Consider the following 142680-nt stretch of genomic DNA (forward strand, 5'->3'; position numbering starts at 1 on the left):
CAAATACAACTTTTTACATTTTGCGTGCCTCTGGCCAAGACGAATAAATAATTCAAGAAATATTTGACTCAAAACTAACAAAAGTAGAATAAATAAATTGTCATTAACGCATGTAACGATTCACTTTAATATACAAAATCACTATAGGTTATGTTGAAGTTTCTAAATGAATAAGGGGAAATTTATACCAAGTGCAAATCACAGGGGGTCAAGTGCAATTTGCACAATTGGTTCCGTTAGTAGGAGGAAATGGAAGTTAGTGATTGTACTTAATTGGCACAAAATCAAAACTATAGGATTAAAATCGAGCCAATTAAAATTATAGGGACCAAAGTGACACAAAGACCAAACTATAGGGACCATTTGAATAATTTGCCCAAAAAAAAATGACATACAAGCAAAAAATAAATAAATTGGACATTCAAGCAAAAAAAAACAAAACAAAAATAAGATTATATTGTCCATTTAGCTTTAATTACATCACCCGGGTATAGTGCTTTATGATTAATACGATCTTATTCAAAGAAAATAGCTTATCCTTGCATTTTTTGAAGCAAATTCTTCAATTATTAAATCATCATATTTTAACTTATCCAAGTACTTATTTTCAATTGATATCATAGCCAATCCACTTAATCTTTCCTGTGACATGATAGTTTGAAGATAAGTTTTTATCAACTTCGAAAAACTCCTCTCAACCGAAGCAACTATGATCGGAATAGTTAACAAAATCTGATAAGCAACCCAAACCATTTGAAAACTGTCATCTTTCCAATAAGACCTTATAAAATCAAGAACGTCCATCGATTTTGTTACTTCTATCGGCAATATTGTTTTCAAATGTCTAAGTTCTTGGAATAACTCCTTCCCGTGAATATCAACATGTTAATTGTATTCCAAGAAACTTTATAGTTTAGTGCAATGCTCTATCAATTGTTCTTCAGCAACACTCTTGAATTTCACATTAAACAAAAGTCCAACGATTGCTTCATAAAGTTCAAATTGCTCAAACCAATCCTTAAGTGATGCAAGAGCTTGATCTATGATGCGGAGGAAATAAGAAAATTTTAAACGATCTTTCGATGATAGACTTTTATTGGCATGATCTCCCACATCCTAATCAAATTGCTTCTTTCTTAATTTGAACAACTATTTTATTTGCAAATACCGGTTCAAAACAAGTAGTGTGTGAATATGAAATGAATCAGATTTCATACTTAATTTTTCTTATCAATCAGCATTGTTCTTAACTTCTTCACAGAATCAGAGTAAGGTTTACACCAGGTAAATTTGGGGGCAAATCAGAGTAAAGGTTTCGCACAATCCTGTCCTTTCTCATTTTGGCTATAGCGTCCCTTTTCTTTTTTTTCTTCTTATCTGATAGCTCTCCTTATTTTCTCTCTTAATAATTTGCCCTCCTTATTTTTTTTATATATGTTATTTAACCTAGGTATAGAAAACTTCTCTTTGCCCTCCCAATTTTCTTAAGTATCATAATTTTTTTTAAAGTGGGTGGAAACCATACATATTTATTTATTTTTTTAAAATTTGAACAAAATTTTTTAGATGATGCCCCTAAATATATTTTTTTCTGGATTTCTATTTTTTTTTTTTTGTATACATACAAATTTTTTTTTTTTTTGTTGCCCCTTGCCAGGGGGTTGCCCGAGCCGGCCGGCTTGCAGGGCTTACCCCTTGGCCGGCCCTGTTTATGAGTTTAGAAGGGTTGGTAATGGATTGGAAATGGATCCAACTTAAAAAAACGCATTCATTCTTCTACCAGGGCAAACGTATCATTTTCTCCTCTTCAGGTTTTTTTGATTCCCAATCTCGTCATTCAAAAAAAAATCCAGCCGATTTCAATTTGAGTTTCGGAGAGAGGGCCTTCTCTGCTGCCGATGCTGCCGTCATCTCGGTTGTTCTTGTCAACCCTCTCGATGGCAACTAAGAGCATCCACAGTGGAATAACCAAAATTATAAGCTTATGATTGCTAAAGTTAGTAATGTTTCCTTAAAAAAATGCTCACAGTGGTATAACCAAATTTAACATCTTAGCAACTCATCAAATTTTGGCTATTGGATAATCAAAACTAACAAGCTTTTTCCAATAACCAAAACTAACTCTCTCTCTCTCTCTCTCAAATAATGTTTCTAAGAAAAACATTTTAAAAGAATTTTTTATTTTTTATCAAAAAACAGTTAAAACTGCTTTTTATTAAAAAACTGTTTTTTTAAAACTATCTTCTTCTTTCTTTTTTTCAAAAACTGTCTTTTTTTCAAAAACTATTTTTTTAAAAACTTTTTCAGAAAAGTTTTTTTTTTCAAAATAAAAGTTTTCAAAAAATTATTTTCTATTTCTAATAACATGTTTTTATTAGTTTGAAAACTATTTAAAAAAAATTATTTTTTATGGTGACAATTTTAGATTTTTACAAGTTGAAAATGTGATGTGGCAAGTTTTGATTATTTAATGTTGATTATGCCACTGTGGACATCTACATTGCTAACCTTTGCAACCCTTTAAATGGATAATCAAATTGTGATGTAGCAACTTTTGATTATCCAATTTTTATTAATCCACTATGGATACTCATAAAATCACACAGTAAGATCTACTTAGAAGGAAAAAAAACTGGTAATGTTTGAAGCTAGATCCCATTTAATATTCAGATGACATTTGGAACTTTCTGTTTTGAAAATATTTTACAAATCTAATTAAAACTGAAAGTTTTTATCTTGTTGACAACTTTACTCTTGCAAACCGAAGTTGCCGGCCGGAGAGGAGAGGGTGAGGTTGGCGTTGACAATTTGGGGCGGATAAATTCAGTTGTTTCTCCCCAATATTTGGAAATGGGAGAAACGGAAGGGAAACGGGTCAGGTCGGATTTGGCTTAACCCATATTTGACCAGACCCATTTCAACCTATATAATTTTGACATGTACTTGACCCGCCCATATTCAACCCACAATCCATTTCAATCCGCCCATTTGTCACATTTACTTTTGGGTATTCCGTGTTTTATTGAAGGGTACTTTGTCAACACTAGTACTTTTTCTACCTCTAGACTTACATAGTATGTAATCTAGCTATTTCACTCTGGCCTTCTAATACCAAATGTCTTACACTCTAATTCTTTTCTCCAAGTTTCTTATTTAGCATTCACTTCTTGAAGTTTCATGTTCTTCAAATATATTTGTAAGATATGTAAATTCAAATAATTTAATTCCCTTATTTAAATAGTTATATATGGATGTGTTTGTCGACTTAAATTGAATTAGGATTTAATTGAAACATTCTTTTATGGTTAGAATTCATCCTAGGTCAACCGTTCTATTCAAGATCCCAATGCAATTAACCACATATAGTAAGAACTCGTGTATAGCCTGTGCCTGAAGGCACATCGCCACATAACGAAATTATTCAACCAATTCATATTACATGATTTCGAGTTCCATCGATAAAATGGTTGGTGAATGTAGGTTAACAGTGAAGGAGTCACATTGAGCCCCTTTTATTTGATGGCCACGAGGAATATTTAGGCCAAACGAACATCATTTTGGCCTTTAGATAATCAAAACTAACCAAATTTAGCAACCTCTTAGCAACTCATCAAATATTGGCCCTTGGATAATCAAAACTAAAAAACATTTTAAAAGAATTTTTTATGCAAAAATGGTTAAACTATTTTCTAGTAAAAACTGTTTTTTTAAAACTATCTTCTGCTTCGTCTTTTTTATTTTTTTTTTCAAAAACTGTCTTTTTTTCAAAAACTATTTTTTTAGAAACTTTTTCAGAAAAGTTTTTTTTTTTCAAAATAAAAGTTTTCAAAAAATTATTTTCTATTTCTAATAACATGTTTTTATTAGTTAGAAAACTATTTTAAAAAAATTATTTTTTATGGTGACAATTTTAGATTTTTACAGGTTGAAAATGTGATGTGTCAAGTTTTGATTATTCAATGTTGATTATGCCACTGTGGACATCTACATTGCTAATTTTTGCAACCCTTTAAATGGATAATCAAATTGTGATGTGATAACTTTTGATTATCCAATTTTTATTAGTCCACTGTGGATACTCAAATATATGATAAAATCACATAGTAAGATCTGATTAGAAGGAAAAAAAACTGGTAATGTTTGAAGCTAGATCCCATTTAATATTCAGATGACATTAGGAACTTTCAATTTGGAAAATATTTTACAAATCTAATTAAAAACTGAAAGTTTTTATCTTGTTGACAGCTTTGCTCTTGCAAACCGAAGTTGCCGGAGAGGAGAGGGTGAGGTTGGCGTTGAAAATTTGGGGCGGATAAATTCAGTTTGTTTCTCCCCAATATTTGGAAATGGGAGAAAGGGAAGGAAAACTGGTCGGGTCGGGTTTGGCTTGACCCATATTTGACAAGACCCATTTCAACCTATATAATTTTGACCTGTATTTGATCCGCTCATATTCAACCCATAACTCATTTCAACCTGTCCATTTGTCACATCTTCTTTTGGATATTCCATGTTTTATTGAAGGGTACTTTGTCAACACTAGTACTTTTTCTACCTCTAGACTTACATAGTATGTAATCTAGCTATTTCACTCTGGCCTGCTAATACCAAATGTCTTACACTCTAATTCTTTTCTCCAAGTTTCTTATTTAGCATTCACTTCTTGAAGTTTCATGTTCTTCATATATATTTGTAAGATATGTAAATTCAAATAATTTAATTCCCTTATTTAAATAATTATATATGGATGTGTTTGTCGACTTAAATTGAATTAGGATTTAATTGAAACATTCTTTTATTGTTTGAATTTATCCTAGGTCAACTGTTCTATTCAAGATCCCAATGCAATTAACCACATATAGTGAGTACTCGTGTAGTGCCTGAAGGCACATCACCACATAACAAAATTATTCAACCAATTAATATTACATGATTTCGAGTTCCATCGATAAAATGGTTGGTGAATGTGGTTAACAGTGAAGGAGTCACATTGAGCCACTTTTATTTGGATGGCCACGAGGAATTAGGCCAAACGAACATCATTTTGGAATGATGTGTTGGTGGGGGAAGTAAATTTTGTTTTTTCTTATCGACAAAGAAAATTTTATTAATAAACGAATCAAAGTTACAAAGATTAAAAGGAAACGGGAAAAAATGCATCACAACCAATGACCTACGTCTCAACTATATTGGCATCGAGCCCGAGGACAATCAATGTGCCACCCGCTACCAAAAGTGGAAGAAGTTGGCGAGAAGCCAACCAGAAAACAGAGTCCAGATAAAACCAAAAACATACATCTAGCACCCTAAAAGTAACATTCACGTAACATTGAAGGATGCTTTTCCTAATTCCTGGATTTATTCCTATTGTCAACTCAAAAGTGTGCTAAGGTGAGTGAGGTTTTTGATGAAGTGGTCTCTAAGTTGAAACCGTTGGAGTATCCCTTTTTGGGTTTTGGCTACACAAGCACCCCAAAGGGCATGAACAGCCTTTTTTTAATTTTCGAATTATATACAAGTCTATTGAGCAAAGTAATTATAGATTATTAAGTTCGAGTATATTAAAAATGTGTTTAAGAGATCTATCAAGCTACCCACTCATTTTGACTGTTCAAGTTTTTGGTTTTAAAACGAGTATAACTTGATTTAAATTACATAAATCTATCAAGCAAAGCAATATTAAAAATGTTTATCGATTGTATTTACGTAACGAATCAATCTTATTTATATGTGTGTACATTTATATATATAGCAGGTCCCTAATGTCGACGAGCTCAATTATATAGGTTCATATATATTAAACAATCCCACATCGATCATCTCCAAGTGATGAAAATTATGACATCCCAAATCAATCAATTCCATCTACAAGTGCCGGGAGATTGTGACATCCCACATCGATGGAAACGAAGAATAATACGTTGGTTTAAGACAAGCAAAAAGCTTCACTATAAGTCTCATTTATATCACAACAGGCACATCTGTCTACGTAAAAGGAATCAATATATAGAGTTGACATTCAAGACATATTCAATTCAAAAGTCATGTATCTATACGTTATAATTCTCCATGTCTATCACTAGGATCGATGTTGCTTCGACAATTTAATACTCTCTCCGTCCTTTTTTTAGAGTTCAGTATTCTATTTTGAGTTATTTCTTAATAAATGACAATTTTATAAAGTTGATGTATTTTTCATTTTGTCCCTAAAAGTAAATTCACTTTTGAAAAATTAGTAAGTAAAAGTAAAATGATAATGTCTCCATAAAGGGTAAGTAGGAAAAGTTGATGTAAAAGTTGATGTGAAAAGTGTAATGATGATATCTCCTTAATAAGTTAGAGTTACGAAGCTGGACAAAATCCAATAGAGTGCTAAGTTTAACTAGCTAAGCAAAAGAAAAGATTTATTATTACATTCATATAACCGAAGCTCTTACAACACCGAAGTTTTTCACTTGCATATAACAAGAGGACACGGCGTTTTTATAGAAACCGTCAGGGACCATATAACTGACGTTCTTACAACACCAAAGTTTTCCACTTGCATATGGGGATTTAACGGCGTTTTTATAGAAGCCGTCGGGGATCAAATAACCGGTGCTCTTACAACACTGAAGTTTTCCACTTGCATATAACAAGAGGACACGCTGTGCGCACAAGAAGAAAAATTACTTCTGGTGCCCACTCTCTTGCTTCTGGTTTTGCCCTCTCTCCATCTATATCGTTGCTCGGATCGGCCGTTCGGTGGCCGGAGACGGCCCGGCGCGGCCGTCGGTATGATTTCCCTCCCCGGCCAATCCGTGTATATAGCAGCAAACTCCCAAAATTGTGGTAATTAAATGGCTCTTTTTTTTTCTTGATCGGCAAACACAAATATATGGACGATAGAAGAAGAAGAATAATATCTACTAGGAAATGGGAATCACCTACCCTATTGAAAACAAGGAAAAAAACAAAAAGTTTTGAACAGTGGCGACTCCAGGATTTTAGAAACATAGGGTCATTCATAAGCATAAATTCTCTTATCAATTATATATATATAAAAAAACAATCAATTATCTAGTTCGACAAAAAAAACACATCAAATGCTCAACAAACATTTTATCTACAAGCATTTCATCTAAAAAATAAAAGATACCAAGTATGTACTAATATATAAACTTCTTTGCAGTTCACAAAAAGAAAGAACTCAAGAGCTTCTTCCATTGCATTCGATGGGGTTTGCCAAGTGGCATCGCAACACCCATCAACATCATATATTTTCGTGGGGTTCATTCACTTAGCGGTGGACTTCACGAAAATGTGTAGTGCTTAGCAGTATTATGGCACCACGTGGTGATACCCTAAGACCACAAAATAATTTTTCCATAAAGAGTGAGGTGGGTTTCAAATGGAAAAATAATCTAATGTGTTGTGGTCATCAAATTGTAATGAGGTGGTGTTTTAACTCTTAACTTTACTGAGGGGAGTGTGGATTTCAATTGGAAAAATAATCTAATACAGCGTCATCATCAAATTACAATTGAGTCATTTATTAATTTGAAAAAAATTCAATATAGTAATCATAGTTTCTTTTTTTTTTTCGCCATGGGGTCGCCCGACCCCGGTAGTTAAAACTGTGGGGTCGCCACTGGTTCTGGACACAGTTGCGTCACGAACGTCTATTTGTACGTATTTGTTTGTTTTGATATCATTTTTTACAAAGCTAAGGCCCCAACAAATTCTACCGACGTTTAATTTGTTGAAAAGGTCCATCACTTCTTTTTCATTCATGTGTTGAAGGGCCTACCTAATGAAATAGAAAGAAGGCTCGGTGTTCTTTAGTTTCATAAATGGGTTAATCCTTGTCCAAAGCCCTATTGAATATTGACAAAGGCCCAACAAAGAGAAAATGCTATTGCTTCTGGCCACAATCATCACACTGTCAAAATTAAGGCCATAAAAAAAGTGATAATGCCAAAACTTCAGTGTATAAAAATCTCATACACTGCATATGGTACAAGTTATTTGTACACTAGAGTTTTGACACTAACAAAAGTTGTTTTGGCATTATATCATTTTCCAAAAATAACTTCCCCATTTAAATGCCCAATAACAAATTCTTATCTTAATGCCCCAAAAATAAAGGCGCAACATCCCATTTTCCCAAAAGGTTACTGGATGGTCTTGGGACACCACAGAAATGTGTAGTGAAAAATGATGTTAAGGCATCACGTGGTACGTACTCTCCCAAGACCACTGAATAATTACTCCATTTTCTCCCATTAAAAATTTGGTGGGAAAGGGAACAATACTCCGAAATAGAAAAGCTCTTTAGGACACGATATGTGGCAAGTGCTAAATATTGAAGAATGAATACCTAATAATTAAATTGGAATACAAGATATATACACTCGTTATCCTAAGTATCCGGTATGTTTTTATTGAGAAAGTACCAATGAAAAAAAAAAAAACATTAACGATAGTACGCTAATGCTAACATCCGCCCAGAAGGCGGACGATCGTGTACTACACGCGCATCAATAAAGCGCCAGTTCCTATGCTGTGACTGAAAGTGTATGACACGCCCAATAAATTGCTTTACAGCTATTGAGAATCCTTCCTTTTAAATTGACATGTGGATCAAATTACAAAACTAACCCTTTACCCCTGAATTGAGAATCTCGAGAATTACCGCCATGGGTCCACGGCTCCACTTCACCTCAGGAGTCAGAGACACATCTAAATAAACAGAGGTAAAGACAATTCATGAGTAGAAAATTTCAAAACTAAATTGTGGAGTCCACACCCCGTTTCCACTAACAAAAATCACAAAAAAATTAACTTATTTTATCATTTCATTTTTACTAAAAAAAACACAAAAAACCTAACACATTTTACCAAGTGATTTCCACTAACAAAAAAGTTTTTACCTACTCAATAATTTTTTCACTCACATACCGAGCAAAAAAATTTTTACTACCGGAAATAACTTGACATTTCTCAACAATTTACTCATTACCGAAAACACCTAACAACTTTTCAACCTTAAATAAAAATTTATAAATTTTTTACTACTGGAAACACCCCCTAATAGGCACCACTTAGATTTTTAGAATTTTTTTCTTTATTTAAATTTTTTCGTTAGCCTAACTTTTTTAGTATTGGAAAAATAAAAAATTATGACTTTTACCTAAATATTTTTAAAAATATCTAAAATAAAGTCGACTTTTTGAAATTTTTGGACTTTATCTTGGATATTTCCGAAAAATCAAAACCAAAACCAAACAAAGCCTCAATATTTTTTCAACTATTTTAGTAGAAAAGTAAAATCAAAATAAAAGTAGATAATCACCAACTGGTTGAAGGTTGTTGATGAATCAGTTCTGATTGAAAAAAAGTATTGCCGGAACGGAATTTTATGGGTCTGCTTTTTAGGGGGTGTTTCCGGTAGTAAAAAATTTGTGTAGAATTTTATTTGTGGTTGAAAAGTTGTTAGGTATTTTCGATAGTGAATAAGGGGGTGTTTCCGGTAGTGAAAAATTTATAAATTTTTATCTGTGGTTGAGAAGTTGTTAGGTATTTCTGATAATGAATAAATTGTTGATGGATTTGTTAGTAAAAACAAGATAATAAAATACTGAAAATTTTTTGTTAGTGAAAACGAGATGATAAAATGCGTTAAATTGGTATTGAAAAAGATTTTGCTGGATATGTGTGTGAAGTTATTGAGTTGGTAAAAACTTTTTTGTCAGTGAAAACTAGTTGGTAAAATACGTTAATTTTTAGCTGTTTTTAATAGTGAAAATAAAATGATAAAATGCATTAAGTTTTTTTTTGCTAAATGTAAAAAAGAGAGAACAAATGGTGAAATGACGGCTTATTTACCTTTTTAGTCCTCAAAGTATTAGCGAATAGCCAATTTCATTCCCAATCTACACATTTATTCAATTTCATCCCCAATGTTTAAAATGTGTGTCAATTTGGTCCCCGACCCTAACGACATCCCTCTTGTCCGTTAAAATTGAGGGCATTAGTGGTATTTTACCCCAAACACTACAGCAAAATGAAAAAAAAAAAAAAAAAACTAAAAATGTCAACTGGATAGTAGCTAAATGTTTTGGTCTGTGCAGTATCAAAAATCAAATACTCGTTCCATCGACATACATATAGGGCTAATTACCAGAAATTGTACAAGATATTTACTTTCAAGATCTTGGAGCAGACCTTTGGGGTTTCAAGGGAGATGAAGTCAATGAATGCCTGGAGCGACGGGGAGGCAGTTTGGCTGTTTGTGTCACCGGCTCGTGGCAGCGAGTGGTTTTATGTGCCAGCGGTTGCAAGCAGTGGTTGTCACTTGTCTGGCTGTTACAAACCCAGCGACTCCACCGCCACGCACTCCCTTCAAACAGCGCATACGGGCTTTTCCAGTGACGAAAACCGATCGCACATCCACCGATGCGATCGTCTCAATGAGACGCACAATACCCACCCGTCAAAGTGAATTTTCGAACTACTTCTTTTCGGACCAGAAAAAACCAGTTCGTCAACAATTGGTATGCATGGAAGAGGGATTGGGTAAGTCCATGGGCTTGGGGAGGTGGGTTTTATTTGGGTTGGAAGGGGGAGTAGATGTTCCATGGGTGACTGGTTGAGAGCTGTCAGAGAGAGAAAGTTGGGGTTTGGGTTGCCGTAGTCGGGTTCGGCCATGGACGACAGCGACGGAGTGGTGGTGAGAGTGCCGTTGTTGATGGTTAGTTGGGTTTTGGCAGTGGATTTGATTGCGATCAGTATTGGGCTTGGGTTTGTTGTGTTCTTGTCGTAAGTGATGGCGATGAGGGTAGATTGGAAAGGAGCGGTGCCGTCGTGGGGAGTAATTGATCGAGAGGGTGGAGGTGGGCTGCGCCGTGGCTGGTGGTGATGGTGAGAGGAGCGGCAGCGGGTAAGTAGAGGAGGAGAGCAGAAATGGGAGTAAAAATGGGTTTGGGCTTGTAGTTTTTTTTTTGGATTTTTTTTCGTTTGTTGTAGTGTTTTGAGGTGAAATACAACTAATGCCCTCTATTTTAACGGATAAGAGGGACGACATTAGGGGTGGTGATCAAATTGATACAAATTTTAAACGTTGGGGACGAAATTGGACAAATATTTAGATTGAAGACGAAATTGACCACTCGTTAATACTTTGAGAACCAAAAAGATAAATAAGCCGTCATATAGGAGTGAGAAGATATAGGACGACATTTATTATTGTACATACAGTACAAATAACTGTTCCAGCGGTAGCTTTCCTAGCACAACCAAAGCATAGTAGTAAAGTTCCTGACACAACTAAAGAATAATTAGCGGATCAAAAAAAAAAACTAAAGAATAATTAGTAAAGTATTACGAGAACGGAATACATAGCTCCGCCTATTAGAGCATCTCCAATTCACTTCTATTTCTTCAAAATAGAGGATAGATGTGACATATTGAGGGGAGATTTTATAATTTATTCTTTTTTTTCTTCACTTTTTGTAATTTTTGAGAGAATTTTTGAGGGACCCACCGTCTTTTTTAGAGTTTGATCCTCCAAAAGTAAATTTGGTCCTCTAAAAATGGAGGATCAAAAGTAAATTTGGAGTACAGAATTCCTCCAAAACTCTAAAAAGGACGATGGGTCCCTCAAAGATTCTCCCAAAAAGTACAAAAAGTGAAGAAAAAATAGAATAAATTACAAAATCTTCCCTCAATGTGTTACATCCATCCTCTATTTTGGAGGAAATGGAGATGGGTTGGAGATGCTCTTAGAGCATGTACACTAATAGGTAGCTAAACTACCTTGTGAATAGTTCACAATTTTAATTTACCTATCAACTTTTTCTTTCACAATTACACCAAGAATATCTATTTTACCTAACACCTATTAAAATATACATTTTCACTCTTTTTCTTTATCCTTTATTTTTAAACTAAAAACCCCACAAAGCAAGAACAAAGAGGGAGGAGGGAGGAGTGAGAGAAAGAAACAAAAAAATAAAAGCTGGCTTTTGAACAGTTGTGAGTTAAAAGTACCGAACTACCATTCATAAATCTTTTTTACCTCCCCTTTTACATTAGCTGGTGCAGCCTACTTTTTTGTGTTTTCTCCCTCCAAAATAGCTCAAAAATCTTTTTACCTCAACTGATGCACTTGCTCTTAGACAGATAATAGCAGGACCCATTTAATTATGAGAGATTAATAGAAGGGTGTCAATAGTTGTGTTAGCTTTGAATCAGTTATATGTTTTATGTTGCTTTCTTTTAATTTCCTTTTTATGTTCTATGTTGCTTTCTTAGATTGCTTTCTTCGAAGCTAACACAACCATTGACACCCTCTTATTAATCACTCATAATTAAATTTCATTAGGCTTTTCTCATAGCATTAGACCAACAAGTCATTGATCTTGAACAAACTCAATAATTTTTTCACTCACATACCCAACAAAAAAATTTTTACTACCAGAAATAACTTAACATTTCTCAACAATTTATTCATTACCGAAACACCTAACAACTTTTCAACCTTAAATAAAAATTTATAAATTTTTTACTACTGGAAACACCCCCTAGTACGCGCCACTTAGATTTTTAGAATTTTTTTCTTTATTTATTTTTTTTTGTTAGCCTAACTTTTGTAATATTGGAAAAATAAAAAATTATGACTTTTACCTAAATATTTTTAAAAATATCTAAAATAAAGTCGGCTTTTTGAAATTTTTGGACTTTATCTTGGATATTTCCAAAAAATCAAAACCAAAACCAAAACCAAACAAAGCCTCAATATTTTTTCTACTATTTTAGTAGAAAAGTAAAATAAAAATAAAAGAAGTAGATAATCACCAACTGGTTGAAGGTTGTTGATGAATCAGTTCTGATTCGGATCCAAACAAAAACAGTTTTGATTGAAAAAAAGTATTGCCGGAACGGAATTTTATGGGTTTGCTTTTTAGGGGGTGTTTCCGGTAGTAAAAAATTGTGTAGAATTTTATTTGTGGTTAAAAAGTTGTTAGGTGTTTTCGGTAGTGAATAAGGGGGTGTTTCCGGTAGTGAAAAATTTGTAGATTTTTATTTGTGGTTGAGAAGTTGTTAGGTATTTCTGATAGTGAATAAGTTGTTGATGGGTTTGTGAGTAGAGTTACTGTAGCAAATTTTTTTTTGTTAAACAACTTTTTTGTTAGTAGAAATGAGATGATAAAATACAAAAACTTTTTTGTTAGTGAAAACGATATAATAAAATGCGTTAAGTTGGTAATGAAAAAGATTTTGCTGGATATGTGTGTGAAGTTATTGAGTTCGTAAAAACTTTTTGGTCAGTGAAAACCAGTTAGTAAAATACGTTAATTTTTAACGGTTTTTAATAGTGAAAACGAAATGATAAAATGCATTAAGCTTTTTTTTGTGATTTTTGTCAGGTGAAACACCCCCTAAGTGTAAAAAAGAAAGAACAAATGGTGAAATGACAGAATTGTCATGTAGGAGTGAGAAGATATAGGACGACATTTATTATTGTACATACAGTACAAATTACTGTTCCAGCAGTAGCTTTCGTGACACAACTAAAGCATAGTAGTAAAGTTCCTGAAACAACTAAAGAATAATTAGTAAAGTATTACGAGAACGGAATACATAGCTCCACCTACTAAGCGGACAATAGCAGGAGAGATTAATAGAAGGGTGTCAATGGTTGTGTTAGCTTCGATATGTTTTATGTTGCTTTCTTTTAAGTTCCTTTTTATGTTCTATGTTGCTTTCTTAGATTGCTTTCTTCGAAGCTAACACAACCATTGACACTCTCTTATTAATCTCTCATAATTAAATTTCATTAGGCTTTTCTCATAGCATTAGACCAACAAGTCATTGATCTTGAACAAACTTAAGTGTAACATTCTATTCCGATCGGTAAATAAGAAAGAATTATATAAATCATTGACTAAAAGATACGGCGATATATTAATTAATTAAGTGAAAATTCTTTGCCATATACAAACATTAACAACTTCAATTCAAAGGCAAGAGAAATCTTGTTTAATTAGCTGGTGATGTGGTATAGGAAAGTTCTACAGGTGTCAATTGTTTCGAAGGAGTAGCCATGAGCGATTTTAGAATGGGCTTGAACTTCTCAACAGATTTTATGATTCCCCAAAACATAAGCCTGTATAAAACAACCATCCCTAGTACAATGACAACATCAACCCACTTAGAATGACCCATCTCCACTTGCCATATATTTCTTAAGATCTCATCGCCGGTAATCATCTGTGGCCCTACTGCTAGATCGTTAGGGAATGTTAGTCCTTTAAACTCATTCTTGAAAAACCCTTGGTTTGCGTACTTGTGGAAGGCGATATAGTACATTGGGTATCTCCAAAATGGCTTGGGAAGATCGTTTGGTAATCGAAAGAAGCCTCCGTTCAACATCATCACACCTTGAATTCCAGCTCCGGTAATAATTCCCATGAGGAAATCTGGTACCACACTTGCAACAACCATCATTAGGCTTTCAACCAGCAACATGCATGCATATATCATTACCACAAAGTAGGCAAAGTGGCCTATCCCTTTCTGAAGTCCAACGAGGTAATAAGCCACTACCCCGGGTATCGCAGAGATAAGAAACAGGTAGGGAAGAGAAGAAAATGTGTTTCCGACGACAAATGCGCCAACACCATAGTGGCCATTTAACCTCTCTCGAGTGAAAATCTAGTTTTGACAAGGAAAAAAAAAATCATATGAGTGTCTTTGAAATTCAATCTAATTAATAGAGATGAAATCACGAGATATGCACTTAATTAGAGATGAAATCACGAGATATGCACCTTCATGTCCTCCACAAAAGAGGGGAATCCACCTATTGCCATAAATGTCAAAAATGATGCCACGAACATGAGCATCGAACCTCTAGCCTGTACCAATTAAGGAGCAAATACATAGTTAGCTAAGTTTTTCATCGATCAGCAAAATCGCTATGAAGGAAATAAATTATTTCAGTCTTGGCAGAGTAATTACTTGAATGGATCCATAGCTGGATCCAATGTCGTGAAAAATGGTCCCAACGCACAAGCACAAAGCCATGTAAATCGCCAAGCGAAGCCAGTAGTAGCCTAAATCACGAAACATGTTCACAAAGGATCTTCTAGTGAGAACATAACACTGAGTAATAAATCCTGCTTGGCTTCCCTTCTTCTCCAGCCTTCCGCCACCCTTAAAAATAACAAGAAGCCCCTTTAATTAAGATCACCCTTTTGGATTATCAGATATCAAGGAAAAGTCAAATTTTAATATAAAAAGAAGAAGATATTTTGTCGTTGTGTACCTGCTGGCATATCTCGAATACCCGTTGTTGAACTTGTCTGTAAGCCTCAGATGAGTTGTACGACTTGACGAGGGTATTAATTGCCTCTACAGCGCTCATCTTTCTGCCGCCAAGTCCTTGTTCAATATCCTAACAAACAACAAACAACTTAATAAACTCCTCCGTGTATCATGGTTTTGAAAAAGAAGTACTCCGTATATCGGACCGCTTTTTTACTATCTCTCCTAAAATTAATTGGTATTAGTAAGGTTTTCAAAAAGCCTTCTATAGCATTCGACATCGCACCGGCAAGTCTGTTTTTAGAGCAGTCGTAGGGACACTCTGGGCTCAACAAAGTATAAAGAGACTAAGCGGTAAACTTAGCATAACGGTACATATTCGGATTATCAAGTTATTAATACCAAGAATGGGTGAAGTGATTGTTAAAATTTGAAGTCGAACAGCTCCAAAGTAAAGTCGTATTGGCATGGTAGCGCAGTAAACGAGCCAAGCCGAGTTTTTTCGAGCTCGGCTCGTTTACAAATTTAGTCAAAAATTTGAGCTCAAGCCTTAACGAATTAAGCTTATTTATTTACCAAACGTGCCGAGCTTAATCATTTACTAAACGAGCCGAGTTTAGTCATTTACTAAACGAGCCGAGTGCTAACCAACCGAGACGAGCTTGCGAGCTACTCGATTCGCTTAGAACCCTAGCTAATTCGAGATAAGCATACTGATTATCTCGCAATTTAAGTGAATAGAGGCTGATTAGATTAAGGGTTTGTAGTTATGTCACTTATGCTACTAATCTTTTTTCACATGCCCTGCTTGTTGAACAGCAAAAAGAAAAATGATCATTGTATTAATTAATGAGTACTTACCACACCAAAATCTTTGTTGATCGTTCTAAGGTAGTGATCAGATGGATTCCTCAATGGTGGACAAGGGAATCCATTCAAACCGAAAAACTGCATCAAAATACGTTCATTAGTCAAACCACTAGTCCATTGGCTTAATTAAACTCATGCTGATGAGTAATACCTATTTGTAATTAATGTACCAAGTAAAGGAAAAGAAAATACCAAAAAAAAAATTTAATTAGCTGTTCTGAAATTTTTCTCGTTAATTACCTCATTTGCAGCTAAAGTGGAACCAAAATAGACAGTTCGACCGGAACAGAGAAGGCATAAATTGTGAAACAGCTCAAAGACTTCACTGCTGGGCTGGTGGATAGATGCGACCATGGTCCTCTGCTCCTGTTTCGCGAGCTTTATAATACGTTCCATCACATGGTAAGACGCGGCACTGTCTAGCCCGCTGGTAGGCTCATCGAGAAAGAGAAGCTTCGGGCGCGTCAAGATTTCGATGCAGATGCTGACTCTCCTCTTCTGTCCACCACTCAAGCCTTTGGAACCCCAACCTCCGATCCTCGTGTTGATCGAGTCTTGCAATCCCATGTCTCTTATGGTAACGTCTGCTCTCTCTCTCTTCTCCGATCTCGACATGGAGTCGGGGAGTTGGAGTTCTGCTGAGTAGTACACGGCTTCTTTTACTGTTAGTGTTGTCATTAAGGTGTCATCTTGTGTGACATAGGCCTGAAACAAGAACAAAATATGAAACTAGAATTTAGTGTTGATTTAATAGTTGTTGGTTTATGCGTTACTATAATTTTCTAGTAAAAATTTTCTCTGAGGGAAATTAGAGGAACGATTATGATTTAACAGAAGCTTCTAAGGTACTCCACTCAGGGGCTACTATAAGATTTTTGTCTAGCAATGAAAAAAAATTATATACGCATAACAATATATAAAATTAAGATATTTACTTTGATTGAAAACTTGTTGAGCCTAATTTACTTATTGTTGTTAAGCTAAATGATCTACTTATCCACAAATTTAAGTGAACTATTATTTACTCTAATTTTGTATGAATGAACCAGTGCAGATAATATTACAAAAAGTTAAATATATGTGAAAAGTTAAAATTTTAGTACTTTTTTGAATTCAGGGAGGGCTTGCTTGAACCTTCTCAACCCCTAGTAGAGTCGTCCCTGCTCCTATCATCCCAATAAGACTATCTTGTCTCTAAAATGAAAACTTTAAAATAATATTTTTATCAAGAAAAATTTGTATTTCTTTTGATAAATTAAAAAGAACCAATTGATAATTAGTCATTAGGAGCAAAAATTTTGAAATTTATTTTGACAAAAAGCATTATTTTTCTCTGTGTGTCCATTATATTTATTCATAATTTTTTTTTTGTTAAAAAAATGACACCTTTTTCGAAAGATTTTTGTCTTTATTGATTTTTAAGCATCTATTCAATTGGTGGATGTGGTTCAAAATTGTACCCATTTTTCACTTATGTCATTAATTTTTTAATAATTTATCTTACCGAAGTGCCAAAGGCTAGAGTTTGTTTACGGCCATTGATGAGGATCTCTCCCGTCCTTCTCGTGTTATCCCCAAGTCTCCCTGCAATTAGCGGCTTAACCAAGTCATTACAAAAACTATATATCGTTAAATATATTTGTACAAATATTCAGAACATTTATAGGACGGGACAAAGCCAAAAAAAAAAAAAAAACTCTCTCCCCCCCAATGATTTTTTACTTTTAGTCCATGATATGTCATGTCACTCTTCGGGTTAAAAAAAATGAAAGTTCTTTTGTGCATAATTGTTAAAAAAAAATTGATTTCAAATTAAAAAAACTAATTGAGATGTTTAAATTAAAGGAGTGCAAAATTTTCAAAAAATAATTAGGCACGTAAATATTTTATTTTCTTACTCAAAAAATGATACTACGACTTTTCTTAATTAACTAAGGCTCCGTTCCAGGACGTAAAATAAGTACTTATTTTTTAAGAAGGCAATTTCAAGCTCAAAAATAATGTGTTTAGGCAAATAATTTTTCTACCAATATGGATCTTGTTTAATAGATCTTATCAAGATCTTTAATACGGTGCAAAAAAAAATTAAAAAATTATTTTTCATTTACATTATTTTTGAGTTTGAAAATATGAAATAAACTGCTTATTTTTTAAGAAGGTTTCTGGAACGGGGCCTAAAATTATTGAAGAGTATTAGATTGAGGAAACAAAGGAAACAGAGTTTGTGACAACCCAAAAGTGTGAACTCAGGAATCCTGTTGTCACATCCATTTGAGTCGTCCATGTTCGGCAATGGACAACTCAGATTTCATCTCGGCCGAACAAATCTCAACTATCCAACCATGCATTGCCGCAATGAAATTTAAGTTGTTCATTACCAAGCATGAACGGCTCGGATGGAGACAACACCAACGTTGTCCGTAAGAGACAACAGGGATCCCGAATTCGATTATTTAGAAGGTTATAGAGAGATGGGTGTGAAGTGGACCTCACCCTTTATGGTTAAGGTGGTCTTGGGGCACCGTCAAGTGATGCTCTTAACACCCCTTTTACAACAAATTCATGTGAGGTTCATATTTAATTTTGGGCCGAACATGAATATGTTGTGGAAAAAAGTGTCAGGACAGTACTTCGAGCCCCAAGGCACCCAATAGTTTCTCTATGATTAAGACCCATTCGAAGTTGAGAAAAACTGTAGAAACAGACATGAGAGGAGGTGAACGAAGAAAATTCATTTTCAAGTCAATAAATTTTTGGAATTAATTTTGCCACTCTCCTTTTCTCTAACAGCACTCCCCTTTTTTCTCAAAACAAATCACTTAATAGAGACACAAAAGAGAGTGTCGTTAGAGAAAAAGGGAAGTAGCAAAATCACTCCCCTAAATTCTTCTCCCCTTACATGTCCAAAATCAAAGGAAGTATCACAAACGCAAGTAACAGAAGTTAGCATGCTGCGGAAAATCTTCTACGAAATGAACGAAAATATTTTTTAACTCCTTATAGGCAATTAAAGCAATATTATCGTACTAATCGGAAAAAAAACAAATTAAAAAATAGAGCAAATGAACGGTCGCGATGTAAACTATTCCATACAGTCCAAACGTATCCTTTCGAAAATGAAAATTACAGTCCAAAAGTACTAAAAGAGAGGATCGTGTATGTTTTAATATGAGTTGGTACTTGGTATTTAACAGGAATCATGTTCCTAAACCGATTCCAGTATACTTCTTTGTGTAAATATGTGTCGAAAGCATTAATGTTTTCTTTTCCACACCCCTTCCATCCATAGATTTTATAAATTTGAAAATGGTACAGTACACACCCGTATTTGGGAGTGCACCATAAAATAAGATCATAACATTAATCATCAGTTCATAATCTATATTATAAAATAGAACGGGTATCTTACAAAATATTTTTTCTCAAGGGTTCAGATTTATTCATGTCCAAAATTTATCTACCCATACAAACAAATTTAGGTTCAAATTTGTTTTCATCATTTCTTTTACATGGCATTTTGGTAAATACTTTACCTAACAGGGTCTATTGCCCAGCAAATGAAATGAAACCCCCCCTTTTGCCCAATGCTGTACGACTCTACAGTAGCAAATTCAATTTCAAAATTTGAAATTGAGAGCTTTACTGGTCAGGGTTTTTTTTTCTACTCTCCCTCTCTCTCCCGAATCCCCCTACTCCATTTCTCCTACGATCCACCTCCGGCGAGCCCCATGTTTGGTGAGTTCTCTCTCTCCCTCCTTTTTCCCCTCTCTTGGCCCCCTGTTTTCAACCAAAAAAGAAAGAAAGAAAGAAATAGAGAGAGCAGCGGCGACCCACCTCCATGAACGACGTCGTTGTCGTCGTCGACGATCTGCACCCCACCGCCTCAACGTCGTCGCTGACTCCTACAGATCTAACCATGAATGCAACACCCACGTCATCACGCTCAAAGCCGGACGCCAGCGCTCAGAGATCCAACATTATAAAGAATTGTTGGTACCATGGATGCCACCAGTGATGGGTTTTGAAGAGTATCACAGAGGTTAATTGGTTTCTACTGTTTTGTTAGTTTCCAATTTTTCTTTATGGGAAAAATGAGACGCAGAGAGATTGTCCGAGACAGGAAGCTTCCCAGGTTTTCTCGATCTTCTTCTTCTTCCATCTCTCTCCCTTTCTGAGTGTGTGTGTTTTGCTCTTATGAATTTGCATAACAGTTGCTAAACTAGACGACAGACTTCGCTTGGGACTCTTCCCTCTGCGTGGTCTACTGTTATTATGGAGTAGGGCTGTAAACGAACCGAATCGAGCAAAACCCTGTTAAGTTCGGCTCGGGTTCGTTAAGGTATGAGTTTGGCTCGGGTTCGGCTTGAGTTTGATTCAAGCCTGAACAACTTGGCTCGAGTTCGGCTCGTTAAAATTTTTCAAGGCTCGGGTTCGGCTCAGTTGGGTTCGTTAAGATACTAGTCTGGCTCGAGTTTGGCTCGGATTCGGCTCGGGTTTGATTCGAACTTGAACATCTTGGCTCAAGTTTAGCTCGTTAAACTCAAATGAATCGAGTCGAGCCGAATCTAAGCTCGAATTGAGCTCGTCAAGACTCAGGTTTGATTCGGCTCAGCTCATTAAACTCAAGCGAACCCAAACTCTTTCATTGATTGTATAGAATTTGGGAGAAAATTAAGTATTGAATTATATATACAACCTTAAAATTTTTTACATTTACAAATAGACCTCTATTGAATTATTAATTAAATTTAAGTATAGGTTCGTGAACCTAACCGAGCTAAATACCGTTAGGCTCAGGTTTGGCTCATTTACGGAACGAGCCTAAAATTGAGGTTCAGATTCAGTTCGTTTAGCAAACGAATCGAACTCGAACTCGCTCTTACCGAATCGAGCCTCGAACAGTTCACGAATGGCTCGGTTCATTTACAACCCTATTATAGAGTACTTTCGTTTCTCTCCCCCTTAGGGGTGTTTGTGTCGTGTCATTTCGTGTTTTGTGTTCGTGTGTGCTTAAATTTAAAATGTTGGTTCTTATAATCTTATTCTTGGACTGAGGTTGATATATTGAGTTCAATATCCAGTGTGCTAATTGTTTGAGTCAGATACATAAGAGGTATGTTGTGCCGTGCCTTCACTGGGTACCCGACTGAAACCCCATAGAAAAATGATTTATTTTTAGAAGCCAAGTACCATGGTTTCATATTGCAGCGTTTATCAACATCTATAGAATGGAGTTACACTCTCAACATGCATTTTTTTTTCCGAGTCCATTGTGGGCTTTTTTCTGCCTAATTTTTGCTTCTTTGTTTAGGAACATAAGGTGCAGGGAAAAAAATAGTACAATCACAAAGGTGTGTTCTTCGTGAACTGCTGGTGTTATTAAAAGGTATAATGAAATGGGCCACTCACATTTGGACATGCAAATGTTTAGAAGTTTGATGACACAACATGATACTTTGGCTCAAGTTAAGTAGTATTGCTCGAACAAAGAGAAGGACTAGGTGGCTCCATAGCTGAATTTGGTTTTCAAATGATTGACAAATCTTGCTTATTTTTGTCACTTGCCTCTTTTAAGATCAATTTATATTGTAGTTTGATTATTTCTATCTCCTTTGTATTCATTTTAAAGAACACCTGTATGTTGAATGTGATCCATGTAGTTGTAATTTTTAAATCCCAATAGTGGATTTTATATAATAGGCCATCTTGCTAATTCTGATTAGTTGTTTTCTTCCTTTTTTTTTGATGTCAGGGAGAGGGTAAATTGTGTGGCAATGCCACCGGTAAGTGGCTTCTATTTTCTTCATGAGGGACGAAAAGGATTGTGCCCCAATGCCAATTTGAACCTATCAATCCAGTAGCTCAAGTAATATGTTGGCTTTGTTGGTTAAAACCAGATGGAATTATTTGTCAATCTATAGCTTTTTGGGTCTTTACTGACTGGTGTGCTTATATTTGCTCTTAGGTTGTTAAATGCATAGCACTGGCTGGTGTGTTTAGATTTTTTCTGATTTCGTTGATCCAGAGCACTAACTGGTGTGCTTAAATTTTAAAATGTTGGTTCTTATCTTACTCTGTTAGTGTTGAGGGTGCATGAGAGAATAGTTGGGAGTGGCAGGAGAGAATAGTTTCTCAAACTGAAGTCGCCTAATTCACTACAAGAAAAATTCAATTGGGTGACGAATGAAAATCGTCACAAATTGCATGTTTTTCGTCACAAATAATATAGGTGACGAAAAAAAATTTGTCGACTAAAGGTTGTCGAGGATTTCTATCTGGTGACGAAATCTATTTTTCGTCACCTATAGTGCCTTTTGATGACGAAATATTTCGTCACCAAAAAGTGAATAATTGGTGACGAAATTTTTTTCCTCACTTATTGTGCTTTTTTACGACGAAAACATTCGTCACCGATGGGTCACATTGGTGACGAAATTTTTTGTCACTAATATAAGAAATCGGTGACGAAATTTTTTGTCACTAATATAAGAAATCGGTGACGAAATTTTTCGTTGCGAAAGATGTTTTCATATGGGAAAAGAAATTCATCTTTCTTGCTCCTGCTGGGTTTCGAACCCGAGTCCCTTGAGTTTTTCGCGCAAGCTCCAACCAACTGCACTACACACACTTTTCAGTAAATATTTGAAATATCTAATATATAACACATATGTTTAAAATGAAAATATATTTCGAATGTAATTTTGGACCTTTAAACATTAAAATTAGCAATTTTGATAATCATGAAAGTCGTAGGCAATTGAGTTATTGTTCAAACCCAATTTGAATTATCTCAATCGGAGATTTTAGTAAAGAGTTATGTCCGAAATACATTTAGTGACAAAGCGCAATTCATAAATTTCGTCACGAAAGGTACCCATTTGACAACGAAATATATTTTTTGTTGCTGAAAGCGTTAAAATGGTGACGAAATTATTTTTTGTCACCAAAGTTTAAGTATTTGGTGACGAAAAAAATATTTCGTTACTAAATTGCTCACATTTGGCGACGAAATATATTTTTTGTCACCAAATGATTATCTTTGGCGACAAAAAATAATTTTGTCACCTTTTTTAAGCTTTTGGCGACGAAAAATGTATTTTATCGCCAAATGAGTACCTTTAGTGACGAAAATATTTTTTTCGTCACTAAACAGGCATAATTGGTGACGAAATTATTTCGTCACGAAAGTTATCAAAATAGTGACGAATTTATTTTTTCGTCGCCAAATATACTCATTTAGTGACAAAATTAAATTTCGTCGCCACTTTTTCGTCACTAATTTTCATTTTTCTTGTAGTGATTGTAAACTTTGTTGTGTGATTAAGCTGTTTTGAATTCTGATATGCAACAACGATTTTTGCTTACACAATGTATGTACACTATGAGTTCTCTCTTCTTAAATGATGCTCTATTTATATAATGAAGTTTGAATTGCATTATCCTTGGCTTTTCGCTAATACTATGGATGAAGAGAACATGGTTGATTGTTAAACACTTTGTTTTATGGAAGTTTTTGTTTTATTTATGAGCATCATTAATTGTATTGAGTCGTCCCAAGCTAGGTAAATCAACTCGAATGTCTTGATGGATTAAAGGAGGAAGAGGTTAGATTGTTGATGGTAAAAATACTCTGCCCATTAGTTATGAACATGACATTCTTGATTTAGCTAACAGACAAAAATTAACAGTAGTTTTGAACTTTGTCCTATTCTTCTCCTCATACTTATAAGCTTTGAATTGTATGCTCCTGGAATAAAAGTGTGTAGAAATGACCCTCTCGTGTCCCCGCCGTGTTCCCCCTCCCTAGAAAAGAGCGGATCATTATGTAGTGGTTTAATTGACTTAGGTTGTAATCTAATTTTTATCTTGCGAAACTTAGACAGGTTTTTGTTGATAGTTGTAAACTGAAAGTATATTTTTTTGAAATTTACTTGCTTGAAATTGATTAAATGTATCATGTCTGAAATAGTCAAGTTCGTTATCGGTTGGTTAGAAGCAGAGAATGGTAATTCAATTTAGTTGTGCTCAGAATGAGTTGTGCTGTGCCTTCAGGTACGGGCATGCACTAGTTCTATAACAAAATCCAAAACTTTTTAACCTGAATTCTTAAAATCGACTTAAATTCGTCACCAGACGGAAAGAGAGATTACAAGTACGTGTACCTGCTAAAGAATCAAGAAGTGTTGATTTTCCACAACCAGAAGGACCCATGATAGCCAACACCTCTCCGGGCTCCAAATATCCCGTAACACCCTGCAAGATGGCCCGGCGGCCGCCTTTCTTGTCCGGCACCATCACCCACAAGTCCTTCCACGTCAAGAAAATCCCATTACCCTTCAACCCAACAGCTCCACCACGACCGCCACCACCACCACCAGGATTCTGGTTAAAACTCTCCACATATTCGTCCGGCCTCTCAACGCGATCCCTCTCCACCTCCATCGACCTTATTATCTCCATAACCACCGGGTCCTCAACACCACCAATATACAACGGTGCTCGAGATCGGTGTGAGACGGTTCGAGCTGGTGGACCAACGTGTTGGGATGTGGGCCCATCGCCAAATACGAAATTAAACGTGGAGTTACTAAAGGGCAAGGAATCTTCATGATCTGAACCCAAGCTAGCCACGCCCTCTGCCTCTGGATCATGAAAGTGAATCTCCGACTCTATGGGAACATTGGCTAGGAGTGTCCTTGTTGGGCTTTGGCTTGGTGTCCATCTAGGCGGGTTAACTTGAGAATCCATAGGACAGAGAGAGAGAGAGAGAGAGAGAGAGAGAGAGAGAGAGAGAGAGAGAGAGAGATGTGTATTAATTGAACTAGACTAGTTTTGCGAACTAAAAAGGGTAGAGACTCAAAAGGGTATATCGATATTTATAGGCATGGAGTGAAGGTTCTGCTAGATAGAAGGAGGAGTACTGAAAGTCCTGTGGGCTATGGCCGCAGTAATCTTAATTGCTTTTATTTCGGGCCGCACTAATTTCGGATTGGAAGATGTATTCTATAAAATACAACCCGTTCTGCTTAGATTTTTGAGATTTTGAACTTTTGCCCGTATTCAATTTTTATTTTGTGTTTTTTAGTTTTTAGCCCAATTTTTGTAGATTATTGATTTGTTTCGTCAAGACGAATCAGAAAAGTAAAAAATTATGACTTGTACTTTAGTATTTTTTGAAATATCCAAGATAAAACCGATTTTTTGCGCTTTTTGGGTTTTATCTTAGATATTTTCAAAATTATTTCGCTAAAAGTCATATTAATTTTTATTTTTTCGATTTATTTCATCGAGATGAATTAATAATCTATAAAAATCTGTCATAAAATTAACAAATGCGAAAAAAAATTTAAAAGAGAACAAAAACGGAAAGAAAAAAAAAACCCAAAAACCCCTTAGTGGAACGCCACCTTGAAGAAGTATTAGTTTAGAAATGGAATAAAATTACAAAAGTTTAGGCCGTCGCGGTGGTCGCGGAAAATCCTCAGCGCGCTCGAAAGCAAGAGGGGATCGTGGATGCAGATCGAGGGGTCCAAAGAAGACGAGGTGACGATGTGCTGGGCTTGGAGGTCTCAAAGGATCGAGCAGAAAGAGCCGGTGCCGTTGTTGTTGCTGTTCTTGTGAGCTTCTCGAAGCTTGATCGACCTGATCTTCATGGCTAATTGGTTAGCTTCTTCTTCTTAAAGTAGTTTGGTTTGTTTGAGGAGAGGGGTTAGGACGAGGCGGGGGAGCAGAGGTCATAGGTGGATGACGGCGAGGGCGTTGGAGGTGGGGGAGTGGAGACGGAGAGGAGGCGGTGGGAGGGGTCATCGACGAGGACCTCCGGCCCCAACTCGGAATTTTAAAATTTTTATTTTTATATACTTGATTTTGAATATTATTGATAATTATTCATGTATATGTATTCATAATCTTAGTAATATTTGTTTGATTTGATAAAAAAACAGTTAATTATTTTACATTTTCATTTCTCAATTTCTTTCACAAGTAAAAAATAAAAACATGACTTTTGAATTAGCCTAAAAAAAAAAAAAGCAAAATGATCAGCATATTTAATTACATTAGACTAAAATCATTTTACTGTAAAAATTTAAGTTATTGAAAAGCAAAAATTTTATAATATAAAAAGTATACATTTCAATAAAATATATATATCTTTTAAACTGGTTCCCTCCAATCAAAATTTCGGTTCTTCCACTAAAAGAGTTGGGGGGAGGGAGGGGTCGGAGGAAGCCCACGACAAAATGTTGGGCTGTTGGGTCCGAGGAGAGGGATACAGGGTAGAGGCTGGGTAGAGTTGATGATGTGGGCTTTTGAGGTGGAACAGAAATTGCCACCTCTATTTCAAACGATTAAAGTTGAACACCAACCACGAAGGATGCGTTCTTGTAAATTTAGAAGTCTGAAACTTGTTTAATTTGTTTTTTTTTTACTTCTTGTAGGTTTTTGTTTAGCTTTTCTTTGCAATTTTTGGGATTAATCATTCGTCTTGACGAGATGAATTGAATAAAAATAGATCGATGTTGAACAAATTCAAATAAGATGGTACTTTAGACAAATAAAATAGTTATTTGATACTTTTTTTTGTTTTTAATAAATTATTTTTTGCTTTCGGTCAAAATTTGGTACTTTTTAGAATCCTATTGTTTATAAGGATGATTAACAAATATAACACAAATCTAACAAAAATTTAAAACATACGAACACAATACACAAAACGAAAAAAATAATCAAGTTCACAATAATGCGGCCGAAGTCTAACTCTTTTTTCTTTTTCTTATTTATGGAATTTAATCTCTCAATATGTTGAGCATCAATCATCTCCCGTGTTGACCCGGCAAAGTCTCTTTGAAGATTAATCCAACCCGTTAAATACTTGAATCGCCCCAAAGCTACGCCGTTCTAGGCCAAGTTATAGGCAGCCTTTAGAGCATCTCCTACCCACACGGCAAATGCCTACAATTAGCATCTCCTACCCTTTTTCACGAGAAGTTTCTCAGTGTCGCGTAGGTATATTCCACCTAGTGTCCGTTTATGCATTCAAGCCATCTGAAAGTATTATGAACGGTTCAAATATTCAAAAAAAAAAAAAAATTGGGAAGAGTTTGACTTTTTTGGGAATATTTTTTTTTAAATTTGAACCGTCTAAAACACTTTTGGATGGCTTGGAAGCGCCGAGCGGACACGACATGGTACTGATCCGGCACTAAAATTTTTTCATTTCGGTGGAGCTTGGGGCAAATAAGTTGCAACTCATGGACTATTTTTTCGGAATTCATAAGTCATAGGAAGGAGAACATTAAATCCCAACCCATGAAATTCCTATTTTTGGTAGACTAATATACCCTTTAATCTCTGAAACAATGAGGAATTGAAACAAGAAGCAACGCACGTTGATATAAGGAGCAACTTAGATCATACAAGGGGCAGTGGATTTCAACAAAAGGAGCAAAACTTAGTTTTCAAAAATAAAAGTTGGGTAAATTCAAGTGCCACTTCGAAAAAATAAAGAGCAATTTAGGTTCATACAAAGTGCAATGAATTTTAATAAAAAGAGTAACATATATTGATACAATGACCAACTTAGATAAGTGCTACTTCGAAAAAATAAGGAGCAACTTAGGTCCATACAAAGTGCAATGAATTTTAATAAAAAGAGCAACATATATTGATACAAGGAGCAAAAGTATACAAAAAAAAAAAATGAAACATCTCCTCTATATCTTCTTCTCCGACTCCATCTTGAGTTGCAAAATTTCTGAAATTTTACAAGCATTGCTGCCATAACTGAGTGAAGTAAAGATATGAGCCCCCAAATATTGACGATATGTTCATATCTCACCATCCCATACTTCGTCAACCGACTTTTCAAATTAATCGAACAAATCAAGTAGACCCATTACCATTGCTTGCAGATGTAATGTTTATTGTCTTAAAAAACGTAGCTTTTCAACATGGTTCTTGGCCCAGACTTGAAGACCGACGAGACTTAACGTCGAGAAGTCAGTGGATTTCATCACCGTGAGAGAGAGAAGGGGAAAGGCTGATTACCAGGGAAACAGTGGAGTTCTCGATCAACGGCGTGTTTGGATGGAAAAAAAGGAGGAAGTAATTTGGGGTTGAGAATTTAGGGTTTCACTTGAGGGGACGTATTCGTCTTTGTATGTTGCCCTTTCCATGTTTGCCGCAGCAGCCACTGTCCTACAATTCCCCCTTTAGCGTTTCCAACCTTTTTTGCCCGCCTTTTCGGGAAATTGGTCTAACATCCAAAAGTAAGTGCTTATTGGGCAAGTCTACGTTGGTTTTTAATAAGATTTAGAGTCCAACCACTTAAAAGTAGTACAAGGTCCTTGATTAGACAAAAATACGCTCACTCACCTCTCGCACATTTGCGACTCCCAATCTTCCTCATCTCTCGCACGATTTAACACTGTACCTTCCCAAAATTCCCTTATTCATTTTTCACCTACTATCTCTGTGAGTCAGTGACAATGTGAATGTAATGTACTAACATTCAAATTATCTTTTCTATCCCTGTAAGTAAGTGATCCAATCTTTTAATTTTTCATTTAGAATTTAAGATCCTAAATAGTGAATGAATTTTGAAAAAAAGTTAGTCAATTGTGGGTTCAGTATTCCAGCTAATCTAAACCACGGATATTGAATGTAGAGGTTGTTCTAAGAAGAGCATTTGTTAAAAGATAATTTTCATCAGACATCAATAGGTATCAAAATGCAAAGATTTTTTAAAATATGAACCATTTTGATGTCTATCGAGATCCGATCAATAAATTTTTTTAAAAAACCTCGACTTAGAGGGTCTTCAATAAGTTAAGTTAGCGCACTTTTGCATGAAGGCAACCTTATATGTTTATGTGCTTGCTCATTGATGGAATTAATGGGCCCGGAAATTAAATTGTGTAGGGGGCCGAAATATCCGAAGGATAGATGGGCGCCTCACCGAACGTTGCGTGTCCTTTCCGAACGTGGACGTTTATGAGCTCATTCGGCGATCTTTCCTAACGCTCGGGATTTCTTCTTGTTCGGACAAGTTGGTCTTCGGGAAGAGCATCCAATGCTCGGGAATTCATCGTGTGTCGGAAGAAGGTTCACCGAGTACAGATGATTATGGAACCTTCCACAAATATCTTGTGATAAGTGAGCTGTCATTTCTGATATCCGAAGTGACAGCTCTGAACGATGTGACCTTTCTGACATCGACCCATGTGACTCTGTAAGACTTGGGAAGTAGAGCTCATTGAAGGGTCCTGCAACTTGACGTCGTCCGAGCAATGCTTGACGCGTGGAAAGTGAAGCCATCTTGCTCAACACACCACCCCTTTGCCTATAAATAGGAGGGGTACTATTATTAAGACTCTCTCTCTGAACTTCTGGACAAGAACACCCACTCTTCCCTACCAACATATTTCCTTACTAAAACTCTTCTTCTTTTCTCTTCCTCTACTGACAAGATCGTCAGAGCTTCTTCCCGGAGGAACATCCCCCTCCAGTTCTGCAGGTATATCAAGACCGGCGTCATCTCTCACGGCAGCTACATCAGAAAGGATCACGAAGAAAACCCACCCCCACAATTGGCGACTCTGCTGGGGATAACTTTCATAATTCTTGGGGTGTTCTTTGTGTTCTTCGTGTTCTTAACTAGTTGAGATCCTTACAAGATCTTCATCTCAAATTCAGTCTGCTCCTCGTGTTTGAGTTGAACAAATGGCGCAACGCCTTTCACCTCCGGGTCCGGAGAATTTCACTTTGGGGCTCGAGGGCTATGGATCTATTAGCCTCGAACCCCGTCAAGCGGCTAGGACTGTTCCACCAGTGGCCCACCAACTTTCTTTTCCACCTATCGAGTTGGACATAGCCTTAGCCGAACAGAAACGTCAGGCGGCGGTTATTGCCATGCTGCAACAACGGCTGGAGGAGCGAGACGGAGGGGTGACTGCAACCCCAGCGCACGAATATCTAGCCGAGCCCAGCCGACCGAAGAAATCCCGCAAACGAGGCAGACCGTCTCGCCCAGCCCAAACGGCCGAACTCGCTGTTCCCGAGCGACGAACTGTCTTTGAGCGCCTTAACCAAGGGGCTTCACGACTTTGGCTGACGAGCATTATTCATGCCGAGAGTACCCGATCCTCGGCCACGGGCTCCACAGCTGGAACTAACAAGGGAGGCGCGTCTGCCCGAACGCAATATCATTCCGAACGACGAATGAGTCAAAGAAGTGGGAAGAGGCCCGTGGATTTAAATGATCCACCTCGGCGACCCTGAACCAGCAGCAACCAGGAATATTCGTTTCGATCGCGACATGATTCCGAACGCCACGACGGGCGACACTCTGCCAACTCTGGCAGTCGCCACCGAACAGAAAGCCGAGGAAAACGTTCGGAGCACGATAATACGATTGTCCTGTACGATCAATTCACAGGCTTGCCAACCGTGTATCAACCCGTCAACCCTGCTCTTAAGCCTCGGCACGCACCTTTAACGGGCTCGAGAGAAGAGGCGCGTGCACCTTCGGTCTTAGCCACTCGGCCACCAAAGGAAAAGGAGGAGCATCGTCGGCACCATCGGCGGGAGAAAAGAAAGACTCCGGAGCCACATACTGACGTTCCTCCCCCTGTTGTCCCGCAGATCCCAGCCGAAGACAATTCGAAGCTCGGGAAGGCAAAGGCTTCCCCCTTCGTGGATGCTATTCAACAAGAGCGGCCACCAGACAGGTTCGTCATGCCGAAGCTGAAACGTTATGAGGCAAAAGAGGACGCAGTCGCGTTCGTTTGTCGTTTCAGACAAACCATGAGCCTCCATAACTTTTCTGACGCCCTTATGTGTAAGATCTTCTCGCTCATTCTCAGTGAACCAATCATGTTATGGTACAATCAGTTGAAGCCCAAATCCATTTCTTGCTTCAACGAGCTAGAATTGGAGTTTAGTAAACGCTTCGTCACCAGCAACATTCAACCGAAGACATTATCAATGCTGGTAAACATGCGGAGAACGGCGGGAGAAACACTACGGCTTTATACCGAACGTTACTGGGAGGTCTATAATATTTTTCCCGACTGTGATCAAGGAGTCGCGGCCGAGTCTTTCATGAACGGGTTGGATCCAACCTCAGCAATGTTTCGTGACCTCTCACGTAATCCACCTCAAACGATGGGAGCGCTCATGACAATAATCGAGAAGGATTGCGTTCACGAAGAAGCCATGGCCGAGCGAAATACGCCAAAGGCTCCAGAACCTGCCAAAGCAATTGGGCCGAAGAAGCAAGTATCGAACGTTCGCCAAGGGCAAGGAGGCCAGGGCAGCTCGGGCCAGGCATCCAACAAACCGAACAACAAGGGCCGACCCCCGCAGCACCCTCAGCCACAATCCTGGATGCAGACAAAAAGAGAACCACGGCCGGACGAGTACATGGCTGAGCATACGGTATTCACCGAACCTATTTACAAACTCCTTAACATCATTGGTAAATTGTCATTCTTTGTTTGGCCAACGGTACTCTTGGGCACCGTCGATAGCGGACCAGGGATGTGCACGTATCACAAGGAGCGCGGCCACAACACCACGCAATGCCCACCTTTCAAACGATATCTAGAAGAACTGGCAGTTGCCGGTCACCTCAATCAGTGGATTGACGTTCGGCAAAATCCGCTTCCTCCACCTCCCCCTCCCCCTTTTATTGGCAATCTCGTAAGCGTTATACAAGGGTTGGTTTCCGAAGGAAGGGCGGCCGAGCTTCGTTCAGAAATTGACAGAGCTGTCACCTCTTTATCTGTTTGCAACGTGGGCGCTTCAGGAAAGCGAAAATGGGAGGATACGATCTTCGGCAGCACTATTACTTTTTCATCCGATGACTTGAAAGGTGTGCAACTCCCTCACACGGACGCCCTCGTTGTCACTGTTGCAATTGAAAAGTCAACCGTACAGCGGGTATTGATAGATCAGGGAAGCTCGGCCGACGTGATGTTTTACTCAACCTACCAGAGCCTCGGGTTATCCCCCGCTCGACTTCGGACAGCGTCTACTCCCCTCGTTAGTTTTACGGGAGCCCCGGTTTGGCCACTCGGCCTGATTACCCTCCCTGTGCGAGCTCGATCACGGGTTCTAGAGATCGAGTTTGTGGTGGTCGCTTCGCCCAGCCCATACAACGTCATTCTTGGCCGAACCTGGCTACATGAGATGCGAGCGGTTGCTTCAACCTATCACCAGGTGGTAAAATTCATCGGATGGAATGGGCGTCAGGAGAGCCTCCGAGGAGACCAAATCTAGTCAAAGAAATGCTACATCAGCACTGTAACAAACAAACAGAGCTGTATGGAAGTACAATGCGTGGCTGCTACTCCCACCCCAGTGATTGAGGATGTTGGTGTACCGGCCGAACAACGGTCAACCGAGGAGCTAATACGTTTTTTCATTCCTAGGGGCGAAGGAAGATATATTTTGATTGGGAGTTCGCTGAGCATAGCCGAATGTGAGGAGATGTATGAATTCTTAATGAGAAATATAGAAGTCTTTGCTTGGACTCCACAGGACATGCCGGGCGTGGACCCTTCATTCGCCATGCACTCATTGAATGTCGATCCAAATAGGTGGCCGGTGGTGCAAAAGGTTCGCCGCTCATCAGCCGCACATACCGAAGCTGTAATTGCAGAAGTGAATCAACTGTTGGAAGCGGGCGTCATTCGGGAAGTGTTATATCCCACCTGGCTCACAAATCCAGTGGTTGTCCCGAAGAAAAATGGGAAACTAAGGGTTTGTGTCGATTACACAAACCTCAATGATGCCTGTCCTATGGATCGATTTCCCCTCCCTCGGATCGAGCAGATGGTCGATGCAATGGCAGGATGTGAACGCTTGAGCTTTATGGATGCGTATTGGGGCTATCATCAAATAGCTTTGGATCCAAAAGATCAGGAGAAGACGGCTTTCATCTCGCCTCAGAGAACTTACTGTTACAAGGTTGTCCCGTTCGGCCTAAAGAATGCTGGTGCGACCTTTCAGCGCTCCATCACGAAGATGTTCCCTGGCATGCTCGGTCGAAAAGTAGAAGCTTATATCGATGATTTGGTTTGCAGGAGCGTTTTCGCTCGGGACCACCTTCGGGACCTGGGAGAGGTCTTTGCTGTTCTTAAACACAGGAAGTTGCGTCTCAACGCTGAGAAGTGTGCGTTCGGTGTCAGCTCGGGGAAATTCCTTGGGTACATGGTGAGTCGCCGAGGAATCGAAGCTGACCCTACACAAATCTTGGCCGTGCAAAGGCTCCGAGCTCCGACTACTATTAAAGAGGTACAGCGGCTCACAAGGATGGTTGCTGCCTTGAACCATTTCATCCGACGTTCGAGTGATCTCTGCCGTCCGTTTTTCCGAGCAATCACAACTAGCCGACGTAGATTCGTATGGACCGAAGAGTGCGAGCAGACTTTGCAATCTTTAAAGCAATACCTGTCCCACGCTCCTTTGCTTGTCAAGCCCCTGCCTGATGAAAACCTGTATCTGTATCTTGCTGTCTCAGATCATGCTACAAGCGCGGTTCTTGTTCGGAAAGAGGGAATGGAGCATCAACCAATCTTCTATTCCAACAAAACAATGACAGACTTTCAGACGAGGTATCTGCCTATGGAGAAACTGGCATTGGCTCTCGTTTCGGCTAAAACGAGCCTCTTGCCTTATTTTCAATCCCATAGGATTATGGTCCTCACTGAGTTTCCTCTCAAAGCTTCTCTCAAGATTTGGCTAACTTTGACATCCAGTTTGAACCTCGGACAGCTATCAAAGGTCAGGCATTGGCCAACTTCTTTGCCGAACTTACTCCAGGGTTGCAAGATGAAGCCAATGCACTGGCCACCGCCTCAAACGAAGCTCGTATTCGGGAAGAAGAGGTTTTAGAAGGGCCATGTAACCGTTCTGTGGAGCCCCTTCGTGCTCGGTATTCCCTCGGGCGAAAGCAACCAAAGCGACAATGGAAGCTCTTCTCCGGCGAAGCCTGGCGATTGACCGTGGATGGAGCATCTGATGTTCATGGAGCTGGAGCAGGGATTGTCCTTGTGTCTCCGAGCGGTACGGTGCATGAAAGTGCTGTCTCGATTGGATACCCGGCGATGAACAACGAGGCTGAGTACGAAGCCCTGATTGCCGGCCTCCAACTTGCTCTTGGGCTCGATGCAGATTCGATGCATGTCTTTTGTGATTCACAGCTCATTGTGGGTCACTTAAACGAAGATTATCAAGCCAAAGACCAGCGTATGAATGCCTACGTAAGCCACGTATTAGCCTTGTTCGGCAGATTTGGCCGAGTAGAAGTCGAATGGATCTCTCGGGAGCACAATGCACATGCTGACGCCCTTGCAGGACTTACTTCCGTTTACAAGACCTCAGGCGGTCGCACTATTACTTTCGATGAAGTGGCAACCCCGAGCTTTGAACAGCCGTGTGAACGTGTGATGGCCATCTCCCTCGGCGTAAATCAGCTGGATCGAGTGATTGCTTACTTAAAAAACCAGGTGGTGCCAACGAACAAGCGTGAAGCCTATAAGCTCCGTTGCCAAGCGGTTAATTTTTTCCTAGATCCGAACGACAACTTGTACCGACGGACTTTTACTGGCCCGGATCTGTGTGTCGTCCACGACGACCTTGTACAAGCTGTTCTAGAGGAACTCCATTCGGGAAGTTGTGGTGCGCACTCAGGCGAACGATCCCTTGCACAACGAGTGTTGACACAAGGCTACTGGTGGCCGAAGATGGTGAAGCAGTCCGAAGACTACGTTAAGTAGTGTGTTCGGTGCCAGAAGCAAGCATCTCTCATCCACCAGCCTGCCTTCCCCCTCAAAATGATCACTAGTCCATGGCCATTTGCGGTTTGAGCTTTTGACATAGTTGGCAAGATGCCGGAGGCGCCTGGAGGATTCGAGTATATGCTCACAGCCATGGATTTGTTCACTAAATGGGTTTAAGCCTCCCCCTTGGTCAAAACTACAGCTGGTGACGTGGAACGTTTTATTTGGAAGCAAATCATCTCGAGGTTCGGCGTGCCGTACGCCATCCTCTCTGACAATGGTTCCCAGTTTGTCGCGTCCGCCATCAAAGCTTTTTATGCAAAGCGCCACATCACGATACATAATTCCTCGGTAGCCTATCCTCAGGGTAACGGGCAGGCCGAAGCATCTAACAAGACCATCACTCGAGGGCTGAAGCGTCGTTTGGACCACAAGCTCGGTAAATGGGTGGAAGAGCTTCCACACGTCTTATGGGCCTATCGTACCACTCCTCGGCGGTCTACCGGTCGCACTCCATTTGCTATGGCCTACGGTATGGAAGCTGTCCTCCCCTTGTCTACTCTAATCCCTACAGCCCGAACAGAAAATTTTAACCCTGTGGATAACAGCGCCCTTGTGGGGGCCGAGTTAGACTTCGCCGAAGAACTTCGTGACACTGCCAACCTTCGGCACGCTGCATATCAACAAGAAGTTGCAAGGGGCTACGACAGGAATGTTCGCGCTCGTCCATTTAATGTTGGGGATTTAGTCCTTCGGATGGTTACCGAAGCATCAAAGCTTACCAAGCTGAAGGATCCCTTCGAAGGACCTTACCGAGTGATAGAAAAGATTGGCCATGGAGTTTATAAGCTTGCTGAAATGGATGGGACGCCAATTGCCAACCCATGGAATGCTCAAAAACTTAGAAAATTCCATGGCTAGCATTGGCGTCCTTCACTTTTTATTCTTTTTCCTCGCTTGTATTTATGTTTTTATCTAGTAAATACACCTTTGAGCGTCATGTACTTAATACGAGTTTGTTTTTACCATATTGAGTCCTTCTCTCGGTACGTTCGGTATACCCTACTTTCGTTCGGGCGAAAATCTCGTAGCCCATAGTGATTTGTTCGTTCGGGTGAAAATCTCGTAGCCCATAGTGATTTGTTTGTTCGGGCGTAATTCTCGTAGCTCGTCATTTGTTTGGATGAAAATTCGTAGCCCACGCTGCTTTCACTGCAAGAAATTACACCATTCCCGACTAACAGTTTAGTCGGCAAAAGGTAGGATTTTAGTCGGCAATTAGCTTTCCCGACTAAAAAATTTGGTCGGCAATTTAGTCGGGGAATTGCGGTCGGCAAAGGTAATCGCCGACTAAAAGAAATTTCGTCGGCATATGTTGGTTTTCCCCGGCTAATTATTTAGTCAGCTAATTTTAATTATTGTCGACAAAATATTTAGTCGGAAAAATTATTTAGTCGGCAAATATTTAATAAATTACCGACTAATAATTTAGTCGGAAAATATTTTATAAATTACCGACTAATTATTTAGTCGGGAATATTTGATAAATTACCGACTAATTATTTAGTCGGGAAATATTTGATAAATTGCCGACTAATTATTTAGTCGGAAAATATTTGATAAATTATCGAAATACATAAATTACCGACTAATTATTTAGTCGGGAAATGTGAAAAAAATTAGCAACTAAATAGTTGGCATCTTTTACCAACTAAGCATTTAGTCGGCAAATATAATATTACAAATTTTAAAACTAATTCTAAAATCTGGTTAGATTTTTTTTTTTTGGTAATTCACAGTAAATTAAATTGAGCAACATTTATTCACCAATCTACTATAATCAAGTATTGAAATTCAAGAACAATTCATTCATAACTTCCATAAATAAAGGGTGTTCAACAAATACTTAGCAAACGGTATCCGAATTTGCAGGGTACAAAATAACAAAAAATCGTACCACAAAAAGTGTACGTAGCATCAAACATATCATAACCAAGCCCTAGGGTGCAAAATAATAGGAAAGTTCAACAACGAGAAAATTAGATTACAGTAGAATCCACGACAAAAATCCAACTTCTTCATATATAGTCCTTGACAAGATGCTAGATACTCCAATATCTGTGAAAAGAATAAAACACAATAATAAGACTCATGATATTGATACAAACTTACATCAAGGGAAAAAAAGAAACCTAACACCATGATATTGATACATGCACATACAACAACATTTCTTGAGTATGGGTATAAGAATGAAGAGAGCCATCGAAGCAAATCTAAGCATCTAGAGTATGAGTATAGATTTCGGATATCACTCTCTATCAATGCCTTTTAATTAGTACCATCATTAAACTACTTGGGCTTCCACATAAACAACATAATCCTACACTTGTTTGGTAGTAAAACATATTCACACACCACGTCTTCGATACCGCGAAACCTAAAAACTGTAACCACTCAGCATGAATTTTCTGTGTGCGATTTCTAAAAACTTTTTCCTTACTGAACGCATGGACACTCAAAACTCAAACGCCTAAGGCATCAACAGGGCATCTTATCACACTAGTAACATACTGAAAAAGTAAACCAAAAAAATTCTCTGTCGACCTATGATTATAACTTGAGCAGCTCATCATCCGATTCTAGAACTAAAAACAAGATTCCAACTTTGATACAATCAGTTCAGCCTATGATTATAATTTGAGCAGCTCATCATTCAATTGTAGAAGGAAAAAAAATACATAATTCCAGTTTTAAACAAGTAAACTTCAATACTTAATTTCCTATCTCGGCACAAAAAACAGTTATTTCAACATCTTTTTCTTTTCACTTCAGAGGAAGGAAGATGACAGCACCCATTAGTTCATAGCAAAGAGGAAATTACGTACCGAATATTTTCCACCATCACCTCGTTCACACATTGTCTCATCCATGCATTTGCCTCATCATCATGGCTTTGAGTTCATCAAATTCACGTTGCCTTTGCTCATCTCTTAGCCTTAGCTCCTCATCTCTTTGCCTTTGCTGCTCTTCCCGTTGTCTTTGCTCCTTGTCACGCTATTTTTGGAAGTCCTAACAACTTCAATTTATGCACTTACACTCTTAGTTTCTGCATTCAAGAATGTAATTTCAATATCTGTATCTCAATCTCAGCACATACCAGCTCTTAGCACCCAATTCGAGCACTTACACTGGGTTTTTTTAATCTTAAAACTACATTTCCAGCGCCTAATCACAATTTTAGCAACTCAAAATTCATTTTCCAGCAACAAAGTTCATATTTCTGGAATTTAAAACCAAATTCCTGCTCCTAAATTAGTTCAAACTAACCCCGAAATCATGTTCGACACGTCAAAAAAACATAAGGGAATGTCATTTGCATAATAAAGAGGTTGCCCGACTAGACATGTTTGCAACTAAAGTGTAGCAGGCCGAGCAAAATGGCTCGGTCCATTCCGAGCGTGATCAAGTATTACTTTCAACTCCAAGACATCTCTCTTTGGACGTTCGGATCAGCAACCGTAGCCGAAGGTCCCCGTCGCCGAGGGTTCCTTTAATCACACCTCCTTTCATGGTTCATTCCCTACACCTGCTCGGGGTGGAGGATACGTTCGTTTGGATAGCTGCCGAAGGTGCCACAACATGCTCGGTGCCGAGCATGGCTTGGCTGACGATCCAGCTCATCCGCATCAGAACAGCAACCATGGCTATGATGCTGGTCGTGACGTCATCCGAACGGTTATGAGGACAATGATGGTGGCACGTGAAGGTGCCAGCTCATCATAAAAACGGTTGCAAAACCCTAAACGTGATGCAACAGTGACATCAGCCGACGCGTGTCAAGTGTTGGTGCAATCTTGGAGATCAAGCGAAGGGTTTCCTATAAATATCCCATTATGCCTTCTTGGAAGAGGTACGCTCAAACAAAACCCTAGCTCCAAATCTCTAACTCTGCCTTGCAAGCAAACTGACTCTTGCACCGGAGGGCCATCCCGGAGAACCTCCGGTGTGGTCTCTTAGTCGTGCTTCTTTTTGCAGGATTGAGCAAAGGAGATAGGAGCTAACCCCGAACCACCCAAAATGGAGCCCCACAATTTGGTGAACCCGACGTGAAACTTGATTCTCAGATCCACGGCGGCTCCTCCACCTCGACCGCCTCGTTCGTACCTAAAAACTTCACCTCTCGAGATCTCCACCAGTCTCCTCCAAACTTGATTCTCAGATCCATTGACAAACCATCGAACTGGGGATAGCGCTCGCCTTAGGCAGCAGCTCTCACCAGTTCATAAACGTCTCGGCAATGGTGCGGGACATAGAGGCAGAGAAGGACAGCGAGAGGGGAGCCCGCATACTGTTTTCTCAAGTTCATCGGCTGGAGACGAATACTCCCAGGGCTCCCAAAGCTACGATACCGTGGAATTCCAAGACAACGATCAGGCTCTCATCCCGTACAAATCCGAACGGCAAAGAAGCCGAATGCCGAGAAGAAACGGGAAAGGTCCCCAGAGCCATCGGATCGAACATGATGAAGTCCCTCGGGAAAAGGCCCACGAAGGACGAGCAACAAATTCAGTAAGCACTCGGAGGTTAAACCGTGAAAGGAGTGTAAGTGTCGTCGTTCGGCAAGACGATCGCCCTAGCCAACGAAGGGTTTACCATACTGAAAATCTTCCAGAAGAAGAGTACAGAAAGGTCCCCATAGAGAAGAAGGAGAGGGGATTTCAACGTCGGCAGGATGAGAACGAAGGAAAACAAAGGGAACAAGAATTCCGAGCATCAAAGAAGTCTCGAAACGCTCGGGAAGGTCTTCCCCCTCGGCCAACCCACGAGTACCAATTGAAAAAGCTGACAGAATCACCCTTCTCGGCAAAGATCCAAGCCACGTTGCCAAAGCTAGGTCTACATCTCCCAAAGTTTCAGAAGTTCGATCCCAGCATAACCGAGGCATACACCCATCTCATCAGTTACAGAAGCACCATCTCGTGTGTCACCGACGACGATGCCATCATGTGTAAAGCATTCCCCTCAAGTCTTGGGCGCCTCGGCTTGCTTTGGTTCAACCAATTAGAGGCTGGATCGATCCATAGTTTCAAAGAGCTTGAAAGAGCTTTTAACTATCGGTTCATCACTAGCAACAAGCAAGCCAAGGAAGAAGATGCCTTGGCACAGATGAGAAAGAGGCTTGGCGAAACGCTTCGGAAGTATGCCGAACGTTACTGGCAGTTGTTTAACGAGATACCCGGTGTTGATCAATACTGGGCGGCAAGGAATTTTAAGAATGGTTTGGAAACTGGAAGCAAAATCTTGGATGAGCTGGCAATAAGGGCACCTCATGGAATGAACGAGCTAATGAGGACGGTAGAACAGTTCTGCTCCTACGAAGAGTTCCTCGCCGAGCGAGAACTCCAAGGAGGACAGAACTCAATTGTACCTCAAAGCCTTCATGTTCCCACGCCCCAAATCGCGCCACCGAAGCCTGTGGTCGCTGTCCAGCCGAAGAAGCAGGTCAACACAATCAAGGTAGCAGACAAAAAGGGGCCGAAAGCTCATGACTATATAGCTGAAACCACAGTTTTCAAAGAGCCAATTTATTTCCTCCTCCGTACGATTGAGAGGGAACCGTTCTTTGTTTGGCCAAACCCTCCCAAATTGAACACAGAAGAAGGCAATAACAACAATCGGAAGAGATGCTCGTACCATAACGAGCTCGGGCATTACACCACGGCTTGCGCTCCGTATAAGGCACTTTTGGAAAATCTAGCGACACAAGGACTTTTTGATGATCATATCGATTGGACAAAGACGCCGAGGAGACAGCCGAACGCTGGTGGACAAAACCTCATTCCACGACCAGTCGGAGTAATCAACGTTATTCATGGGTCAACAACAAAGGAGGCAGCAAAACAGCTTCGCCGAGAGCTTGTCAAAGCTGAGAATGTTACCCAAGTTTTTTCCATCGATTGTGCTCCAAAAAGAGTCAAAATGCTCGAGCGTCCCTGGTCAATCTCATTTACCGAGCAAGATCTTCAACGCATCCAAACTCCACATTGCGACGCTCTGGTGGTCACACTCCAAATCTCAACTCACTCGGTCAAAAGGGTGCTTATTGATCAAGGAAGCTCGGCAGAAGTGATGTATTTATCTCTCTTTAACGAGCTCAAAATCCCACAGTCATGCCTATTACCAGCAGAAGTCCCATTAATTGGTTTCAGTGGCGCTCCAGTTTGGCCTCTCGGAAGGATTACCCTCCCCGTCAATACGGTCTCGGTTGCTTCTAATCAAGAATTCGTCGTTGTAGATGCACCGAGCCCATACAACGCAATCCTTGGCCGAAATTGGCTCCATTCAATCAAGGCCGTCGCCTCAACCTACCATCAAGTGGTCAGGTACATCGGCGCTAACGGCAAACAAGAAGACCTATTTGGAGATCAGTTACAAGCCAGACAGTGTTACGTCTCGGCCATTGGAAAGTCATCGAGCTCCAAAAGAATACATTGGGTTGAAGTCCCTGACAAACCAGTTCTCGAAGACGTCGGATCTCTTCCTGAAGAGAAATCAATTGAGGATCTTATCAAATTCCCTCTTAACGAGGATGCATCACGTTATTTCATGCTCGGCGCTGGTCTATCCCAAGCCGAGAGTGAAGAAACCTTGCAGTTCCTCAAAAGCAACATCGAAGTTTTTGCATGGACGCCGTACGAAATGCCAGGCATTGACCCAAAGCTCATCCAGCACTCCCTCAAAGTTTCAAAATCAGCAAAACCTGTGATTCAGAAGCCTCGGCGGTCGGCCAGCATTCACGCCGACGCAGTAAATGAAGAAGTCGGCAAACTCCTCGAGGCTGGCGCCATCAAAGAAGTACAATACCCCACCTGGCTCGCAAACCCTGTGGTGGTGAAAAAGAAGAATGGGAAATGGAGAGTTTGCGTGGACTACACCAACTTGAATGATGCTTGCCCGAAAGACTGTCTTCCCCTTCCAAAAATTGATCAATTGGTAGATGCAACGGCGGATCATGCTCGGCTGAGTTTCTTGGATGCTTACCGAGGCTACCACCAGATAGCCATGGATCCCGACGACATGGAAAAGACGGCATTCATCACACCCAGAGGCCTCTTCTGCTACCTAGTTATGCCGTTCGGCCTTAAGAATGCGGGTGCCACATTCCAAAGAATGGTATACCTGTTGTTCGGAATTCTCATCGGAGAAATCATGGAGGCTTATATTGACGATATGGTGGTGAAAAGTCTAAAGGCCGAGAATCACCTCTCTCATCTTGCCGAGGTCTTTGCAATATTGAAGAAGCACAAGCTACGGCTTAACGCCGACAAATGCGCCTTTGGAGTTAGCTCCGGGAAGTTCCTCGGCTATTTGGTTACTCGGCGTGGTATCGAAGCAGATCCGAACCAGATCTCAGCTATTCAGCAATTGAAACCACCATCAACTCCTCGGGAAATTCAGAAGCTAACTGGGATGGCAGCGGCTCTCAACAGGTTTATTAGCCGCTCATCGGATAAATGCCATGTCTTCTTCCAAACGCTTAAGAAGCAAAGCCGACGAAGTTTCAAGTGGACGGAAGATTGTGATGCAGCCCTCGCCGAGCTGAAATCTTATCTCAGTTCGGCCCCTCTTCTTGTCAAACCAGTAGCTTTCGAAACTCTTCATCTCTATATAGCTGTCTCTCCACACGCCGTGAGCTCGGCACTTATCCGACGGGAAGGCCTTGAGGACCAACCAATCTACTTTTCTAGCCGAACCTTGCTCCCGGGACAGACTAGATATCTGCCACTAGAGAAGCTCCTTCTAGCATTGGTTACAGCAGCTCGGAAATTGCTCCCTTATTTTCAAGAGCACCCCATCATAGTTCTCACGGAGTTTCCACTTAAAAATCTCTTGAGGAAAGCTGATCTATCAAGCAGAGTATCTCAGTGGGCGGTCGAATTAGCAAACTTTGATATCCACTTTGAGCCTCGAACTGCAATCAAGGCACAAGTATTGGCAGACTTTATCGCTGAGTTCACCCCTGGAAGCCCGGACGAGGAAACATTGGTCAAGCCTAATTATGGGATGCTAGAACAACAAGAGGCTCGGAAAGTTTGGAACTTATTTAGCGGAGACGTTTGGAAATTGCACGTTGACGGGGCATCAAACAGCAACGGCTCGGGCGCAGGAGTTGTTCTTGTAAACCCTTGTGGCGTCCTTCATGAAAGTGCTATCACAATCAACTTCCAAGCCACAAACAACGAAGCCGAATATGAAGCTTTGCTTGCTGGCCTCCGAGCCGCGGCAAGTTTACAAGTTGAAGGTCTACAAGTGTTCTGCGACTCTCAGCTGATCGTCAATCAAATAACAGGTGATTATGAAGCTCGGGACCCAAGAATGATTAAGTATCAAGCTACCGCTCTAGAGCTAATCCGAGGGTTCAAAGGATTCCAAATCGAACAGATCAACAGAGAGAACAACGCTCATGCCGATGCTCTTGCAAGTTTGGCCTCGGCAAGCAAAGCATCTGAATACCGACACATCAGCCTCGGCGAGATTCACCAGCCGAGCTTTGAAGTATCGGAAGAAGTATACAACATTTCCCTCGGCCCAAGTTGGATGGATGAAATCATCTCGTTCCTCAAGGATGATACTCTTCCCTCTGACAAAAAGGAAGCCCACCGTGTGCGCAGCAAAGCAGCCTACTACTGGATCTCTGAGCTCGGCCAACTATACAGGAAAAGCTTCACTGGGCCATATCTCCGAGTCGTTCACCCAACCGAGGTCCCAATTATTTTAACCGAGCTCCACTCTGGCAGCTGCGGTTGTCACTCTGGCGGACGTTCCCTATGCCAAAGAGCTCTCAGTCAGGGATACTTCTGGAAAGGAATGAAGAAGGATTGTGAAGAAGTGGTCAAAAAGTGCAAGCCTTGCCAACTTTTCTCCCCCATACCAAGGCAACCCGCTCAATCTCTCAAACCTATCACTAGTCCATGGCCCTTTGCTCAGTGGGGCTTGGATATAGTAGGCAAACTTCCAACTGCCCCTGGGGGCTTCAAGTTTTTAATCACTGCAACGGATTACTTTTCAAAGTGGGTGGAAGCGGAGCCGTTAGTCACAACAACTGAAACAGACGTTCGGCGATTCGTTTGGAGAAACATCGTCACAAGGTTCGGCGTGCCTTATGCAATTGTGTCAGATAATGGCTCCCAATTCGTCGGAAAAGAGTTAACTGGGCTCTGTGCTGAGTTCGGAATTAGATTCTTCAATTCAACCCCATCCTACCCTCAGGGCAACGGCCAGGCCGAGGCCACTAACAAAACTGTTTGCGCGGGCATCAAACATCGGCTTGACTCAAAACGAGGAAAATGGGCCGAGGAACTGCCTAGGGTCCTTTGGGCCTACCGCTCCACTCCTAGACGCTCCACTGGCCAAACTCCCTTTGCAATGGCCTTCGGCATGGAGGCTGTCATACCACTGGAATCAAAGTTCCCGACCCTGCGTACCGAAACTTTTTATCTAGAATCTAACAATGATGCAGTGGCAACCGAGCTAATCTTAGCCGAAGAAAAGCGAGACGACGCTCAGCTCAAGTTAGCCAACTATCAGCAAGAAGTCGCTCGGGGCTACAATCAAAGCGTAAGGCTTAAGAAGTTCAGAACCGATGACTGGGTCTGGAGGAAGGTTGTCCGAGCCAATCAAAAGACAAAATTCAAACCAAATTGGGAAGGACCCTACAAGGTGATTAAAGAGGTCGGCAATGGCTCGTACAAGTTAGAAGACAAAGAAGAAAGGGAAATTGAGAACCCCTGGAACGCTCTGAACCTCAGGAAGGCCTACCTTTGAAGTCTCTCATCGGTCTCAATCTATCACAAAAGCCCTCAAAACTATTACTTTTCTCCTACCACAATGCTGTACTTGTTTTGACCATCTTTTATTTAATGAAAAGCCTCTCCTACTTCTGAAGCATCAGTGTTCTCTATATTTGATTACAATGATTCAAACATCAATCGCTCGGTATTCTGACAATTACAGCTACGTTCGGATTTTTTTAGTGCAAACATGTTATGGCTCGGACAATTTGATTTCCAGCCACAACTCGATTAAACATATTGGTTCGGCTATGTTCATACTTTGACTTGAACAAATTGCCACTTCAGACATTTACTTAACATATTACGTTGGCACAAGACTGGCATTTGAAGCCGAGCCTTATACCAACGCAGGGGCTGTTACAAGTAAATAAACCTGGAAACAAGCCAAGGCTGTTTGACCTTCGGCGAGCAAACTCAGAAAATATTTCTAAGGCATGAAGAAATATTCAGTACAATAACAAAGTTGAGAATTTTTTCTAAGTCATTTAAACACAAACTTGAAATTCAGAATCTCCTACCAAGAGGTCTCGGCTTGGTAAAACGTTCGATGCCGCCCCTCTTAAAACTATTACATCTGGCATGGCAAATCCTAAACGTTCGGATCCATCCAGTCCAAAAGCAAAGTTCAAAAATATTCAGAAACAAAACAAAATAAAACTTAAAGTGAATCCTAAACTTGGGCATCTTCGGCAACTTTGTCTTGAGCCTCGGGATGGCTCTCATCATCTCTAGCTTTTTCCTGTTGATCGGCCACAGGCGCTTCGGTCATTTCTTCATCTTCATCCTCAGGAGGAAGGGGTTGGCACTTCTCTTCGGAGTAAGGAAGCTCAAAATCCGGCACGGTCGGCTCAGGAAGCTGCTTCAAAAAGCCAGAATCGGCTTGAATTGCCATTACCGCAGCCATAGCCTCGGCACCAGCAGTATAACCCAGCCTAAAGAAATCTGGAAGCCGAGCCTCCAATTCGTCATTCACCATCTTGTGAGCAATCTGGGTATACTCCAGTGCAGCTCGGTTTATGCCGGCCTCATAGCCCTTGGCGTCGGCAGCTTTGAGCTTCTCTTTCTCTTCCGCCCTCATCCTTTCAACATTGGCCTCGGCAGCAGCCTTAACGTCGGCAAGCTCCTTCTTCAGCCTCTCCACCTCTACTTCCGCATCCTTTGATTGCTGATCTGAGATCCTCCACTTGGTTCGGTAGGAATCTCGGTCAGACCTGTATCGTTCGCGCTCGGCAGACACTTTAGTGGCCTTGTCATAGGCTTTCAGGGCAGCCTGTCCAGCCTGTCGAAAATAATGAGATAAAGATTACCACAAGGCAAGTACAAAGGAAAAATCACAAGTACAAAAACTAAGCAAAAGTAAGCACAAGCAATACTTGCACAAGGTGCGAGCACATTTCCCCGAGCCCTGGGATCAGGTCGGTCGGAACTTGGTCATAGTCTCTTGGAAGAGCTAGACCCCTGAGGAGCGTCACTGCAAGGTTTGGTTCTTCCTTAACGGAATCACTCAATTGCAAGACCCTTCCGTCAGACATTGTGTACGAAGGACTGAAATGCCGTCGGATAGCAGCCTCGGTTTCAGGGTCGGTAAGGTCGATGTGAGGCTCGAAAAGATTCCTTTGTTCCTTGGGAGGAGAGGCTCGGGCAACGCTCGATGGGACAGACTGAGAAACGTTCAGTGGCAAAACATCCTCGGATGTCTTCTGTCTTTTTTCCTTCTGCTGTTGCTGCTGGTCGGAAGAGCCACGGCTGCGAGCAGGGTTAGCTGACTTCGTTGGGATGACGGGCCTAGGGATGTTCCTCCTCTACATATCTTCGATAGCGGGGTCGGTTAGAATATCGGATCCAAACGGAGTGAGCCACTCCTCGGCGGTATATCCGATCTTCGGCAATCGCACTCCCTGTAGCCGCTTCTCCCGAACGCCCTCGACGTTTGAAGCACCCCCCTTTTTAGATGCTCCGGTTGTCTTGGAGGCACCTGCTTTTTTCTTCCCTGGTTCGGCTTCGGCTTCTTTACTCTTCTCTTTCCTTCTCAGCACACCTTTGTATGAAGGTCTGTAGTCGAGAAGGGTTGGAGCGTGTCGGCAAACTTGGGCGAGGAGCGTGTCGCAAGCTTTCTCTCGAGAATTAGTATTGAGTCCCTTTGATATAGGACCGAGTTCTGCAAACAAAAGATAGCAGGAATGCAAGCGTTAAGCAACAAAAGTAAAGCCGAGCGAAATTTTACTAAGATTAAGAAAGGAACGGTTCGTTGGTACCTCTCGTATCCTTAACTTTAGGGACTGCGTACCGCCGAAGACCATCGCCAAATTCGTAATTTCCGTGGACTTCGAGGTAAAAATCGGCCCATTTATCCGTATCGGATAGACCCTGGATCAAGGGGCTCTTTTTAGGTCGGGTTGAAAGGTACCGACGACCAGATTTACCGTGACGTGACATTGTGTATGTAAAGAAGAGGTCCGTCAGCCTGAAGTCCAGATTTTGGCTCTCTATCAGGGCAATTACCGACATGATGATTCGGTAACTGTTGATTACCAACTGATGAGGTGCCAAACTAAACTTCCAAAGAATCTCCCTAAGGAAGGGGTGAAGGGGGAACCGTAGCCCGGCCTCGCAGATGGCCATTAGGGGCACGGTTATGTGCTCAGGACGGTGATCCCTGTGGTCCTTTATATCGGTGCTCTTGACTCTATGAATCAGAACGTCGCCGGGAATGTCGTACTTCGTACGGAACGCTGCATACTCTCCCGGATCGCCACTAAAGTAGTGGGCATAAGGGCATAGCAGTCCCTTGTCAAAGAGGTCAGCATCGCTCGGCGCCGACGTTGAAGCCTCGGCTCCTGACATAAGCCTAAATTTGGCTTCTTGTCCCACCAGTGGCTCGGCCTCAGACTGGGTGTCAGAAGAGAAACTAATCTCTGGCTCCATAGTAAATCCGTCTGCAGCGTACTCAAAGTCACGCTCGGCGTTAGAATCTTTTATCACTGGAGAAGTTGCCGACATTCTTGTTGAAGAAGATACAACCGCTCGGCTATTCCTCAACCTACGCCACTCGATAAGTTCGTTGAGGAATTGACGATCGGATTCGGTTTCCGAGCAATCCGAGTCTGATGACACGTCGATGACCTCGTGAGCCAGACCTAGGAAAAAGAACAAAAGGGTATTAAGCTAGAAATCTGCGTCGGCAAAGAAGATTGTTTGGAAGTTCGGTTCATCTTATCGGCTCACGAGTCACATGCTAACCTATAGTGGGCTCGGTACTTCTATAAAGACTCCCTACGTTCGGCAAAATAAGAGAGTTGGGGAACGTTCGGTTATTTACCCCCATCAAAAGAAATCGTTCGGCGAGCCCCAGACTTCCTATGGGGGCTCGGAAGAACAAGTTGAGTTCAGGGATGAACATCATCGTTCTCCCCAGAAATCTACTGTTCATACAGTACAAAAAACCTCCAAAGTCATCCCAAAAACCGAGAAAATAAGCATGAAAAGCGAGAGAAAGAGTAAAACGATAAGAATCGATGACATACCTGAAGATTTCAGTTGATTTGGGGCTTGAAGTTGAGGATCTGGATTCAAGCTGAGTTCTGGAACGGAAATGTAGAGAGAGAAGCTCCAAGCGCTAGAGAGAGAAAGTGCAGAAGAACTTTCTCTCTCCTCCTTCACCGGTATTTATAAACGGGGCGGGGCTTTTCGAATTTCCCGCCCATCATTTCACCGCCGAACCCCTCGCCAACCTCTACGTGACACGTGGCAACTGAAGCCCCTGCCCATGCTAGCCGTCTCCTCGTCTGCCAAAACGTCTTTTCAACTGACGCACCCGTTCGAATACTCGACAGCTGTTATCTTATGTGGGGCTCGGATTAATCTGCTGAAGGTTCAAGCTCGGCCAAGTCTTAAATCAACCCATACCGAGTGAAGAGCCTCGGCAAGGGTTAAGGGGCTATTGTAGCAGGCCGAGCAAAATGGCTCGGTCCATTCCGAGCGTGATCAAGTATTACTTTCAACTCCAAGACATCTCTCTTTGGACGTTCGAATCAGCAACCGTAGCCGAAGGTCCCCGTCGCCGAGGGTTCCTCTAATCACACCTCCTTTCATGGTTCATTCCCTACACCTGCTCGGGGTGGAGGATACGTTCGTTTGGATAGCTGCCGAAGGTGCCACAACATGCTCGGTGCCGAGCATGGCTTGGCTGACGATCCAGCTCATCTGCATCAGAACAGCAACCATGGCTATGATGATGGTCGTGACGTCATCCGAACGGTTATGAGGACAATGATGGTGGCACGTGAAGGTGCCAGCTTATCATAAAAACGGTTGCAAAACCCTAAATGTGATGCAACAGTGACATCAGCCGACGCGTGTCAAGCGTTGGTGCAATCTTGGAGATCAAGCGAAGGGTTTCCTATAAATATCCCATTATGCCTTCTTGGAAGAGGTACGCTCAAACAAAACCCTAGCTCCAAATCTCTAACTCTGCCTTGCAAGCAAACTGACTCTTGCACCGGAGGGCCATCCGGAGAACCTCCGGTGTGGTCTCTTAGTCGTGCTTCTTTTTGCAGGATTGAGCAAAGGAGATAGGAGCTAACCCCGAACCACCCAAAATGGAGCCCGACATAAAGTTAATGATAAATTGATAATAAAGAGGTTACTCGGTATCTTTAAACTATATTCTCAGTGTACTCATCTTTATTTTCAACGACTCTAATTTTGTCCTACAAACATATAACAGAGAACCTCAAACAATAAAGATACAATAATAGAGAACATGACAAACACCTGCACGACATGAACCAGGTACAACAATAGAGAACATGAACCTGTTCAAAATATTCCTACCTAAACAGCTTGTACTATGGCCTCTTTCAACTAGTGGGCCCTCGCACACGCTGCCACTTTACTGAAGGTTCAACTGTACCGACAAAAAGAACACTTTGAGAATCTATTTCTTAATGTGCAGCAACCTAAGAGACTGAAAACAGAAAGGGAAGGCCCACTTTCATTAAATTTTCTCAAGCATACAACAAATGAGCTATCAGATCGACTCACCTATTTAAAGCCCTCTCCACCCCCTCAATTGTAACTGGTTTTTAGGGATTTTCCAATACTTCATATCAAAGAATCTGTTATGAGAAAAAATGAATACTAGCTATAATTCATTTTTTGCATTGCTACTTTCATTTTATTCATTTGGAATTCTAAACTCTATTGCAAGGATTGCAAGTATTTCCCGATTTTCAGGTGAGTAGTCAGGAGAATAACTTTCTCCTTGACATTTCATCAAACAGCTTGTGAGCATTACATACAACTTCTACCAATCTTGTTCCCCAACAACCCGAGCAGCCCATAAAGCTTTCCAGTGACAATCCTATCCCAAGCTCAAAATCTGCTATCAAAGAGGACCTCAGTAGAGGTTGAAAGCTAGAAAAAAACCATTCTATTTTGACAAGAGAATACCCTGGACCAATAACATACAATAAGAGTTCCAGCCTTAGAAGAACAAAAACAAAAAAAAAGCTCATAATTATACCGTGAAAGAGGTGTGCAAACAGACAAAAAATCTAATCCCGAAACTTTTGAAATTTCTTTCCATTTAATATGGGTTTTTTGCATCCTATTTGTTCTCGAAGCAAGCCGAGTGCTTCGATTACAAATTGAGACACTTGATGCAAAAAAGGGCTGGAATCGGAACACTGACCTTACGAAGAGTGAGAGATTGGAGTCGGGGAGAAAAGGACTGGCTTTAGTTGTGGCGTCCGTGGTGCTTTGTCCGACAACAGTAGCTTCGGTGGTGGGAGGAAGAGGAAGAGAGAGGGAGGGATGTGGTGGAAGAGAAAAGGGGAGGGGAAGCGTATAACTCTTTTAGAGGAGAGGGGAAGCGTATTACTCCATTAGGTGTGTTGCAAGACGCTGTCGTTTTGCTAAAGGAAACCAATTGCCGACAAAAATAGTAGTCCAAGATTAGCCAAGCCCCGCCAACATTTTCGTGAAATTTTGAACTGGACGCCAAAACTTTCTCTTCGCCGACTAAATGTTTAGTCGGCCAAATGAGGATTTATGGGGAAAATAGTTTAGGGGACTCTAATTGCGCCACTATTACATACAAATTCTAAACTTTATTATTGTGAATTTTTTTTAATGCTCAATTTGAACTGCAAAGATTTCACGTCTTACCAATTATAGCATTGTCCCAAAATTGGAGGTCATTCGATATCAGCGACCATATGATCAGAAGACTTTTACTATGTCTAGAAGCATTAAAGTATTATAGCACACCACTCGAGGCCCACTTGAGGTCTTTTTACGCGATCAGAACCATCCATCTTTTAATTTATGATGGGTTAGATCATTCTTACCAATATTATAGTTGATTGCTTTTCATTAGACAATTGATCGAATGAAAAATACTATTTTTCTAATGAGTTCATGTCTTGATAAAGGGGTTTTTAAAACCTGATCGAGCCGCAAATTTACGAGGATGAATAATTCAACAAGTGAAACAAAATCAATGGTCTCGATCATCAAGATTGTCTTGTGATCGTATGGCTATTGTAATAACAAGTACAACATAAGACTTAGTTGACTACTAAGTAGATGAAAAGTATATAATGTAAAAGTAATTGTCGAGTTATTTTTATAATCTTCGATCTGAATCGTTAGAATTTCACGTCTTATGAGTTATAGTATTGTCGCCTAAATTGGAGATCATTTGATAACGGCGACCACATGATCGAAAGACATTTAATGCATTCCGAGACATTTAAGTGTTATACTGAACCAATTGAGCACCGCTTGAGGTTTTTTATGGTAATCGAAATCATCTATCTTTGATGTAATATGAATTTGATCATTCGTACCAAAAATGAAGTTAACCGCACATGGGTAGATACTTGATCGAAAAGAAAAATTCTTTCTATTTAAGAATTTGCATGCCGATAAGAGAGTTTCTTTAACCCGATCGAGCCAAAATTTTATGATAATCTTAAGATTAAGAAGAAAACGAAAATGAACGGTTTCGATCCATTAGGTTGCATCATGATCAATGTACTCGGAACAAATATTTCCTTTCTTGAAATTTTATTAAAGGGGGAAAAATTGTTATTCGGTAAATATATTTCATTTATTGTTTTTTAAATTGGGAAAAAGAGAATATTCACCAACCAAATGTATTTTTAGTCGGCAAACATTAATATTCCCGACTAAATTATTTAGTCGGTAAATGTAATTTCATTTATTAATTTTTTAAACAGGAAAATATTAATATTCGCCGACCAAATATGTTTTTAGTAGGCAAAAATTAATATTCCCGACTAAATAATTTAGTCGGTAAATGTAATTTCATTTATTAAGTTTTTAAACAAGAAAATATTGATATTTGCCGACTAATTTATGTTTAGTCGGCAAAAATCTAACCATTACCGACTAAATGTTAGTCGGCCATAAAAATCCCACCATCCTGTGTACAATTTCTCACTTGGCGCCTTATTTCTAACTACTAAAATTAATTTTGGTCGGTAAAAATAATTTTTGGCGACAAAATAATACTTAGTCGGTGATAGTTTTGTATTTTGCCGACTAAATTCCTTTTAGTCGGGAATGGTGTTACATATGCCGACTAAATTTATTTTAGTCGGGAATTTTAGTCGGGAATGGTGTAATTTCTTGTAGTGTTTGTTTGTTCGGGTGGAACTCTACCGGCCCTCAGAATATTTGTTCGAAAAATGCTCACATGGCCGTGGGAACATCACTCTGCCCATATTTGGCTTTGTTTACCCATTCTACTGCCTTATTCTATTCCTACGGCAGTACAATAAGGCAGGGGGCTACTATATGGGTAACCCAAATTCATTTCCTAGAAACTCCAAAACCACATATTCAGTTCTTCCGAGTAAAAAGACTTGGACAATTTCTGAGTCATGATGTGTCTACCGAATAAAGAGACTTGGCAAATTTTTGTACTTGGAAACAAAATCTATTCCGAACAATAGACATATAAAACAAACATTTTTGCAAGATCGTTAAAACGAAAAACGGAGATCGTTATCATTCACCAAAGGACCCTACAACCTGTGTTAATTACATCCAATGGTTTGGCAAAATCCCAATTGTTCAGAGCCAACCATAATCAAAACAGTAAAAACAAACAAAAACAAATGAAAAAACAGCAACAAAAAGGGAGGGCCAGCTCAATTCGTTGGATTTGTTGGAGCATCTGCAGGGGCTAGTACGGTGGTAGAGTCGGCAGCACAAGCTGTTGTGTCTTCTGCTTCAGCTTCAGCAGGGGCGAGGGGAGGTATTTCTACCAGACTCCTCCTCTCATCATCAGGCTCGATTCCTGCATCGTCGAAACCTCTGTTGTAGCCGAGCATGAAACTTTCTTTGTGTTGGCCTTCTTTGATTTCACCTTGGACTTCCAAGATTTGATCGGCCACATCCTCTTCAGCCTGGGCATACCCCTTCTCGTATTGCCCCTGCATCTCCTTCTCCATCTCTTTTCTCATCTTCTCTCTCCCGAGGGCTCTCCCTTCGGCCAGCCCTTCATCCTTTCCTTCGGCCCTTGTTCGTTCGGCCGACTCTTGCAGCCCTTTGATTAGGTCGTTGAGGTTTGTAACCTGAACTTCTAGGCCTTGTCTTACGGACTCGGATTGCTCCAAGCCCTTCTTGTAATCCTCGGCCAGACCCTTGTTGTACTCCACCGACTGCTTCAGCAGCTTCGACTTTTTGTCGTGTTCGGTGAGGTAAAGTTGGGCACTCATGATGGATTGGGTAGCCTGCAATCATAAGCAGAATTGAAATTATTCCGAAGAATAGCTAGCAAGCGAACTAATAATCATTACAAGTATTGAGTTTACTTACTCTTCCAGCATGGTAGTAAAATTCACTCAGGGTTGCTTTCAAAGATGAAGGACTCTGAATGTCCTTAGGCAAAACCAGCCTCGAGTGAAGGGTAAAAGCCAGGGAGGGATCCTCCCTAAGGCTGTCCAACGCTAGGATTTGTTTTTTGCCTGGGGTGATGAAATCAGGCACCCACGGGGTGTCCATGCCCGAAGCAAGCTCTTTCTCCCCCTCTGATCAAGCCCCTTTCGGAAGCTCGACCTCCTGGCCTTTTCCTTTCGGAGCCGCCTTCATCTTCTTGCTGGCAGGCGATTCCTTCGGGGAGGGAGGGGTGCTCAGTGGTCGTTTCTTAGAAGGAGGGGGGGTGGGGTTTTCTTGCTTGGGGCCGAGCCCGAAGCGCCCGGGGCCCCGGCTTTCTGAAGCAGGGCCCTCTCCTTCTCTTTTTCCTCCAGCTTTTTCTGGAGCACGTCCTTGATATTTCTTGGAGGCATGTCTTTTTGTTCGGGGATAGGTTCTTCTTTGGTGGGAAGGCGGATTGTTCCTCGAAGAGGTTTGTCAAGGCTTGGCCGGAGTTCCTCTGGAATGTCTTCGGAAACCTGCTCAAGCTCCTCGGTCACCTTTCTTCGGATCCGACCTCCGTATGTAGCTTTGTACTTAAGGATCGTTGGGGCGTCTCGATCCTCGGCCGGAATGGTTAGTAGGGAATTGGTAAGACCACAGCCCCTCGCCGCTCTCAACAGTATCTTATTGAGCTTGGTGGTATCTGCCGAAGAAAAGCACAATATCGTTAATCAAATTCTTTGGTTAGTATAATGAGGACAGCAGAAGGAATAACTTTCAAAAAAAATAATAATAATAATAATAATAACGGACAAACTGTTCTTACTCGGTGTCCCCCTCCGTGTGGCAACTTCAAATTGGCCATATTCATGTTCGGGGAATTGGAAATTATCTTCCTCCGGGAGCAAAGATAATATCGAGAATATCGAACGTTTCTCGACATCATGTAATTCTCAAAAAAGTGATAAGCCGCGAGTGGGAACATCTTTACCTTGGCGAGTATAATTACCGAGTGTATGATGCGGTAAGAGTTTACGCTCAACTGGCAGGGGGTAAGGTTGAAGCGGTAAAAAATCTCTCTCAAAACCCTGTGCATCGGGAACCGAAGGCCCCCTTCGGTTATGGCCATTAGAGGAACGGTGATATGTTCGTCACCATATCTTATCCTGGGGCCTTGAACTGGAGTGATAACGACGTCATCATGGACGTCGTACACAGCTCGGAAGAGACTCAAGCTCTTCTGATCTTGGAAGCACTCCAGGTAGGGGCAGGGGTCCCTCCCCATTCGGTCGGGAATCACATCGGGGTCCAGTTGAACGATTTTTCGCTTCACCTTCGGAGGTTGCGATGAGGATTCTCCTCCGGCGCCCGCTCCCTCAGTCGTTCGGCTTGATGAAGCGATCGGAGTTTCTTGTTCCGACTCAGCTTCATCGCCTCCCTCGGCCTCATCTCCCTCTTCAACTTCATCGTGAGGAAGTTCCCTCTCGGATGAATCGTCATCTACGTCTATTATGTTGGGGTCTGGCCCAACTGTTCGGAGAGGAACCACCTGGGCGGGGTAGTCGATTCCTTCAACCCCCTCGGGGACCCCGCTACCTGATCCCGTTCGGTAACCCTGGGCAAAGTCTCTTATCACTTCGGATAGCCTTGGATCGATTCTACCGAAATTCGAAGCTTCAGTATCCACCGATCGATAAGATTCTCCCAAAGAAGTAGACTTCGAAAATTCCATACCTAGAAACAAATAAGTGCATGGGATAAGACCGTTAGCGATCTGCATGGCCAGGAATCTAAGTGCCTATGTTTGGTGTTATGTGTTGTTAGGGGAGATCCCAACTCTGCTCGGTTATTTCCCGAGCGATATCCCTTCGGAAGAAATTTTGAAGGAGGGATCTATACCGCTCAGGGAAACGATGGGGAATCCTACGCGTTTCCAATGGGGAAACAGAGATTAAGAAGCTTAACAGAGCTTGTTAAAACTTCTTGAAGATTGTCTCTTTGGATAAAACCTCACACTTAAAGGTGCCCTTGTGTTTGGAAGAACACGATTTGAAGGTGTTCACATGTTCGGAAGAACACATGAACACCTGGGTTATCAGGCGGTCGTTTCAGTCCAAGCGGAAAAGAAAAAACCAACAAAAAGGGGCAAAAGCATTCGAAAACAATCAAATCATATCAACAAATAAAAGAACTTGAGAAAATACCTGAAAATCAAGGGAAATCTGTGATCAAAACCTCCAAAATCTGCAGATTTCTGGTGATTTTTGGTCTGAAACGGGGCTTGAACAGAGAAGGCTATCGACAAGAGGAGAGAGTGATTTTCTCTCTCCTACCCAGTCCCTTTTTATACTGAGCCCAGAATTCGAAACGGGCTTTAACCCCGTCCGTTGGATTTGAACGGGAGATTGATGTGCCGCTCGATGAATGACACGTGGCAATAATGAGGCGCCCCGTACCATCACCCAATGAAGCCATGACACCTGGCGACGTTTCAAATCGGCGGCTGCAGAAGCATTAAATGAAAGCTGCAAATGTGAGCCTAAAAGATTTCAAATCTTTTTCTGTTCAAGCGACTTTGACGATTCGTCTGGTCACTCGATCTTCGGATCTGCCTGTTGTTCGGCCAACTTCTATTCAACTCCTCCTTTTCGTCCGAGCAAGAAAAGCAGGAGTTGAGGGGCTATTGTAGGGGGCCGAAATATCCGAAGGATAGATGGGCGCCTCACCGAACGTTGCGTGTCCTTTCCGAACGTGGACATTTATGAGCTCATCCGGCGGTCTTTCCTAACGCTCGGCATTTCTTCTTGTTCGGACAAGTTGGTCTTCGGGAAGAGCATCCAATGCTCGGGAATTCATCGTGTGTCGGAAGAAGGTTCACCGAGTACAGATGATTATGGAACCTTCCACAAATATCTTGTGATAAGTGAGCTGTCATTTCTGATATTCGAAGTGACAGCTCTGAACGATGTGACCTTTCTGACATCGACCCATGTGACTCTGTAAGACTTGGGAAGTAGAGCTCATTGAAGGGTCCTGCAACCTGACGTCATCCGAGCAATGCTTGACGCGTGGAAAGTGAAGCCATCTTGCTCAACACACCACCCCTTTGCCTATAAATAGGAGGGGTACTATTATTAAGACTCTCTCTCTGAACTTCTGGACAAGAAAACCCACTCTTCCCTACCAACATATTTCCTTACTAAAACTCTTCTTCTTTTCTCTTCCTCTACTGACAAGATCGTCAGAGCTTCTTCCCAGAGGAACATCCCCCTCCGGTTCTGCAGGTATATCAAGACCGGCGTCATCTCTCACTGCAGCTACATCAGAAAGGATCACGAAGAAAACCCACCCCACAAATTGATACGTACGTATTTGTGCCTTGTACTGGATGAGGTAATGTTGCTGTGGGAAATTGGTAGACATCTACAAGCGATGCAGAAAAAAGCAAATTTTTCAGATGCGTGCAATATTACTATGGACAATTAATGATTTTCTTGCCTATGCAAACTTGTCGGGATGTAGCACAAAAGGGGCTCTCGATTGTCCTTCTTGTAATGTACATACTCGGCATCGGTACTTGCATATAAAATAGCCCAAATATTTGTTATACAAGGTACCGATGTTGATTGAGTATGAAATATAGATTCTTAAAAGATGTTGCAGCTTTCGATGGCACCCTTGAATAGTATTTACTTTGACTCTACGTGTTGGGAGCATAACTTGATTCGCCACAATCTTGATCTAATGCATAATGAGAAGAGCGTTTGTGACAATATATTGCGGACAATGTTCGAACATGGATGGAAAGGGAAAGGGCAATTTAAATGCTCAGCGCGAATTGGTAGAGATTGGAATTTGGAATTTGAAAGCCACTTCACCCCCTAATAGCTCACTACTACAATAATGCTTAATGATCACAGTTATTACCCGTGATCTATTGATTTTAATCACGGTTATAAAACCGTGGTCTATCGGGCCGTTATTAAAAGTCTCCTACTTTTAAACACGGTTATAACCTGTGATACAAGCTAGTAAAAAACCATGCTTGATAGGTAAGAACCGTGATTGTTTGCAATTAAACATCTCAGTATTCTCATAAGACCGTAATCATTTTGAATGAACTAATCACAGTTTTTACTCAAACCGTGATTGTATCTCATAAAACCGTGATCATTTTGAATGAACTAATCACAGTTTTTACTCAAATCGTGATTGTATCTTATTTACCGTGATCATTTTCAATCAAATAAGCACGGTTTTCTATTAAAACCGTGGTTAAAAATATTATACCATTACGGTTTGCATGAAAAACCGTAATTAAATTAACTATAACATTATGGTTTGAACCTAAAACCGTTGTTAAATATGTTATAAGATCACGGTTATGACATAAAAACATGGTTAATAGTCAAGTGAAGAGAACAGGTTTTATGAAAAACTGCTGTTGTTCTCACGTAAAAGATTATGTTTTTAAGTGAAAACCGTGGTTTAATGGTAGATTATGCATATTGCCATATAATCTTCCACATTCAACATTAATAATTTTACGCCAAAAGAAAGAAAAAAAATATTTGTCAGCTCCCCAATTAAAAAACAATAACAAGTAGATAAAAAAGACATTAATTAAACCCAAATTTCTCAATCAATCTTTGACATAAGAACTATTAAATAGATACCAGTCACTCATGAGTTATAATACCCAAACATCGTACTAGGGGACTACAAAAACATGAAATTAAAAAACAAAAATCTCTTCAAAACAGCTCAACCAACATGATCTTCGTCGATCGGTCCAAAAAACATTGCACCGTCCGGCATATGAACTGAAACAAATACATAAAATGCTAGTGTTAGAATTTTTGAGACCAATAAACAGCACCATACTGCAGCAACACCAACAAAATCTATTATTAATGCAGGATTACTTCGACAAAGCATAACTATTATTATATCTTCTATGCATTATAATTACAAAAATTGTATTTAAAAGAAAGCAGAATACAAATTACGGAAGCCTTGAGAAACCACAACACACTCGAGTAAAAAGTATCTTGAAGTCTTCATAGTTGATATTGTTCAATAGCCGCATTAATCTATACAATCTACATGGGTGGCCCCCCCTCTTACTTTACAAAGTTCCGCTCATCAGAGGTTACCGCCAATAATCCCATATAAGGACCTCAAAACGCCGCAAAGTAATCTTCTATCAGGAACACTATTAGCACCATATACTACTGAAATATAGAAATAAACTGAAGATTGAAGCTACTCAACCCTAGCGGTGATACACTGGCTATCCACCAACACAGGAGTCACATTAAAACAGGAGGCATTCCAATCAACAACTCTAGCAACAACACCAGAACCAACACTATGAATAAAACTCCCCTGAGAAGGGAGACAATGACTCATGGTTGCATCCAAATTATTTAGCCTAACTGTTGTCTCAACCAAGCCAACAAAGATAATTGATTCTCATATACTCATTTCCTCACCTGGTTTTATTTCAAGAGACCATTCAAACCCCTTATGTTCCAAAAGACAGATCTAATCATTTCTTCTTAGGCTTCCTGCCCCTTTTCCCCCCAGGAGGCTTAAAGCCAAAACATTAAATTACCTTTCATGCATTGATCATCCAGTGCAATTAGTTACAACTAAAACAAATATCGCGCACATTTCTTTTTTTGAATTCAGAGCCATGTACCATCATACTATTCAGCATAAATTTCTCTTTTCACTTTCACTTTCCATTACATTAGAACTCCCAATTAGAGTTTAGGTCTAGCGGGGGGCAAGTCCTATGAAAAAGACCAATTAACTTACGTGAACGAGCTAATTACGACCTGCTGAAGACGCAGTTTATCCATTCAACACGTGTTTCATCAATTTCGGTCTTTGTGTAAATCGTTTTCCCGCCAAACTACAAGAAAATGATATGACAAAGTGAGAAAAAATTATCCTACTATAGATAGAGTAAAAGCATGCAGTAAAGGGGGAAAAAAGAAAAAGAAAAAAGAAACTCACATCCCGATTGCTTAAGATGCTTGGGTCTTTTATCACATCTTTCATGAACCTCATCACGTAAAATTCACATTCCACCTCAGTTGGTTGTTTCGGGCACTACAAGAAAGCATAAAGAGAAATTAATAAGGACACAACTCACACTTACCAAGAAAATAGTAGTAAAATATTCAAAATTGCTACCTTAACGACTTTCCAACCAGGATTTCTCCTTCTGTTTCCTTTGCTGGAATCATAAATTTTGAGTGCACTTCATGAAGAAATTTTTTCTTGTTATAATCAGTCAAAGAAACAAAAATCTTAGTAGATTGTAAGGAGTCAAATAACTTACGTTTCTATGATGAGTTGAAGGTTAACATTGATCTTACTATAAATTGAGTCAAAGTAATATATTATAGCAGAAGACAAGTCAATGACAGCCAACATCCAATGGTACCTAAAATTAATCAAGACAAAGGTTGAGCACAAGTATGGCACTCATATAATCAAACTATTCATGGAATAACAAACAGAACAAATACTAACTCCAAATTGTAAGGAACAAAAACTAGTTGGCCAGCCTTGGCTTCCTGTAATCTATTTGACAGCATCGTTGCTTTTGAGACTTCCCCAGCCTTGAATTTTCCACTGATGATGGAGGGGTTAACGAATAGAAATCTAGTATCCAAATTGATTTCCTTCATAACCACATGAAGATAACTGACAGAGAAAGAAACAATTGATATAAACATCTGAAGTGTAAAATCCTGGAGTTCAGTCATCAAAGTACTTATGTACGCATACCTGATGTACAACATTATGCATGAGATAGATAATTCTTTAAATTGACAAATGAACTCCATGTCTTCTCTTGTTAGTGAAAACTCAAGCTCGACACCAAATATGCCCTTCTCTAGTGTAATGAGCATGGTATCTTCATACTCCATAATCGCAGCATATGAAGCAAAAAGCTGAATAGACTCCAAATACTTGTCTGAATCAACATTTTTTGAAGTTGCCTAAGTTGAAAATTTTTCAGAGTACATAAGTAGAAGTTAAACATAAGTATGGAAACAAAATGTTTACCCCATTAAAATGCAAGACATGATATGTTTACCTCATTGGCACTCACTTGAACATGCTCCGGAGCCCTCTGAATTAGAAAATTCCCATAACCAGACATATGTTTTGCATCATTCACATCAAGGAAATCATGATAAAACTTTCCAGATTGGAGATTATACATTGTTGGCTTGTTTTGGCAAATGTTTTGAAGCTCCCTAAACAAAAGAGAGAGAGAGAGAGAGAGAGAGAGAGAGAGAGAGAGGGAAGGATTTCTCACAAACCAAAGGTAAGCATATGTTAAAAAAAAAGATAATAATAAAAAGAATTACCTCATCGTTAACCAACACAAGATTTTTGGGCCAGGCCAAATTCATACCCCACTGCCTCGCCTACACTAGTCGCATCTCCTGGAATCGGTATGGGAAGAAGGGCATGTGGTATTATCACAAAATCAACGTACACCCGCACATTAAGATCCCCCAGTGGTAGCGTTTGTATTGTTTCATCACTGGAAACTCTCTCATACATTCTACCATGAGCTACAATGTTTTCAATGGATCCCACTGCTAACGTACATTGTTTGCTCTACAACAAATAAGAAAATATCATGTTAGCCATCAAGTAAGATTGAGTTATAAGTATTAATGGACTCAGCGATAAATAAAAGTTAAATACCTTTTTTCCTTTTGGATTTGGGTTCGGATGTGGCAAATCACTCTTGGTTCTCAACTTGTTTTGTTTTGGTAGATGTTTCGGCATTGCCTAAACATAAATGATGCTCACAGTATAAGGATTTGTTCAAAAAAAAAGAAAGAAAGGGTATGTAACAATAAAAAACTTTACCTCATCATCAACCAACACGAGGTTTTTGGGCCAGGCCACTTGATACCCCACGGCCTCGCCTACAAGAGTCACACTTCCTGGCATAGGTATGGGAAGATGAGCATATGGTACTATCACAAAATCACGGTGACACGCACATTAGAATCTCCTAGTTGGGTATGCATTGCTTCATCACTGGAAGTTGTCTCGTACATTGCACCATGTGCTACAATGTTTTCAATGGATCCCACTGCTAACTTACATTGTTTGCTCTACAACGAATAAGGAAATTAAATGTTAGCCATCAAAAGTGAGTTATATAAGAATTAATGGACACTAACGAGAAATAAAAGTTACATACCTTTTTTTTACTTTTGGCCATCAATAGTGAATTATGAGTATCAATGGATGCTAACTAGAAATAAAACTTACATACCTTCTTTGCTTTTGGATTCTGATTCGGAGGTGGCAAGTCATCCATCACAATGGGATCGCGTTGTGGACTGATCCATATGTCATCACTTCTCCAATTGTCCGAACCAATATGTTGAAATTGGGGTATATATGGGGTGTGCCCTCTCAATGCATCGAGTTGAGCTTGCACTTGATTCAACATTGCCTCAAGAGATTTTTGCTTCTCCTCACAACTTGAGTGATTTCCACGTCTAGGCATATGGAAGAAGGCACTTGGTGTAACATGTGGTCCCACACAACGTACTCGGCCAGAATGTTCCTTACCCAATGCCATGGTTAGGATATCGTTGCTTCCTTGCGTGATTAAAATGCCCTCATCTACTTGTTTGGTAACCTCATCCTATAACACACATTACTGTATAAGAAGAATGAACACAATCTAATTTCATTGAAACAAAAGACTAAGATCAGTGCATTATAGAGTTCTTTACTATTTTTGCAACTTGTTGCGCTATTTCCTCATTATTGTACTCTCCTTTTTTGTTCTGACGACCCTTCTTCCACATGAAGCTTCTATCAAACTTCTGATTCGCTGGGTTTTTCTTCTTCTACAAACGAGGAAACAAGAAATTAGTTGATAGAGTTCAAAATGGGAAGGTATTATATTTGTTGTTTATTCCTCACACAACAGTTTAACTAATGAAATTAACAGATAAACCAACAAAATCTATGAACACTCATAAGTTCTTCCTCAAGACCTATATAACCCTTTCGACTTAGCCTGCAAGGATATTTGTTGAAGCTGTGCCTACCTCTTTGTTCCTCGCTCTCTTCCTTTTAAGAAGCAAAGTATAATTATTAGTCAAATGCATCATAAAAATGGCAACTTAAGCAATAATCAAACTAGATTGCACCTACCACAAATTCTTTGAAGAGTCTATGTTTCAGAAATAATTCCCAATCTTTTTGTTCGATGAACCTGTATTTTTCTGGTGGTTTTGAAAGGAGTTCGAGATCTGAACTATTATTACGTATGTGCCGTGAAAGAGCTCCCTTGAATGTCCTCCATTTCTCGCAAATAGAAGATAAAACTTGCTTCTCAGTGTTCCGATCAACATCAAATGCCACCTAAGCAATTATGGAAAAGAGTTTTTTTAATATGAAGAGATGGGTGAATTGAATTCTAAAAACACAAGTTAGATATACCTCAACACTGCTCCATAGTTTATCTTTCAATTGAGGTGTCACCTTAAACCATTTATGACAAGATATTGGAACCAGTGTCCTTGCCAAAACACCAAGATAACTGGCGTACTTTGCTCTATTTACCCCCGTCGGTTGACCTTTTTCATTATATTGAATGACTTTCTTCACACCAGAACTCTTAGCCTTTATAATATCTGGCAGAGTTGTTGAACCTCTACTCTTTCTTTTCTTGCTTTGTTGTTTTTTTGGTGACGCTGTCAAATCCTCTTCATTACCCTGCCACTCATCATCACTGGAACCCATCCTGTCTAAACTTCGAAGAAAATACTTTAACAATAACGATTGGCAAGAAAATTAGACATGGCTATACAAGTATTCTGGTAAAGGAAAACACATTAACTTGCAATATTCAAATACTAACAGTTAAGACAAAGATAAAGAGTGAAGGAGAAACTTAGAACAAGTTAAATTTGAGCATCCAGGATTTATCCATTTAAAGTGGATTCTAGAATACCAAAGACAAAAGGTATGAAAACGCTATAAACTATCAAGCGTTTTAAAGTATGCAGGCAAGTATTGACCAACATGAAAGGAAAGACATGTCTAGTACTTATCAAAAAGAAAGAAAAAGAAGAAAGACATGTCTAGTGACTGCTTGGTTTGTAAATTCCTAGTGTATCCTTGATATATTCCTAGCCAAGATTTCTGTCTTATGGAAATGATTCTGTTGCTGAGGTTTCATGCTTCTAGCCTGTGGTTAAGAGGACTATCGTTGCTTACCATTTTTAATGTCTACAAGTACCGACCGACTGAGGTTGTAGATCTTAGTTTGAAAATTTAAGAGGACTACCATTGCTTACCATTTTTAATGTCTACAAGTACCGACCGACTGAGGTTGTAGATCTTAGTTTGAAAAATATAAGACAATAAGGATTCAGGTTGCCAAAGCTATGCTTCTTGCACTATGCAAATATTTAGAATTTCCCTCATTCTTGGCAAAAACCAATCTTTGTTTTGTTGAAATCATTGGCTTTCCATTTCAAATTGGACCTTACCCTTTATGTTCCCTCAGAAGCTCCTCATTTTCATGGTTTCCCGGGACTGGCTGAGAAAATTAACATCTAGGCAGATGGTGTAGGACTTTTCGCCTGAGTTCGTAGCTAATCATTAAGCACTAGCTAGTGTAGCTGCCTTATTCTCTCCTTGGATAACAGGGCATCCAGCAGACACGTACACATGTTAGGCTAGTATAAATCAAATTGCATAATCTTGTTTTTGTTATTATCAGAATATCAACAAACAGCACAATCTCATTCCTCTTACACATGCGGCAGAGTTTTCAACCAAAACTCAACAAGCAAATGTACAAAACAGGGAAAAATAAGTAATCGAACTTACCAAGTAGCAAAAATGTAAGCTTTTGGATTAAATGGAGCTCTGTCCTCACGTAACCCTTGCAAAAGGAAAACTACAAAAGTCAAATACAGACCTAAGGTCATGCAATAAAGGAATTCTTCAACTATATTACTCTATTACACCCCATCAATTCATGATTAAAAAATATAGCCGAAGATCATGCAATACAGGAATATACAGGAATTAAGGGTGTGCGCTCCTTTAATTTGGGGGCTAACCCTTCTTTATCAATTTAGAAAAAGGTTTTAGCCAGGTGTGCGAAAACATTGATCAAAATAGTGCCCAACGCTTTGGAAAATTTTATCTGTTGGGTAAAAAAAAATTATTTCCAGGAAAGACAAAAAATAGGTTTTGTAGGTGAGTTGTTTGGTGCTTTGGGGATGGAAAAATATCCAAAATCTTCGGCGACGGGGCCAACAAGAGGTCACGGCTAATCCCCCACGCCGTTTTCTCCAAGGTCCCCTTCCCTCGCCGACGTCTCCGTCGAAGAAAGGGGGAGAGAGGATAGGCTCCAGAGAGAGAGAGAGAGAGAGAGAGAGAGAGAGAGAGAGGAACATACCAGGTGAGAGCTGCAACGATGGTTGATCTGCTTGGGGAGGGAGCGGTTTTACTAGGGCTTGCTCTGCTGCAGATATAGATAGATAAAGAGATTATTCAGTACCCTTGGCCAGTATGTGCCGGGAAGCCTCTTCCCACCCTATATTATTGTGAGGTCTTTAAAAATAATCTCGGACCCAAAAAATGTATGGTTAAAAAGAGATTTGAGGTACCATATGGCAATGCGTTAGAGCATTGAATAATTTTTCCGGAGGGGGAAAGTAAAGGAAGCGGGAGACTTAGGCGCGAAATCTTTTTTTGCTAATCTATTAGAGCCTGACTATGGTGTACACCAAAAACCACCATTTTAGTGTACACCAAATGTACACTGTGCCATGTAGGATCCACTTTGAGGTTCTATAAAAATGATCGAAACCGTTCAATTTGTTTACAAATATTTTATAAGGGATCTTCCAAAAAATTAGCTCATGTGGGTATGGGTAAGGACTTCATCTATTCTTTTGCTCTGATAGAATTTCTGTTGGAAAATTGAGCAAATAATGGATCAAACCTTTATCGGTTGGATATCAGCAACCACATTAGGCATTTTTTGCGATCGGAACCGTCTAATTTTTTACGTATATTGACTAAATCATCTTCGTACCAAGAATGAAGTTAATTGTGTGTCATTAGACACTTGATCGGATAGAAAATTTGGAATTTGTTAATGAATTTGCATCTTGTTGAAGGGGCTTTCTAAACTCGATTGAGCCCAAAATTTCAAGTGAATGATTTTATCAATAAGCACAAGGAAATAAACGGTATCGATCATTGTGATTGTGTTGCAGTCGCCTAGCTACTACACATTCAACTGCAGCAGAAGACTTAGTTTAATATTAAGTTAGTTAAACGTATAGAATGTAAAAGTAATTGTTGAGTCTATTATGAAAATAGGCGATAGAATTTCATATCTTATCAATTCCATCAATGTCACCCAAATTGAAGATCATCGAATATCGGCAACCACATAGTCGAAGGACATTTAATGCATTTGGAGGTTTTAAAGTCTTATAATGCACGTCTTGAACACTGCCTAAGGTATTTCTTCGCAATCGGAACCATCTATCTTATAAATCTTATAGAGTAGATCATTCATACCAAGAATGAAGTTTATTGGACACCCGTAACCACCTCATTGGAATAGCTTAGTCATGCAAAACTTATTAGACTTGTCTATTTTTCTATATAAAAAGTGGTTCGATGAGGTAGTTGCGGGGATGTCATCAGTTTGAAATTTTCCATGAAGGTTCAATTTTCCGATTCCTACAAGATGAATGATTTGGATAATCAAGAAGAGATCCGTACGTGACAAACCACGCGGTGTAGTCCTAACTGTTCTACATAAAGGGCACAGGATAGTGAAAAAAGAAGATGAAAACGCCACTGTTTGGAATGTAATGCCTAATATTCCCCTTCCATCTTTCATTACTTAGTAATCAAAACTTATATATGTCAATTATTTTCCATTTAAGTTTGTGTAGTTTAGTGGTAAGGATCACGTGTGCCACACGCGAAGCCTGAGTTCGAATCCCACCCATGCCAAAAATTTTAACTTGAACACCTTCGAACTTGTACAAAAAGTCATTTGGAAATGGAGCTGTCGTGGTTCAACCACGCGACCCACAGCTCCAATGAGAAGGTCAAGCAAATTGTTATTGGACTACAACCCTTTTATGCTGCACTACTCCAAATACTAATATGTATACACAAACCTTTGAAAGGCCCCATTTTCAAATCTCGCCTAGGGTCTCAAAAATCTCAGGGCCGGGCCTGGTCGTTAACCTCCAATCTCTTCATCTTCTTAACATATAAAGGTTTTAGGTTTAATCCCTATTTGTTTCACTATTTAATTTTAGTATTTTTTTTTTTTTGGCCTCCCTATCTCTTGGAGGTTTTGGAAGCCCCAATAGCCTAATCTACAGATTTTTGATGGGCCAAAAATCTATACAAATTTTACAGATTTTTTTGAAGGCCAGAGATGCTATGACTGTACTCCGCTGCGGGTGAGACGATTGAGGTTTTCGGAGGGCCGGAGACGCTGAGTCCATACCACAAGTGAGCCAATAGAGTGGGCCGATCGAGGACGATTTCCTTTTAGTGTCTAGCACATGCTGACTAATATATTAGTCGCACGGCAAAATAAAAAACATGTCAATGCAACTCTAAAGCCTAAACTTTTAAGTGTGATTTTTGTACCGTGTAAAATGAATGTTCTCCATGAGAACTAACACGATTGATTTACAAAAATTGATAGAAGAATACTTAGACATTAGATTGTGGAAGGAACGGTGGTGGCAGTATCGTTAGCATTGTAATGTATAAATATGAATATACATATCAATTGTTATTACAATATGTAAACAATTCGATTGAAATTTTTAGCGGTCATTTCGGTATCGCTAGATGTATTTAATTGAAAGGTGATTCATAATTTCCATTGACTAATATGTACTTACAATTTTGGTATTGTAATTTTTTTCACGTTTATTCATCCAAAAGGCATCAACATTCACACGCCTTGCTTATGCTGTAAAATTAATCAAGACAAAGTTTGAGCACAAGTACGGCACTTATATAATCAAACTATTCATGGAATAACAAATAGAACCAATACTAACTCCAAATTGTAAGGAACAAAAACTAATTGGCCAGCCTTGGCTTCCTGTAGTCTATTTGACAGCATTGTTGCTTTTGAGACTTCACCAGCCTTGAATTTTCCACTGATGATGGAGGGGTTAACGAATAAAAATCTAGTATCAAATTGGTGACGCCGTCAAATCCTCTTCATCACCCTACCGCTCATCATCACTGGAACCTATCCTGTATAAACTTCGAAGAAAATACCTTAACAATAACGACTAGCAAGAAAATTAAACATGGCTATACAAGTATTTTGGTAAAGGAAAACACATTAACTTGCAATATCCAAATACTAACAGTTAAGACAAAGATAAAGAGTGAAGGAGAAACTTAGAACAAGCTAAAAACTTAGACTAGATATTGTATCTGGCATTAAAAAAAACATTAGAAACTAGAGACATGTAATTTATCCTTCATTGTCGATCCTAGTTCCCTCACAATCTCCTCTAGCGTAAGATAGCTCAGATTCATCAGCTACGTCAGAAGGTTCAACTTCTGGCATAACTTTGTCAAATCCATGCTGCTCAAAAGAACAATCATTGAGCTCATCATCCCCATTACATGGATATCGATGCTGAGGTGGTTCTAGGACAACTGACCATCTCGAATCAAGTTGATCTTTCACATAGAAAACTTGTTTAGCTTGGGAAGCCAAAATGAAAGAATCTGATTTGTGGCCTATCCTTCCAAGCTCAACAAGTGTGAACCCAAGCTCATCAACTTTAATACCCTTGTTGTCAACCCAGTCACACTTAAATATTGGAATTTGGAACATATGATAATCAAGTTGCCATATCTCACTAATAATCCCATAAAAATTCATCTCTCCAAACACAGGATTCTTATCCTTATAGCCAGTAACTTGCATTGCCGTTGCCACCAAGCTAACTCCACTATTTTGGGTGACTCGCGAATTATCACGATCTTTTGTGTGATAACGGGTGTCGTTTATGATGTAGCCTGGACTTTTAATCACATCTAGGCGAGGTCCTTGTGCAATCCACTCAAGGGTGTTGGATATATTACGCTTGAGGTTTAATTCATCTGCAACCTGTAAATAGATTACTAGTTAGCCAAGTAAAGTTTATCGTATCTAGCCTATCACAAAAAAAAGTTTACGCTATCTATAAGGGGGAAAAAAAGAAGCATATTTGTTTGCCATATTACCTTATAATGTATCCAATCTATGAATGTTCTATTGTGTTCAACTTGTAACCATTTTGGACTTTTTGCTTGGTGAGGATATTGTACCTTCAACCAAGCCATATGCTCCCTACAAAATGATTAGGTGTATTAAGAAAACGCTCCAACTAGTATAAAATAATATAGATCAAAAAATTAGAGAGTTGGGTGCTCTTACACAATGTAAGGTTCAACTTCACTGTTGTTTTATAACACATAACGATGTGCTTGTTCCAATTCTTCACGATCGACGGCAACAACATAACCTCCTGGTAAGGGCCTTTCGATTTCCAAACCATCAGAAGTCATGTTCCTAGCAATAGGAACTCCAATTGGATCGACTCTAGATAAGTTATCTGCGCAAAACTCAACTGCTTCTGCTGCAATGTAACTTTCAGCCATACAACCCTCTAGACAATTACGATTACGAACACAGCCCTTTAAAACTTTCATGAACCTCTCAAATGGGTACATCCATCGAAAATGAACAGGTCCACATAGTCGTACTTCTCTAACAAGATGCACTGTCAAATGAATCATGATATCAAAAAAGGATGGTGGAAAGTACTTTTCAAGCAAACACAATGTGATTACTATATTGGATTGAATTTTGTCCAACTTTGCCACATCAACAACCTTGTCACAGATAGCATTGAAAAAGAAGCATAATCTTGTAATGGCATATCTCACTTCTTTAGGCAACACAGAACGTATTGCCACAGGCAATAACTGTTGCATCAGTACGTGACAATCATGTGACTTCATGCCATAGAGTTTCAAATCATCCGTATTGACGCAATTTCTTAAATTTGAAGAATACCCTTCGGGGACCTTGAGCTCTGACAGTGTTGTGCAAAGTCTTCTTTTCTCCACATTTGATAGTGTATAGCATGCTGGCGACAAGTATGTCCGCTTCTCTCCAATCTGTGGTGCCAACTCTTGTCGTAAACCCTTCTCCACAAGATCAAGACGAGCATTAATTCCATCCTTTGTTTTGCCCGGAATGTTAAGCAACCTACCAATGATACTCTCACACACATTCTTCTCAATGTGCATAACATCCAATATGTGTCGGATAAGCAAGTACTTCCAATACTCAAGATCAAAGAATATGGACTTCTTCTTCCAACAACTTTTATGACCAACACCTGCTGATTTGTTTTTTTTTTCTTTCCCCATATGAGTTTAATGCCTTGCACCTTTCTTAATACCTCCTCTCCACTTAATGGCGATGGAGCCAATCCTAACTCCTGTTTGCCATCAAATGCCTTCTTTAACCTTCGATATGGATGGTTTATTGGAAGAAATTTTCTATGTCCCACATAAATATTCTTCTTACCACGTTTTAATCTACGAGAGCAAGTTCCTTTGCTATAAATTGGACATGCACCATACCCCTTTACCTTGCAACCACTCAAATTTCCATATGCAGGAAAATCATTAATTGTCCAAAGCAGTACAACCTATAAATTGAAATGTTGTTGTCGGTAAGCATCGTAAGCCTCAACCCCTACATCCCATAATAGTTTCAAATCATCAATTAGAGGTGCTAGAAAAACATCGATGTCATTACCAGGTTGTTGTGGACCCGATATCAACAAAGTTAACATCATGAATTTCCTCTTCATGCACAACCATGGTGGAAGATTATAGTTAACCATTACAACTAGCCAACAACTATACCGACTGCTAAGAGAACTATGTGGGTTTATACCATTGGCAGAAATAGCTACCCGAAGGTTTCTTGGCTTTGCACCAAAATCTGGCCACATGTGGTCTACTAACTTCCATGCTGGGGAGTCTGCTGGGTGACGTAGTTTTCCATCGGACTCTCTTTCATTAGCATGCCATGTTAAGTTCTTTGCTGTTTCTGGTAACTGATACATCCTTAGGAACCTCGGGATCAGTGGAAAATACCATACAACTTTTGCTAGGACACCTTCTCTTACTTCAGTTGAATTTTTCTTTAACTTGCATCTTGACCTTTTGCATGTAGGACATGTAGTTGCATCGTTGTACTCCTTCCGATAGAGTATGCAGTCTGAAGGACATGCATGTATTTTCTCATATTCCATCCCGAATGTATCCATGGTCTTCGATGCCTCATACATCGATGACGGCATTTCATTTTTTTTTTGGGAGCAATTGTCCCAAAATCTTTAACAGTTCATCGAAAGCCGTATTAGACAACTGATGCCGAGCTTTGAAGTTGAACTCTGTGACCAAAGCAGATAACTTTGTGTTATCTAAACATCCAGGATATAAGGGTTTCTCTGCATTTTCAATCATTTTTCTGAACTCATTCCGATCAGCCGTGCAATGATTATATGCGGCTTCAACCATTTCAATTGTTTCTGCTACATCATTTGAGGGGGATGAGTCAACTTGCCGATGGAAAGTATCTTCTGCATATCCAGACGGCTGTGCCTTTCTAGTGGCTGCTTCTCCATGCCATATCCATGTTTGATAGCTTTGATCAATACCATGGAAAAATAGATGATTTCTAGTCTCTTCAACAGCTTGGCTTTTCAAGTTTCCACATACTCTACATGGACATCAGATGGATTGAAGATCCCTCGCATATATCACAGCAAAATTCAAAAAAATTGTTCAACCCCATCCTCATAATCTTTTGATCTACGATCTTTGAGCATCCAGGATTTATCCATTTTAAGTGAATTCTAGAATACCAAAGACAAAAGGTATGAAAACGCTATCAACTATCAAGTGTTTTAAAGTATGCAGGCAAGTATTGACCAACATGAAAGGAAAGACATGTCTAGTACTTATCAAAAAAGAAAAAGAAAAAGAAGAAAGACATGTCTAGTGACTGCTTGGTTTGTAAATTCCTAGTGTATCCTTGATATATTCCTAGCCAAGATTTCTGTCTTATGGAAATGATTCTGTTGCTGAGGTTTCATGCTTCTAGCCTGTGGTTAAGAGGACTACCGTTGCTTACCATTTTTAATGTCTACAAGTACCGACCGACTGAGGTTATAGATCTTAGTTTGAAAATTTAAGAGGACTACCATTGCTTACCATTTTTAATGTCTACAAGTACTGACTGACTGAGGTTGTAGATCTTAGTTTGAAAAATATAAGACAATAAGGATTCAGGTTGCCAAAGCTTTGTTTCTCGCACTATGCAAATATTTAGAATTTCCTTCATTCTTGGCAAAAACCAATCTTTGTTTTGTTGAAATCATTGGCTTTCCATTTCAAATTGGATAGTACCCTTTATGTTCCCTCAGAAGCTCCTCATTTTCATGGTTTCCCGGGACTGGCTAAGAAAATTAACATCTAGGCAGATGGTGTAGGACTTTTTGCCTGAGTTCGTAGCTAATCAGTAAGCACTAGCTAGTGTAGCTGCCCTATTCTCTCCTTGGATAACAGGGCATCCAGCAGACACGTACACAAATTAGGCTAGTATAAATCAAATTGCATAATCTTGTTTTTGTTATTATCAGAATATCAACAAATAGCACAATCTCATTTCTCTTACACATGCGGCAGAGTTTTCAACCAAAACTCAACAAGCAAATGTACAAAACAGGGAAAAATAAGTAATCGAACTTACCAAGTAGCAAAAATGTAAGCTTTTGGATTGAATGGAGCTCTGTCCTCACGTAACCCTTGCAAAGCACCAAACAAGAGGTTACTGCTAATCCCCCACGCCGTTTTCTCCAAGGTCCCCTTCCCTCGCCGACGTCTCCGTCGAAGAAAGGGGGAGAGAGGATAGGCTCTCTCTCTCTCTCTCTCTCTCTCTCTCTCTCTCTGGAGAGAGAGAGAGAAGAACATACCAGGTGAGAGCTGCAACGATGGTTGATCTGCGTGGGGAGGGAACAATTTTGCTAGGGCTTGCTCTGCTGCAGATCGATATATAGAGAGAGATTATTCAGTGCCCTTCACAAGCCTCTTCCCAACCTACAATATTATCACACTTAAAACAAAACGTGATTGAAATGAATAGCAAACTTTGATTAAAAAAAAAAATGAATAGCAAAATTATTCTATCACACTTTTATGAAAACTAGTTAAATAAGTGAGTATATTTTATCACGCTTCAACACAAAATGTGATTGAAATGAACAATGAACTTATTCAATCACGCTTTTACCAAAACGTAGTTAAACAAGCGAGCATATTTCATCATGCTTCAAGACCAAATGTGATTAAAACAAGAACTTACAATCATAGTTCTATCAAAACTGTGATTAAAACTATTTTTTATCACGGTTTCATTAGTAAAGTGATATGAAAATTTCATTCCATATTTCTTCATCACACTTTCATTAAAGCTATGATCTTTTTAAACTTTTGAGTGTGGTCTTTATCTATTATTCTAGTAGTGGCTGCTAATAATATATGACTGAATGGAATGTGCTAAAAAAACACTAGAAGACGAGAAACTCGATCGACAGTTCTAACAGTAACTTGAAGCTTTTAGAATTGGAATTGATGGTAAAACATAATGGAGTTTTAATTTCAAAAATCAGTGAGAGGTTTTAGAAGTGGGATTGCTGGCTAATATATATGGTGAGCTATATACACAATTTCTGACTAACGGTTTAGTCGGCAATAGTATTTTCCGATTAAAAATTTTGATAGGCGAAGTAGTCGGTGAATTGCAATCGGCATCAACAGTTTCTCTATAGTCTAATTTATCCATCTTAATGGCCTGTGCAGTCGTTAATTATTATATAAAATCTACAAAATTGTTAGTGAAATTCACAAGCTCAAAGCTAGTGAAATTCAAGAGTTTGAAAGCTAGTGAAATTCATGAGCTCCAAGTTAGTGAAATTTACAAGTTCAAAAGTTAGTAAAATTCACGAGTTTAGGTTGTGCTATAGTTGGTTCTATTTCTGTTCTAAAATTTCACTCAATTCATGAGCACCAAGCTCATGCAATTCATGAACTCAAAACTAGTGAAATTCACGAGTTCGAAAACTAGTGAAATTCACAAGCTCCAAGTTAGTGAAATTCACGAGTTCAAAAGTTAGAAAAATTCACAAGTTCGAAAACTAGTGAAAAATCACGAGCATGTAACTCGTAAAATTCTTGAGCTCGAAGTAAGTAAAAATCACGATTTCAATAGTTAGTGAAACCCAATGAAATTCACAAGCTCAAAGCTAGTGAAATTCACGCGTTCGAAAACTAGTGAAATTCACAAGCTCCAAGTTAGTGAAATTCACGAGTTCAAAAGTTAGTGAAATTCTCAAGTTCAAAAGTTAGTGAAATTCACGAGTTTGAAAGCTAGTGAAAAATCATGAGTGTGTAGCTCGTAAACTTCGTGAGCTCGAAGCTAGTAAAAATCTCGAGCGTATAGCTCGTCAAATTCATGAGCTCAAAGCTACTAAAAATCTTGGGCTCGAAGTTACTCCCTCCGTCCTTTTTTAAGTGTCCTGCTTCGTAACTCCAACTTATTAAAAAGACATCATCATTATACCTTTCACATCAACTTTTTCCTCCATTTTTCCTACTTATCCATCATCATTACACTTTTACTCACTAACTTTTTAAAATGGAATCTACTTTTAGGGGCAAAATGAAAAATTCACCAACTTTTACCCACTAACTTTACAAAATGAACACTTATTAAAGGACAACCCAAAATGAAATACTGGACTATAAAATAGGGACGGAGGGAGTAGTAAAAATCAATTACTGTAGATAAATGAAGAGCAAAAAAGCTCATGAAATTCACGAGATTATGCTCGTGATATTCTAAGGTTAGTGAAATTCAAAATTAGTGATTATCAGTAATTTTTTTATAAAAGTAGTGAAATTTCGTCGGAAAAGTCATTGCTATGGGGTGGTTGCCGGAAAAAGTCTGCTTCGTCGTCGATATATCAAAATATATGATCACCCCAAGCGTATAGCTAAAACGTCACTTGAAGCATAATAATCCAGAAGTCCAGGATCGTACCCAAGAGAATATCATCATGGCTCGATTGGTTTTGTAGGGGCAAGTTTTGTAGCCTTGAGACGGCTAACTTTAGGAGTAGTTTGAAACAAAGAAAATGTGTGATAAAAGTGTTATTTGAAAACGATTTAAACTAAGCGGCTAGGTCTTGAGGATTTCAACACCCACAACTTAAATCAATTAGCTTTTCTTTCGAATTACTCTAATTGAGATACGCGTCAAAGATCTCCCAACCCGGAAGATTTATCATTAAGCTCATTTACTAGAAAAGGAGTCGAAACACCAAGAGAGTTCTAGTATTCATCTAGTAAACGCAAGGGATGACATAGCTCTAAGCATCGATGCGTGGCAAGTAGACACGCTCTTGTCTACAAATGATCAAAGAGGTTACACCGCCGAGATTTGATAGATGAACACGAACTACCTTCATTTTTCAACTAAACATGAAGATTTATTGGGAGAAAAACATAATCAACCCAAGTCATGGAGTGCTAATCACCCCATAACCAAGCCTAATTAACTAGTCACTCATGCTAGGAATTGAATCAACAAAACTAATTATTGAAAATATAATAGTATTTAAATTAAACTAGAGATTAAGATAGATCAAAAGGGTAGCTAAAACTTTAATGAAGAGTAAACAACTAACTACAATTAACTAAGGTAGAAAATGCAGGATTTAAGCAAGAATAATGAAAAACAATAGCAACAGTAAGCAACAGTAAGTAAAATCTATCCTAGATCTAGAAAATGTGACATAAAGAGGTATTTATACAATCCCACTTTTTCTCACAAAATATTCAAGAAACGACCTAAAAACTTGCCATGTAGACCTCCGGTATCGATACACCACCGAACAACTTTAACTGGGTCGTCGTAGCCACTTGGTATCTATACAAGTAATGTTGTATCGATACCCAAAGTCTACGAATTGACTGGGATTTGCTTGCAAACGGGTATCGATACAACACTCTCTATATCGATACTGGCCTCGAAATTTTTGGATCGATTTTCAGATTCCGGCTTGACTTCTAATGGTCTTGGCCACCCGACGGGTCTTCGTCTCTTTCTTCTTAGGCCCAAGTGGCTGCATTCCATTCTAGACCATCTTGAGTCTTGGATGCCTCTGGCTTGGATTTAAGCTTTCAAACCCTCTTGTTACGCGATTTTCCTACAAAATGAAATAAACTATCCTACGCGCAATATCAAATAAAGCACTAATTTAACTAAACATAAAGAAATAAAATTAAGGACTTAAGCACCACAAATATGCATTATTTGGGCGCTTATGAAAGTCGTTGGCCGAAAGTGGCTTTGGGTGGAGGTGGGAGGGGGTGGTTGTATTTAATGAAGGCTAAAAAGGTAATCATCATGAGGTTGTCCTAAGAGGTAAATAAAAATTGAGTTTATCCTTAGTGGAAATTATTATGCATTTTCTATCCTTAGAGATAATTTGCTGTTTCTCATAGCATTAGACCAACAAGTCATTGATCTTGAGCAAACTCAAGTGTAACATTCTATTATGATCGGCAAATAAGAAAGAATTATATAAATCATTGACAGAAAGATACGATGATATATTAATTAATTGAAAATTCTTCACCATATACAAACACTAACAACTTCAAAGACAAGAGAAATCTTGTTTAATTAGCTGGTGATATGGTGTAGGGATCTTCTACAAGAGTCGGTTTTTTCGAAGAACCTGCCATGAGCTTTCTTAGAATGGGCTTAACCTTTTCAACAGTTTTTATGATTCCCAAAAATATGAGCCTGTATAAAACAACCATCCCTAGTATAACGGCAACATCAACCCACTTGGAATAACCTATTTCCACTTGCCATATATTTCTCAAGATCTCATCACCAGTAATCGTTCGTGGTCCTACTGCTAGATTGTTAGGGAACGTTAATCCTTTAAACTCATTCTTCAAAAGCCCTTCGTATGCGTACTTATGGAAGGCGATATAGTACATTGAGTATCTCCAAAACGGCTTGGGAAGATCGTTTGGTAATCGAAAGAAGCCTCCATTCAACATCATCACACCTTGAATTCCAGCCCCGGTAATAATTCCCATGAGGAAATTTGGAACCACACTTGCAACAATCATCATCAGGCTTTCGACCAGCAACATGCATGCATATAACATTAGCACAAAGTAGGCAAAGTGGTCTATCCCTTTCTGAAGTCCAACAAGGTAATAAGCTATTACCCCGGGTATCACAGAGATAAGAAACAGGTAAGGAAGGGAAGAAAATGTGTTTCCGACGACAAATGCACCAACACCATAATGGCCATTTAACCTCTCTCGAGTGAAAATCTGATTTCGACAAGGAAATAAAAAATCATATGAATATCATTGGAATTCAATCTAGTTTAATAGAGATGAAATCACGAGATATGCACCTTCATGTCCTCCACAAAAGAGGGGAATCCACCTATTGCCATTAATGTCAAAAGTACAGTCACAAACATGAGCATCCAACCTCTAGCCTATACCAATTGAGAGCAAAATAAATAGTTAGCTAAGTTTTTAACAGATCAACAAAATTGCTATGTAGAAAATAAATTATTTCAATCATGGTGACATAATTACCTGAATGGATCCATAGGTGAATCCGATGTCGTAAAAAATACTCCCAACACATAAGCACATGAAGACATAAATCGCTAAGCGAAGCCAATAGTAGCCTAAATCACGATACATGTTCACGAAGGATCTTCTAGTGAGAACATGACACTGAGTGATAAAGCCTGCTTGGCTTCCCTTCTTCTCCAGTCTTCCTCCACCCTTCAAAATAACAAGAAGCCCCTTCAATTAGGAAAACACCCTTTTGGATTATCAGATATCAATGAAAAGTCAAAGTATTAAATTTTAATTAAAAAAATGAGTTTTTATCGTTGTGTACCTGTTGGCATATCTCGAATACCCGTTGTTGAACTTGTTTGTAAGCCTCAGATGAGTTGTATGACTTGACGAGGGTATTAATTGCCTCTACAATGCTCATCTTTCTGCCACCAAGTCCTTGTTCAATATCCTAAACAAATAGCAAACAATTCAATAAACTCCTCGATGTATCATGGTTTTGAAAAAGAAGCATAACAGTTTATATTCGGATTAACAAGTCATTAATACCAAGAACGGGTGAAGTGATGGTTAAAATTTGAAGTCATCGGCTACAAAGTGAAGTCATATTTGTAAGCAAAAGTCACTAAGGGGTTAATGTGTTATTAGTTGTTTGTAGCAAGGTTTTCTGTAATTAAGTGATGAGTTGTTACAACTGTTTAATGGCAGTAGTTGAGTCGGTGGAGTTTGCTTTTGGGCATAAAAACAGAAGTGCTCAGCTGATACAAGTCATTCGAACAAAAAGATAAAATAGAAAGAAAAGTTTTCTCTCTCTATATCTCTGTTCTTCTCTCTACTTCTTGATTACAAATTTGAAGATCTAGTATGGATTATGTTTTTCTTTATGGTATTAAAGCATTCTAGATGCAAGTCCTACGGTCCTGTGGCATCTTCTTCAGCTGGATTTCCTCTTCACAGTCCTTGCCATTCACAACTAGTTTGAAACCCTAACTCAAAACCCTAACATTGAGTAGTGATTTTCTTCATCAATGAGGACTGTAACTATTCAATTACCTCCTTCTCTTGCATTTCTGGTGTCGAATTTTCATTCTTTAGTCAACATTAAACTTGATGGGGGAAATTATCTGTTATGGCGTATTCAAGTGGAAAATGTTATGCTGGCCAATGGCTATCTCGAGTACCTCAAAGGAATTGTCGCATGTCCATCTCCTAAAATCCAAAATACTAAAGGCGTAGAATCTGTGAATCCTTCTTTTACTTTGTGGAAGCTAATTGATACATAACTTTTGGCCTGTCTTACCGCATCTATTTCACAAGCTACTCTACCGTATGTTCTAGGTTTAAGACATGTACATGAGTTTGGGAGTCTTTGTCAAATATATACAATTCATTGTCGCATAGTCATGTTCAAGAACTCCGGACTGGACTGTATAGCATAACGAAGACTTCAACATTGGACAAGTACATAGACACAATCCAGGATTATGCACAGAGGTTAGGTGCAGTTGTTAGTCCAGTTACTGAGGATGATCTAATATTTCATACACTGAGAGGTTTACCCAAAGCCTTCAATGGCTTTAAGACTGCAATAAGAACACGAGGAGGAATAATCACCTTTGCAGAGTTGGTAAACATGCTGAATGGTGAAGATCTTCAGTTACTATAGGAATCAGAGATTGAAATTTCATTTGTGTTAGTTGCAACTCATGGCAACAAATCTGTTCAGGCATCATCTTCAAGGGACACAACCTCCTCTTCCTCTATACCGCAACTGCAGTTTCAGATGCCTACAGTTCCTTCTCAGTTTGGTGTTCCAATGCAGTCTCTACAGTCATCTTAGATTGTGTCACCTATGTCATCACAGTTTGGAGTAGCAATGCAGACTCCACAGTTTTCTAATGCTTTGCCTCCTTTCTAATCTCAAACTCAGTTACCTTTCCTACCTTCTTCTTATTATCCAACACAAAATTTCAGACCTTTTGCTAGAGGCAGGGGGCGAGGTCCAAAACTTCCCTGTGAAATCTGTGGCAGACAAAATCATTCAACAAATTTTTGCTATTATAAAGGCCAAGTTCAGTTTCCTTTTGATCATTGGAGAGGTTCTACTACTCCTCCATGGATGACTTCTAGTTATCCATCAGGGATACCAATGTTTAGGCCTGGTGCTTCTATGCCAATATCTGCTGTACCATTTTCTGGAACAAGGGCACCAATGCAAAACACTCCAATGACTAATTCTCCTACATCTCAACCATCCTTTGCAGGATTTACTGAGGCCTATACCTTACCACACATGTTTCCAATCACTTTTAATGGTTTCACTGGGTCACATGGGTTTGCTGAGGCCTATACTCCCTCTTATATGATTCCAAGTTCCTCAAGTTCTTCATATGGTCATCCTAGTTCTTCTCCACAGTTAGCAACTACAGGTCAGGGAATTCTTGGAGATTATAATGCTGCCCTGAGTATTAGTTCCTCACATGGTTCTTCTCCTGTGGTTCATGCCACTCCACCTTGATATTTTGATAGTGGAGCTACCAACCATATCACTAATAACATGCAGTATCTACAGCAACCACAACAGGCATCTATTGGAAATGGGATCCTAGTTGGCAATGGATCTACTCTACCTGTTACACATACTGGAAAAGGTTTACTCCCAACTCCTTCAGCTAATTTTTAGTTGTCTCATGTGTTACATTCTCCTCACATCACCCACAACCTATTGTCTGTTTATCATTTTGCTAGAGATAATCAGTGTTTACTCATTTTTTATTCTTCTGGTCTTGTTATTCAGGACAAGAACACACTTAGAGTCTTGTACAAGGGTCTGTATCCACTACTGACCTCCTTTAAGCAGTTCTCTGTTGTGTCTTTCCCTGGTGTGTCTTCTCCTACTGCTCTTGTGAATACTTCTTCTTCTACCTTGCTGTGGCATCAAATACTTGGACACCCAAGTTTCCCTTTATTTTTTGCTTTAATAAAACAGCATGGCTTGCCTGTTTCTAAGCCACAATCTGTGAATTGTAGATCTTGTATGATGGCTAAGAGTCATAAGCTTGTGTTTCCTATGTCTGAATCTCATACTAAAGCTCCTTTTGAACCTGTGCATATGGATGTGTGGGGTCCTTCTCCTATTCCTTCTCATAAAGGTTTTAGATTTTATCTTCTTTTTGTTGATGATTACATAAGATATTGTTAGTTGTTTCCATTTCATTATAAATCTGAAGTTAAGTTTGTCATAGCTAATTTCAAAGCTTATGTTCAAACTCAATTTCACACTTCTATCCAAATGGTCAGGAGTGACAATGGAGGAGAGTTTATCAATAATTTTCTTCTTCATTTGTTTCTTTCTACTAGTGTGGTGCATCAAACTACATGCCCTCACACACCAGAGCAAAATGGTACAGTTGAAAAAAAGCATAGACATCTTATAGAAACTTGCATTACTCTTCTTCTTCAGGCTGGTTTACATACTTTTTTTTGGCTTGAAGCTCTGACTACTGCAGTTTACTTGGTTAATAGACTACCTCACACTTCTTTTCATTTTCAAGTTCCTTATACCATGTTATACAAAACTTCCCCAGAATATTGTTCTCTCAAACCTTTTAGATGTTGTTGTTATCCTTGGTTAAAGCCCTATAATGATCATAAACTTTGTCCTAAATCCAAACCTTGTGTGTTTCTAGGTTATTGTGCCAATACTAAGGGTTACAGATGTTATGACCCTAGTACTAATAAATTATATATTTCTAGACATGTTCATTTTGTTGAGGATGAGTTTCCCTATTCTGCTCTTGTGTCAAACTCTATTTCTTCCACTTCTGATACATCTACATTCTCAGTGCCTCTTACTACATTTAAAGATCTAATCATTCATGTTTCTGTTTCTCTTCCACCTCCTGTAGCCACAACAATTCCTTCAGTTTCTTCTTCTGTGTCCCATTCAACACCTAGTGATTCCCAATCAGTGTCTATTCTAGATTCAGTTCCTATTGAGTTTGCTGGTCAATCTCCCAGGTCTATCATTTCTCTTGTCTATTCTTCTCTTCAGGTTTCTATTGCACATCAACCTTCTGCTCAAGCCATCAATCCTCCACCTCATTCCATGACCACAAGATCCAAACATGGTATTTTCAAACCGAAAATTCCCTTTAGCATGGTTGTTGTTAGTGATATGGATTCTTTCCCACAAGATGAACCCAAACATTTTTCTGAAGATGTTCATTATTCAGCTTGGCAAAAGGCCATGGCTGACGAATATCAGGCTTTAGTACAACAAGGGACTTGGAAACTTATTCATCCTCCTTCCCATGGTAACATAATTGGTTGTCAGTGGATCTATAAGATAAAAAGAACTCAGATGGCAGTGCAGCATGTTATAAAGCAAGGTTAATGGCTAATAGTAATCAACAAACTGAGGGATTAGATTTCTCTGAAACTTTTAGCCCTGTGGTTAAGCAACCTATTATCAGGGTAGTGCTTAGTCTAGTTGTTCATTTTCAGTGGCCCATAAGACACTTGGATGTGACCAATGCCTTTCTTCATGGTGTTTTGGAAGAAGAAGTGTATATGAAACAACCTCTGGGATACAAAAATCCAGACTATCCTTCTTATGTGTGTGAACTGGAGAAAGCACTTTATGGTTTAAGGCAGGCTCCAAGAGCATGGTTTGCCATGTTTTCTGGTTTTCTTCTTGCTCAAGGCTTTGTCAATAGCAGAGCTGATGCATCTTTATTTACTTTAAAGAATGATCAAGGCATAACAGTGGTGCTTGTGTATGTGGATGACATTTTAATCACAGGAAGTAACACTGCATATATTTCTAAATTGATCAAAGTTCTGGGTTCCAAATTTGTTATGAAAGATCTAGGCTCTCTTAGTTATTTCTTGGGGATTGAGGTATTGACCAATGGTGCTAGAATTAATTCTTTTGTCTTAAACTAAGTATGCAACAGATTTATTAGTCAAGGCTGGCATGTTTGACTGTAAACCAAGTCCATCTCCTTGCTCTACCAAACCTGCAGTAGTGGAACCAGATTTAGCTTTTCCTGATTAGCATTGGTATAGGGCTATAGTTGGTTCACTGCAGTATTTTATGTTAACAAGGCCTGAGCTTTCTTTCGCTGTAAATCTTGCATGTCAGCACATGCATAATCCCAAACAGAGTGATTTTGTTGCTGTTAAACGGATTCTGAGATATGTTAAAGGGAGTTACATCAAGGCTTGCATTTTGTGCCTGGTCCTTTGCATATCACTGCTTTCACAGATGCTGATTGGGCAGGTGACCATCTTGATAGAAGGTCCACTATAGGGTTTTATGTGTTTCTTGGTTCTAATATGATTTCTTGGTGTGCAACGAAACAACCTACAGTCGCTCAATCATCCACAGAAGCAGAATATAAAGCTTAGGAAATACGACTGCAGATGATTCATGGATCCAACAACTACTTCTTGATTTGTCTCTAACACCTAGTCTTCCTCATATTGTCTGATGTGACAACTTGTCTACCATTGCTCTTGCATCCAACCCTATTTTCCATGCAAGAACTAAGCATGTTGAGGTCGATTACCATTTCATTCGAGAAAAGGTTGTGTCCAAACAGATTGTGGTGCAGCATGTTGGGACTTCAGATCAGGTTGCAAACATATTTACCAAGCCTCTTTTTGTTGCTCGTTTTCAATTTTTAAAGTCCAAACTCATGGTGGTTGATACCCCCATGAGTTTGCAGGGGTGTGTAAGCAAAAGTCACTAAGGGGTCAATGTGTAATTAATGGTCTATAGTAGGGTTTTCTATAATTAGGTGATGAGTTGTTACAACTATTTAGTGGCAGTAGTTATGTCGGTAGAGTTTGGTTTTGGGCATAAAAACAGAAGTGCTCAGCTGATACAAGTCATTCAAACAAAAAGATGAAATAAAAAGAAAAGTTTTCTCTCTCTATATCTTTGTTCTTCTCTCTACTTCTTGATTACAGTTTTGAAGATCTAGTATCGATTCTGTTTTTCTTTAGTATTGGCCATGTAGGGCTGTAAACGAGTCAAAAACTTGAGCTCAAGCTTGGCTCAAGCCTTAACGAGCCGAACTTAGTCATTTACTAAACGAGCCGAGCCAAGAGCTAACGAAACCGAGACAAGCTTGCGAGCTGCTCGATTTATTGACAACCCTTTGACCATATATTTGGTTGCCAATTAAGTACTGAATCAATATGCCTATCTAATATGAGCGAAGCATATTGATTACACAATGGAGGATTTCAAAGGTTATTTGGATGGGATTCGAAAAGTGAAGTTGTAGAGTGAGTAAGTAAGTGAGGTGTTTTATCCAATCTTGGCTTGATACATCTCTATGCTTGTAGATCTTTGTACTATTTTGCTTTTCCATCGATGTACCCCTTCGAGTCTTTACAAAAAGTTCCGTTTGCCGAGCAAAAGAAAATTTAAGTGAATGGTGACTTATCAGATTAAGGGTTAAATTGTTGCTATGTCACTTATGCTACTAACCCTTTTTCAAAAAATTATTCACATGCAAATAAACAGCATAGTAATTGAGTACTTACCACATCAAAATCTTTGTTGACCGTTCTAAGATAGTGATCAGATGGATTCCTCAATGGTGGACAAGGGAAGCCACTGATAGTGAAAAACTGCATCAAAATACATTCATTTGTCAATCCACAAGTCCATTGGCCTAAACACATGCTGAGTAATACCTATTCTAATGTACTAGTAAAGGAAAGAAAATAAAAAATTTAATTAGCTGTATCTGAGTAATACCTCATTTGTAGCTGAAGTGGGACCAAAATAGACAGTTCGACCAGAAGAGAGAAGGCATAAATTGTGAAACAGCTCAAAGACTTCACTGCTAGGCTGGTGGATAGACACGACCATAGTCCTCTGCTCTTGTTTTGCGAGCTTTATAATACGGTCCATCACATGGAAAGACGCAGCGCTGTCTAGCCCGCTGGTAGGCTCATCGAGAAAGAGAAGCTTTGGGCGCGTCAGGATTTCGATGCAGATGCTGACTCTCCTCTTCTGTCCACCACTCAGGCCTTTGGAACTCCACCCTCCAATCCTCGTGTTGATTGAGTCCTGCAATCCCATGTCTCTTATGGTAACGTCTGCTCTCTCTCTCTTCTCTGATCTCGACATGAAGTCGGGAAGTTGGAGTTCTGCTGAATAGTACATGGCTTCTTTTACTGTTAGTGTTGCCATTAAGGTGTCATCTTGTGTGACATAGGCCTGAAATCAAGAGCAAAATAAGAAACTCGAATTTTGTTGATTCAATAGTTGTTGGTTTATGCATTACTATAATTTTCTAAGATTTTTCCCTGAAGGAAATTAGAGCAACGATTGTGATTTAACAAAAGCTTCTAAGGTACTCCACTCAGGGGCGACTGCTGGATTTTTGTTTAGTAGTGAAAAATATATATTAAAAAAATTGTATACACAGAACAATATATAAAATAAAGATATTTACTTTGATGGAAAACTTGTCAAGCCTAATTTATGTGGTTTTGTTAAGCTATATGATCTACTTATCCACAAATTTAAGGGAACTGTCATTTACTCTAATTTTGTATGAATAATGATCTAGTGCAGATAATATTGCAAAAATTAAAATATATGTGAACAATAGAAAATTTTAGTACATTTTTTTTTTATCGGCAAAGAAATTTCATTACTTATTTATCCTCGAAAGGGATTTTTTTTTTTTTTTATCTTACCGAAGTGCCAAAGGCTAAACTTTGTTTACGGCCATTGACGAGGATCTCTCCTGTCCTTCTCGTGTTATCCCCAAGTCTCCCTGCAATTAGTGGTTTAACCAAGTCATTACAAAATCTATAGTTAAACATATTTGCATATACTCTATCTCTTTGTGCCCTTAATTCCAAATTAACTGCCAATTGCGGGTTCTACTAAAAGCTCATATCTTTTACTCATATTTTGTTTGATATATAAAATGGATAGCCCAAGTAATTTAGAAACACAAAACTCGTCCACTTTGCAGAACAAAATTTATACAAACTCCATGTTTCACATGCCTATCGATGTCTGATCTAACTTTTTAAAGAGATATTAATAATCTTTGCATAATTCACAACATTTATAGGACGAGGGCAAAGCCAAAAAAAAAAAAACCACTACCCCATGATTTTTGACTTTTAGTCCATGATATGTCATGCACTCTTCCGATAAAAAAATGAAGTATTTTCGTGCATAATTTATAAACAAAAAATTGATTCCAAATTAAAAAATTAATTGAGATGTTTAAATTAAAGTAGTGCGAAAATTCCAAAAATAATAATTAGGCACGTACATATTTTGTTTTCTTACTCAAATAATGAGACGACTTTTCTTGATTAACTAAAATTATTGAACAAGGAATATTAGATTGAAGAAACAAAGTAAACAATGTATGCGACAACCCAAAAGTGTGAACTCAGGGATCTTGTTTTTCCCTCCATCCGAGCCATTCATGCTTGGCAATGGGCAGTTCAGATTTCATTTCGGCAATGGAAAGCTCAGATTTTATCTCGACCAAGCAAATCTCAATCATCCAACTATGCATTGCCGAGATGAAAATGGAGCCGTCCATTGCCGAGCATATATGACTCGGATGGAGAGAACACCAATGTTGTTCGTAAGGGACAACAAGACCCCAGCCATTTTCGATTATTTAGAAGGTCCAATACAACAAAGTAGGTCTATGAAGACGAAAATAATTTTCGTCACTAAAGGGTCACTTTTGATGATGGAAAAAAATTCCGCTACCAAAGGCTTAAATTTTGATGATGAAACCAAATACTGCCATTTGGCGATGAAATCATGAAATACGACACCAAAGGATAATATTTTTAGCTTTTTAGCGAGGAATTCAGAATTCCTCACCATAGGATAGATTTTAGCGAGGAAATTTCAAAATTCGTCATCATAGACCAACTTTTTTGACTAATTATTATTTTTATTCATATAAATTTAAATTATTTAGCATAAAAATACATATATAATTATATATATATATATATATATATATATATATATATATATTTACACACACACACACACACACGAGCATCAGTAGTAAAGTGTCAAGTGGTTCAATCGGTAGAGGCCTTGGAATGGATATGTTGTGGAAAAAAAATGTTGGAATAGTACTGCAAGCCCGAGGCGGCCCAAGAATTTCTCTATGATTAAGACCCATTCAACTTGGAATAGTACTGCAAGCCCAAGGCGGCCCAAGAATTTCTCTATGATTAAGACCCATTCAAAGTTGAGAGCCACTCAAGAATTTCTCTATGATTAAGAGCCATTCAAAGTTGAGAAAAACTATAGAATCAGACAACAGAGGAGCTGAACAAAGAAAATTCATACATCAAGTATCACAAAGGCCAAAAATAGAAGTTATGCATGCTGCGGAAAATTTTCTATGGAATTGAAGGAAAATATTCTGAACTCCTTATAGTCAAGCAATTAAAGCAATCTTATTGTACTAATCGAAAAATAAAACAAATTAGCGAATGCAACAAATGGACGGCTGCGATGTGGACTGTCTCATACAATCATACAGTCCAAAAGTATGATAGAAGAGGATCGTGTATGTTTCAATATGGGTTGGTATGTGTACATATGAAAAAAAAAAAAAAATAGCTCAATCCTATATCGGTAAGGATTTTTTTTTAAATTTGTGGGGGCAAAATTACATAAATGTTTAATTTCGTCCCTACAAATTTAGAAAAAATCCTTACCAATATCGGGTTGAGCTGATTTTTTACAAAGCTCTGTAAAAAAAATGTTTTAAAAAAAATGGGTGGTTCGGATCAACTTTGTGGGACCTGATATGGGTCACACAAAACTCATATGTATATGGTATGTACATTTCATAGGGAAAATGACAGCCAATAATGTGTTTTGATAATTAATATCCGCCAATGATATTTTCAGCATTAACAAGTATTCTCAACATATTCTTAACATGTATTAATTAATAAAACAAGTCCTAAGCCTTCATTTTCCCCATTTCATATGTACCCAAAGCTTTATTGATTTTTGCCTGTAGTTCCTGTCTTGATGTTATGATTTTTTATTTGGTAAATGTTATGAATTTCTATACCTAGAGCGAGAGAGAGAGAGAGAGGGGAGATTATACCTGCTAGAGTATCAAGAAGTGTTGATTTCCCACAACCAGAAGGACCCATGATAGCCAACACCTCTCCAGGCTCCACATATCCCGTAACACCCTGCAAGATGGCCCGGTGGCCGCCTTCCTTGTCCGGCACCGTCACCCACAAGTCCTTCCACGTCAAGAAAATCCCATTCCCCTTCAACCCAACAGCTCCACTACCGCCGCCGCCACCACCACCAGGATTCTGGTTAAAACTCACCACATATTCGTCTCGCCACTCCTGCACCGGCCTCTCAACGCGAACCCTCTCCACCTCCATCGACTTTATTATCTCCATAGCCACTGGGTCCTCGACACCACCAATATACACCGGTGCTTGAGGTCCAGGTGGGTGTGAAACGGTTCGAGCTGGTGGACCAAGTTGTTGGGACGTTGGGCGCCCATCGCTAAATGCGAAATTAAACTTGGAGTTACTAAAGGGCAAGGAATCTTCATGATTTGAACCCAAGCTAGCCACGCCCTCTGTCTCTGGATCATGAAAGTGAATCTCCGGCTCTACGGGAACATTGGCTTGGAGTGTTCTAGTCGGGCTTTGGCTTGGTGTCCATCTAGGCGGGTTAACTTGAGAAGCCATATGAGAGAGAGAGAGAGAGAGAGAGAGAGAGAGAGAGAGGTGTATTAATTGAACTAGATTAGTTTTGGGAACTAAAAAGGGGTATATCGATATTTATAGGCATGGCGGGAAGGTTCTGCTTGATAGTAAATGGAGTAATGATCGAAAGTCCTGTGGGCATAGCCGTAAGTAGGGCCGTAAATAAACTGAGCCATTCGCGAACTATTTGAGGTTTGGCTCGGTAAGAGCTCGTTCGAGTTTGATTCGTTTGCTAAACGAACTGAACCTGAACCTCAATTCTAGGCTCGTTCCGTAAATGAGCCGAACCTGAGCCTAACGGTATTCAGCTCGGTTAGGTTAGCGAACCTATACTTAAATTTAATTAATAATTCAATAGAGGTCTATTTGTAAATGTAAAAAAATTTAAGGTTGTATATATAATTCAATACTTATTTTTCTCCCAAATTCTATACGATTAATGAGAGAATTTGGGTTTGCTTAAGTTTAATGAGCTGAACCGAACCAAACCTGAGTCTTGACAAGCTCAATTTGAGCTTAGATTTGGCTCAGCTCGATTCATTTGAGTTTAACGAGCCAAACTCGAGCCAAGATGTTCAAGTTCAAATCGAACCCGAGCCGAACTCAAGCTAGACTATTACTTTAACGAATCCAACCGAGCCGAACCCGAGCCTTGAAAAATTTTAATGAGCCGAACTCGAGCCAAGTTGTTCAGGCTCAAATCGAACTCGAGCCGAACTTATACCTTAATGAACCCGAGCCAAACTTAGCAGAGTTCGGCTCGATTCGGTTCGTTTACAGCCCTAGCCGTCAAGCCCGTCCTAATCATAATTGCTTTTATTGTGGTTTTTAATTAATTTGAATTTGGTATCGCACCGAACTAATTTCGAATGGGAAGACGGACCCGTTCGTTTTGAGATTTTGAATTTAGATTTATAATTAATGAGTGTAGGAAAAAAAAGAGTAATGATTGAAAATATAGGTAATGATTGAAAAGCGATAGAGAGAAAAATAAGAATAATGATTGAAAAGAAATAAAATAATGATTAGAATCCAAAACCCCAAAACGAACGGGGTCGTATTTTATAAAATATGACCAAGGTCCCGTTCTGCTTAGATTTTTGGGAGAGGTGGGGGAGAGGAGGCGGCGGGAGGGATCATCGACAAGGCTAGCAATGGAGGAGTTCAAGGGCGGAGCTATGTTGGGGCCCGGAGGACCCTGCCCCAACTCCAAGTTTTAAAAATTTTACTCTTTATATACTATCTTATTTTAAATATTATCAATAATTATTGATAAGTACCAAAATTACATATTTTGACCCTCTAAATTACATTTGTTATTCATTTATTTTTGTTAATTGATATTTATTGTGTTCTTTTGTTGTTTATAGGTTGTTCGAGCTCGTTATTCGAGATTTTGGATTAAAGCGGAAGATGCAAGAAACTTGAGGTCTAAATGCAAAATGTTTAAAGATTGATTATTGATTTGTTATTTCATGAAGTCCAAGGGTCTTTGCATGATTAAACTTTTCAATTCATATAAAAGTTTAAAGGGTAAATTTCACTGACCTCCCCTGAGGTTTCTGACAAGTGCAAAGACCTCCCTTGAGGTTTATAAAATATCACTGACCTCCCCTACTTTTGCTGACAATATAAATGTTCCCCCCTCCATTACTATTCTGTTAAAAATATTAACGGAAGCTGTTAATTTATGATGTCATCAGCATTTGATACCATTACCATACCTATTTTACCCTCCCACTCCATGTTTCACTCCACACCTCCCGCCCGAATTCTAACACCAAGAACAAAATCAATATTTATTTTTCTTTTTGTCTTCAAGAAGCCCTACTCCTTCATTCACCACCTTATTTGTCATCCAAACAAACAAATAAATAAATGAACATTTAATTTATCCCTTTTGATCCGCATTAATTGCCCAATTAGAAATAAAAAAAACTGTTTCCTAAGGAATCTGTTAAGGGAAAAGATCGATGTAAGCATATTCACAAAAAGACAAGATATTGAGAGTTCACCACACCCCTGCAAAACCCCCCAACATTATGATCTTGAATAAACTCGAATTCCACGAAATGGAGGTGTTCTTTGTTTGTGCAAATTGAAACAAAAAATTATACAAGCCAATCAAACGAGGGGACTAAATTGGGCTTTTTGGGTTTATAAAGAGAGAGAAGAACGAATGACGGAGACAAAGGATAAAGGAGAGGATGATCTCGCGCCGTGACATTGAGGTATAGTTCTGCTAAGCTTTATTCAAAAAAATTCTGCGTTAATTTTGCACGAATTTTTTATGGATTATTGATTCGTCTCAACGAGACAAATCGAAAAAGTAAATTTTTTTACTTTTACCCAAATATTTTGAAAAATATCCACTTTTAAGCAAAACAAAAAAAACTAACTTTTTGACTTTTTAGCTAAAAAGTGGTTATTTCAATTCCCAAAATATTCGGATAAAAGTAATTTTTTTTTTTTTTACTTCTTTGATTCTTCTCATCAAGACGAATCAATGATCCACTCTTCTATCAAACAAGCTAAGGAGTTAGGCAATCACTATAGTTAATTTCAAGAAGTCAGTTGAGAGGGTCTATACCTAATTAGTTTGACTATATTTTTTTGGCATTGGCTCGTAATCAAACAGGAGAAAATGTAATTCTAATTTGTAAATTATTGTTTTTATCATGTGGATTCTTAGGGTGTTTTGTGTGTGTGCGCACGCGCGCGCGTGCGTGTCCACATGTGTGCATGTGGAACGACAAAAAGTGTTAGTTGTAATCTGTGAAGGGTTGAACTTGAATCCTTTACATAGAAGGACAAGAAGTCCATCATTGGGTTACCACTAATTTCACTAAGTTAGCCTAGTGGTGAAGGCCTCTGACTTATGGGTGCTTTCTTGCACAATTTTAAGTGGGATTAGTCCCCCAAAATTAATTAATATATGCGTAAATTGGTCTAGACACTTGAGTTATATTAAAAAAATTCATTGTGTTACGACTCCCCATGTTATATGACTATTATTAGGAAGGCGTTGAATGAAAAAATAATTTGTAGATGCTTTTAGCTAGATTAATTGATAGTTTTGTTATGAGTAAAAAATGATAGTTTTCTGAATCTTTAACGCAAGTAATGTATAAGAGCATCCACAGTGGAATAACCAAAATCATAAGATTGCTAAAATTGGCAATGTTTCCTAAAAAAAGTGTTCACAATAGCATAACCAAACTTAACAACTTCTTAGCAACTCATCAAATTTTGGCTCTTGGATAATCAAAACTAGCAACTTTTTTACCAATAACCAAAACCTTCTCCCTTTTTCTCTCTCTCAACAATGTTTCTAAGAAAAATATTTTTAAAATAAGTTTTTTTTTCAAAAATAGTTTTTTTATAAAAAAAAAACTGTCTTTTTTTCAAAAACTATATTTGTTAAAACTTTTTCGGAAAAGTGTTTTTTCAAAATAAAAGTTTTCCAAAAATTATTTTCTATTTCTAATAACCTGTTTTTATTAGTTTGAAAACTATTTTAAAAAAATATTATATATGGTGACAAGTTTTAGATTTTTACAGGTTGAAAAGATAATGTGACAAATTTTGATTATTCATTAATGTTGATTATGCCACTGTGGATATCTACATTGCTAACCTTAACAACTCTTTAAATAAATAATCAAAAAGTGATGTGAAAATTTTTGATTATTCAATTTTGATTAGTTTACGGTGGATGCTCTAAGGTGTGATAAATGGGTTGATGTACTTTGACGAAAAAGTTGGCTTACTATGTTTGATTATATGAATAGGAGGGCAAGCCGGAGGTTTAAAATGTAAGGGCCTTTTACATTAGTTATGCTTTTAAATTAGGAGGGTGTTTTTGTCTTATTAATGCTAAGCTTTACGCCATCCAAGGGAAGATAACGGGAGGGGGAAATATTGGTATTGCCAGCAAAAGCAAGGGAGGTCAATGACATTTCAGAAACCTCAAGGGAGGTCTCTGCATTTGTCAGAAACCTCAGGGGAGGTCAGTGAACTTTACCCAAGTTTAAATAACCTACTGAAGTCGTCAGCAGCTTTTGGGAGAAAAAGAAAAGGACGGATGAAACAGAGAAAAGGTGCCGACTGCGGAAGGGGTTTCCAACTGCTGCCATCAAGATTTCTTTCTTCCGAATATTGTTTAAATTTTCTCGTGAGTTGTTTTTCTTTTCAAATTTTTTCAAGCTTTATTCAATTACTCGCACTGAGATAATTCGTTTTAATTTTTGTTCTTAGTAAAAATTATTCGTTTATTTTTGTTTAACTTAGATCTTTTGTTTATTTTTCATCTCCAGTAAAAAAACATGATTAATTCTAGGGTTTTAATTCCTTTTTATTTTTAATAATGAGTGAATAATTTTTTTTAGGTCTGGTCATTAGGTAAAGGCGCGCCGTTATCCAATTTGGATTCGTCTCGCAATTTTTTTTTGTTTATTAATTTAATTAAATAATTTTAGTTGGTGAAAACTATGTTCGTTGGACAAATCCGAGGTATTCCCGGGACTCATGTGAGCGGGAACGGAGGACCAAAACCTGTTCGCCGCTGTGTATGGGACCGACAATCCTAAGATTCGCATCCTTCGGAGTTTCCAATTCTTCCTAAAACTTAACCATTTTTAGAACTTTGAAAAGCAAAGGGATTCTGATTTGGTAACGAGCGTCGGATTTCCTACGACTGTGCCTCTCTTTTTTATCATTTTAGCAAGTTATCTGTGAGTATTAGTTAATTAATCAACTAAAAGACAAGAGGTGGCTACCTAAGAACTAATTTTAATACTACAACCCGAGATTCCACAGCACACACTTCACCGTCCTTAGTGGATTCGACTCCGGTCTTACCAAATATTGTGTTATATTGGTCTCAACCCTACGCTTGGGGCAACCCATTATTTTAGATCTAGAAATCGGTCAAGCAATTATTCATGTATGGGTACTTATAATCTTAATAGTTTTGCTTTGATTTGATTAAAACGATTATTTTACATTCGCATTTCTCAATTTCTTTCATAAATAAAAAATAAATACGTGACTGTTGAAGTAACCTAAAGAAAAAAATTAAAACGATCGGTATATTTTAACTACATTAGGCTAGAATCATGCATTTCAATGTAAAAATTTAAAGTATCCGAAAGCAACAAACTTTATGATGTAATCTATATTATAAAACATCACAGTTTTTTTTTTAAATTTCTATGCATACAAATGAGAGCAACATTTATAACCAGCGGATTTTTTTTAATGTAGTATATGTAACACCCATCCCGGGATATTTAGAGTTTCAATTTAATTTTGAGGTTTGGGGTTTAATTTGTATTTGCTGGATTCTATGAGGGGCCTTGGTGTGATTTACATGGAGAATTGTTATTGGTTTGGAGTATAAGTTGAGAGGAGAGGTGACCACATGGGATTTCTTCCTAAGTGACTAAATAGCCATCAGATTCTCCCCAATTCTGCCGACTCCCAATTCTGCCGACATAGCGAGAGAGAGAGAGAGAGAGAGAGAGGAAGGAGGAAGCCACGGCTAAGAGGGAGGGAGGAAGGAGAGGTCCGTTTTCGACGATCCAACTCGGTGACAAGTAAGTTCTTATACTCTAGAAGTGTAATCCATGTTTAATTTCATATTTGTGTGGCTAGATTCTCCATGGATTGAGTTTTGGAAGGAAATTGACAAAGTTCATATTTTGGGTCAAATTCGTGGGTTTTGGTAATCTGTCTTTTGGGGGCCCTTCTGCTAGGAATCAATTTTTGGTGTCTTCATAACTGTAAAAGTACGTTTCAATACGAAGCTTTTGGTACCAAGATCATGCAAAACCGATAATCACACAATTAGTTATGAATTTTTGAATACTGGCTGTTTGCTGGATGTGCGATTCTGTGCGTGGCTGTCTTCTTTTAACTTTCTGGGCATGATGAACATTTTGGGTGGCTTTGGGTCTTTTACAGGAGCTGCATATTTAAGTTAAGAAGAGATTGGCGTTGGAATCAAGTAATTTGGTTAAGTATATAATTTTTGGTGAATTTCTAAAGCAGGGTTGGTTGACTGGGGTGAAAATGGTTGCGAATCGGTTTTTCTTTTGATTGTTGGGTTAACCTCCTCTCATTTCTGAACCTGGGATTTTAATTGAGTGTAGGGCTTGTAGTGGTGCAACTTTTGGTGTTGGTTTCAATATTTTTGGGTTTAAGATGAAAGAGTTATGATTTTTCAATCAATTTTACTTATTCCCGCGTAGAATCTGACAGCACCGACGGACTTTGGTATAATGGCCATAACTCTTAGCTCGGGACTCGAAATGACACACCGTTTGTTTTGTTAGAAACTAGACACATAGAGCTTTCCAACGATACATCCCATGCATCATGGGTATGTCCGAGCGATAACAGATTTGCATCTAAAGTTGACCTAAATTCTGCCTTTGCATCAGTTTTTACTGTTATGTTGAAGCTATAATCGTAAGGCCGTAGTTAGGTTACCCGAACTCTGTTTTTGATGTATGACCTATGGATTCAAAGAAGAAGAAGTCTACTTTTCAATGGTTTAAGTGTCGCCCTGGAATTCATGTTGTTTAATTAGATATGGCCAAAATAAGACAGGCTGGTTGTGGTTGTCATTCCTGTTTTGGGAGTTTTGTTGCGTTGGTCTGTTTGGTTGAGATTGTACACTTATGGGTCTTTATATTTGATATATTTGGGTGTGTTGGAGTACCTTGGAGTATGGAAAAGATGTGTGAGGTCTCCCGGGTACGTGGGTACTCCCGGACACCTCTAGAGATTTTGGTGACTTTATGTAATGTTTGCCCCATGAGCTAGTGTAGAAGTGTAGAAGGCATGTTATGATTTGTTAGTCTAGCATTTGGTTTAACATTCCTAGATGTTCATATGCTAATATGGGTTAACTTGTGGCTAGGTAACGAGCCGGTCTTTTAGGAGGTGCCGAAACCGTAAGTTTGGCATACTCCAGTCGAATGAAAGGTGAGTGTGTCTGATATGGTTCTTCTCAATAAGATATTGCTATGGTGGTATGTATATATCTTGCTATGGTATTTTAGCTTTCAATATGATTATCGATATGTAAATAATGCGGTGGAGGTGATTATATATCAATGATATCATGCTAATCGAGGTTTAGCTATTGATATGGATATATGTGGTCGAAATTGTATATCATGCTATATATTGTTTAGCTAATGGTATGCATGCTTGTTGTATGTTGATTGTACCTGCGAAAGGATTGTGGAGTGAGTCACGCCATGTCGTATGCCATTCCGTCTAATTAACGGAGGTTAGGAGCATGGTTTGCGGGACACAATGCCTTAGGTACATGGGAATGTGGCAGACGTGTCACTGCATGCTTGTGTGATTTATATTCATGCTGTCGTTGATTCAGTTATTGCTATGTGGTTGTTTATTGGATAATATTGCTATGTTTGGCGGATGTGGTGGTTATAACTAATGTACTCATATGGGTAGTGCAGTTATGTTGGTGGTGAATATTCTTATTGATATTGTTTTGGATATTGTGACATTTTATTGAGCATTTCTATATCTCACACACTCTGGTTTTCCTTTTTGGACTGCTAGGTAGCAGGTGGCTTAGAGTGGGTCCACTACTGGTCAACGCTTTGGAGAGTGCTAGACTAGCGTCGGGTGATGTCTTTGGTTAGATTGTTGCGTAGCTGATTCGTCTAGAAGCTAACCTAAATGTTTTGTAATTAATTGGAGAGAGGGATATTTATTATAACTTGAGAGTTGAGGTTTGGGCGTTGACTTGGTTGTATTTTAAGTGAGAAGTCTTCCGTTAATTTGTATTCTGATTGGTTGTAGAGTGTGGTGTGGTCTATTGTGTGGAATGCCACGTGGCCGCGCTAACTCGGGCCCACTCTGGATGCCGTTTGCGGGGCGGGGTGTGACAGCTTAACCATCAGATTACTCTTCATTAAAACAATACCCATGTGATTGATTAGAAAAGGAACAAAAAAGGAAAATCCATTTATTGCTTTCTTTACCAAATTATTTATCTTTTTTTGTAATATTAATTAATTTTTCCCCTCTATCTCTATCTTTATCAAATTAGATTACTCTTCGTTAAAATAGTAGCCATGTGATTAGAAAAAAAACAAAAAAACGAAAGTCTAATTATTGTTTTCTTAAATTTCCTTTCCAAATCTCTCTCCTTTTTTTCTTCGGTCTTGCTCTTATCAGCATACTGAGCTGACGATAAGTACATTAGAAGATAAAAAAAATACATATTTTTATGTATTTTTACCCCTTTTAATGTATATTCAGATACTTATTATTATCAGCCTATTGAGCTGATTTTAAAATTTTCCTTCTTTCATAATTAGCATTTGCTTTTGGGGTTCTTTCAAACCGGCTCCATTTTGTCTCCGTGTGTTCATCCAACCCCATTCAATATCAACCCCTACCCATGTGAGTCCCGTTTTAAACGAGATACCCAAAATACCCCCTATTCCAACGTCTTCCTCCCAACTCCCCCTGTCAGTCGTTCATTTCCTCGCTCACAACCGATCCAACGCCCACCTCTTCTTCTACACCCCCGTCTCCCCTTTCCCCCGCGCCTGCATCTCCGCCATCTCTGTCGGCAACGACCCCCCTCCACCTTCTCCGACCTCATCCTCCCCACCATCCAGAATGTCCACCTCACCCACCGCCACCTCAGCATCACCGACATCACCGTCTCCGCCACCTTCTCCTTCCCCAACATTCCCCCCTTCCGCTGAGTTCTAACCCCCAGCCGCCACCGTTCTCATCAAACCCTTGCTCGACTTCCTCGACCAGACAAACTCAAGAATTTACACCCATCAATAATGAAACGCGGTGTGAATTCTGGGATAAGGAATGTGTATATCTTGTTAATCTGATGATTTTATGAGGAGAAACCCTCAAATTCACTCTTACTCTTTATGGGATGTGAATTCTATAAAAGGCTATGAATTCTGTACAAATGGTGTGAATTCTGGGGGTATGAATTCTGCAACATGCCCAAGAATTCACATAAAAAATTCACAGCCCCAAGAATTCACATTTCTAAAATTGTCCCTAAAATTTCACACCCTAAGAATTCCTATCTCCAAGAATTCTAGAAAAAGACAAAATAAAAATTCTGCAAAGGGGTGTGAATTTTGGAAGGTGTGAATTCTTGCAAAGTGGTGTAAATTCTGCAACAGGTGTGAATTCTAAAAGGTATGAATTATTGGGGGTGTGAATTCTGTAAATGAGTGTGAATTTTGAAGGGTGTGAATTCTTGCAAAGGGGTGTGAATTCTGCAACGGATGTGAATTCTGAGATGTGTGAATTCTCAGGGGTGTGAATTTTGAAAAGATGTGTGAATTTTGGAGGGTGTGAATTCTTGCAAAGGGGTGTGAATTCTGCAACAAATGTGAATTCTGAAAGGTGTAAATTATTGGGGTTGTGAATTTTGCAAAGCTGTGTGAATTCTTGCAAATGGGTGTGAATTTTGGGAGGTGTGAATTATTGTGATGTGAATTCTTAGGGGTGTAAATTCTTCAAAGGGGTGTAAATTCTGGGGGTAGAGAGTGACTAGGGCAAAATAGTAAAAGCATATTAAAAAAGGGTCTTGAAAGAATAACATAACAAAAAAGGGTTGGGATGGAACCCAACAAAAAAAAAAAGGACCGGCCTGTCATTTCCCCTTTGCTTGGGCTTTTCTCTCTCCAACTTGATAAAGATAGAGAGGTTCAGAGAAAAAGAAAATATTACGGAAAAAATGAGAGATTTAGTAAGTAAAGCAATAACTAGGTTTTCTTTCTTTATTTCTTTTCACATGACTACTATTTTAACCAAAAATAATTCGATGGTGAAAAATGTTGATCTCATTTGTATGCCTACAAATAGAGCAGTTTTCTTTGAAAATATCTAGGCATATAAATGAAAACAACATTTATCACCACTGAATTATTTTTTGTTAAAATAGTAAATAGATCAGTTTTTTTGAAAATGCCTATAAATAGAATAATTTTTTTTAATAATGTCTAGGCATACAAATAATAGCAACAATTATCAGCATTGAATTATTTTTTGATAAAATACTAGCCACGTGATTAGAAAAGAATCAAAAAAAGGAAACTTAATTATTGCTTTCCTTACCGAATCTCTCATTTCTTTTTTTCTAACATTTTCTTCCTCACTCTATTTCTCTCCGGCTTGATAAAGATAGAGACAGAGAGGGAGAGCAAATATTTAAAAAAAAAAGAAAAAAAAGAGAGATTTAATAAGGAAAGCAAAATACCCTTCCCTTCTTGACCCGCCATATCTTAACAAAAATAAACGGCTTTTTTTTTTTAATCTTTTTGGTCCCCAAAGTATTAGCGAGTTGCCAATTTCGTCCCCAATGTACACATTTAACCAATTTCGTCCCTAATATTTAAAATGTGTGTCTAAATGGTCAATGGCCCTAATGCCATTTAGGCCCCGTTCTAGAACACCTTCTTAAAAAATAAGTACTTATTTCACATTTTCAAACTCAAAAATAATGTAAATGAAAAATAATTTTTTAATTTTTTTTGCATCGTATTAAAGATCTCAATGAGATCTATCAAACAAGATCCATATTGCATATTTTTAGATTTTAATAAGCCTATAATTTTTAAGCTTGAAATTGCCTTCTTAAAAAATAAGGACTTAAAATCCGTTTTGGAACGAGGCCTATGGTACTGCAGGATAGCCGGCTCCATCCGGACGGGAGGGGGCAAATTATGGTTTATAAGGAAATATCTCTCACTTGTACGAGGCTTTTTAAAGCCGTGAGGGCAGACCAAAGCGCATAGGAACTTCACAGATAAGCATACTCATCCTAGGGTAGTCCAGGGATGGATGACTTACTGGAAAGTCTATGGGTTTTGGGCGTCCAAAACGGACAATATTGTACAAAGATGGAGCGGGTCGTTACAGTTCTCATCCTCACATGTCAAGAATTGGAGAGCTATTTGCACAAACTTCATATCCCCGTACACCCACCGCATACTCCATGAAAACCCTTTTTCATATCTCAGATTGGACAAGTTGGATTTCTGCGTATCTCCTCCCAAAAAAATTCGTTAACGATATGATTATATTGTATAATTTTTATTTATTGTCGTATATAATGACTTTGATTCCAAAGAAGCGCAAACCCTTTTCAACCAAAAATCTCTGCTCATCCAAACATGGCTTAAGCAACCAGCTCAAATGCTTCCCTGCGTGTTCCATGAAAACTAGCAAGAAAGCAGAGATTGTAATCCCAACCACAAACTGCTTTGTCCCTAATGCTAATATCACCACCAATAAAGTCTTCAAAATAGCCACCAAAACACTATTTGCCGCCACAACTTCACCCCCACCTCCACCATCACCCACCAAAACCCTCTCCTGAATCAGGGATGGCCGGGGTAAGCCCTGCAAGCCCGTCGGCTTGGACAACCCCGACAAAGGGCAACAGAAAAAAAAAATTTGTATATATATATATATATATATATATATATATATATATATATATATAATATATGTATATATATATATTTTATTGAAATCCAAAGGAAAAAAATTTAGGGGCGTAATCCAAAATTTTTTTTACAAATTCAAAAAAATATTTGTAAAGATGTATAGTTTCCACCCACTTTACATAATTATGATACTTTGGGAAAATTAGGAAGGTGAACAAAAGGTTTTCTATGTCTGGGGTAAATAGGAGATAAAAAGAAAATTAAGAAGGCAAATTAGAAGGGCATATACCAGAAAAAAAAGAGAAGGGACGGGATGGGAATCGGGATTGCTTCATTGCCCCCAAATTTTCCATACCTGATCTAAACCTAACTTTGAAGAGGAAGAAATACCCAAGAAAGATCAAATAAGTCTTCCATTGAATCTATTGTCCTTCGATCCCTGATCTTCTTCAACGCTGAGTTGCCGAAGCCGATCAAAGTCTTCGTTTGCAAATTGCAAGAGGTAAGAGCAAATTCAAAGGACTGAGATTTTTGTTTCTCTTTCTCGCCTCGGTAGTAACGACAATAGTAAGTGGCACTTCTTCTGTTCTTCATTTGAATCTTTTCTTTATTCGATTGAATTGGTTAGTCGAGGAGGAGTGGAGCAAAAATGCATAATAAATTAATATAAAAGTGGTAGTGGAGCATAAATGCATAATAAATTCATAGGGGATTGTGACTTCTTCTTTTTTTTCATACATATATATGCATAATAAATTCAGAGCATAAGTATGAAATGTGACTGCTTTTTTTTTTATCTCATAGTTGATTGATTTAGTAATTAGTAGGATTACAAAATACAGATCACTTGTATTGGGTTTTTTATTGGTGACGTGTACTAATATTGGTAGTAGGTACTGTGACGAAGATTGAGAATGACAAGAATAGAGTGAGAGTGCGCAAACAAAAATCCATGTCTCAAAATAGAAAAGTTAGGCAGCGAAAAGATGCAATGGAAAAATCGCTAATGGATTTAATATCTAGCCTATTTAATGCAAAAAAACAAAAAAAAAAACTCTTCTTTCGAGTCAAGTTGAAGAAGAAAGTGATCCGCCGCTGGATTGCAGCAGAAAAAGAAGAAGAAGATCGAATTGACATTGAAGGTAAAAGTTACAGAATTAAGGTAATGGAAGATTCATGTGATCAATTATCAGAAGCGGAGAAGCAAATCCCCATGGCAAACTCAGATTTATCTCAACCCCAAGAAGAATAAGACGATGATGATGAGTTGGTCAATTACGTGGCAAACTCTGACACGGGGAATGAGAGGAATTGTGAGGATGGAAAGACAATGGAAGAGAAAACGAAGAGCCCTGTAATGGTAGACAAAGATGTGTCTAGAGTAGTAGATTCTGTGGGCTTGGATATAGACCATGTTGATGGGCCTGGTATTAATGAAGCTATTAACACTTTAGCCCATCAAGTTGACCCAGAAATTGTGGGTCATGAGCATAACGTATTGGATCCTAACTCAGCCCAAGAGGAGGTGCAATATAATGAAGGTGGATCAAATAATGTGGGCCTCTCTATAGGCTTTGGTGGAGAACAGAGTTCCACTGTACATTTGAGTGACTTAATTACCACCCAATCACATGGTTTTCAGAGGGCATCTCACTTTCAAGGCATCAATTTGTCAGTGGAACTAACTCCGGGTGCATGCAGAAAAAGAAGGAGAAGACATATCAACAATCTCTTCAAAGTCCAAGAGGAATTAGATCAAAACTCAGAGAATAGTGTTGATGTCACAGATTCTTCCTCTTCGTTATCATCAGAAGAAACTATCATCAGTAACTCAGTACTGGGCGAAGAGATTAGAGGTACTATAGAAGTTGGAGAAATTTTGGGGTCCAACTTCAAAAAGAATGATGATTTTGTTCTCAAAAGAATGATTGAATTGGAGGCAAAGGAGTAATCTCTCATGTCTGAGAGAGAGAGGGGAAGGCATAATTGATTTTATCCATCTTGTGGTGATTAAAGGGTATCCAAATATTTTGAATGAAGATAATATCCTGGAATATTCGTGGAATGGGGAGTGTGTTAAAAAAAAGGTTTGTTTCTAAGATTATAAAGAAAAGGAAGCCTGATTTGCTATTTATTCAGGAAACCAAATTGGAGAATGTGGATCTAAGGATGGTTCAGAAGATATGGGGCAACACAAACGCGGAGTTTGCAGTTTCTAATTCTATTGGAGCTTCGGGGGGAATTCTGATCTTATGGGATTTTGAGGTGTTTAAGGCATCAAACATCACAGTTCATAAATCTTACATTATCTTGGAAGGTATGCTATATGGTGATTTCCAATGTGTTCTAGTTAACATCTATGCTCCGAATAGGGAAGTTCAGAGAAAAGAATTATGGGATGAGCTGCTCCAGATCAAAGCAAGCTCTCAGTTACCGTGGTGCGCAGGGGGGATTTGAATGAAATCATAGAAATAGATGAAAGAGTGGGATGCACTAATGTCAACCGAGGTATGAGGGAATTCAAAAAATTTATTAACAATATTGAGCTGATGGATATTCCCATGCAGGGTAGAAAATTCACTTGGACCAATTTTCAAGACCTTGCAATCCACAGTCGGCTTGATAGATTCCTTCTATCTCAATCTTTTATTGACAGATTCAAATTGGTGCAATGGGGTCTACCTAGACCCATCTCGGATCATAATCCCATCATGATTGCAGATGATTGTAGAGATTGGGGTCCGAAACCATTTCGATTTATGGATATTTGGTTAACTAACCCAAATTGTTTGAAAGTAGCTAAAGAAGCATGGGAGAGTTGTCAAGTGTATGGATGGGCAGGTTTTGTTATTGTTCGAAAATTGAGGGCTGTCAAAAATCGTTTGAAGCAATGGAATAAGGAGGATTTTGGAAATGTTTTCACAGCTCTTGAATCATGTCAAGAGACAATTTACAAATTGGATCTTGTGGCAGAAGATAGGCAGCTGCACTCAGATGAAAAAGAACGCAAAAGTAAGGCCAAATCTGAATTTTGGAAATTGGAGAAAATGGTGGAGTCTCTTTGGAAACAAAAATCCAGAGTGAATTGGTTGAAGCTTGGTGATAAAAATACCAAGTTTTTCCAAATTTTTGCTAACACTAGATTCAGGAGGAATTTGATGGGATCTATTAAATTCAATGGAAGAATATTGGAGGATCCGATTGAGATTAAAGATGCAGCAGTGGAATTTTTTAGCAACAATTTTCTGAAAGACAGAGTAGATAGAGGATTCTTAGGGGGAATCTTCCCTAGAGTTCTATCTGGTGATGAAGCGCAAGGATTGGAAAAACCTTTTGATGAAAAGGAGATCTTAGAAGCGGTGAAGGATTGCAACAATTTCAAAGCCCCAGGCCCGGATGGTTTTAACTTCTCTTTTGTTAAGAAAGGGTGGAGTTTTCTGAAGGATATGGGCTTTAAGTTCTTTTCAGAATTTTATTCAAATGCCAAACTCACATCAGGTATTAATTCAACCTTTGTGGCTTTAATTCCAAAGATTGATGGGCCAACATATTTTAAGGAATTCAGGCCGATTTGTATGATTGGTTGGGTGTATAAACTCTTGTCTAAAGTCTTGTCCAATAGATTAAGAAATATTCTTCCTAAAGTAATTGGAGAAACTCAGGCGGCTTTCATTGGTGGTAAACAAATCCTCGATGGAGTACTGATAGCAAATGAAGTTATTGATTTTTGGAAGAACAGTGCTCAGGGTGGTATAGTCCTAAAGCTTGATTTTGAGAGGGCTTATGATTGTGTAAATTGGGGCTTCTTGATTGATATGCTAATAAAGGTCGGGTGTGGGAATAAATGGTGTCAATGGGTAAAGGAGTGTATTTCAACTGTGTCCATGTCAGTTCTTGTAAACGGTTCTGCTTCAAAAGAATTTAAAACGTTTAAAGGCCTTAGACAAGGGGATCCTTTATCCCCTTTCCTCTTCAATTTGGTTGTGGAAGCTTTAAATATTTTGTTGGAAAGGGCACTAGCAATGGGATTGATAAATGGAACCAAAGTTGGTAGAAATGGGGAGATTGTTTCTCACCTACAATTTGCAGATGACACTCTCATTTTCTGTCAGAATAAGTTGGAGGAAATGGTTGCTCTAAAAAGAATTCTTAGGCTATTTCAACTCATGTCAAGCCTGAAAATTAACTTCTCAAAGAGTGTGATGTGTGGAGTTAAATGCCAAGATCAGGATGTCATTAGTCTAGCTCTGGTGATGGGGTGTCGTATTGGTTCACTTCCTATAAACTATCTCGAACTCCCTCTTGGAGCTAATCCTAGAAGAGTTCAAACTTGGCGACCTGTGATAGATAGGCTGGAGAAGAAGTTGGCAGTATGGAAAAGGAGATTTATGTCGTCAGGAGGTAAATTGACACTTATCAATTCAAATACAAGTAGTTTACCTGTTTACTTCATGTCCCTCTTTAAGATGCCAATTTCGGTTGCAAGGAAGATTGAAAAACTTCAAAGACAATTTTTTTGGGGTGATTCCATTGATAAGAAGAAGATCCATTTGGTTAGTTGGGAAACTATAACAAAGAGTAAAAAATATGGAGGTTTAGGAGTGAAAAGGATGGTTGAGCAGAATCATGCTTTGTTAGCAAAATAGTGGTGGAGAATTAGTAGAGAAAAGGATTCTCTATGGGCTAGAGTAGTGTGCAAGAAGTATGGTCTCTCACATCAAGATTAGCTTCCTCAATTACCATCGTATGGGAAGGCATCTATAATCTGGAGAGACATATGTTCAATTGGGAATACAGAGAGTGCAATGGGGAACGTAATTCAAGATGGGTTTAGAATTCAAGTGTATTCCGGAAATAACACTTCTTTTTGGAATCACAAATGGATGGGGGATCAAACACTGCAAGAGGAGTTTCCAAGATTGTATTTGAAATCGTCGCAAAGAGATGAACTGGTATGTAATGTGCTCAACTAGGTAGGTAATGGAGATTGGAGTTTGTTTTTTCAAAGGAGATTGCATGATTGGGAACGTGAACAAATGAATGACTTAATTGGCAGATTACAAAATGTGTCTTTGGTGCCGTCAAGATTTGATGTGATGCTCTGGACTGGGAATTCTAATAACTTATTTTCTGTTAAGTCTGTCTATGATCTTTGGGAAGCTGAAACTTTTACCCAAAATTCCGGACTTGGTTCTTTGTGGAGAAGTCTTAGCCCTCCAAAAGTGGAGATTTTCTCGTGGATGGCATGTCAAAGCAAGATTGCAACTAGATCAATTTTGAGTAGTAGGAACATAATGGTAGGAGTAGATGAAACAGCTCTGTTTTGCCCATTTTGTTTACTGGAATTGGAAACTCCAGTGCATTTTCTACTATCTTGTCCCTTTTCGACGGTCATCTGGTCAAGAATAGCCGATTGGTGGAACATAGTTTGGGTGGCTCCTTCAAATTTGGCTGATTTATCTTTTTGGTGGTTCTTTTCTCATTTCAAAAATTTGAAGAAACATCTTTGGGAGTGTTGTTCCTATGCAACCCTATGGTCTATTTGGATTGCAAGGAATGACACTATTTTCAACAATAAAATTGTGGATTGCAATCATTTGGAAGAGTTAATCAAATCAAGAGCAGCCATGTGGATCAAAGCCAAGTTTGATATAAAGGTGTATACGGTGGAAGATATCAAATCAAACATTGACGGTGTTAGAAGACTCGTTATTTAGGTGTCTTTTTTGGGTGTAACTTTCCTTTTATTTTCCTTCCCTGTTTAGGGTTGTGGTGAACTTTCTGGTTCTCCTTTCCCTTTTACTCGATGTACCCTTTTCGAGTTTAATAAAATTTTCTTTTGCCGAGAAAAAAAAAAAAACAACAAAAGAAGATCTGAGTGGAAAAAATGGTGAGAATCGTGCATGAAGTCGACTTCCATTCTTTTCACCACTTTAAGCTCTGTTGTTCGAGGAATTTAAGTTAGCGTGTAACAATAGCACACCATTTTATCCTCCTTCTAGTTTTTTGCCATTTTTTAGCCTACCTTTTTAACTATTCAGGTTGCCAAATATTTTTTTTTAATGGTGTTGGTTTATACAAATAAAGGTTAAGCAACGTATATAATATTTGCAATACATATTTGTTTGGGTGTGAATTGTTTTTTTATCAAAGGTGTAAATTCTTAATTTGGGGATGCGAATTCATCATTTCGGTGTGAATTATGTCTTTTTCGAACATGTGAATTTTTCATTTAGGTGTGAATTCTTTATTTGGGTGCGAATTGTGTCTTTTTCGAAGGTGTGAATTTTTCAATTGGATGAGAATTGCACGGAAGGGGTGTGAATTTTGAAAAAAAGATGTGTACTAGGACCGAATTCATACCCTCAAAAATTCACACTCCCAAAAATTCTACAAATAGGCAAAATAGTAAAACCGTCTTTTACAAAGGATTGCACAGGGTAACGCTACAAAAAAGGATCCACACGGAACCCGAAACAAAAAGCTAGGACCGACTTGGAATTTTCCTTTTTCCTTCGTGTGTTGTAGGGCCCAAAAAAATATGAAAAAAGGAAAAATGATAGCCGATGACGTATTTTAATAATTAATACCCGCCAAGAATAAGCTCCCTACGAAAAAAGCTCGGTGTCCGTAATTTCAGAAAGGGGTAATACTTTGTCCAAAGCCCTATTGAATGACAAAGCCCAACAAAGAGAAAATTCTCTTTGCTCTAGCCACAATCATCAAACTGTTGAAAGGCCCATATTTTTTTAATGGTGTTGCCAAATATTTTTGCTCTTTGCCAAATATTTTTTTTTAATGGTGTTGGTTTATAAAAATAAAGGTTAAGCTACCTATATAATATTTGCAATACACATTTATTTGGGTGTGAATTGTTTTTTTATCAAAGGTGTAAATTCTTAATTTGGGGATGCGAATTCATCATTTCGGTGTGAATTATGTCTTTTTCAAACATGTGAATTCTTTATTTGGGTGCGAATTGTGTTTTTTTCGAAGGTGTGAATTTTTCAATTGGATGAGAATTGCTTGGAAGGTGTGTGAATTCTGAAAAAAAGAGGTGTACTGGGGCCGAATTCACACCCTCAAAAATTCACACCGGCAAAAATTCACACCCCCAAAAATTTTACAAATAGGCAAAATAGTAAAACCGTCTTTAACAAAGGGTTGCACAGGGTAACGCTACAAAAAAAAGATCCACACGGAACCCGAAACAAAAAACTTGGACCGGCTTGGAATTTTCCGTTTTCCTTCGTGTGTTGTAGGGCCCAATAAAATATGAAACAAGGAAAAATGACAGCCGATGACGTATTTTGATAATTATCCGCCAAAAATAAGCTCCTTATGAAAAAAGCTCGGTGTCCGTAATTTCAGAAAGGGGTAATACTTTGTCCAAAGCCCTATTGAATGACAAAGCCCAACAAAGAGAAAATGCTCTTTGCTCTAGCCACAATCATCAAACTGTTGAAAGGCCCATAAAAATAACAAATTCGTATCTTAATGCCCCAAAAATAAAGGCGCAACATCCCATTTTTCCGAAAGGTTATAATTGGGTGGTCTTCGGGAACCACGGAAGCGTGTGGTGAAAAAGGTTTTGGGGTATCACATGATGGTGTACATCCTAAGGTAATTGAATAATAAATCCATTTTCTCCCATTAAAAATTTGATGGAAAAGGAAACAATAGTATTCCGAAAGTAGGAACGCTCTTTAGGACATAATTGGTTGCAAGTGCTAAATAATGAAGCATGAATACCTAACAAATTGGAATATAAGGTATACTCGTTATCCCATAACTAGCCAGTATGTTCTTACTGAAGAAGTAGCAATCAGAAAAAACATTTAGATTATTTGATGGTACATATTTGACAAAAAGGTTTGAGCCTCACTCTCAATGAAACTTATAAGAATGCAAAACATAAAACATATAACTGATTCGAAGCTGACACAACCATTGACACACTCCTATTAATTAAGCTCTCATAAATTTCATTAGGCTTTTCTCATAGCATTAGACCAACAATTCATCGATCTTGAACAAACTCAAGTGTTATTTTTCTATTCTAATCGGAAAATAAAAAAGAATATATAAATCATTGACAAAAAAATACGACGATATATTAATTAAGTGAAAATTCTTCTCCATACACAAACACTAACAACTTCAAAGGCAAGAGAAATCTTATTTAATTAGCTGGTGATGTGGTGTAGGGATCTTCTACAAGGGTCGGTTGTTTCGAACAAGCAGCCATGAGCTTTGTTAGCATAGGCTTGACCTTCTCAGCAGTTTTTATGATTCCCAAAAACATGAGCCTGTATAAAATAACCATCCCTATTATAACAGCAACATCAACCCACTTGGAATAACCCTCCACTTGCCATGTATTTCTCAAGATCTCATCGCCGGTAACCGTCCGTGGCCCTACTGCTAGATTGTTAGGGAACGTTAGTCCTTTAAACTCATTCTTGAAAAGCCCTTGGTTTGCATACTTATGGAAGGCGATATAGTATATTGAGTATCTCCAAAAAGGCTTGGGAAGATCGTTTGGTAATCGAAAGAAGCCTCCATTCAACATCATCACTCCTTGAATTCCAGCCCCGGTAATAATTCCCATGAGGAAATCTGGAACCACACTTGCAACAATCATCATTAGGCTTTCAACCAGCAACATGCATGCATATAACATTACCACAAAGTAGGCAAAGTGGTCTATTCCTTTCTGAAGTCCAACAAGGTAATAAGCTATTGCCCCGGGTATCACAGCGATAAGAAACAGGTAAGGAATGGAAGAAAATGTGTTTCCGACGACAAATGCACCAACACCATAGTGGCCATTTAACCTCTCTCGAGTGAAAATCTGATTTTGACAAGGAAATAAAAAAAAATCTTATGAATATCATTGGGATTCAATCTAGTTTAATAGAGATGAAATCACGAAATATGCACCTTCATGTCCTCTACAAAAGAGGGGAATCCACCTATTGCCATAAATGTCAAAAGTAAGGTCACAAACATGAGCATCGAACCTCTAGCCTATACCAATTAAGAGCAAATAAATAGTTAGCTAAGTTTTCCATTGATCAACAAAATTGCTATGAAGAAAATAAATTATTTCAGTCTTGGTGACATAATTACCTGAATGGATCCATAGGTGAATCCAATGTCGTAAAAAATACTCCCAAGACATAATGACACAGAGACATAAATCGCTAAGCGAAGCCAATAGTAACCTAAATCACGATACATGTTCACGAAGGATCTTCTAGTGAGAACATGACACTGAGTAATAAAGCCTGCTTGGCTTCCCTTCTTCTCCAGTCTTCCTCCACCCTTCAAAATAACAAGAAGCCCCTTTAATTAGGAACACCCTTTTGGATTATCAGATATCAATGAAAAGTCAAACTATTAAATTTTAATAAAAAAATGACTTTTTGTCGTTGTGTACCTGTTGGCATATCTCGAATACCCGTTGTTGAACTTGTCTGTAAGCCTCAGATGAGTTGTAAGACTTGACGAGGGTATTAATTGCCTCTACAGCGCTCATCTTTTTGCCACCAAGTCCTTGTTCAATATCCTAACAAATAGCAAACAATTCAATAAACTCCTCAATGTATCATGGTTTTGAAAAAGAAGCATAACGGTTTATATTCGAATTATCAAGTCATTTATACCAAGAACGGGTGAAGTGATTGTTAAAATTTGAAGTCATCGGCTACAAAGTGAAGTCGTATTGGCTTGGTAGGGCTGTAAACGAGCCAAAAATTTGAGATCAAGCTTGGCTCGAGCCTTAACGAGCCGAGCTTGGTCATTTACTAAATGAACTAAGACAAGCTTGCGAGCTGCTCGATTTATTTACGGCCCTTTGGCCATATATTTGGTTTCCGATTAAGTACTGAATCAATATGCCTGGCTAATACGAGCTAAGCATATTGATTAAATGGGACGAGATTACAAGGAAGAAAGACGGAGGTTTGGGGGTGAGGAGGATGCTGCAGGAGAATCTTGCATTACTGGCCAGGTGTTGGTGGCGATTTGGCAAGGACAAAAAGTCCTTATGGGTGAAAGTAATCAAAGGTAAATATGGGCTGAATGCAAATTGCTGGCTCCCTTATGCACAAGGATCCGGATCAACTTTGAGAATACGGGAGGATATATATTTTTTCATTAGAATATCCTTCATCTCATCTGGGCTACTCTATTCGTGAGGGTTTTATGGTTTAAGTAAATTAGGGTAACGCCACTATGTTCAAGGATCATACCTGGCTGGGAGATTCACAATTGTAAGAGGATTATCCTAGATTGTTCTCATTATCTACTCAACAAGAGGAGACAATCAACAACATGAGGGTACACGTAGATGGTGGTTCTTGGGAACTTCTGTTTAGGAGAAGTCTGTTTGGGCGGGTGAAGCAAGAGCTGGAAAACTGATGCGGTGCGTATAGAGGAGGAATACTATTTAAAACATCGAGTGGCATAATCATAAATAAGTGGTAGAGAACTGGTGGAATTAGTCGGGCCTACCTAGGTTCGAACCGAAACAACCCAACGGTCAGGACACATTGCCTTTGGCCATGTGCCGTGTGTTTTTTAGCCATTAAGGGCTCCAAAAAGCCAAATTTGTCATTTTAGAAAATAATCTTTTTGCTTATAACTTTTGGTAGGAAAGTCCAATAAAGTTTGTTCTTGTTGGAGAAGTCTTGTTTTTTCTTATATTTTTAGAATATGTAATAATTTTGGATCTTTTCGAAATTGGTATTTTTTTCTTTTCCTAGTAGAGTTAGGGTTTGCTACGTATTTAAAGAGTTGTAAGCCTTAGGGCTAGACAGTTTTTTATTATTATTGATTGACAAAGTGTCTAGAGAGAGTTTCTCTATATCTATCCCGTTTGTGATTGTCCTTGTTGCACGTTTGTTCTTTGATTCATAGTTCTGCCTTGCATCAGGTGATACCAGAGCTCGGTTTCGATTTTGACTATGGCTGCGAGACATGCTGCTGGAGGTCGTGGGGGACGAGGTGATCGTACAGCTTTTATAGAGGACGTTTATGAATGGGATGACGTCGCGCGAGAAGCACGAACAAAGGCGCGGATCCAACAGGTTGCTGATTAGGTTGTTGCCCTAGCCGATCAGGTCGCTGCCCTTGCTATTGCAAAACAGCCTCATTGTCGCTTAATCAACCAAAATCCTCTATATGAGGAGGAGGCTGTGAGTGATGAAGAGGCCGAAAACCCTTTTGCGGTAGGATCACCCGGTGGCGGCGGATTCTATCAACGGAGGGAAAGCGATCATGGGTTCATGGTGGACCGCAATTCTCGGTAGTGGAAATCGGGGTTGAAGGTTGATCTTTCTGAGCTTCAGGGGGGTTTAGCACCGAACGAGTTCATTGATTGGGTTGCAACTATCGAAGAGATTTTGGACTTCAAGCGGGTCCCGGAGGATACACGGGTCGTGTTGGTTGTTACTAGGTTTTGAGGTAGGGCTGCGCCTTAGTGGTAGCAGTTGAAGCTGTCCAGGTCGAGGCAGGGTAAGAAGAAGATTAGTTCGTGGGAAAAATTGAAAAAAATGATGCGGGTGCCTTTTCTTTCTCACAACTATTCTCATTTGATGTATCAGCGATTGTAGAATCTCCATCAGGGTTCCCGTTCAGTGGATGATTATATTACGGAGTTTCATCAATTAATGGTCCAGAATGATACCACTGAAATGGAGGAGCAGTTGGTTTCAAGGTATGTTGGAACTTTGCGTGAGAAATTCCAGTTTACGTTGAATATGTTCGATCTGTATTCTGTTTCGGAGGCCCATCAGAGGGCCTTGCAGTTGGAAAAGCAAGCTAACCACAGTTCTACTGCACCTGCCTAGGGTGTCGCTGTTCGAACAACACCCAGTCCAGTGCCAGTTCGACCAGCCTCAGTTCGGTCGAATTCGATTTGGCCTACAGGCAATTCAGTACCTATTGTTCCGCAAGCCAATAGAGTGGGTGCTTCAGGGTCTAAGTGTTTCAAGTGTGGAGAGCCCGGTCATCATGCTGTTGAGTGTCAGAAGGGGGATAGATCGGGTAAGGCCTTGTTTGTGGATGTTGATAGGATTGTTAGCGAACATTACAAGCAGTATGAGCAAGAAGTGCGTATGACGAATCCCAACCATCGTCAGACTCGCCGGATGGAGATGTGGAAGAAGTTGTTGGGGATGTCGGGCCATTATTGGTGGTTCGAAGGTCCTACTATGCTCCTCGAGAGGTTTAGGGCGATTCTTGGCCGCATGGTAATGTCTTTTAGTCCACATGCACAATTGGTGGAAAGGTGTGTCGTTTTGTGATAAACTCAAGTAGCTGTGAGAATGTGGTGTCCGAAAAGGCAGTGCAGAAACTCGGGTTGAAGACAGAGCCACACCCCAACCCATACAAGCTGGTGTGGCTGAAGAAGGGTAACGAAGTTAAGGTAACCAAGCGTTGTTTGGTTTCGTTTTCTATTGGTTCTAAGTATAAGGATCAAATTTGGTGTGATGTTGTGGGAATGGACGTGTGTTCTCTCTTGTTGGGAAGACCATGGTAGTTTGATCGTAAGGTGATGCATAACGGGGGTTCTAACACGTAGACCCTTAAATCCGGGAGTATGATGATTGAGGTACTACCTTCTAAAGAGGTTATATCCAAACCATAAAGTGGAGAGGGTACTAGCCTTCTGACAAAGGTGCAGTTCAAAAGAGAGATCTCGGCCACCAAAGTTGTGTTTATTGTTGTGGCAAAGGCGAGTTCACCAGCGGTTTTTAAGCAGAAAATGCCAATTAAGATCCAGCCCCTTCTTGTTGAGTTTATAGATGTATTCCCAACTGAGTTACCCGATGGGTTGCCTCCGTTATGAGATATTCAGCACCAGATTGATCTAGTTCCGAGTTCTAGTTTGCCCAATCGACCCCATTATCGGATGAGTCTGAAGGAGCACGAGGAGTTGCGAAAACAAGTGGAAGAGTTGCTGTCCAAGGGTTTTATCCGGGAGAGTCTTAGCTCTTGTGCAGTTCCAACATTATTCGTTCCCAAGAAAGATGGGTCGTGGAGGATGTGTGTGGACAGTAAGGTAATTAACAAGATCACAGTGAAATATCGTTTTCCGTTACCAAGGTTGGATGATTTATTGGATTAGTTAGGGAGTGTTTAGGTTTTCAACAAGCTGGATTTAAAAAGTGGTTACCATCAACTTTGTATCAAACCGGGGGATGAATGGAAGACAGCATTTAAGACCAGAAAGGGGCTTTACGAATGGCTGGTTATGCCGTTTGGTTTATCCAATGCGCCGAGCACTTTCATGCGAGTGATGAAGCAAACGCTACGACCTTTCATCAGAAACTTTGTTTTTGTTTACTTTGATAATATTTTGATTTACAGTGCCACTTCTGAGTTACACTTGTAGCATTTATGTGAGGTTCTTACTGTTTTGCGTGCTGAAAATTTGTATGGGGCTGTTAAAAAGTGTGTTTATGATGGATTCTGTGCTCTTTCTTGGTTGTGTTGTGTGCAAGAATGGGATTTCAGTAAATGAGTCTAAGGTTGGGGCAATTCGAGACTGGCCATAACCTTGGACTTTGTTCGTTATTCGCAGTTTTCATGGGTTGCCTTCTTTTTACCATTGTTTTATCCCGCACTTTAGCACTATTATGGCTCCTATCACGGATTGTATGAAGGATGGAAAGTTCTCGTGGAATGAAGCCGCCACCAGGGCTTTTCAGTTGATCAAGCAGAAGTTAACTTTTGCCCCTGTTCTAGTGTTACCGAACTTTTCACAGCCTTTTGAGTTGCATTGTGATGCGTCCAAGGTTTGAATTAGAGTTGTCCTTAGCCAAAGTTCCAAGCCTGTGGCTTCTTTTAACGAGAAGCTGAATGGGAAAAGCTGAACTATAGCACTTATTATGTGGAGTTTTATGTCTTGGTTCAGTCATTGAAGTATTGGTATCATTATCTCATACATAGCGACTTCGTATTATATTTTGATCATGAGGCGTTGATGCATCTCAACTCGCAGGATAAGCTTTCCAATCGGCATGGTAAATGGGCTGCTTATGTGCAGCAGTTCTCTTTTTCTATCAAGCACAAGTCTAATGCTTTGAATAAGGTTGTTGATGCCTTCAGTCGCCGTAGCAACTTGCTCACAGTTATGCACAGCAAGGTAAGCGGATTTGATGCTTTTCATGAGTTGTTATTGGCTGACCCATATTTCTCTATTGTGCTCGAGAAGATCGCAGGTGGTGATCAATCTGATTTTCATGAGCATGGAAGTTTTCTGTTTAAAGGGAATGCGTTGTGTGTTCCAGAGGGTAACCTTCATCTAAAAATTATTAAGGAGCTGCACGATGAGGGGCATGTGGGGCGTGACAAGACCTTTACGTTGGTGTCCACTTCTTATTTTTGGCCAACTTTATGGAATAATGTTTACAAATTTGTGGGAAGCTGCCACACTTGCCAAGTCTCCAAAGGTACGGCTTCTAATGCGGGTTTATACATGTCATTGCCCATCCCATCACAACCTTGGGCCGATGTTAGCATGGACTTCATCTTAGGCTTGCCGAGGTCATAGCGAGGCAATGATTCTGTCTTTTTGGTGGTAGATCGGTTTTCCAAGATGGCTCACTTCATAGCTTGTAAGGAGACGACCAATGCAGTCAAGATTGCCCAATTATATTTTTCGGAGGTTAATCGCTTGCATGGACTGCCCCAATCCATTGTTTTTAACCGCGACACATGGTTTCTGAGCCATTTTTGGTATTGCTTGTGGAGGATGGCGAACACCAATCTGGTTTTTAGCACGGCTTATCACCCTCAAACAGGTGGCCGGACTGATGTGGTAAACCGTTCTTTGGGCAATTTACTCCGTAGCTTGTATGCAAACCATTGTGGGAGTTGGGATGAGAAATTATGTCAAGCTGAGTTTGCTTTCAACCATTCTGTCAATCAGAGCATGGGTCTCTCTCATTCTCGAGATTGTTTATGGTTTCAATCCATGCGCCCCAATTGATTTGGCTCCTGTTTCCTACTTGAAACGAGCCAATGGGAGAGCTGAGGAGTTTATGAGAGATCTGCAGTAAATTCATAAAGATACTGAGCAACGTTTGCACAGTGTTACTACAAACTACAAAGAGGCCGCAGACAAGAAGCACAGGGTTATGGAGTTTGAGGTTGGTGATTTTATTTATGTTGTCCATACAAAAGACCGGTTACCATAAAGGGAGTATAACAACCCAAAGGCTCGCAAGATTGGTCCTGTGGAGGTTGTCGAGAAGATCAATCCAAATGCTTACCGTTTGAAGCTTCCCACCCATGTTCGTACCGCCAATGTGTTTAACGTCAAGCATCTAGTTCCGTTCAGAGGTGATCTTCTAATGAGGATGCAAATTCGAGGGCAAATTTATTTCTAGAAGGGGAGGATGATGCAGTGCACATAGAGGAGGAATACCATTTAAAGCATTGAGTGGCATAATCGTAAATAAGTGGCAGAGCGACGATGGAATTAGGAGTCGGGCCTACCTAGGTTCGAACCAAAATGGCCCAACAGTCCATTTTCGGCCGTTTAGGGCTCTAAAAGGCCAAATTTGCCGTTTTAGAAAATAATCTTTTTACTTATAACTTTGGGTAGGAAAATCCAATAAAGTCTGCTTTTGTTGGAAAAGTCTTATTTTTTTCTTATATTTTCATAATTATGTAATAATTTCAGAACTTTCTGAAATTGGTATTTTTTTCCTTTTCCTAGTAGGGTTAGGGTTTGCTATGTATTTAAGGAGTTGTAAGCTTTAGGGTTGGACAATTTATTATTATTATTGATTGACAAAGTGTCTAGAGAGAGTTTTTCTATATCTATCCCGTTTATTATTGTCCTTGTTGCACGTTTGTTCTTCAATTCATAGTTCTGCCCTGCATCAAAAACCTGAAACAAATACTTCAAGGAGTCACTTTAAAACCAGCCAAGCCTGATCAGTTACAATGGAGGTGGACGGTGGATAGGAACTTCACAGTTAAATCTGCTTATGGACGTTGGGAATTGTTAACTCATTCAAGCAACACTCTTCTGGGATCACTCTGGAAGAACTTGGGCCCTCCGAAGGTGGAAATTTTTGCATGGTTGGTTGTCAAGAAGCTTTACCAGGTTTGTACTCCTTATTAGAAATCTGATAAATGAGATCCAATTAGCTTTATGTCCATTCTGCTCTTTGCACCTTGAAACACATCATCACCTATTTCTGCACTATCATTTCTCTTGGGTTGTTTGGTCACTCATTTTGGAGTGGTGGAACATCAAATGGGTCTGTCCACTATTGGTTGCACACTTAGCCAAGTGGTGGTTTGCTAATGGGTTTCACAATTTGGAGAAACATATTTAGGAAGCCTGCTTTTATGCTACACTATGGTCCTTATGGCTGATAAGGAACAATTATGTTTTCAACAACTCAACGAAACTGGCAAGGGAGGTGGGGGACCTAATCAAAACAAAGGTTGCGATGTGGATGAAGGCGAAATTCAACACCAAAGTCTACATTGTGGAGGATTTTAAGATTTTCTTAGATGGTATTCGAAAAGTAAGATAGTAATTTAGTTTTGAAGGGGCTATCCAACTATTGGTTTGATGGTGTTTTTAGTTTGTTTTTGTTTTGGATGCATCAAAGCTCTTTGAGCTAAAATGTTTTCCTCATCGATGACCCTTTTTGAGTGTTATAATAAAAGTTTGTTTGCCTAGAAAAAAAAAAACACATATTGATTGTCTCGCAATTTAAGTGAATGGTGGCTTATGATCAGATTAAAGGTTTAATTGTTGCTATGCCACTTATGCTATTAACCCTTTTTCAAAAAATTATTCGCATGCAAATAACCAGCATAGCAAATGAGTACTTGCCACATCAAAATCTTTGTTGACCGTTCTAAGATAGTGATCAGATGGATTCCTCAATGGTGGACAAGGGAAGCCACTGAAAGTGAAAAACTGCATCAAAATACATTCATTAGTCCATTGGCTTAAACACATGGTGAGTAATACCTATTTCTAATGACAAGTAAAGGAAAAGGAAATAAAAAATTTAACTAGCTGTATCTGAAATTGGTCTTGTTACCTTACCTCATTTGCAGCTGAAGTGGAACCAAAATAGATAGTTCGACCAGAAGAGAGAAGGCATAAATTGTGAAACAGCTCAAAGACTTCACTGCTGGGCTGGTGGATAGACGTGACCATAGTCCTCTGCTCCTGTTTCGCGAGCTTTATAATACGGTCCATCACATGGAAAGACGCTGCACTGTCTAGCCCGCTGGTAGGCTCATCGAGAAAGAGAAGCTTCGGGCGCGTCAAGATTTCGATGCAGATGCTGACTCTCCTCTTCTGTCCACCACTCAGGCCTTTGGAACTCCACCCTCCAATCCTCGTGTTGATTGAGTCCTGCAATCCCATGTCTCTTATGGTAACGTCTGCTCTCTCTCTCTTCTCCGATCTCGACATGGAGTCGGGAAATTGGAGTTCTGCTGAGTAGTACACGGCTTCTTTTACTGTTAGTGTTGCCATTAAGGTGTCATCTTGTGTGACATAGGCCTGAAATCAAGAGCAAAATAAGAAACTGGAATTTTATTGATTCAATAATTGTTGGTTTATGCATTACTATAATTTTCTAAGATTTTCCCTGAAGGAAATTAGAGCAACGATTGTGATTTAACAGAAGCTTCTAAGGTACTCCACTCAGGGGCGACTGCTGGATTTTTGTTTAGTAGTGAAAAATATATATTAAAAAAATTGTATACACAGAACAATATATAAAATAAAGATATTTACTTTGATGACAAACTTGGCAAGCCTAATTTATTTTGTTTTGTTAAGCTATATGATCTACTTATCTACAAATTTAAGGGAACTATCATTTACTCTAATTTGGTATGAATAATGATCTAGTGCAGATAATATTACAAAAATTAAAATATAAGTGAACAATAGAAAATTTTAGTACATTTTTTTTAGTTCAGGGAGGGTTTGGTTGAATCCTCTCAACCTCTAGTAGAGCCGTCCCCACTCTTATTATCCCAAAAAGGCTGTCCTGTCTCTAAAACGAAAACTTTAAAATAATTCTTTTAACCAGAAAAATTCGTATTTCTTTTGATAAATTGAAAGAACCAATTTCTATTTAGTCATTAGTAGCAAAAAATTTGAAATTTCTTTTGACGAAAAGCATTATTTTTCACTGTGTGTCCATTAATTTATATTTATTCATAAAATTATTTTTTTCTGTTAAAATAAAAGACAGCTTTTTCTGAAAGATTTTCGTCTTTATTGAATTTTAAGCGTGTGCATCCATTTATATTTATTCATAAAATTATTTTCTGCTGTTCGGAAAAAAAAAAAAAGACAGCTTTTCCGGAAAGATTTTCGTCTTTATTGAATTTTAAGCATCTATTCAATAGGTGAATGTGGTTCAAAACAAAGTGTGCCCATTTTTCATTCATGTCATTACTTTTTTTAATTTATCTCTTTTTTTTATCGGCAAAGAAATTTCATTACTTATTAATACTCGAAAGGGACTTTTTTTAATTTATATCTTACCGAAGTGCCAAAGGCTAAACTTTGTTTACGGCCATTGATGAGGATCTCTCCTGTCCTTCTCGTGTTATCCCCAAGTCTCCCTGCAATTAGTGGTTTAACCAAGTCATTACAAAATCTATAGTTAAATATATTTGTATATACTCTATCTCTTTGTGCCCTTAATTCCAAATTAACTACCAATTTCGGGTTCTACTAAAAGCTCATATCTTTTACTCATATTTTGTTTGATATATAAAATGGATAGCCCAAGTAATTTAGAAACACAAAACTCGTCCACTTTGCAGAACAAAATATATACAAACTCCATGTTTCACATGCCTATCGATGTCTGATCTAACTTTTTAAAGGGATATTAATATTCTTTGCATAATTCACAACAGAAACATTCAGAACATTTATAGGACGAGGACAACGGTCCCAAGGACAAAGCCAAAAAAAAAAAACCTCTCTACCCAATGATTTTTACTTTTAGTCCATGATATGTCATGTCACTCTTCGGGTTAAAAAAATGAAGTGTTTTCGTGCATAAATTTTTAAACAAAAAATTGATTCTAAATTAAAAAATTAATTAAGATGTTTAAATTAAAGTAGTGCAAAAATTCCAAACATAATAATTAGGCACGTAAATATTTTGTTTTCTTACTCAAAAAATGAGACGACTTTTCTTAATTAACTAAAATTATTGAACAAGGAGTATTAGATTAAAGAAACAGAGTAAACAAAGTATGCGACAACCCAAAAGTGTGAACGCAGGGAAACTGTTTTCCCCTTCATTCGAGCCGTCCATGCTCAACAATGGACAGTTTGTTGGATTTTTCCCACATTAAATGCAGTTTGAAAAAGAAAAAAAAAGAGATTTTAATGGAATTAGTTGGCTGGAGAAGTAAGTGTTAAACTGTGTTTTTTTGAATTAATGATTTGGTGGCTGGCAGTGCATTAAAGAGCATTTGTTGTTGAGCTTGGCTCTAGATAATTCTCGGCTGTGGAAGAGCCACCTGTGCTAGTGCCAATTCTAGGTGTATTTAAAGAAGTGCATAGTGTGTGCCGAGTGTGAAAAAAAGGCGAGGGCAGCCCCTTTGCGGGTTGCCGGATACACCGACCAGGAGGTGAGAGGAGAAAAGATGTGAGGGAAAAATAGAGTTGTGGGGATGAGTGTAAAACATTGTATAGAGCTATGTGTTAGGAGCTTGGGGAGGGTTTTACAACTCACATTGTAATCTCTATTTTTCATATAGTGGAAGATTTCTCTCTCTCCCGTGAACGTACCCGAGTTTGGGGAACCATGTATTTTGGTTGTGCGTGTTCTCTTGTGTGTGATTTCGTTTTTGTTAATTTGTTGCGCTTCCGTTGCGGATGGGATTACCAGACATAATCCCAACAACTGGTATCAAAGCTAATGGTTAGAAATCCTGGGAGCAGTAGTCGATTGTAGATCCGGACTGTGGTTGCCGGGAAAATCACACCCACCACCATTTAAGAAGAAGATTGAGGATGCTGGCGGTGACATGGGTGGTTTGGATGATGATGGTCCTGCTCATGGTCATGATGATGGCATGTGTGCATGTGGCATGGAGGTGCCGTGCATATGTGTGTGTATCTCCATGGGTTTTCTGAAGAGTAAATCAGTGGGTATTTGGGCTGGCAGAACAAGAAGAAGAAAAAGGAAATTCTACGGTGACTCTAGGTGGAGCAAGGATACATTTGAGGCAATGACACAGGCGCTTTACCAGAGTAGCAGTGGAAATGGTGCTGGTCCTAAGATTGGAGCAGGTGAATAGGCAAGTCGCGGGTGACTAGACGTTCACGTGATAGCTTCGGGTGCAAGTGAATAGGCAAGTCGCGGATGACTAGACGTTCACGCAGTGATGGAGGTTCGAGGCACCCGAGCGAGGGGGTGCGAGGCATCTGAGTAAGGGGGTGCGAGGCGCCTGAGCAAAAGGGGGTGCATTTCCCGTGGGAAAAGGGTGTGTTTGTTGGATTTTTCCCACATTAAATGCAGTTTGAAAAAGAAAAAAAAAAAGAAATTTTAATGGAATTAGTTGGCTGGAGAAGCAAGTGTTAAACTGTTTTTTTGAATTAATGATTTGGTGGCTGGCAATGCATTAAAGAGCATTTGTTGTTGAGCTTGGCTCTAGATAATTCTCGGCTGTGGAAGAGCCACCTGTGCTAGTGCCAATTCTAGGTGTATTTAAAGAAGTGCATAGCGTGTGCCGAGTGTGAAAAAAAGGAGAGGGCAGCCCCTTTGGGGGTTGCCGGATACACCGGCCAGGAGGGGATGAGGGGGCTCTGCTGTGCCTGAGGCACAGCACCCCTACCCACTCCCAAAAAGGCCCAAAAACGGTAACGTTTTCTAAGTAAAAAAATTTAAAATTTTTTATTTGCAATCTTATGGAGTAGAAACGTGATTATAATAGTCTTAGAGATAAAATTTAATTATGTCTCTTTAGAATAATTTGATCAGAATAATAAGATCTTCACATTGGTTCAAACGGATTGAAAATGGGAACAGATTAATTTTTAACTGTATTTTTAATATATAAACATTCTAAAAAATTAAATATTCTAATTTTTAATCTGTTTGAATAAGTGCGAATATCTTATTATTTTGAACATATTATTCTAAAGGATCATAATTAACTTTTGTCTCTAGGACTCTTATAATTAAATATTTGCTTTTTATTTAGGATCCTGTGGAGCAGAAACATGATTATTAGAGCCTTAAAGACAAAAGTTAATTATGTCTTTTTAGAATAATATGTTCAGAATAATAAGATCTTCGCACATATTCAAACGGATTAAAAATTGGAGTACTTAATTTTTTTTAGATTGTTTATACATTAAAAATATAGTTAAAAAATTATCTGCTTCAATTTTCAATCCGTTTGAACCAGTGTGAAGATCTTATTATTCTGATCAAATTATTCTAAAGAGACATAATTAAATTTTATCTCTAAGACTCTTATAATCACGTTTCTACTCTATAAGATTGCAAATAGAAAACTTTAAAAAAAATTTCTTAGAAAACGGTACCGTTTTTGGGCCTTTTTGGGTGTGGGTAGGGGGTGCTGTGCCTCAGGCACAGCAGAGCCCCTGCGTCCACCAGGAGGTGAGAGGAGAAAAGATGTGAGGGAAAAATAGAGTTCTGGAGGTGAGTGTAAAATTATTGTATAGAGCTATGTGTTAGGAGGTCGGGGAGGGTTTTACATCTCACATTGTAATCTCTATTTTTCATATAGTGGAAGATTTCTCTCTCTCCCGTGGACGTACCCGAGTTTGGGAAACCATGTATTTTGGTTGTGCGTGTTCTCTTGTGTGTGATTTCGTTTTTGTTAATTTGTTGCGCTTCCGTTGTGGGTGGGATTACCGGGCATAATCCCAACACAGTTCAGATTTCATCTCGGCAATATTGGATAGCTCAGATTTCATCCCAGCAATAGAAAGCTTAGATTTTATCTCAGCCGAACAAATCTCAGTCATCCAACCGTGCATTGCCGAGATGAAAACGGAGTCATCCATTGCCAAGCATGGACGGCTCGGATGGAGACAACACCAATGTTGTTTCTAAGGGACAACAAGACCCCAACCATATTCGATTATTTACAAGGGGTCCACTACAACAAAATTGGTCTATGACAACGAAAATAATTTTCGTCATTAAAGGGTCACTTTTGGTGATGGAAAAAAATTCTGCCGCCAAAGGCTTAAATTTTGGCAACGAAACCAAATACAGCCCTTTTGCAATGAAATCATGAAATTCGACGCCAAAGGATAATATTTTTAGCTTTTTAGCGATGAATTCAGAATTCATCGCCATAGGATAGCTTTTAACGAGGAAATTTCAAAATTAGTAATCATAGACCAACTGTTTTTGACTAATTATTCTTTTATTTAAATTATTTAGCATAAAATATATATATAATTATATATATACGAGCATTAGTAGTAAAGTGTCAAGTGGTTGAATTGGTAGAGGCCTTTGGAATGGATACCCAAGGTTTTGGTTTCGAGTGGTGGTAATCATAAATTACAAATAATTTTTTTCAATTTAGGATTTTAGCAGCGAAAAAATTCGTCGGCTGTGAATGCATTGGTGGCAAAATAAAATTTCATCGCCAATAGTAACAATCAGCAACCCAATTTTTTTTCCCCTCGCCAGGGGTCTTTACGACAACGAATGAGATGACGATTTTTTTTCGTCAGCAATCATTTCAGTGATGAAAAACATGTATTTGGTGATGAGTTTTTTTTCATTGTCTTAGACCTATTTTGTTGTAGTGGTCACAGAGAGATTAGGTGTGAAGTGGACCTCATCCTTTACAACAAATTCACGTAAGGTCCATATATTCAATTCTGTGCCGGAGATAAATATGTTGTGGAAAAAAATGTTGGGATCGTACTACAAGCCCCAGGCCACCCAATAATTTCTCTATGATTAAGACCCATTCAAAGTTGAGAAAAACTATAGAAACAGACAAGAGAGGAGGTGAACAAAGAAAATTCATTTTCAAGTAAATAAATTCTTGGGATTGATTTTGCCACTCTCTTTTCCCTTACAGCACTCCCCTTCTCTCGTAAAATAAATTAACTAATAGAGACACAAAATAGAGTGTTGGTAGAGAAAATGGTTACATGTCCAAAATCAAAGGATGTCGCATCAAGTATCACAAAGGCAAAAAATAGAAGTAATGCATGCTGCGGAAAATATTCTATGGAATTGGAGGAAAATATTCTTAACTCCTTACAGTCAAGCAATTAAAGCAATATTATTTTACTAATCAAAAAAAAAAATAGCAAATGCAACAAATGGACAGCCACGATGTGGACTGTCCCATATAGTCATATAGTCCAAAAGTACGACAGGAGAGAATCGTGTATATTTTAATATGGGTTGATATTTGGTAACATTGAAGTCTTGACACAAAATTTGGAGAATGGACTTTAACATGAATCATGTTCCTAAACCAGTTCCGGATACGTCTTTGTCTAAATATGTGACCAAAGCATTATTGTTTTCTTTTCCACACCCCTTCCATCCATAGATTTTACAAATTTTAAAATGCTCCAGTGCACACCCGTATTCGGGAGTGCACCGTATGCACTCCTTGAATCTCCTTTGACTTCATAAAATAAGATCATAACATTAATCTTCAATTCGTAATTCTATAAAAAAAAAAAATCAATAACTTTTAACCTGAATTCATAAAATCAGCTTAAATTCGTCACATTTACATAGATATTTGTCTAGTGTTCCTGTCATGATGTTATGATTTTTTTTTTTGTGTGTGTTTGGTAAATGTTGTTATTTTTATACCTAGAGCGAGAGTGAGAGAGAGGGAGGGAGGGATTATACCAGCTAGAGCATCAAGAAGTGTTGATTTCCCACAACCAGAAGGACCCATGATAGCCAACACCTCTCCAGGCTCCACATATCCCGTAACACCCTGCAAGATGGCCCGGTGGCCGCCTTCCTTGTCCGGCACCGTCACCCACAAGTCCTTCCACGTCAAGGAAATCCCATTCCCCTTCAACCCAACAGCTCCACTACCACCACCGCCACCACCACCAGGATTCTGGTGAAAACTCACCACATGTTCGTCCCGCCACTGCTGCACCGGCCTCTCAACGCGAACCCTCTCCACCTCCATCGACTTTACTATCTCCATAGCCACCGGGTCCTCGACACCACCAATATACACCGGTGCTCGAGGTCCAGGTGGGTGTGAGACGGTTCGAGCTGGTGGACCAAGGTGTTGGGACGTTGGGCGCCCATCGCTAAATGCGAAATTAAACTTGGAGTTACTAAAGGGCAAGGAATCTTCATGATCTGAACCCAAGCTCGCCACGCCCTCTGTCTCTGGATCATGAAAGTGAATCTCCGGCTCTACGGGAACATTGGCTTGGAGTGTTCTAGTTGGGCTTTGGCTTGGTGTCCATCTAGGCGGGTTAACTTGAGAAGCCATATGAGAGAGAGAGAGAGAGAGAGAGAGAGAGAGAGAGAGGTGTATTAATTGAACTAGATTAGTTTTGGGAACTGAAAAGGGGTGTATCGATATTTATAGGCATGGAGGGAAGGTTCTGCTAGATAGTAAAAGGAGTAACCAAACGAGAGGCTTGTTGGGTGGAGAAGTATTGATCACACACTTATAATGTATGAAACTCACAAGAGAATTGCACAAACACACTCACAATATATTGAACTCACTCAATTTGAAAATTTTCATACACGGAGGAGGAATTTCTCTCTCTCTGTAACTCTCTTATTCTCTTACTCCACTCATATCTTTTACATAATCAGAATACATTCTTTTATAGGCAAATCAAGCAGACAAGTAGATAATCTTGCAATAAATGCAAAGATCACAAATTGAAATACGGAAGCTTAAATTCAATACCCACGTTTTTGTTATACCCACGTTTTTGTTATGAGAAGTGCTACAATACACACCCCTTATTTGGGTGTGTATCATATGCACCCTTATTAAAATACACCAAAATGTTATGAATCCCAAAATGTTACGAATCTATTGCTAAAAAGTTACGAATCATATTGTTGAAAAGTTACGAATTTTTAGTATAAAAGTTACGATACGAAATAAAATGTTATGAATGACCGGTCCTACAAGTAATTTTTTATGAGATAGCACAATATGAACCACACAATAGGTACATATAGTACACACCTTAAAGGGGTGTGTATTGAAGAGTTTTCCTTTTGTTATTGTTCTTCTTGCAGGCTTATCTGACTTTCATTCTTTCCAACTTACACTTCCACTTGCAGGCATTCATAGCCTCCAAAACAATAGTTTCACACGTTTCAAATCAAGCTTACTGGTTTTTCAACATCCCCCTTAAGCTTGATTCTCAGAGATTCTTCATTCCAAGCATTGTCTTCATTTTTATGAAAGCTTCATGTTTGAGGGGTTTCGTAAAGATATCAGCTGCTTGATCATATGTCCTGCAAGAAACTAACTCCACTTCCTTTGCTTTTACATGCTCTCTGATGAAGTGGTAGCGGGTATCGATGTGCTTACTTCTTTCGTGATGAGTCGGGTTCTTTGCAAGCGCAACTGCAGAGCGGTTGTCGACGTAGATTTCTGTGGGCAATTTTTGCAGAAAGCCCAAATGCTTCAGCACATTCCTTAACCATATAGCATGACAGACAGCTGAGTTGGCGGCAACATACTCAGCTTCACAAGATGACAACGTCACGATTGCTTGCTTCTTGGATGTCCAAGTGAAGGCAGTATCTCCAATGAAGAAAACGAACCCTGTTGTGCTCTTCCTTTCGTCCAAGTCTCTTCCCCAATCGCTATCTGAATAGCCGGAAAGATTCAGGTCACCGCCTGACTGATAGAATAGTCCATCACTATGAGTCCCTTTGATGTAGCGGAGAATCCGCTTTGCTGCAAACAAGTGTGACTGATCTGGTGTCTCCATGTATCGGCTGACTAGCCCAACACCATAGAGTATGTCTGGCCTAGTACAGGTCAAATATCGCAGACTTCCAACCAATCTTTTGAAATAGGTTGGATCAACATTTCCAGTATCATTTTTCTTCAGTTCCAGTCCACTATCGACTGGAGTCATCACTGGATTGCATGTCTCCATCCCGTACTTCTTCAATATCTCCATGGCATACCTACTTTGGGAGATAAAAATTCCTTCTTCATTTTGCGTCACTTCAATGCCTAGGAAGTGAGCCATAAGTCCGATGTCCGTCATTTCGAACTCTTGAAACATTATCTTCTTGAATGCTTCGAACATGGCTGGATTATTGCCTGTAAAAATCTAGTCATCAACGTAGAGGCATACATACAGCTGCCTTCCATCAATCTCCTTCTTCATATATAGTGCATGTTCGTAGGGGCACTTTTCGAATCCATTCTCCTGGAAGTACTTGTCAATTCTGGTATTCCATGCACGAGGCGCTTGCTTCAGCCCGTATAGCGCCTTCGTCAATTTGTACACTTTGTCTTCACGACCTTTCTTCACATATCCTGGTGGTTGTTCAATATAGATTTCTTCTTCTAGAAATCCATTCAGAATTGCTGTCTTGACATCTAATTGGTAGATCTTCCATCTTTTCTGAGCAGCTAATGAGATCATTAGCCTGATTGTCTCCATCCTGGCAATAGGGGCGAATACTTCGCCATAGTCAATGCCTTCTCTTTGCTTGTATCCTTTTACTACAAGTCTTGCCTTGTATCTCTGAACCTCTCCTTGAGCGTTCTTCTTAGCTTTGTAGATCCACTTTACTCCAATTGCCTTGTGACCTTTTGGGAGGCTGGTTAGCTCCCAAGTCTTGCTCTTCTCTATGGGCTGAATCTCTTCATCCATAGCCTTCCTCCATTTTCCTTCTTGGGTAGCTTCCTCGAAACTAACTGGATCACAACTGATTTGCAGACAGAACATGGTAAAATCTGCATCCATCTGATCTGTATTCTGATATAGATCATTCAAGTTCCGAATTCCTCTGGGCCTCATGTCTGAAATTTCTCGTTCAACTGGTAAGGATGGTTCACCTTGTTGTGGTGAAAAGAAACCACGGGAAGATGCTGGCTGATCTTCTGGTCTCCCAGGTACATCTCTGGTTTGTACATGTTCTTCATCTTCAAGTGTTAGCTCCATATTCCTAGTAGCTTCTATTTGACCCCAGCTCCAGGATTCATTTTCCTCGAAAATGACATCTCTGCTGAAAATCACCTTCTGAGTGATGGGATTATACAACCTGTATCCCATCGTTCTGTCACCATATCCAACAAGGATACACTTAACTCCTTTGTCTTCGAGTTTGGTTCTATTTGCCTCCCGAACTTTAGCATAGGTAATACAACCAAACACTCTGAGATGACCCACACCTGGCTTGTGAGTGGACCATGCTTCTTGTGGTGTCTTCGATTGCACATTCTTTGTAGGACACCTGTTCAGTAGATAGACTGCACACTGAACTGCTTCGGCCCAAAATCTCTTGGGCATGTCTTTATCTTTCAACATGCTTCTAGCCATGTTGAGAATGGTGCGATTCTTCCTCTCAGCTACACCGTTTAGCTGAGGAGTATAGGCAGGTGTGCACTGGTGTCTGATTCCTTGTTGCCTAAGGAATCCCTCAAATTGATCTCCAGTGTACTCTCCTCCTTGGTCTAACCGCAACGTCTTGATGTAATAGCCGCTTCCTTTCTCAACAAGAGCTTTGAACTCTTTGAACTTTTCAAATACTTCTGACTTCAATTTTAGAAAGTATACCCACGTCTTTCTGCTGTAGTCGTCAATAAACGTGAGGAAGTATCTATTCTGACCGTTTGAGATTGGCTTCAATGGACCACAGACATCTGTGCGTACTAGCTCGAGCGGCATGGATGCTTTCCAATCAACTTGCTTTCCAAAGTTATTGTGGTGTTGTTTGCCAAGAATGCAGCTTTCGCATATCTCATTTGGACGTTGAATATGAGGTAAGCCCTTGACCATCTTCTTATTTGCCAACAGCTTCAAGCTTTCAAAGTTGAGGTGTCCATATCTGAGATGCCATATCCAATCTTTGTCATTGATAATGGCATTGAGGCACTTTGGCGTGTCATGAAGAACAGTTAGCGGAAACATCCTGTTCTTCGCCATCATTACTTGAGTAATCAGCTTCCCTCGAGCATCTGCAATCGTCAGTTGCATATCCTTTAGGCTAATTTGATAGCCTTTTTCCAGCAGCTGGCCAAGACTAAGAATATTAGTCTTCATATCTGGAACATAGTAGACATTGGAGATGAATGCATGATCTCCATTCTTCCTTTTGATTATAATATCACCTCTCCCTCGAACTGGTACTTTAAAGAGGTCACCAAAAGAAATATCTCCCTGAACCTTTCATCAAGTTCAGTAAAAAACTGCCTTGAGCCGGTCACATGATTACTGGCTCCAGAATCAAGAAACCATGTACCTTGATCCTGCTCAGTAGGACTGTGCGCCATGAGACTCGTTGAATCTCCTCCTGTTGGCTCCTTGTCTGCATAGTTGGTTGTTTCGCCAACTCGATCTAATGTTGGTCTTCCCCAGCACTCGTTGCTATAATGGCCATACTTTTCGCAATTGTAACACTGAATGTTACTTTTGTCAACGTTCGAATGGTTGTTGTAACCGCCTCTTCTGCCTTGTCCTTTTCCTCTTGGATTATGACTTTGCTGTCCTTGTCTACCTCCTCTTGGAGCATAGTTTTGTTGTCCTCGACCACCTCCTCTTGGAGCATGATTTTGATTCCCTCCTCTGGAGAATCCTCTGCCGCCTCTGCCTCTGGAATTTGAATTTCCAGAGCCTTTTCCATGGGACCCATAGCCTCGTCCCCTCTGAGATGTCCCCCATTGCTCGTACCTTCCTTCATTGAGGGATAACTTCATTTGTAGAGCTTGTTCCGGGGCTCTATCATCGTCTCTGTGCAACTTCTGTTTGTGGGCTTGCAGCGAACCCACGATGATAGACATGGTTGAAACGTCTTTAACTTCTTCTAACGTAACAACGATGAAGTCGAATCTGTGATCTAAAGATCGCAAGATCTTTTCTATAACTCTTGTGTCGGTGAAAGCTTCGTCATTTCTCCTCATTTGATTTGAAACCACCATAATTCGAGCATAATACTCAGAAATAGATTCTGAGGATTTCATTCGTAAAGACTCGAATTCACCTCGTAGAGTTTGAAGGCGAATCCTCTTTACTTTGTCAGCACCTCTATAGGTCTTCTGCAGCATCTCCCAAATTTCTTTGGAAGTTTTGGTTGAAGCGATGATCTCGAACGTGGCTTCGTCAAGTCCTTGATAGATGATGGACTTGGCTTTGCAATCCTTCTTTCGCTCGGCACGAAGCGTCGTCTTTTGTTCCTCCTTTAAAGCTGTTTCAGCTTCTTTTGAGGTGGGTTCATCGTAACCTTCTTCTACCACCTCCATAACATCTTGAGCACCGAGCAGTGCTCTCATTTGGATGGACCAATTATCATAATTGTCCTTGGTGAGCCTTGGAATAACAGTTTGGGATGTTCCATTAGCCATTGAACTTGAAAGAATGACGGAAATACGTCTGGCGAGGATTGAAATGTAATCTCTCAAACTTCAGGGACCTAAAGTTTAATTAGGCCTGTTGGATTTGTGTTCCAGATGCACTGGATTACTCCTTCTACTTCAACGTTACCAAACTTTAAATGCTTAGCAACTACCAGACTTCAATGCTCTGCTTTGAAATATCTTCTTCACATGTAAAAACATGTGCAACAACAGCAAATTGGATCAGACGCACAAATAACTCAAGCGGTGGGGTGCTCAAAAAATTTTGGTTTTTGACTGAATCGATTTTTTTTTTTTTTTTTGGCCAGCGGAGGAAAAAAACAAAGTTTGTTCTTTGTTCGGCCGGACTGTGGTTGTTGGAGCCGTCGATTGATTGACTGGAAAATTGTGAGAACTTGATCTGATTGTCTTGGAGAGGCGAACAGATTCCAAAGATCAAGCTATGAAGCCGAGGACTTCTGGGTTTCGAATGAAACAGAGGCTGCTCGATTTTCATCGCCGGACTCGAAGGCGATCAACTCGTGTGGCTGAGATGATCTTGAATTTGCACTCAAAGATCTGATTTTTGAGGGAGCTATTTTCTGGTTGAAAAATAGCAGGCCGAAGGTATGTTATATTTTCGTGAGAGAGAATTTTTTCGGAAAGAGCCTAGTGCTCTGATACCACTTTGTTGGGTGGAGGAGTATTGATCACACACTTATAATGTATGAAACTCACAAGAGAATTGCACAAACACACTCACAATATATTGAACTCACTCAATCTGAAAAATTTCATACATGGAGGAGGAATTTCTCTCTCTGTAACTCTCTTATTCTCTTACTCTACTCTTATCTTTTACATAATCAGAATACATTCTTTTATAGGCAAATCAAGCAGACAAGTAGATAATCTTGCAATAAATGCAAAGATCACAAATTGAAATACAGAAGCTTAAATTCAATACCCACATTTTTGTTATTGTTCTTCTTGCAGGCTTATCTGACTTTCATTCTTCACCAACTTACCCTTCCACTTACAGGCATTCATAGCCTCCAAAACAATAGTTCCACGCGTTCCAAATCAAGCTTACTGGTTTTTCAACAAGGCTTCATAAAGCACCGGAATTAGCCTCCCAAGCTCCATTAGAATACCCCCACCACAACCAATTACTAATTTATTAAAAGCTTATAACTCACATCAGGAAGAACAAACCCTTGCCCACACCGCCTTCATTTATTTATTTACTACCGCAAACCAATTTGGGTAGACGCCACATCATACTATTATATGTCCCACCTTTTGAAAAATGTTGGATGGACGCTAACAACCACTGCGATACCGCCTGGAAAAAGGCTGAAATCGTAATCTGGTAGCATTGTTGGCCCATTGTAATGCATCCCACCACTCCTGATAATTACCACCACCCCCAATTTCCTCCAAATTTGGAGCGCTATTAGTGTCGAAGGGGAGTTTTCTCAGCTTTGGACAATTTCTTATCCCCAACTCCTCCAGTGATTGCCAACGCATGGGAACACCGTTGAAAAAGCTGACAAATTTGGTTAAGTCCTGGAGCCACAACATATCCTCAATTGGGGTAGAGCCTCATGTTCAACAATTTCATCCTCTGGAATCATCCCCTTCAATCCTCCACAATTAGCTAAATACAATTCTTCCAAGTTGCACTACAAGAAAAATTGCATTGGGTGACGAATGAAAATCGTCGCAAATTGTATGTTTTTTGTCACAAATAATATAGGTGACGAAAAAAAATTTGTCGACTAAAGGTTGTCGAGGATTCCTACCTGGTGACGAAATCTATTTTTCGTCACCTATAGTGCCTTTTGGTGACAAAAAATTTTGTCACGGAAAAATGACTTGGTGACGAAATTTTCTTCGTCACCTATTGTGCTTTTTTGATGACAAAAAATTTCGTCACAAATTACTCCCTTTGGCTCGTCAAAGGTGACCCATTGGTGACGAAATTTTTCGTCACGAAAGACATTCTTATATGTGAAAAAAATCTCACTTTCTTGCTCCTGCGGGGTTTCGAACCCGAGTCTCCTACGTTTTGCACGCATGCTTTAACCAACTACACCACACAAACTTTTCAGCATATGTTTGAAATATTTAATATATAACACATACATTGAACATTAAAATATATTTTGAACGCCATTTTGAACTATTAAACATTAAAATTAGCAATTTTAATAAACATGAAAGTTGTAGCTCTTTATGTTATTGTTCAAACCCAATTTAGATTATCTCAATCGGAGTTCTGAGCAAAGAGTTATGCCCGAAATATACTTGGTGACAAAGCGTAATTTATAAATTTCGTCACCAAAGGATAAATTTTTCGTCACTGAAAACGTAAAAAGAAGACGAAAATATTTTTCGTCACCAAATTGGTTCATTTGGCGACAAAATATTTTTTCCGTCACCGAATAGTTATCTTTGGTGATAAAAAATAATTTCATCTCCTTTTTTACTCTTTTGGTGACGAAAATTTTATTTCGTCGCCAAATAGGAGCCTTTGGTGACAAAAATATCTTTTTCGTCACTAAATAGTTATAATTGATGACAAAATAATTTCGTCAAGGAAGTTATCAAAACAGTGACGAATTTATTTTTTTGTCGCCAAATATACTCATTTAGCGACGAAATTAAATTTTGTCGCCACTTTTTCGTCACTAAACATACTTTTTCTTGTAGTGTTGGATAGCTGCTGAACCATGAATCCACTTGAGAAGACCTGCTTAATTAATGAACAATTCACAAGGTCCAAATGTTTTAGGTTGGTAAAGATGTTTGCATTTGGTGGCAGGGGTGGTAGTAATGCTCCCCCCTCCATCTCCAAACAGAGAATTGTCTTCAATTTCGGCAAACGATCAAACATAAAACTTCCAATTTTGGAAAAGCGCCCATTTCTAGACCATTTCTATTGACGATTTTTTGAAGCGCGACACATCGTTGAATCATGCAATATATCAATTCATACGTGTTGTGTGCACCCACGTCTAAAAGAGTACTAAGTTTTTCATGACCCCTTAATCCAAAACAATTTGAACGCCCAAGGATATCATGTATGGCTGAGGGAAAGCCGCTATCCCTTTCTCCTCCTCCTCCATACAATAGACACATATTATAATCCCTTAACGTAACTGGATTGATTAAGCGCCGACAATCGCTAACAAAGAACCAGAATTGCGTCAATCTTCTTTCTTTCCATGATCTGCTATTTTCAAGAAAGTGCTGCAGATTACCTAATCTCCGGAAGTCAAATCCAAGGGAAGAAAGTGAGCTCAACTTGCTTAGTTCTTTCGCAACAATCTCTGTACTTTCATCACTCGGCTCACTTGTACCTGATCGAACTACTACTTTCAAGTTTAAATATTTCAATATGAGATAGTCTGCATATCACTCCAGCAGGGAGAGCTTCCAAAGGGCGGCAATCTGAAAGGACTAGTTTTCGAAGACTTTCCAATTTAGATATTGAAGTTGGCAATGATTTGATGCCGGTGCATAACAGATCCAAAACTTTGAGCTTAGGCATGTTGTTAAAGAAAGTTTCTGGTATCATCCCTAAATTAACATTTCTTTGAAGCAACAATGTCAAGAAGAGCTCTGGACAGTCTAGTGATTCCGGTAAATTGCACAAGTCATGATTGATAAACGATATTCTTGTTGCATTTTCCCATTCCACCGCATCTGGAATCTTCTCTGAAGAAATTCCGAAATGATGGGTTGTATTCATTTGTTGTTATTTAAAGTGGGGTAAACAAGTAAAATCACACCCACAGGGCTTCGTGAGCATTGCACTTTTATCCCATAGGACTTTGTGGGCTATGGAATCCAATATTAGGACCGGCCCAGAATTAACTCTCGACAAAAAAGGCCCGGCCAATAAGAACCCAAAAAAATTGAGTGGGCTATTTTAGAAGTGGGATTGCTGGCTAATATGGTGAGCTAAATTTTGTGGGCTTTTAAAAGTTTTGCTCCGGCATTTTTGTGTAAAACGTGGGCAAAAAACGTCAGCATGACATTATTGTAACGGGAACGGACAGTTAACGGTGCAAGCTTTAAGTGGCGTTTATAGAAGCGCCGGACAAAAAATAACTAGAAGAAAATACACAATTTCCGACTAACGGTTTAGTCAGCAAAAGTAAGAAATTATCGGCAATAGTATTTTCTGACTATAAAATTTGGTCGACGAATTAGTCGGTGAATTGCAGTCGGCATCAGTTTCACTATAGTCATTAATTTATCATTCTTAATGGCCTGAGCAATCGTTAATAATTGTATAAAATCTACAAAATTGTTAATCGAGTCACGCTAATACAAGTTAATAATGACCACCCGACCAAACATGTTCTCCCAAAATTGGGGCAAATGGCTCCTTTTTTTTCTCTGTTCAGCAAACGCAGATACATGGACGATAGAAGAAGAATAATACTGGGGAAAAGAGAATAATCTACCCTATTGAAAACATGGAAAAAGCAAAGTTCCGGACACAGTTGTGTTCCTAAACTTGTACTCCAAAGTGTGCGAGTCCCCGATGTCTATGTGTGCGTATTTATGTGTGTAGATACCATTTTACAAAGCTAGCTAACGGTGCCCCAACAAATAATACCGACATTTGTTGAAAAGGTCCATCACTTCTTTTTCTCTCGGGCTTCTTACTAGCCGGCCCTATTCTGTCACAACCAACTCGCGCACCGCGAACCAAGTCCATCACACATAAGCCCCGTTTTAAGTAAATTACCGAAAATATCCTACCTTGTTGTCGCTCATGCTCCTTTCCCACAGAAGAAGAAGCAGAGAATATGACATGAGCAGATGAAGAAGAAGACGATGACACAGAATTGGACTAAGTTGACGAAGATGGTGATGACAGTGGCGGTGTGGGGATTTAGATCTATCGTTCTAGGGTTCCGATCTAACATTAGAAAAATGGAGAGAACTAGAGAAAAGAAGAAGATTGCAGTAGGGTGGAGCTATGTTGGGGCCCGGGGGAGCCCCGTCCCCCCGGCCTCAGCTCCCCGAGTGTTCGAATTTTAAAATTTTTATTTTGTATATACCTGATTTTGAATATTATTTATAATTATTCGTGTATAGCTACTTGTAATCTCAATAATTTTGGTTTGATTTGATAAAAAATCAGTTATTTTACATTTCTTTCATAAATTAATAAAAAAAAATAAGCACGTGATAGTTAATGTAGCCTAAAGAATCATTTTAATGCACAAATGTAATGAATTGGAAAGCAAAACCTTATGATATAATAAGTATATGTTCCGATAAAAAAATATATGTCATACTAAGCCGGCTCCCTCGGGGTTAAAATCCTAACTCCGCCACTGAATTGTAGCGAAAAAAGCAGAAGAAGAAGAAGAAGAAGATCGAAGATCGAAGAACAACAGAAGAAGATTGGAGTGGAAAAAAATCAGAATTGTGCATGAAGTTGTCTTCCATTCTTCTCACCTCTTTAAGCTCTGTTGTTCGAGGAATTTAAGTTAGTGTGTAACAAGAGCACACCATTTTATCCTCCTTCTAGTTTTTTGTCATTTTTTAGCCTACTTAATTTTTTAACTATTCAGGTTGCCAAGTCTATTTTTTTTAATGGTGTTGGATTATACAAATAAAGGTTAAGCTACATATATAATATTTGTAATACATATTTATTTGGCTGTGAATTGTGTTTCTATCAAAGGTGTAAATTCTTAATTTGAGAATGTGAATTCATCATTTCGGTGTGAATTATGTCTTTTTCGAATGAGTGAATTCTTCATTTAGTTGTGAATTCTTCATTTGGGTGCGAATTGTGTCATTTTTTGAATGTGTGAATTCTTCATTTGTGTGAGAATTGCACGGAAGGGGTGTACTAGGGCTGAATTCACACCCCCCCAAAAATTCACACCGCCCAGAATTCATACCTCAAAAAATTCTACAAATAGGCAAAATAGTAAAACCATCTTTAACAAAGGGTTGCACGGGGTAGCGCTAAAAAAAGATCCGCATGAAACACCAAACCAAAAAATAGGACAGGCTTGTTTTTTTCCGTTTTCCTTCGTGTGTTGTAGGGCCCAATAAAATAGAAAAAAAAGCTCGGTGTCCATAATTTTAGAAATGGGTAATCCTTGTCCAAAGCCCTATTGAATGACAAAGGCCCAACAAATAGAAAATGCTCTTGCTTCTAGAATCATCAAATTGTTGAAAGCCCCATAAAAATAACAAATTCTTATCTTAATGCTTCTAGAAAATGCTCTTGCTTCTAGAATCATCAAATTGTTTATAATTGGGTGGTCTTCGGGAACCACGGAAATGTATGGTGAAAAAGGTTTTGGGGAATCACATTATAGTGTACGTCCTAAGGCAACTGAATAATTACTCAATTTTCTTCCATTAAAAATTTGACGGAAAAGGGAACAATAGCTAGTACTCCGAAGTAGGAACGCTCTTTAGGACATGATTGGTCGCAAGTGCTAAATATTGAAGTATGAAGACCTAATAAATTGGAATACAAGGTATACTCGTTATCCCATAACTATCTAGTATGTTCTTACTGAAGAAGTAGCAATCAGAAAGAACATTTAGATTATCTGATGGTATTTGACAAAAATGTTTGAGCCTCACTCTCAATGAAACTTAAAGGAAACCAACATAAAACATATAACTGATTCGAAGCTGATACAACCATTGACACGCTCCTATTAATTAAGCTCTCGTAAATTTCATTAGGCTATTCTCATAGCATTAGACCAACAATTCATTGATCTTGAACAAACTCAAGTGTAATTTTCTATTCTAATCGGCAAATAAGAAAGAACATATAAATCATTGACAAAAAGATACGACGATATATTAAGTGAAAATTCTTCACCATATACAAACACTAACAACTTCAAAGGCAAGAGAAATCTTGTTTACTTAGCTGGTGATGTGGTGTAGGGATCTTCTACAAGGGTCGGTTGTTCCGAACGAGCAGCCATGAGCTTTGTTAGCATAGGCTTGACCTTCTCAGCAGTTTTTATGATTCCCAAAAACAGGAGCCTATATAAAACAACCATCCCTATTATAATAGCAACATCAAACCACTTGGAATGACCCTCCACCTGCCATGTATTTCTCAAGATCTCATCGCCCGTAATCGTCCGTGGCCCTACTGCTAGATCGTTAGGGAATGTTAGTCCTTTAAACTCATTCTTGAAAAATCCTTGGTTTGCGTACTTGTGGAAGGCGATATAGTACATTGGGTATTTCCAAAACAGCTTGGGAAGATCGTCTGGTAATCGAAAGAAGCCTCCATTCAACATCATCACACCTTGAATTCCAGCACCGGTAATAATACCCATGAGGAAATCTGGAACCACACTTGCAACAATCATCATTAGGCTTTCGACCAGCAACATGCATGCATATAACATTACCACAAAGTAGGCAAAGTGGTCTATCCCTTTCTGAAGTCCAACGAGGTAATAAGCCAATGCCCCGGGTATCACAGAGATAAGAAACAGGTAAGGAAGGGAAGAAAATGTGTTTCCGATGACAAATGCACCAACACCATAGTGGCCATTTAACCTCTCTCGAGTAAAAATCTGGTTTTGACAAGAAAATAAAAAATCATATGAATGTCTTTGGAATTCAATCTAATTAACAGAGATGAAATCATGAGATATGCACCTTCATGTCCTCCACAAAAGAGGGGAATCCACCTATGGCCATAAATGTCAAAAATGATGCCACGAACATAAGCATCGAACCTCTAGCCTGTACCAATTAAGGGGCAACTACATAGTTAGCTAAGTTTTTCATTGATTACAATAATCCTTATGAAGGATATAAATTATTATAGTCTTGGCGACATAATTACCTGAATGGATCCATAGCTGAATCCGATGTCATAAAAAATAGTCCCAACGCATAAGCACAAAGCGATGTAAATCGCCAAGCGAAGCCAGTAGTAGCCTAAATCACGATACATGTTCACAAAAGATCTTCTAGTGAGAACATGACACTGAGTAATAAAGCCTGCTTGGCTTCCCTTCTTCTCCAGTCTTCTGCCACCCTTTGAAATAACAAGACACCCCTTTAATTAAGAACACCCTTTTGGATTATCAAATATCAATGAAAAGTCAAATTTTTTAGTTTAAAAAAAAAGGATTTCTTGTCGTTGCGTACCTGTAGGCATATCTCGAATACCCGTTGTTCAACTTGTCTGTAAGCCTCAGATGAGTTGTACGACTTGACGAGAGTATTAATTGCCTCTACAGTGCTCATCTTTCTGCCACCAAGTCCTTGTTCAATAGCCTAACAAACAGCAGACAACTTAATAAACTCCTCCATGTATCATGCTATGTCGTAAACTTAGCATAACGGTAGATATTCGGATTATCAAGTCATTAACACCAAGAACGGGTGAAGAGATCACTAAAAATTTTAGTCATCAGCTACAAAGTGAAGTCGTAATGGCCATATATTGAGTAGCAGATTAAGTACTGAGTGAATAGTGCTGATCAGATTAAGGGTTTGTAGTTATGTCACATGCCCCGCCTGTTGAACAGCAAAAAGAAAAATAACCAGTGTAGTAAGTAGTAACTAATGAGTACTTACCACATCAAAATCTTTGTTGATCGTTCTAAGGTAGTGATCAGATGGATTCCTCAATGGTGGGCAAGGGAAGCCATTCAAACTGAAAAACTGCATCAAAATACATTCATTAGTCAATCCACTAGTCCATTCGCTTAATTAAACACATGCTGAGTAATACGTACATATTTCTAATGTACCAAGTAAAGGGAAAGAAAATGAAATTTTTGATTGGGTGTATCTGAAATTGGTATAATTACCTCATTTGCAGCTGAAGTGGAACCAAAATAAACAGTTCGACCGGAAGAGAGAAGGCATAAATTGTGAAACAGCTCGAAGACTTCACTGCTGGGCTGGTGGATGGACGCAACCACAGTCCTCTGCTCCTGTTTTGCGAGCTTTATAATGCGGTCCATCACATGGTAAGACGCGGCGCTGTCTAGCCCGCTGGTAGGCTCATCGAGGAAGAGAAGCTTCGGGCGCGTCAGGATTTCGATGCAGATGCTGACTCTCCTTTTCTGTCCACCACTCAGGCCTTTGGAACTCCACCCTCCGATCCTCGTGTTAATAGAGTCCTGCAATCCCATGTCTCTAATGGTAACGTCTGCTCTCTCTCTCTTCTCTGATCTCGACATGGAGTCGGGAAGTTGGAGTTCTGCTGAGTAGTATACGGCTTCTTTTACAGTTAGTGTTGTCATTAAGGTGTCATCTTGTGTGACATAGGCCTGAAATCAAGAACAAATTAAGAAACTAGAATTTTGTTGATTCAATAGTTGTTGGTTTATGCTTTAGTATGATTTCTAAGATTTTTCTTTGAAGGAAATTCTAAGGTACTCCACCTAAGGGCGACAGCAGGATTTTTGTTCAGTGGTGACAAAATATATTTAAAAATTTAAACTATATGATATACTTACACACAAAATTAAGTAAACTTTCATTTACTCCAATTTTGTGTGAATAATTCAGTGTAGACAAATTTAGTACATTTTTAACCTGAGGGGTTCATTGAACCCCCTCAACCCCTTATAAAGCCGTCCCTGCTTCCACCATCCCAAAAAGCTAGATTGTTCAGTCTCTAAAACAAGAACTTTAAACAAATGGAGTATTTTGTGAAGAAATATTCATACTTTTTTTGATAAATTAAAAGAACCAATTGATATTTAGTAATTAGCAGCAACAATTTTGAAATTTATTTTGACAAAAAGCATTATTTTTCGTTGTGTGTCCATTTATATTTATTCTTAAAGTTATTTTTGGCTGTTAAAAAAAAAAAAAAACCAAGACAGCTTTTTCCGAAAGATTTTCGTTGGCTGCTGATTTTGCCACTCTCTTTTTTGTTAACGCTACTCTCCTGCAAGTATATTTTTGGTGCAAAAAAATACTTGCAGGGGAGTGGCGTTAACAAAAAAGAGAGTGGCAAAATCATTTTCCTTTTCGTCTTTATTAAATTTTAAGCATCTATATATTCTAATTGTTGAATGTGTTTCAAAAAAATTGTACCCATTTTTCACTTATGTCATTACTTTTTTAACTAATTTATCTTACCGAAGTGCCAAAGGCTAGAGTTTGTTTACGGCCATTGATGAGGATCTCTCCATTCCGTCTCGTGTTATCCCCAAGTCTCCCTGCAATTAGTGGTTTAATTACCAAGTCAATACAAAATCTATACTTAAATATATTTGTATAGATATCTACAATTATTTAGATGAGCTCTTTATACAGGAAAAAATACGAAGTGTTTCACATGCACATCGATGTTTAATCTAACTTTTTTTAAGAGATATTATTGTCCTATGCATAATTCACAACACGAACATTCAGAACATTTATAGGACCAGGACGAAAAAAATAACGCTCTCTGCCCCATGATAAGTCATGTCACTCTCCGGGTTAAATTTCGTGCATAATATTTGAAAAAAAAATTGATTTCAATTAAACAACTAATTAATTGAGATATTTGAAGTATTGAAAAAATTCCAAAAAATAATTAGGCACATAAAAATACTTTATTTTCTTACTCAAAAAATAAGAACTTTTCTTATATGAATTAAAATTATGGAACGGAAAGAGTATTAGATTGAAGAAACAGAGTGAACAGATTCTGTGACAACCCAAAAGTGTGATTATTTAGGTGGTCATAGAGAGATGGGTGTGAACTGTGAAGTGGACCTCATCCTTCACGATTAAGGTGGTTTTGAGGCGCCGCCAACTGGTGCTCCTAACAGTACCCCTTTTATAATAAATTTATATGGGATCCATGTATTTAAACTTGGGCCGGACATGAATATGTGGTGAAAAAAAGTGCTGAGACATTGCGAGCCCCAGACCACCCAAGAATTTCTTTATGATTAAGTCCCATTCAAAGTTGAGAAAAACTATAGAAACAGACAAGAGAGAATGTGAACGTAGAAATTTTCATTTTTTTGTCCATAAATTTTTCTCCCTTTCACATGTCCAAATTAAATGAGGAAGTCACATAAAGTGTCACAAAGGCAAGTCATAGAAGTTATGCATGTTGCGGAAAATTTTCAATGAAAATGAAGGAAAATAATTTTTAACTCTTTATATATTGTCAAGCAATTAAAGCAATAATTATCGTACTAATAAAAAAAATTAAGTAGTAATGAAAATTTTGGTCATTATTTGCTAATAAAATACTAAGCCATCCCGTGGGTGCAAATTCGATAAAGTCTTTTTTATCCTTTTTTGGCTGAGTAAATAAGAAAGTCAATTAGAGTGATTGTCAAGCAGCTATGTCTGGTGAGGCCAGACTGGTGAGAGTAGACAAATTCAGTTACTAATTAAAACAATTTGGTGAAGGATCCGACTCCTCTCGGGTCGTACTTTTAAACCGTGGACAGTTCACGTCGTCGTGATTGTTCATTAGTATAATCAATAATTCAGATTTGTTCAAAACTCTTCCAAATTAACTCCGCTATGGAAAAGTGTTTGAACAAATCTCAACTGTTTATTGTAGCAAATAAACGGTCGCGATGTGGATTATCTCATCCAGTTCAAAAGTATGACCGGAGAGGATTCATTTCCTCTGGTGGGGTATCCTTTAGGTTTTAATATGGGTTGGTAACACTGAAAGTCTTGACACAGAATATGGAGGATTGACTTAACATGAATCATGTTTCTAAACCAGTTGCAGACACATCTTTGTGAAAATATGTGTCCAAAGCATTATTTATTGTTTCGATCTTTTCCACGCCCCCTTCCACTCAGAGATTTAAAAATTGGAAAATGCTACTGTACACATCCGTATTTAAGAGTGCACCGTATCAACTCCTTGAATCTCCTTTGACTTCATAAAAATTTTCATAAAAGATCATGACATTAAACTTCAGTTCGTAATTCCATAACAAAGTCCATAACTTTTTAACCTGAATTCACAAAAATCAACTTAAATTCATCACATTAATATAGATATTTTTCTATAGTTTCTGTCTTGATGTTATCTGTCTATACTATATACTGTAAGAATGTAGTTATCTAAAATAAAAAGAATCTCTCTCTCTCTCTCTCTCTCTCTCTCTCTCTCTCTCTCTCTCTCTCTCTCTCTCTCTCTCTCTCTCTCTCTCTCTCTCTCTCTCTCTCTCTCTCTCTCTCTCTCTCTCTCTCATGAAATTTTCTCAATTTTTTATCTCTTTGTTCATTATTCTACATTTTTATGAAATGTAAAATATATAGTTTGCTTTGTTTGAAAAAAAATATATATAAGTTCAATCAATAACACAACAAATATAGACTCCTACTATATTTTGCATGAAACTATCTTCTTTTTTCTATCTTTGCTTTTTTTATTGTTGTCAAATTTCCATAATTTTTTGGTGAAAAAAGGGAGTAAAGTTCAAGAGCTATACATTCCAACTTGCTAATGTACAAGACAACTGGAAAAAGGTTCTCATAAATATTTATTTTTTCTGTTTCCGTTCATCGAACGGGTAGACGCTAGTGAATTTTTAGACAGATATTATTATTAATCTCTATGCATATGTTATGAAATTTTATATACGTAGCAATTGGTATGAGTTTCTTATGCAAAATATTACGAATTCAAGGCAATTCTATTGGGTAAATATAAATATACTGCATGCAGCCAAATAAAGGGTGTATTATAGCATTTTCTAAAAAAAATTGATGAAAACTATGCACCCAGCAAAGCAGTGGGAACAATATGGACGTGCCTAACTTTGTCAACCACGATGATAAAACTCAGTACATCATATGCATTTGGTCAAGAGGATTAGTTGTTTACAGTGCTAATCACGATCGTTCAAAAATAATTTGGATAGTCCAAATTTTAATAAAAATTTTTTAGGAACACTTTGGAATAATCGCGATGGATTAGTGCAATAAAGAAACTGCTCTCAGTCAAGAAATGCCAAATGCTAACTTTGAAGAGAGAGAGAGAGAGAGAGAGAGAGAGAGAAGAAAGAGAGATTATACCTGCTAGAGTATCAAGAAGTGTTGATTTTCCACAACCAGAAGGACCCATGATAGCCAACACCTCTCCGGGCTCCACGTATCCCGTAACACCCTGCAAGATGGCCCGGCGGCCGCCTTTCTTGTCCGGCACCGTCACCCACAAGTCCTTCCACGTCAAGAAAATCCCATTCCCGGGATTACCCTTCAACCCAACTGCTCCACCACCACCACCAGTATTCTGGTTAAAACTCACCACATATTCGTCCCGAC

The 142680-nt window shown here is 38.9% G+C and overlaps 9 protein-coding genes, 3 long non-coding RNA genes and 1 other non-coding gene across 15 annotated transcripts in view; 4 read left to right on the forward strand and 9 right to left on the reverse strand.

Moving 5' to 3' along the window:
* Window positions 1-14000: 14000 nt before the first annotated feature.
* On the reverse strand, window positions 14001-24962 carry LOC131302346 (ABC transporter G family member 1-like). The gene is made up of 8 exons (XM_058328917.1): window positions 24342-24962; window positions 17684-17763; window positions 16420-16884; window positions 16171-16257; window positions 15311-15439; window positions 15004-15198; window positions 14814-14900; window positions 14001-14697 (listed from the first exon to the last, which is right to left on the reverse strand). The coding sequence occupies exons 1-8, from the start codon at window positions 24925-24927 to the stop codon at window positions 14023-14025; spliced, it is 2304 nt and encodes a 767-aa protein (XP_058184900.1). The 5' UTR covers window positions 24928-24962; the 3' UTR covers window positions 14001-14022.
* Window positions 24963-32505: 7543 nt separating this feature from the next.
* Window positions 32506-34961, forward strand: LOC131303147 (uncharacterized). Its single transcript, XM_058329938.1, has 2 exons — window positions 32506-33797; window positions 33908-34961. Exons 1-2 carry the CDS (start codon window positions 32506-32508, stop codon window positions 34959-34961), a joined length of 2346 nt encoding a protein of 781 aa, XP_058185921.1.
* Window positions 34962-36624: 1663 nt separating this feature from the next.
* On the reverse strand, window positions 36625-50862 carry LOC131302349 (uncharacterized). 2 transcript variants are annotated; one of them, XR_009191710.1, is made up of 4 exons: window positions 50514-50862; window positions 49655-49727; window positions 37853-38073; window positions 36625-37082 (listed from the first exon to the last, which is right to left on the reverse strand). It is a non-coding gene; the product is annotated as an uncharacterized LOC131302349 (long non-coding RNA). The 2 variants fall into 2 exon arrangements; XR_009191709.1 differs by lacking the exon at window positions 49655-49727 and having other exon boundaries at window positions 36652-37082; window positions 50514-50856.
* A 10247-nt stretch (window positions 50863-61109) lies between these two features.
* Window positions 61110-62080, reverse strand: LOC131302348 (uncharacterized). The gene is made up of 4 exons (XM_058328919.1): window positions 62034-62080; window positions 61619-61869; window positions 61451-61537; window positions 61110-61360 (listed from the first exon to the last, which is right to left on the reverse strand). Exons 2-4 carry the CDS (start codon window positions 61700-61702, stop codon window positions 61112-61114), a joined length of 420 nt encoding a protein of 139 aa, XP_058184902.1. The 5' UTR covers window positions 61703-61869; window positions 62034-62080; the 3' UTR covers window positions 61110-61111.
* On the reverse strand, window positions 61732-63687 carry LOC131303148 (uncharacterized). Its single transcript, XM_058329940.1, has 6 exons — window positions 63218-63687; window positions 62930-63139; window positions 62747-62845; window positions 62503-62613; window positions 62034-62411; window positions 61732-61869 (listed from the first exon to the last, which is right to left on the reverse strand). Exons 1-6 carry the CDS (start codon window positions 63518-63520, stop codon window positions 61732-61734), a joined length of 1239 nt encoding a protein of 412 aa, XP_058185923.1. The 5' UTR covers window positions 63521-63687.
* Window positions 63688-68195: 4508 nt separating this feature from the next.
* Window positions 68196-70231, reverse strand: LOC131302347 (uncharacterized). 2 transcript variants are annotated; one of them, XR_009191708.1, is made up of 3 exons: window positions 69231-70231; window positions 69038-69143; window positions 68196-68921 (listed from the first exon to the last, which is right to left on the reverse strand). XR_009191708.1 is itself a non-coding variant. In XM_058328918.1 (3 exons), exons 2-3 carry the CDS (start codon window positions 69134-69136, stop codon window positions 68277-68279), a joined length of 744 nt encoding a protein of 247 aa, XP_058184901.1. In that variant the 5' UTR covers window positions 69137-69143; window positions 69231-69518; the 3' UTR covers window positions 68198-68276. The 2 variants fall into 2 exon arrangements, 1 of the variants encoding a protein (XP_058184901.1); XM_058328918.1 differs by having other exon boundaries at window positions 68198-68921; window positions 69231-69518.
* A 1436-nt stretch (window positions 70232-71667) lies between these two features.
* On the reverse strand, window positions 71668-72964 carry LOC131302350 (uncharacterized). The gene is made up of 3 exons (XR_009191711.1): window positions 72853-72964; window positions 72630-72684; window positions 71668-71696 (listed from the first exon to the last, which is right to left on the reverse strand). It is a non-coding gene; the product is annotated as an uncharacterized LOC131302350 (long non-coding RNA).
* Window positions 72965-76440: 3476 nt separating this feature from the next.
* LOC131302344 (ABC transporter G family member 1-like) lies at window positions 76441-88337 on the reverse strand. Its single transcript, XM_058328916.1, has 8 exons — window positions 87712-88337; window positions 85289-85368; window positions 84339-84803; window positions 84122-84208; window positions 77886-78014; window positions 77573-77767; window positions 77383-77469; window positions 76441-77296 (listed from the first exon to the last, which is right to left on the reverse strand). The coding sequence occupies exons 1-8, from the start codon at window positions 88319-88321 to the stop codon at window positions 76622-76624; spliced, it is 2328 nt and encodes a 775-aa protein (XP_058184899.1). The 5' UTR covers window positions 88322-88337; the 3' UTR covers window positions 76441-76621.
* Window positions 88338-93812: 5475 nt separating this feature from the next.
* LOC131302351 (uncharacterized) lies at window positions 93813-96180 on the forward strand. Its single transcript, XR_009191712.1, has 3 exons — window positions 93813-93936; window positions 95265-95329; window positions 95939-96180. It is a non-coding gene; the product is annotated as an uncharacterized LOC131302351 (long non-coding RNA).
* Window positions 96181-97202: 1022 nt separating this feature from the next.
* On the forward strand, window positions 97203-97287 carry LOC131305853 (small nucleolar RNA U30). Its single transcript, XR_009193406.1, has one exon. It is a non-coding gene; the product is annotated as a small nucleolar RNA U30 (small nucleolar RNA).
* Window positions 97288-104624: 7337 nt separating this feature from the next.
* LOC131303149 (uncharacterized) lies at window positions 104625-105536 on the forward strand. The gene is made up of 2 exons (XM_058329941.1): window positions 104625-104771; window positions 104958-105536. The coding sequence occupies exons 1-2, from the start codon at window positions 104625-104627 to the stop codon at window positions 105534-105536; spliced, it is 726 nt and encodes a 241-aa protein (XP_058185924.1).
* Window positions 105537-107886: 2350 nt separating this feature from the next.
* On the reverse strand, window positions 107887-124390 carry LOC131302352 (ABC transporter G family member 1-like). Its single transcript, XM_058328921.1, has 8 exons — window positions 123723-124390; window positions 118373-118452; window positions 116909-117373; window positions 116690-116776; window positions 109262-109390; window positions 108952-109146; window positions 108763-108849; window positions 107887-108673 (listed from the first exon to the last, which is right to left on the reverse strand). The coding sequence occupies exons 1-8, from the start codon at window positions 124330-124332 to the stop codon at window positions 108002-108004; spliced, it is 2325 nt and encodes a 774-aa protein (XP_058184904.1). The 5' UTR covers window positions 124333-124390; the 3' UTR covers window positions 107887-108001.
* Window positions 124391-136230: 11840 nt separating this feature from the next.
* Window positions 136231-142680, reverse strand: part of LOC131302353 (ABC transporter G family member 1-like) — a 6880-nt gene continuing 430 nt past the window's right edge. Inside the window, exons 1-8 of the mRNA XM_058328922.1 lie at window positions 142432-142680; window positions 139525-139604; window positions 138240-138704; window positions 138004-138090; window positions 137572-137700; window positions 137264-137458; window positions 137074-137160; window positions 136231-136988 (exon numbers count right to left, since the gene is read on the reverse strand). The exon at window positions 142432-142680 is cut by the window's right edge and continues 430 nt beyond it. Of these exons, the coding sequence (XP_058184905.1) occupies window positions 136317-136988; window positions 137074-137160; window positions 137264-137458; window positions 137572-137700; window positions 138004-138090; window positions 138240-138704; window positions 139525-139604; window positions 142432-142680 (1964 nt within the window). The 3' untranslated portion in view covers window positions 136231-136316. The remainder of the gene's footprint in view (window positions 136989-137073; window positions 137161-137263; window positions 137459-137571; window positions 137701-138003; window positions 138091-138239; window positions 138705-139524; window positions 139605-142431) is intronic.

Source organism: Rhododendron vialii, chromosome 10a (assembly GCF_030253575.1).
Source record: "Rhododendron vialii isolate Sample 1 chromosome 10a, ASM3025357v1".
NCBI lineage: Eukaryota > Viridiplantae > Streptophyta > Magnoliopsida > Ericales > Ericaceae > Rhododendron > Rhododendron vialii.

Excerpts from the sequence above, each read along its gene's own strand:
- LOC131302352 (XM_058328921.1), bottom strand. The coding sequence starts at position 124,332 with ATGGCTTCTCAAGTTAACCCGCCTAGATGGACACCAAGCCAAAGCCCA. Across the intron at positions 117,374-118,372 it reads GTTTAGCCTTTGGCACTTCG|GCCTATGTCACACAAGATGA; the intron begins GTAAGATATAAA and ends TCTTGATTTCAG. Across the intron at positions 109,147-109,261 it reads TATTCGAGATATGCCAACAG|GGTGGAGGAAGACTGGAGAA; the intron begins GTACACAACGAC and ends GTTATTTTGAAG.
- LOC131302347 (XM_058328918.1), bottom strand. The coding sequence starts at position 69,136 with ATGGCTTGGTTGAAGGTACAATATCCTCACCAAGCAAAAAGTCCAAAA. Across the intron at positions 68,922-69,037 it reads TAGATTGGATACATTATAAG|GTTGCAGATGAATTAAACCT; the intron begins GTAATATGGCAA and ends ATCTATTTACAG.
- LOC131302344 (XM_058328916.1), bottom strand. The coding sequence starts at position 88,321 with ATGGCTTCTCAAGTTAACCCGCCTAGATGGACACCAAGCCAAAGCCCG. Across the intron at positions 85,369-87,711 it reads ACTTCTTGATACTCTAGCAG|GGAGACTTGGGGATAACACG; the intron begins GTATAATCTCCC and ends CACTAATTGCAG. Across the intron at positions 77,297-77,382 it reads CTTTTGTGGAGGACATGAAG|ATTTTCACTCGAGAGAGGTT; the intron begins GTGCATATCTCG and ends TGTCGAAATCAG.
- LOC131303147 (XM_058329938.1), top strand. The coding sequence starts at position 32,506 with ATGGAAGTACAATGCGTGGCTGCTACTCCCACCCCAGTGATTGAGGAT. Across the intron at positions 33,798-33,907 it reads ATGACAGACTTTCAGACGAG|CTTCTCTCAAGATTTGGCTA; the intron begins GTATCTGCCTAT and ends TTCCTCTCAAAG.
- LOC131303148 (XM_058329940.1), bottom strand. The coding sequence starts at position 63,520 with ATGGGTTCCAGTGATGATGAGTGGCAGGGTAATGAAGAGGATTTGACA. Across the intron at positions 63,140-63,217 it reads AACTATGGAGCAGTGTTGAG|GTGGCATTTGATGTTGATCG; the intron begins GTATATCTAACT and ends ATAATTGCTTAG. Across the intron at positions 61,870-62,033 it reads AGAATCCAAAAGCAAAGAAG|AGCAAACAATGTAAGTTAGC; the intron begins GTATGTAAGTTT and ends TATTCGTTGTAG.
- LOC131303149 (XM_058329941.1), top strand. The coding sequence starts at position 104,625 with ATGGGGAACGTAATTCAAGATGGGTTTAGAATTCAAGTGTATTCCGGA. Across the intron at positions 104,772-104,957 it reads CGTCGCAAAGAGATGAACTG|TCTGTCTATGATCTTTGGGA; the intron begins GTATGTAATGTG and ends TTTTCTGTTAAG.
- LOC131302346 (XM_058328917.1), bottom strand. The coding sequence starts at position 24,927 with ATGGATTCTCAAGTTAACCCGCCTAGATGGACACCAAGCCAAAGCCCA. Across the intron at positions 17,764-24,341 it reads ACTTCTTGATTCTTTAGCAG|GGAGACTTGGGGATAACACG; the intron begins GTACACGTACTT and ends CGCTAATTGCAG. Across the intron at positions 16,258-16,419 it reads CCACTTTAGCTGCAAATGAG|TTTTTCGGTTTGAATGGATT; the intron begins GTAATTAACGAG and ends ATTTTGATGCAG.
- LOC131302348 (XM_058328919.1), bottom strand. The coding sequence starts at position 61,702 with ATGCCAGGAAGTGTGACTCTTGTAGGCGAGGCCGTGGGGTATCAAGTG. Across the intron at positions 61,538-61,618 it reads TCGTGTTGGTTGATGATGAG|GCAATGCCGAAACATCTACC; the intron begins GTAAAGTTTTTT and ends ATTTATGTTTAG. Across the intron at positions 61,361-61,450 it reads CAAATCCAAAAGGAAAAAAG|AGCAAACAATGTACGTTAGC; the intron begins GTATTTAACTTT and ends TATTTGTTGTAG.